Source organism: Musa acuminata, chromosome BXJ2-5, assembly GCF_036884655.1.
Source record: "Musa acuminata AAA Group cultivar baxijiao chromosome BXJ2-5, Cavendish_Baxijiao_AAA, whole genome shotgun sequence".
Taxonomy (NCBI): Eukaryota; Viridiplantae; Streptophyta; class Magnoliopsida; order Zingiberales; family Musaceae; genus Musa; species Musa acuminata.
In genome coordinates this window covers 46,461,138-46,577,245 of record NC_088342.1, presented here as the reverse complement: position 1 = coordinate 46,577,245, position 116,108 = coordinate 46,461,138, and the positions used below count along the sequence as shown (strand labels likewise).

Below are 116,108 nucleotides of genomic sequence, written 5' to 3'. Positions count from 1 at the left end.
TATAGTAGTTTTCTTCTCTAAGAATGACAAATATTTTACTGGTTTTAAGCAATATCAAGATAAAGTACTCTGTGATTAGACAAAAAATTTAGAAACAATAAATGTCAATTGAGAATTTAAGTATATCTTCAATGATTATTGATTCATTTACTAAAGCCTTATAATCTAAAGTATTTAAATAAAATATTATTATAATAGGGCTAGTGAGCAATTGGTAAAGATATGATGATATATATTTAAGTGAATATTATTATTGATATTTTTTTATTTATTAAATTAAAATTATTTATTTCAGTTATCTTGTTTATATTTATGTATATACATATTATAGTTGAATGTGATAATAAGATTATCTTAATAAGATAAATTATAATGATCATTATGAATAATTTTAAAAAATAATAATATTATAGTATATAGAGGGGAGTATGACATTGATGATATACAACTGTTATGACTTGTATCGATAGTCAGAGTTAATATAGTATTATTATATTTATTAGCTTATTTTAAAATTTATAATTATGTATAAAATATTTTTAAAATTTCTAAAATTTAATTAGGTAAAATTAGTTTTAAATAATTTTTTTACTTTATTTATTTTGATTTTAAAACCTTTTAATATTTTACTAATTAAAAGATCAAGTAGGAGAATATTAGATTATGTAAAAAAAGACGTATTGAATGTACGAGGCTTCCATCGTTTCGAGGTCTAAGGAGGATTAATGTACATAGCCTTATTTTTAAATATTTAAAGAAGTTATTTTTGTGACTCGATCCTTAGTCTCTTGAGTCGTAAAGGAGTAACCATACCATGGTACTAAGGCTGCTCACAAAATGTTAGATTATATGGTCTTGATTGATTGGATAAGATATATTATATATTTAATTAAATTATAATTATGGTTACCAGCTAATATAAAAGAAGTTCAATTATGATAGAATTATTTATGAGATACCTTGATGAAGGGACTTTCCTAATTATTTATCCTAGACCCTCTGTTCTCGCCTATAAATAGATAGAATCTCCTAGTGACTCAATATATTAGCACCACTATAAGTATCAAATTCGACGACGGTAATCAGAGAGAGGTTTTCAGAATGACATCAAAAGGTATGTAATCCTGATATTGATATATTGTTATTTGACTTTGATTCTAGCATTAAAGTTTTTCGCATAATAATAACATAATTACAGGTTTTTTATGCTTATACCTTTTGCTCGTCTTGATCCTTGCTGGTCGAGAGCTTGAGGCTGCGCGAAGGGTGATTGAGCCCTCCACCAACATCGACCAGGGTGGTGATAGGATCCCATGTGATCCGAGAGATGCTTCTAAAAATAATTGTCGCCCTGGCGCCAAAGGCAAACCCTACAACCCTGGTTGTAACCCCATCAACCGATGTCGTGGTGGTCCTCCACCAGCGAGAGGATAATTGGTGTTACCATTGACGATGTTACTTTCGTTGTATTGTAAGCGTCTTAAACAATGCTAATAATGTGATACATGTATTTATAATAATAATTATGTTAACTTTCATTATGCCTAATTTTCTCTAAAATATCTTTTATTTAAATAAATTATAAAAATTATAAAATTGATCTTTTGTTATAATTGAGATTGTCAATGTGGAAATTATTGTCAACTTTATGTGACCAGGCTGATTTAGCTTATCTCTTCTTTTTTTTTTCGAATTTTATTATGTTTGAGATCCATATTTTAGTATATTCTGACTTAGAGGATAATCACGAAGTGGTTCTTTCAAGCATTTGCTTAAAGTACTTTCTTGACTCAAATATGTAATTCTTGAGAATTCTTGTAAAATTTATACTGAATATATGTTTGGCAAAACCCATCCAACGTTTAAGTTGATACACACTCGAGGTGGGAGTTAGACGATCGAGATAATATTTAAAGAAACCTAGAGTTTATTGTATACTCAAATATACATCTCATTTATAATATTCAATTTGTAAATATAGGTAGTTATTGAAGATTATATATATACATATATACATATATACATATATATACATATATAAATATATATATATACATACATATATATACATACATATATATATATATACATATATATAGATACATATATATATATACATATGTATATGTATATATATATATATATGTATATATATATATATACATATATATATGTATATGTATATATATATATATATTTATATATATATACATATGTATATATATATGTATATATATATATGTATATTTATATATATACATATATACACTCACACACACACACACACACATATATATATATATAATATGTTTTGCTTTAGGAAATATTTTGTTGAAAAAACTCAATAATGACATGGAAAATATTTACCATATTTCTTGCCCCTCATCGTCGTGTGTGCTTCAGAACACACATTAATCTATGCTGAAGTGCAATATTTGGTTTTGGAGCTCAACATGTTCTCCAAGAAGACAAGGGCATGTCATGCCTCCTTCATACCTCCTCTATCCCTTGCAATGACAAAGCCTCATCCTTGGTGTTGAAAGAGATTAGCCATTGTTTTCGCTGCAAATCCACTCTGTTCCTGTCACCACACAAATTGCAAAGAGAAATCCTCTAACATCATCACATCATGATTCTCTTGTCATGTCTGTCATGTTTACAAGTTACTTTTCACTCCAAAGTGAGAGCGGGGGATGAGCTCTTCCACCCTCTTGTTAGAAGCAAGGCCATGGGGAGATGGGAAGAGAGGTTGGAGTGGAATGCTATGTATACATCACTGGGATTGGAGGGAAAAACCAAATCAATTGTTTATTAGCTGGAGGACTAAACAAACACTCCAAAATCATCATAAACACATCATATATTGCATCAATCCTTGATTAAAATCATCCTAAACCATGATGAACCACAGATAGATCACAGGTTTTGCTTATCTTGTACCAAGATCATCTCATACTGCAAGTAAAAATAAGCATCCTAACCACAAATGGCTCACAAGTTTTGTTCATCCAAACCACAAATGTGTGGCTTTCATGTGAGATGAGGATTAGATCTCATCCTTACTGGATAATTTATCATTCTCATCAGCAAATTGCAGTGACTTAGACTAAGTAACAAACATAACTTCTCAATTTGTATAGATAGGATTGCATATATTGATATGCTAACAGGAGCTTCATGCACTGGATCAATTTTCTTTTACTAGTTGAAAATTGCAGAATTATCATTAGATTCAACATTTTTTTCACCTTCCTTGTGATACTAATCTTTAACAGAAATTTGTAGAATCACAACACTTCAGACTGTTCATATATATATATATTTTCTCTCTTTTTCCTTGTCTGATGGCCAAGGCACAGAATATAGCACAGAAGTTCTTTAAACCTATGCTACCTGCTGAATGAACTATTTCCATGTGAGCCAGTATCATGTCAAGAACAGATTCAGATTGAGAACAATGGAGAAGGTGTAGGATACCAGTCATTCATGGCTTCAAGAACGAAGATTCATGTTTCTCATCTGTTGAGCAAGCCTTCCAATGGGACCAACTTCTCAGCAATCCGTTGCCTACCAGGCATGCCTTGAAGAACAAAAATAACATAATATGGGACTAGAGTTACAACATGATATTGTCAAACAACATGCTGTATCATTAAGCACAGCATGCAACTCTGTAGGCAGTCATCAGCATTGATCAGCTGACTCCAATCTAATTAGGTTGAGTCCAATGTATTAATTAGTGGGCAATCATGCAAGAAACATTGCAAATTATCTGAACAACTGAAACATAATAGGATCACAGAAGCTGCAGGACTAGTCTATTTTATTGGCATAACAGAGTTGCCATGTAAGTTCATGCAGATTCCTACTACCATGTAGCAATGTCATCTCAACAATCAAGAAGCAAAACTCATAAGTGCATACTCCTCCAAAGGATTAATTAGAAGCAAAGATTCACCCACAAGGGAATGGTGATTAGGATTGAGGTGAACAAGAAGGTGTAGGAACTCATGACAGTGAACCAGTGCAACCATTAACTTGCATGCCTAGCATAACAAGTGCTCTTCCACAAACCAAAATCTCTCTACATTGAGAATCCACTTGAATAAAGATCATGATGTAGAAAGCCAAATTATCTGCAATCAAAATATAATTGCTTAGTAGTTAAGACCTTTTTATTCTTCTTTCTTTCTTTTAATCAGAAAGTTGCACATAGACTCTGTTTACAGCACCAATACACCGATAGCACAACCAGCTAAGTACAGTACTAACAGAGCACGTATACCAAGCTCAACTCCGGCACTGGGTGATGGCGGAGCAGCTACGGGAGTACGGATTGGACTGAGCTCCGGGCTGGCAGTTGTAGTAGGAGGCGCCGGGTTGGGAGCAGGGGGTGGTGTCGGCCCTGAGGGCGCCGTAGCTGATGTAACTGGAGGTGGCAAGGACGCGGCGGCTCACCACGGCTCCCAGGTCGAGCTCCTCGTCCCCGAGGCACTCCGCGATGGTGCCGCGGCACCCCGCCAGGGAAGGGATCCAGCCAAGGGGGGGCTGCTTCCCAGATCCGCCGGCTGCGGCCGCGGTGGACAGGAGGAGTAGGACGGCGAGCAAAAGCGGGGAGCTTTGCACTGGTATCGCCATTTGTTGCTTGGTAGAGGCAGTGCAGCAGTGTAATATGTATGTATATGTATAGCTGAGATCAAATGTTAGCTGGTGCAGCAAGAAAAGAAGAAACTTGAGCTATATTTATATAGTGATTTGGTGAGATATATTCTAAAAGGAGTTGTTCATAATGATGCCTACAGAGGTGTTCTTGTTTGGCTGAGTCCAAGAAACAAGTGAATCAGAATGCAATGCTCATGAAATATTGTCAATCGTAGTTGGTGTTGAATTTGGTGCATGCATCATTTTTGTGTTCATTTAATGAATGTAGTAGAAGCAGTAGGTTGGATCCTTTCTCATCTAACAAATCAAAACAAAGATTAATGGTGTGAAGTCACATGATGACTATTTCAAGAAACAAGTGAATCAGAATGCAATGCTCATGAAATATTGTCAATCGTAGTTGGTGTTGAATTTGGTGCATGCATCATTTTTGTGTTCATTTAATGAATGTAGTAGAAGCAGTAGGTTGGATCCTTTCTCATCTAACAAATCAAAACAAATATTAATGGTGTGAAGTCACATTATGACTATTTCAAGCCACCAACTCAATGCTATGATAATGCATACTGTTTTCCAACCTAAAACAGCTACTGCCAAAGAATCTTGATCCACTCATTTGGTTGTCTTCTTTTGCTATATCCTGTAATGTCTAATTGCTCATGGTAGAGGGATTAGTGTGGCCACTCATGAATATGTGAGGTGGGTGCTCCTAACTTGCAAATTGAAATGGCCATGAGGTTTTGACTTGGCATTTCCTTACATGTCAGAGCTCAAGATAGTTTCTAGAGAAGATGAGGAGACCAAGAACCACTAACAATGGGAATCTCTGGTTTCCTCTTTCCATCCTCTTCCTAATTATCTTTGTCATTTACCCTTCCAGTTTGTCAAGAAACCTACTTGCATTATCATCTATTTAAATTGGAAGCAACATGGAATTTTCCTCATCTTGAGCTCAAGAAATTGATGCTTATGGTAGAAAAAGGAGTTTGAAAATGAAGATATAAAACATATTCATGTTATGTAGAATCAAGAAATTGAGAGATGAATGCATTTGCTCAAGAGAATTCAAGAACCAAGAAGCAAGTTTCTTTGCTGCAGAACACCATGACAAGAACTGCTTCCAAATCCCTTGTAATAGTTCCAAGTGCTGCTCACAAAGGGCCACCGGAGAGGAGAAGCCACCATGGGGGAGCATGAAAAGAGGCTTTTAGCCAAAGAAATTTTGACTAATTTTGATCAAATTTTGACTTTGGTCAATGTCTTATTTAGAAGTATATTATATGCTTAAACTTATACGAGACTATATATCAATTTTATAGTTAAAATGATGATTAAATACCAAAGCAACCCAAAAATAAAATATTAAAAAATTAAAAAAAAAGATATCTATAGGGAACGAAAGGCTACATGCTCACATAAAGGGATCAGATTAAGTTGAAGCAACTATTCAAATGTCAATTTTATAAACTATCTTGATAGTAAAAAGTCCTCTTCGGATTCATATTCATATTCATATTTATATTAGTTAGAGAGATAATTTCTTAAAAAAATAAAATAAAATAATCACTTTTCATATCATCAACAATGAACGTTAAATTTGTGACATACTTTAAGGCTACAAATCAAACTTTATGATTGTAAAACTTCATCTTACAATATGATCGACTCAATTGCTTGGTCACTAAAGATATTTTATACTAATACTGTAGTAGTTTTCTTCTCTAAGAATGATAAATATTTTACTGGTTTTAAGCAATATCAAAATAAAGTACTTTGTGGTTAGACAAAAAATTTAGAAATAATAAATGTCAATTGAGAATCTAAGTATATCTTTAATGATTATTGATTCATTTACTAAAGTCTTATAATCTAAAGTATTTAAATAAAATATTATTATAATAGGGCTAGTGAGCAATTGGTAAAGATATGGTGATATATATTTAAGTGAATATTATTATTGATATTTTTATTTATTAAATTAAAATTATTTATTTCAGTTATCTTATTTATATTTATGTATATGCATATTATAGTTGAATGTGATAATAAGATTATCTTGATAAGATAAATTATAACGATCATTATGAATAATTTTAAAAAAATAACAATATTGTAGTACATAGAGGGGAGTATGACATTGATGATATACAACTATTATGACTTATATCGATAGTCAGAGTTAATATAGTATTATTATATTTATTAACTTATTTTAAAATTCATAATTATATATAAAATATTTTTAAAATTTTTAAAATTTAATTAGGTAAAATTAGTTTTAAATAATTTTTTTACTTTTATTTATTTTGATTTTAAAACCTTTTAATATTTTACTAATTAAAAGATCAAGTAGAAGAATATTAGATTATGTAAAAAAAGACATACCGAATGTATGAGGCTTCCATCGTTCCGAGGTCTAAGGAGGATTAATGTACATAACCTTATTTTTAAATATTTAAAGAAGTTATTTTTGTGACTCGATCCTTGGTCTCTTAAGTCGCAAAAGAGTAATCATACCATGGTACTAAGATTGCTCACAAAATGTTAGATTATATGATCTTGATTAATTAGATAAGATATATTATATATTTAATTAAATTATAATTATGGTTACCAGCCAATATAAATGAAGTTCAATTATGATAGAATTATTTATGAGATACCTTGATGAAGAGACTTTCCTAATTACTTATCCTAGACTCTCTGTTCTCACCTATAAATAGATAGGACCTCTTAGTGACTCAATATATTAGCACCACTATAAGTGTCAGATCCGATGACGGTACATTTGCAGATCAGATAGAGGTTTTCATAATGACATTAAAAGGTATGTAATCCTGATATTGATATATTGTTATTTGACTTTGATTCTAGCATTAAATTTTTTCGCATAATAATAACATAATTACAGTTTTTTTATGCTTATACCTTTTGCTCGTCTTGATCCTCGCTGGTCGAGAGATTGAGGCTGCGCGAAGGGTGATTGAGCCCTCCACCGACATCGACCAGGGTGGTGATAGGATCCCTTGTGATCCGAGAGATGCTTCAAAAAAAAATTGTTACCTTGGCTCCAAAGGCAACCTCTACAACCGTGGTTGTAACCCCATCAACCGATGCCGTGTTGATCCTCCACCACCGAGAGGATAATTGGTGTTACCATTGACGATGTTACTATAGTTGTATTGTAAGCGTTGTAAACAATGCTAATAATGTGATACATGTATTTATAATAATAATTATGTTCACTTTCATTATACGCAATTTTCTCTAAAATATCTTTTATTTCAATAAATTATAAAAATTATAAAATTGATCTTTTGTTATAATTGAGATTGTTAATGTAGAAATTATTGTCAACCTTATGTGACAAGGCTGATTTAGCTTATCTCATTTTTTTCAAATTTTATTATGTTTGAGATCCATATTTTAGTATGTTCTTTCAAGCATTTACTTAAAGTATTTTCTTGACTCAAATATGTAATTCTTGAGAATTCTTGTAAAATTTATACTAAATGTATGTTTGGCAAAACCGATCCTTTAAGTTGATACACACTCGTGGTGGGAGTAAGACGATCGAGATAACATTTAAAGAAACCTAGAGTTTATTGTATACTTAAATATACATCTCATTTATAATATTCAATTTGTAAATATAGGTAGTTATTGTAGATTATATATATATATATATATATATATATATATATATATATATATATAATATGTTTTGCTTTAGGAAATATTTTGTTGAAAAAACTCAATAATGACATGGAAAATACTTACCAGATTTCTTGCCCCTCCAAGAAGAAAAGGGCATGTCATGCCTCCTTCATACGTCCTCTATCCCTTACAATGATCCTTGGCGTTGAAAGAGATTAGCCATTGTTTTCGCTGCAAATCCACTCTGTTCCGGTCACCACACAAATTGTAAAGAGAAATCCTCTAACATCATTACATCATGATTCTCTTGTCATGTTTACAAGTTAATTTTCACTCCAAAGTGAGAGCGGCGGATGAGCTTTTCCACCCTCTTATCACGAACAAATTTCTAAACAGGATGTTTGATGTAATGCTTATGTATATCTGTGTCTTTTGGTATGTTCATGCTTTCTACAGCATGTAGAGGGACGGTCGAAGGCTTAATAGTCCCATTTCAGTTAGGTTGGTGATCGCTTTAGGCTTGTAAATAAAGGTTGTATCATGTGGACACGTGTGAGAGATTCTCGGTCTGTAATGAACCATTTTACCCTTTTGTTGTGCAACTGTTCAGAGCTTATAAAGTTTGTTTGTAATTTACATTGTCTATGAAGTGTTTTCGGAAATATTTGCTTGTGGATCCTGAATGAGGCATTTTCTCTAACCCGTTGTATCTTTTGTGGGTCCTAAGGGATATGAGAGGCTTCGGGGAGACTGACCTTTGCGGACGGACACGCAAGGGTGCCGCACGACTTAGGCAAAACCAGATAAGTCCATGACAGATGGTATCAGAGCGGGACAAGCACTCATAGAAACACTTAGCATGCGAAACGTGGGGGACCTAGCGGGGCTGCGTTGAGGGCAGTCAGCACACGCACGACCGTTTGGGGGGAAAACGGGCATAGAGATGTAGGGAAAAGGAGTCGTTCGGAGGAGCGGGCATCTGACATTGGCATTCAGAGGAATGGCCAACCCTTCGCGCAAGAGGTACCACGAGAATAGGCAAGCTTGGAAGAATGCGGAGCGCACAAACGTTGGGATGGTTGAGTGTGAGCTATGACTCAACGTTGACAACTATACTTGATGGTGTTCAAGGCAAGCGAGGCGCTTGGTAAAGGATGAGACTATCCAAGGTGGAATGAGTTGCTCAGCAATCGAAAGAGTTGTGCAAAGCTCACAGAGGTGAGAGGAATCGCTAACTCGAAGAATTCGGTACTCATGCATGGGCTTGTATACCGACGATGGAATGTTCGCGGCCATCCCAAGACGACCGAAACTCGGCGCCATGGAGCATTGAAACTTTCTCTTAAGCATGTGAAGGATACGTCCGTAGGAGACTGAAGTGTGCAACGAGTTCAGCATGTTGCTAGGCCTTGAACGGTGCAGCGAGGGCTGTATTGACGTGGAGTCGCAATCTAACAAGTGCGTTTGCAGGAGGCAGGACAATGCACAGTTTGTTCAGCAAATCGGAGTTGTCCAAGGGGATGGTGGTCTCCGAAACGGAGAGAGATATTGCTCCAACGGGATGGTTATCCAGGAGGGATAAGTCCTAGCTCCCCAGAGGGAGAATCATGTGGGACGGACCGCACATGTTGAGGAGGAGTACCTCAACAAACAACAACTCCACGAAGCTCAATGGACCGAGCAAGCGGCGAGGAGTCGTCGCATGATCTCGCTTGAGAGAATGCATTGGTGGATGCATTGCGAGATCAAGTGGGAGAGCGACCCAAAGCAACTAAAATAAAGGCACACTTGGAGTCGATATGGAGATCGGACTCAAGGGAGGGCTGACCCGTGGAATGGTGGGCGCGAGGGCCACCATCAACTCAATGCAAAAACAAGGAGCGGAGCAACTTGGGTGTAACTTGGTGAAGTACCCAAGCCGCATAAAGGGAGCCAGCATAGAAGTTGGAACATGGAGCGGAGGCACAGTGCTTTCCTTAGACAGAGATCAAGGACATGAACTCTTACAGAGGTAAGAGTAGAATCATGTTGTTCCATGGGTCCTTCATTCTGACGGAGTGGACTCATCTTGCATGGTGCCAAAGACGAAAGGAGCTTCTGGGCACATGCACCTTATCTCGGAGAAGCATTTGATGGAGGAACTAAGGCGACTCAATTTGCGGAGGCGAAATTGGGTTCAGAAGGCCTTAGCACGGGGCAAGAGGACTCAGGGGTGGGTACTCTTGAAGAATATGCCACAGTGTTGCCATTTAAGTTATCATGAAGGAAGCGGTGCGCAGCGGAGATTGTGCTGGTAGGGGCAGAGGCCTAGGATTTAAACAATGGTGCACAAATTACAATAAAGTCGGTGGACTTCGGGAGCTACTAGGCGACGGACTGTCCTAGAGCGGTGCTTCATCTAGGTGTGACCCAAGAGTGGGTGGATGAAGGTCGATTGCCAAAGGAGCGAATAAAATCGAAGGTGGAAGAGACCCTGCGATGTATTGGCAGAGGCCACACATGGAGGGTTCACAATTCGAGTTCATCCCACAAGGATCAGAATGCAATTGAGATGTCACCAGGAGGCGACATGGTGCAACGGATCGTGGTAGAACAGTTCGTGGCAATGCAATACACACAATCTAGTCCCGTGAGGGACTAGATCATACGGAGGTATGATCGGGAGCTACTGGAAGCTCCACTTCGGTGAACAACACGACGGTAAGAAGGGCTATGGATTCAAGGAGTGAAGGTCAAGGTACTGCAGAGGCGGGTCTTTCATGCGTACATCGAATTTTGCATCGGATGAAAGCCTTGTTCATCAACATATGGGGGCTGTGTTCCACCAAGGGAAAAATTCGAATGCAAGTACCAGTGAGTCCCATGGGAGGGACTTGATCATACAAAGGTATGATTGAAGCAGCTGGAGAGTTGGACTGCTCTAGAGTGCATATTCGCTTAAGGGAGCCCGGCAAGTCAGAGGACAAGGTTGAGTAAGCAAACGTTGCTACCAAAGAAGCTAAGGAGAACAGAATCGGTGCAAACCCTACAACGTGATGACAGAGGCCATGCATGGGAGTTACAGTCTGTCTTTCCATCGACCAAACGGACTGCTTGGAGAACACAGAGGTGTTGAAGTAGGGGGTCGAAAGGGGCGAGGAAGCGATGACGAGTCCAGAGGGACTTAGCTACCCAAAATCAAGCATTAGTTAGAATGGAGGTGGACTCAGAGGAGTGCCACAGAGACATATCTACTGATCGTGAAGAAAAGGGACGCAGATGCGAGGCGACGGATAGTAGGGCCATGGGCATAACAGCGCCATGGTACCGCAGAGGCGGGACTTCCGTGAAAGTCATTGATCCCTTGCTCTCATAGAGGGAGAGCGCTTGGTCGTGAAAGGGGCCGAGGAGGTGGATCATGCAGAAGCAATCTCCAAGTACCGAGACAAGGCTGAAGGGCAGAGGCCAAGGAACTTCGTAAGACCGGTGTCAATGAGTTTCTCATCAAGATAGCCGAAAGTGAAGGACTTCGGGTCAGGCAAGAGTGCACGACCAAGGAACGAAGTAGGCAGTACGCGGTGCTGTACCTTCGCTACTCAAAGGAGTAGGCTGCAGGGTTGATGGAGAAGACGGTACGATCCCAGAGGCGACCAAATCTATTAGAGAATTACTCCAAGTTGGGGTGAAAACTTCCTGCATTCCAGAAGTTCGATAGCATTGAGAAGGTGAATCACAGTAGCTAACTCAACGCAAGGAGTACAAACACTTCAAGTGCTTCAGAAGTGTGAGCAAAGAGCAGGCGAAGACCAATAATCACTCGATGCATGGAGTACAACCTCGAGGAGGTAGGCGAAGTCAAGTAACCTTTGCCTTCTCAACTCTTAAGAGAATGGGCGAAACCGAGTACCCCAATTCTCTTATCTATCCAGCAGAGGAGCTCTGCATATGTTCAAAGACCCTTCAAAGATAATGAAAGACAATAGTTGTCAAATCCTCACCAACGATGATCAGTGTTACTGAGAGTTCATATCTATCCCTAGAGAGTTGAATGGCAAGTCTAAAATGGTCGAGTATCATATTGTCTGTGTGATAGTTCAGTAGGAAATGGGACAACAGGAAAGGGTGAGAATTACTCACAGAGTAGCTAGTCATCAGGGAATGATGCTCCTATTCAAGAAAAGATATCCATGAGTGATGTTTCCATGACAAAGCTTGGCATTGGTATAGAGAAATGCCGGTCACACCACTGAGATTCTGATTGCAGCAAAACCACCATCGCATGCGAGGTTCACCTGATGGTGCTGCAGCAACGAGCTGTTTCGCTTCGACGGCTGCAACCAAAAAGTGGGAGTGAGGCCTTATTAGTCAGCCAGGCAATTCGTCGAACGGTTGGCGAGCGAGTTCAAATATGGGCTTACCCAACTCAGTCACGCTGTAACTCGAGCCAAGCCCGAGCTTCTATGCAACTAAATTGAACCGGTCTACAAAACGAACCGGCATGATTGGCTCGATTGTTCAGTGGTTTCGAAAATTTCAATGAACCCGTTTGTGTCACGTGCGACGGCACGTGATGAAACTAGGGCTAGCGGACTATATATCAGCTTGAAACCCCTCCGGTCGATGTCGACGCCGCTCTGCTTCGGTCTCATCTTTCGTCTCAGGTACGCTCCAAACGCCTAGAACTACGCTTCAGTTCCCCTTGATTTCGGGCCAAAATGTCGAACTTGGTTTAAGATCTGCAGGTGCCTTGCGATTTTGATGTTATCCCTCGAGGATCGTCGTTCCGACTTGTTTTGGAATTTATATTTTTTTATCCTTTTTTACGCGTGCTATCAGAAGGTTTGACTTGTAGAAGGCACAGATAGGTTGGAATTCTTTGCATCGATATGTACGTTGATGCGTTTTTGCCTTGTACTTCAGGAGATTTAGCCGGCAAGAGAATCCACTGACAAAATGCAGAACGAAGCAGGTGACATGACGGATCTCTACATCCCGAGGAAATGGTAAACAAATCATATGTCGTTGTGGGATTATATCATCTCTTCTACTGTTCTTCGATAGAGCACGATTTAGTATCATTGGATGCTCAACCTTGGTATTATTCCTGTAGTTCTGCTACGAATAGGCTGATTACTGCCAAGGACCATGCGTCAGTCCAGATCAATATCGGGCATTTGGATGAGAGTGGTGTGTACACCGGCCAGTTCACCACTTTTGCACTTTCTGGCTTCATCCGAGCACAGGTCTGTTCTCACTTTCTTACTTTCTTTGGAATTACTAGTGTAATCGTTCATGCTACTAGAAATATTTGTACTTCATGTTGTGGTCAATGTGCTACTATTTTGCTAAGAAAATATAAGTTTATTTTCACTTCGTTGTAGTTCTTTCAATGTTAATGCTTGCTGAAGGTTTATTTGATAATGTGCACATTGTCATGATGCCTAATATTATGATGGCTTGTGTTTTTGAAGCATCTTACTTCTGACTTGATGAAAGGATTTTCACCTGGTTTTGTAATTCAATCTTTTTTATAGTTGTATAATGAAGTTCGAGAAACCAAGACTGGTTTCAGGATTAGTACTAGCATCTCTAGTCTTTGGGATATTTCAAATATTTTGTTGGATTCATGTTTTGATTATAGAACAAGGAAAAATCATACAGTCACACATAAACAAGAATGTGTAGAAAATTGTAAGAATTTCGTGAAGTGATATATAAAACAAAATCAAGAAAGATACGAAGGACAGGGGATAACATGAAAATGCACTCCACAATGATGGGCATATTATTGTGCTCATTTGGATTTTTATTAATGTTTTTTGGGTTTGAATGTTGTTCTATGTTTTCCAGCAAGCTTGTAGTATACCTAAAAAACAAGGGATGTTGGTGCATAATTGTTATATTATATCTTTGTCAGAACTGGTCTAATTCTAATACATACTCTGGAAAATCATTGAAAAGAATCTCCTTTTTTCCCTTTATGTAGCTTCTTACCCCTTTATATCTTCCTCATTAACTGAGCTCTTGTGTGCATGTGATCATTTTCAACTGTTAATTGAACTTAGCAAGTGATGTGAATATATAATATCTAAAGGCAAAATATCTGGATTTGGTGTAAAAACAAACCATCTCATTATGATAATAGAACTGTTTGAAATGCTATGTTGCACTTTTGATTGCAAATATTTGATCCTGAGGTTTGTCCTAATTGCCAATTTCTGGTATTCAGTGTCATTTATTTGTTAAAAAGAAATGTCATTTTTTATGTTGCATTACTTAGTAGCCACTTGATTATGTGAAAATCGAGTATTTCATTTGCACAATGGGATCCTTTTGAGATCAATATCTATCCTGAAGGATCAGCTTAGCTATGCTGATGTAGGTCTCAAGTAACATGCAGGTTATGAAAAACAAATTAGTGCCAATCTACATGACACAAAAGACTAAACCCTAAACACATTGCACCTCAGATTTTTTTGTACTTTGAGAGCCTATTCCGTTCTCATCTGTGTTATGAGGGCAAGAAAGAATAGGCAATACTGATTCCCATATACCTGATGCCCTATACACTTCCAAATTATCTGCATGCTTGAGTTACCAAATAGTTAGGATGCTTTAGGGTTGATGCAAAGATATCACGTATAAATAGTTTAACAGCACTTGTCCTGATATATACAATAGTAGAAGACTACAAGTAAAAGTATAGTCAAAGGGAACTTTGGAAGCAAATGCTGGTTTGAGGCTTTTTAGCTTCAATCAAGTAAATTTTATGGTTTGTGCTTGTAACTTGACCGTAACAAGGCTTGTATCATTCATTTATCCTTCTTTGCCCTACCCATGGTTGCATATAAAAATTGTCTGTCATTCTATTATTCTCTGCTTTTTTTTTTAATCTTTGACATCTTGAGTTGGTGCAGTTCTTCTTGCTTTCGTGGGTCATTATACCCATGTTGCTTTCTTATAATTTTCTTTATTAGGCCTCGTCAAATTGTTGCACTTCATGTTAATACTGCATCCAAATTTGTAACTACATGACCATGATAGCTGAGATTCACATGATTGTTGTTATTTGTGTTTTATGTCACAACGTGGGCTTGATAAGCTAACTGGTGCATCAACTTCGTTTGATCTAAATCACTGGTCAAATACTTAGACTGAAGTTGATAGTAATACACTTATCAGACTTTAATGAGGCACTCTTTGTCTTATCCACTTTCGATATGGGATTAATCAGGGTGTTATAATTTCTCCTATTCAAGAGCATGATGTCCTTGTTAAAGCTTCCTTGTTATAAAGCTTAGTATAGCTCAGATTAAATTCTAACATGGTGTATGTGAGGTATAGCTTAGTGGTGGCTCCACGTCATGACGAGTCTTTTGATTCCATCCAGGATAGTTTTTTTTCTACTCGAGACTCCTCATCATGCCAAAATATTATGTTGGTTCTAATATTAAATGTCACTACCTAGGCCTAATAGGTTAATTGATCCATTAATTTCGTTTGATCTAAATCACTTGTTCAAATAGTAGTATACTTATTAGATCTTTTATGAGTTAATCTTAGTTTTGTTTATTTTTGATGTTGTGGAACAAATTTGTTCACGGGATCAATAATTCTTGTATGAGTACAGTATCTTTCAGAAATAACTCATCTGTGTGCAGTCTTCATTATTTCAGTCGATTTGTCGATAGCTCGTGCTTATGAACAGTCAACGCCTCTACTTGTGTGCTTATTTTGTGGCACCGCCTGTGCAGGGTGATGCTGATGGTGCTTTGGATCGGCTCTGGCAGAAGAAGAAAGTTGAAGTCAAGCAACAATAGAAATTGATTGTTGAAGCCATGATCAATTGGAATTCCTGGTTTAAGGAATTAATATATTTTATGTCAAGTTAATGACTGCTACTAAGCCACTTCGCTTTTATGTGGACCCTTTTGTGCTCTATGATTTGGTGCAGTTTGGGCATTTTAAACCCATTTGATCTGTTTGGATTACTGTGACAGTCTGCTTTATTTCTCTGTGATATTAAGCAATGACGCTTCTTTCTAAGCTGCAGCTGTGTTCTCTGATGCATCAACTTACACCATTTTGGGGATTGGATTTTAGTCGTTGGCGAAAGCAAACCCGAACCGTTTTTCCCGGCATCCGAATCCGCTTCTCTTTTACCTTTTTTTTCAGTATTCTTGCTAGCAACAAAATTATGAAGATTGATGTTCTTCCAATTGCATTAAATTATTTTTCAAATAAAAATTATCGAATCAAATATGATCATAGCAGTGTGAACTCGATTCTTTTCTGACGCCATAAAGCATTGTTTCTTCGAACCTAAAATCCATATTCTTAAGAACAAATAAAACCATTAAACGATATATATTTGGGGATTGCTATGGTTTGCGACTTAAGACGCGGCTTCAATCATGATTGGTTGGTTCGGCATCCACACCAGTAGAATAATGTTTAGTTGCGTTGCTAGTTGTACCGTAAGTCGGGGATGGTCGCAGGCGGTCGTATCTTACACTAACGAAACAAGAACGGACTTCACGGGTATGACACGCATGACATCCAAATCATCTACGGCCCAACGGACGATTGCTGGGTTCGGTCTTTTAACAGGATCCGATCGGACCGTAAAGAACCCAATCGGAGGGTATTACGGTCATTGAACAACCATCTCTTCTTAAGAAGCGATAGGGTTTGTTTGTCTGCGGCGGTTCCTTGAGAGGCGGCGGAGAGGAGGCCGAGTTCCGGGAAAATGGTTCGTCCTATTCCGAGTTTGATATCTCCACGTTTAGTCTTGCTCTGTTCTCATCGTTTTCGTTACTCGATCTGCGTGCTGTTGTCTGAGTACTTGTTTGACATTATATTCTTCGTTGTTGTTTGGGTACTTTTACACGTTAAATCAAATCCTTTTCTGGGAAAAGATCCGATCTTTGATGATGGGGATGTCGATCACACTGAGTTTAGATGTCCTTGTGTCCGGACTCTCAATGGGATGGATATATGGATGATTTAGGAAATGTATTTGCGTGAGATACTTCTGTACTCTCCTTTCTTTTAAATGATTCATTTATGGTGCATCATCTTTGTTTATGTTTCTTGGGAGATTAGTTTCTATGTTGTTTTCTTGACCTGGAACCCTCGAACCATTCTGTTAGCGTTCTGATGTCTTGAAACTTGGTGAATAGCTGAATCCTGGGTGGTGTTTGAGTTTTTCTTCTTCCATTATTTGGTTAGATCTGACAGATTGAATCTTGTTTTGATGGCTGGAAGCTTGTAAGGTGCTATATCTAAATAGAAGGGATGTGGAGTTGTGCTTTGTCTTTGTATTATCAAGATGTTGTGTTGTAATTGTGGTCGCTCCGTGAGACCAAGTGTTTTTAGGCATATAATTGTCAAGAATTATTGGAGATCGTGATGCACAATCTGTTCTGGATTAGCCCAGGCATATATGAGGTTTCGCTCATGTTGTTTGCTTGACATCTTGTTTTCTTTGATGCACTTCAGGCGAGGGGATTGAAGAAACATCTGAAGAGGCTTAATGCCCCGAAGCACTGGATGCTGGACAAGCTCGGCGGAGCTTTCGTAAGTTGAAATCTTCCTTCAGTGACTCTTTTCGCACCTTGTTTCGCTTGTATGCCTGCATTACTAACTAAATTTGGTCACATACTAGGCTCCAAAGCCATCATCTGGCCCTCATAAAGCTAGAGAATGCTTGCCCTTGATTCTTATTCTAAGAAACAAATTGAAGTATGCTCTCACATACCGCGAAGTCATTGCTATTCTTATGCAACGCCATGTAATGGTGGATGGAAAAGTCAGGACCGACAAGACGTACCCTGCTGGTTTCATGGGTATGCAATTAAAATCTTCTTCTGATGGAACATGCTTAACTATTCTTTTTTGGTCGCAGTTGTATTCTATATCACAATTGTTAAAATGGCTAGAGCATTTTGGTTATATGTAGCTACCTCTCATTTATGATGTACATCTTTCATTATATATATTTTGTAGAGTAAATTTGATTTTTTATATGGTCTGCTATCTGCAGATGTTGTTTCAATTCCTAAGACAAATGAGAACTTTCGTCTTCTTTATGACACCAAGGGACGCTTCCGTCTCCATTCAGTAAGAGATGAAGAGGCAAAGGTATGTAGACATTGTGCTTTACATCTTTACAAATATCGGTGAACTTTTTTATCATAAAAAAAATGTGAATTTGTAGCTCTCCTTTGGTGTCTGCTGGAGAAGAAAGCTGCATGTCTAGGATCAATCATGACTTTTATTGTGCTTATTAATTTTTTTCACACGTCTCCTAACATATTTAGTGAAGATTGTGGATGTCTGTGTTCGCATATGCTATTATATGTGATTTTATTGATCAAATTGCTATCGCCATTAGAATCATAGTTTTATAGAGACTCATATGTGGATGTCAATGAATATTGGATCTTCAAATGTTTCAACTGTGTGATTTCCTTTTTGGCCTATTAGTTCAAGCTGTGCAAGGTTCGCTCTGTCCGGTTTGGCCAGAAGGGCATCCCCTACCTGAACACATATGATGGTCGAACCATTCGCTACCCGGACCCTCTTATCAAGGCCAATGACACCATCAAGCTCGACTTGGAGGCCAACAAGATCGTAGACTTCATCAAGTTTGATGTCGGAAACGTTGTGATGGTGACCGGCGGGAGGAACACTGGCCGAGTTGGTGTTATCAAGAACAGGGAGAAGCACAAGGGCAGCTTCGAGACCATCCATGTCCAAGATGCCACCGGCCACGAGTTTGCAACTCGCATGGGCAATGTCTTCACCATCGGCAAGGGGACGAAGCCATGGGTGTCTCTTCCCAAGGGCAAGGGTATCAAGCTCAGCATCATCGAGGAGGCAAGAAAGCGCTTGGCTGCCGCTGGCGCAACTGCCACTGCTTAGTTGTGCGCTTTTCCACCATCTGAGTTATGCTAAGAGGGCTTTTTATTTGCTGTGTAATTGGATGATGCATTCTGGATTTCAAACGTTGTCTTTAGTCAATTTGCATGTTGGTTTTCTTTGGAGATTTGTAGAAGATGATAGACATTGTAGTACTTCAACCCATTCAAGTAATATGTATGTATATGGCATTATAAGCCGTGAACTATAGTGTCGGGGTGCTAAAAAGTTTTCGACAGCGGGTGCTTCCGGCGGAGGTGCTGCCCGTGCTGCTGTCGAGCACCTTCTGTGCCTGGAGATGTTCGTGTTCCATGGAGGTTGTCTGCTGGAGTGGCTGAAGAAGAACCGAGCCGTCACTGCCGGCTCTACCGAAATAAAATTTAGAAGACGGCCTCTGAAATCATAGATAGCAATGTAGAAATGTAAATGTAGATGTCTAGATAGCAATGTAGAAATGTAAATGTAGATGTCCGGAAACATAGTGATCATCTTTTTCGGATTGGCTTTTGTCGATAGATCCATAGCAGGATCCACGCTACCTGATCGAGTCTATTACCTATGTTGGTTTGACTGTTCCCACAATACTGAGTGTTGATCTATTTACTGCTTAAATGGGAATTTGAAGAAGATTGACTTGATCATTTTAGATTATAAATCTTGATGAAATTAAAGTTTCTCTTTTGTCATTTAGATTATCAGGGTTTAATGAATACATTTGTTTTACACTACACCGAGATCATTTCTCTCACTGCAACACTACTCAAGCACAAGAATCTGCAACATAAACAACATGACATCATCACGGCCATGCAACTTTCATTCCAGAATTCTGTCATCAAGGCGAAAATTCACTACTTTGTTGATTAAAAGATGATACAACAAAATTAAATACAGCAGCAGAACCTTACAAATCGTGAGTCACATTCGTGTTAAAAAATTATCTCAACTCTTCCAAGACTTTGAATGGTTGCCAACCTCACTTTTCAGTCCTTAGCTCTCCCCAAGAGTGAAGCGAACAAACCTCCTAACTTTGATGTTCTCTCCGAGGGCAGCAACTGTCTGCTTCACCAGATCCTTCACCTTAATGCTATCATCTTTGATGAAGGGTTGCTCCAGAAGAGCAAGCTCTCCTAGCCTCTTTGTGATCCTTCCTTCAACAATCTTCTCCTTTATTTGATCGGGTTTCGACTTGAGATCCTCTCTCTGCATTTCTATATCTTTTTCCTTTGTGACAATACTCTCTGGGATGTCCTCGATGGAGACGAACTCAACCTGTGGGCAGGCCACTACCTGCATAGCAAGGTCATCAACCAATTCCTTGAACTTTTCGCTCCGCCCCACAAAATCAGTTTCACAGTTGACTTCGATGAGTGTGCCGATGCGGGAGTCATGGATGTAGGATGAAATCCGACCTTCGGCAGCTAGTCGGGAGGATTTTTTGTCAGCAGATGATAGGCCCTTCTTGCGGAGGTACTCCTGAGCCTTCTCAAGGTCACCACCACTTTCTGCAAGAGCTTTTTTGCAGTCCATCATGCCAGCACCTGTTTCCTCCCTAAGTTGCTTCACCAATGCAGCTGATATTGCAACTGTTTTAGGCCTGCAACAGTTCATACTTATGGTCAACATCTTCTGAATTTAAGATCTAATGAAAGTGGGTTCACAATCTTATACATATGCCCATAGTTCATACTGATGTTCAAAGCGGTTCGTACAGCATAATGTACAATTGCACAAGAGTACATGAATATGCATTTTGGAAAACGATAACCAAAGAGACAAAAATTAGCATCAAATGGCTTTTTTATTTGCTTTTCTTTCTTCTTTTTTGGGGAAAGATGACGACCACTAGCATAATGAAATCATGCAGTAACATTAAAACTAACGCAGCAGTTAAGAAATGAGGATTAAACAGCTTCACGAGGCACAAGACGGTTCAGATTCTCCATTTTCAGAATTTGTCTTCCTAGTCAGCTAGTAAATAAAGCCAAGTCTTGTATCTTGAACATAACAACATTAATTGTGATTAAAATCATAACAAGCTTTAGCTACAACAGGATGAACTATGTAAGGAGTAAAAGGCTTACTTCTCAATAGCTTCCTTGGTTTCAGCAGGTTGATCCTTTGGGACTGCAGGTGAAGATTTAGCTGCAGTTTGTGCAGCTACCTCAGCAGCAAAGTCCTGGCTTTTCTTCTCTAAGCCTTCTCCAAGATTGTATCGGACAAACCTTTTGACTTTGATATTTTCTCCAAGAGTCGCAATGGTCTGCTTTACTAAATCCTTAACTACCATTTTATCATTCTTTATGTATGGTTGCTCAAGCAATGCAAATTCTTCAAGTCGCTTTTTAATTCGCCCATCAACAATTTTTGATCTTATGTTCTCAGGTTTAGTCAAAAGGTCTTCCTTCTGCATTTCAATTTCCCTCTCCTTCTTCACAATTTCTTCTGGAACATCTTCAGTGACCAGATAACGAACCTGAGGACATGCTGCTACTTGCATGGAGAGGTCATCGACCAAATCCTTAAAGATGTCACCTCGAGAGACAAAATCAGTTTCACAATTCACCTCCATGAGCACTCCTATTCTGCTGTCATGGATATAAGATCCGATCCTACCCTCAGCAGTTGCCCTACTGGCTTTTTTATCTGCACTTGCTAAACCTTTTTTTCTGAGGAACTCCTGGGCCTTAACAATGTCACCTTCAGTTTCTGCAAGAGCCTTCTTGCAGTCCATCATACCTGCACCTGTTTCTTCACGTAATTGCTTTACTAGTGCTGGTGAAATGGTAGCTGCATTTTGTACATCAATTACAGGTCAAAAAACATGTTGCAGCAACCTTATAGCTGATAATGAATGCTGGAGAAATATAACAACTATCTGGTGGCAGCAGAGGTATGATTACTATTCACTTTGGAAACAACATATTTTCAAGATCTCTTGGTATGCAATTAATACTGTGAGATGCCAATCAGATTTTAGGTGTTGAAAGAAGCTCTATTAAACGGATAAGTTTTACAGAATTTCCCTATTTAGAATAATAAATATAATATTAAAAGAGAATTTTAGACTATAGTATATGGATAGCAGTAACACAAATGGTAAAGACACTTAAAATGCAAAAAGCAAAAAAAGAAACCACGTTCCACAAATGCTATATAATAAGAAATTGCATTGTTAAAATTCAGAAGTATTACTGATTGGAGATAACGATGAAAGAAAACTGACCACAAAGTTATCAAAATATAAATATCAAATGACTTGAAATTGGCAGACTAAGACTAAACAAGATTTTAGTTAGAAACTCCGCAAAATGTTAAAATTGCTTTTGAACTACTAGCAATATTGTCCTCAAAAGGAATCAATGGTGGGAAAGGAGACATGTAGCTAACATTAATATTCCTGTTCTTATATAATAATTGATCAATCACACAGGCAACATGGGGAACGAGATGTTGAAGGATGCTAGTGAACAAGACATAAATCTTTTCAGATGTTAATGGACATCGGAGCCCAAATTTCTTTGTTCACATCAGACTTAAAACAAAACTTGACCACCTACAATCTCCTGGTGTTTTATATGTTCTCCAATTTCTTAGTGAAGGAATGTTATTTTGATGTTGATCCAAAAACCCCGGTTATCATGCAAAAAATACTGAAGCTGATCCAAGCACGCATATAAGAACAATGAAGAGTCTAGCATTCAACAGTGATGTCAAATTTAATACGAATCTTCACTCTGGTCAGCTAATTGTCCAACATGATTCTCTCCTTGCACGAAAAGGAAAATAAGTGTGCATTATCCAAGAAACTTTTACTGGAAAAGGAATTTTATCTGAAGATGTACCCAAATGAGGAAACTTTCAAACCTTTGATGGAGCTTCCTATGTCAGAAGGGCCAGTTTGCTCACTTAAGTTTCCACCAGCCACGGCTTTTGCATCATGTAATTTGGCAGCAACGGTCTCATTCTCAGCCAGTATAGTTGATTTTTGTGCCACATCTTCAGTAGCTACAGTGCTATCTAATTGGATACTAGAAATGACCACTGAATCCACAGCTTCCGTAGATAAGGTTTGATCATTCAGAATTCCAGCATCATTTTTTGTCTCTAATTCTCCAGGAGAATCTTCAACTTGCACAGAATCTACAAGGTCCTCTTTCTCTTCTGAGCTTGGAGTTTCCAAACTTTGTTTGTCCTGCTCAAGAGTTTCAGTTGTCACATCAGTTTCCTTCACTCCAATTACAGAAGCCTCAGCTTCTACTGAACTATTAGCTGTCAAAACTCCGTCAATTTCCTTTGAAGCTTGAATATTACTAGTTACTTCTTTACCTGCATTGGTTAAAGAAGCTTCGTCCACTGCTGGATTTAACGAATTGTTGGCAGAAGATTCACCTCCCTCTGAAACTATTTCTGAAGTTATGTTTTCTTCCTCTACAGAGTTGGAGGACTCCTCTATATTATCTTTTGCAGGGATCACAACTGGAATTGAATCTTGAGAAGACTGATTCAAGATTTTGGAGCTTTTCTCATCCTCTTGTGCAACTATATCAGCAATCTGAGACAATTCCTCAGTCGTGTTCTCCAAATTATTTGAAACGGGATCGACAGGAAGAGTTTCCTCGTGAAGCACTTCAGCAACAGATTTCTCATTGTCAGCCTCAGTAGTTGAATCAGAGGAATCAATGAGTTGCGTATCATCACTACTTGCTGAATTATCAACGACAGAAGTATTAGAACTTTCTAATATTTCATCAACTTCTCCTACTGTCTGCTCCATCGTTTCCAGAGATTTTTGTGTTCTCTCTCGTTCATCCAAGAAAGAAGCAATTTCCTTGTTCTTGCGGAAAGCCAGCTCAAATGGATTCGTTGCTACATGCAACACACCTTTATTAAGTTTCATGTTTAACCCTTCAACATCTTCTTCTTTTTTCATTGTTAAAGTTACCTGCCCTCTGTTAATGCGCAATACCCGTACATTAACCTCTTGGCCGACCTGCAGTGACGAACTCCCTAAAATGCCACCAAACCCTTCAGATTCTTCAGCCACAGGAAGAAATCCTTCTTCTCCATCAGGAAGTGACACAAAAGCCCCTGATCTTGTGAGGTTCTTCACAGTCCCATCCAAAATTTGCCCCTTAACAAACTTTGAGCTCTTTTGTTTCTCCTCTCTTTTCTGATTTGACCTTGAAGTATTTTTCCTGACAGGTCTTGGCTTTTCACTACTTTCATATGTAGATTCTTTTTTCTGTTGGATTTTAGCTGTGTCATCCGTATCACGCATTGTTAGAGAGATTCGTCTAGTCTCCTTATTGGCCTCCACAATTCTCACTTTCACCTCTTGTCCAATAGAAACAACAGCCGCAACATCCTTGACATAACTATCACTCATCCTGGAAACATGTACCAGACCATCCGTGTAGGCTCCAAAGTCCACAAAACAACCAAACGGCTGAATTGATCTTACTTTTCCTATAAATGAAGCACCTGTAACTATTTCCTCATCCTTCACAGGAGGCATCTCACTCTTCCTCACAGGTCTAGTGCGTTTGGTTTTACTAGAAGAAGTGGTAGTTGGATTTGGTGGACCAGGTTCACTTGATTCATCAGAACTAGATGGTGCTTCTGAGCTTCCATCAGCAACATTCCCTGAAACAGTAGGATTTGGTTCTTCTACAGTTAAATCAGTACCAACATCTGCTACCGTTCGAATTCCTTGGCAAAAGCGACTGGTGTGTAGCTGAATCAGTCTCAATGATGAATGTGGTAACAGAAACCTTTGAGATGATTTAAGCCTGGTGTCCTTTTCAGAAGTATCACATCTTGTTAAGTGTATCTCCTTCCTTGGGCCGAAAACAATTCGAGGAACCAGAGTGATATTGCCTATGGTACAATGAATTACAGGAGTCATCTTGAATGAAACCTTCTGCTTCAGGAAGTATTATCTGAAATAAAAGTTTTGGCTCCAAATTCTCTTTCGACCTGCACAAAGCATAGATTGCAGAAATTATGTTAACTGGGTCAATTCTTAAAAAAACAATAACAACAACAACACTTTGGCGACAAATTGGATGTAGAAATCATGCTGGCATCTATTTGATACCTGCTGAAAAGAACAATTTGATCTTTTTGTTATATTACATAAGAAATGCAGAAACTTGAGCTAAATAAGGAAATAACACATAATTCCATTGAGACCAACTAGATTCTGTGACTCCTAAGAGGATAATAAAACAACCATGAGACTAGCCATGCGAACAAGAATCTCCACTAGCAGAAGTAATCAGCAAGATGTCACAAATTCTCGGATCCATGCTATAAATGCTAAGACTTTTTTAAGAAATTAAATATCCAACAAAAGCAATAACAAAAAACACTTATCCACTATCTGGTTACAGATTATGAATATTCTGTGGCATATCAAGTGCTCACTAAAACATAAAGAAACTAGTGATGCTAAGCTCTTGTACCTTTTAATACACACACATTTATCTTATCTAGACACATATAAAATTACATCTCTTTCCACTTTATCCTTAGATTTCTGGCACTTTCTCATGCCATCTCAATTCTCCTCCACTTGTCAATCAATCTTCTCAGGCAGTCAATCGTCTGTACCTCTCATATCTGATTTTTAATCTAGCACTAGATTTAACAATCATTAAGCTTCGCACTCATGTACACAAAATTTGTCTTATAATTTAGATACTTACTATCCCATGGATCCGGTAATCTATAACAAAGAAACTGAAGATTGCAAATAAATATTCCCAAATTCTTTGAAAGAAAAGTTGCAGGTATTAACTTGTTGAATGATCAAAAACTCATGTCTAAGATAAAGTAATTCTCTAAGAATCACATGTTGATGGAGATCCCATTGTCAAAATGGTTCTGAATTTTAGAGTTGTGATTTCTACATGATACAATTTCTTGATATAAATGAATAAATCTGTCTTATCTAGAAGCTTAAATTTTTAGATGCACTGGCAAGGATCAAAATATTAACAGGTGTCAGGGTAGGTTTTTAGATGCATATTACGAGTATGGATGAACAATTTCTTTTCACAATAACTATAAAGGTAAAGTCCCTACATGTGTAGTGAAATATAATTCCCCTAATTTAGCCTCATCTCGAAAGTAGAAAAAAGGCTTAAGTTGATTTACAAAGACTTAGTGGTTGTACTATTATTAATCTGAACTTGAGCATCTTGGTTCAATGGCTCAGGCTTAACAAAGTTAATAGATCGATTATTCCATCGAGTCAGCCCGTGATACCTTCCATTCATACAACTTCAAATATTATTCTTCATTTACAGATCTGTCATCTATAGCTGGCAGTGTTTGTGCTTAGATTCTAGAACTGGCACTTCATAGTATACTGATGGAAGATATAGCATATGAAAATTGTCATGTATTCCATCTTTAATAGCTTACACAATAATTACACACCTCCAACCATTACGCACCTGCAAGTCTTTTAAATCCTAATCATGCATTTGACACTTTATAACAATAAAAATTAAATCTAGAAAAGGGATTTCTGATGTTGTGTCTGTGTCCAGTGTGAGAGAAGGAAAGGAGGTATTTTCTTATTTTCCAGAGACCTGTTGCCAACACTTCTTTCATATCAACTGATATTACTTCAAACACAAAGTTAGATCACTACTGTAATGGGAAGCAGCAAAGCTTCCACACTCTCGTGCTCAACAAGTAGCACCTAAAATTCCAAACACATAATTCCCACTAACACTCACAACCTTGGCACTTGTAAATCTCCAAGTAAGTATTTCGGGAAGTGAGGTCAGAGAACATGCAGAAAACAACCAACTTGTGTCATGAATCAACTAATTAGCGCCCTTCGCCTTCTCAATCTCACGTTTCACACAATTTTGATGCCAGCAAATCCAACCAGAACTAGAAAACCGTAACTTCCACAAGAGAATCTCCTTTCCAAATTCCAAATGGGGTTTCTTTCCAATTTCTGGAACGATTTCCAATCAAATCCCAGTTGAAACAAGAAATGCACAGAAAGAAGAGGACTTTAGGATAAAAAAACACAACTTGCGGCAGTACAACAGAAGTCGAACAGATAAGGATGGGATGGGAACAGTGAAGCCGGGTGATGGACGCAGGTTAAGAAACGAGCACCTTCTTTGGGGCCGACCTCTACCTCTTCTTCTGCTTCGTCTTCGTCTCTCTCCGACGAAGAGAGAGGGAGGGGGGTGGGGGGGGGGTCGTGTATGCAGCCTTATCTTTGCGGGATGAGAGTGAGGCCGCGAATGTATTGGTGAGCCATCTTCCTCACACGCAGACATGGATGAGATAAAAAGGGAAGACGCCGCGGCGATTTGAAACCAAACCAGCCCGGCCCGGCCCGGCTCGGTTCGTCTTGATTTTGTCCGGTCAAGCCCGGCCCGTTGTTCCTGAGTTTTTACATGGATCAATCCGGTCCATTACATTGGTTTATTTAAATTAAATTAGGGATATCACATATCTATCATATAAGAGTTTAAAATGATGTATTAGCCAATATAAATTGTAATATAACCTCTATAATTATTACAAATATTAAGAGCATTCACAAAAGTATCCCTTTTGTTAACATTCATCCAAAAAATTTAGGTTAATCATGATTAGCTAGAGTTAATATCAATTATTTGTATGTAACTATTAGCTAGAGTTAATATCTATCATGCACTTGAATATACATATGATAATATTCATCTATTATAAAAATTAAATTATTTATCATATATATATATATGAAAACACAGAAAAAATGAATTCAATTGATCATAAAGAAATTGCAACCAAGGATGATTTTGTTATTACATAAGTAATATAAAATAATTACATAAGTAAATTTCTACAACTTCGACGAAGAAAAATGGAACATCTCAAGGGATTACAAAGAATAGCTGACAGCATCAGAAGTTCTCCTTGTGGAAGACGAACTTTGTGCTTGTTTTGTGCGAGAAATCCTGTGACAACCGTCGCAATTCTCCGATCACCATCGGGTCTCCGCAGTAAAAGACTCCTGAATCGTAACACGGTCAAATGTAAGATTGTTTCCGAGAAGAACGGTGAGAAGGGATTCGATCGAGAGAGATATCTGGAGGCTTACCGACGCGTTGATTCGGGTGATTGATGGCGATGCGCTTGAAGACGTTGCGCCAGTTGGGCCTGGCGAAGTGCGTCTTGACGCGCGTCCCGGAGACGATGTCGACCCCGTTCTTGGCGTGGTGGAGGGCTTGGAGCATGACGATGAGGGCGGAGCGGGCGTCGCCTTCCTCGTACACGCTGGTGCAGTGGTTGTGCAGCTCGATCACGCCGTCCTTGTCCTTCTCGGCCACCTCGTTCATGATGCCCCGGAACCACTCGAACGAGCCCTCCTCCCGAGTCACCCAGTAGAAGTACGCGCGCTGCGCCATGAAGGGCTTCTTCTTCGCCTTGGTCGCGCTCTCCACGTCCGCCGCCGCCGCCGTCGTCTTCTTTTGCTCGACGTTGTTGAGCACGTCCTTGACGATGCTGATCAGAGGAGTGGCTCCGATGCCGAGTCCGATGAGCAATAGGACATCGTAGTGCTCGTAGTCTTGAGCAGGAGCACCGTAAGGCCCATCGATCAAAAGCTTCGGCAATCTAAATACACAGCAGGGCGACGCATGGTAAAACGACAGAGAGTGTGCGAGTTGCTGCTGAAACGTAGGGATTCACTATACCTGGGATTGTTTCCTCCAGGCATGACATCAGCTCTGAGGAGTCCGCTCTGATCGCTCTTTGCAGGTTGGCACACCTGTTGCATTACGATAGCAGTGTTAGCGAAAGCAAAGCCGCGTTCTCCGTGACTGCTGCAACTTCTCCTACCTGTGAGAAGACGGCTCTGAGTTGCGAAGTCCAGTCGCCTCTTGTGCGGATGTGGATGCTGAGGTAGTCGTCTCCCGGAGCCGAAGTGATGGAGAAGGGGTGCCTGTCCAAAGAAATCATGCAGTCCTCGACATTAAGACTTTGATCAGTGCAATCCCAGTTAAAGTCAACGTACATCAATGTAGATTACCATTCGAACGGTGACACCGCGGCGCAGTTAAGGAAGATGTATTGCCCGCTCCTGTACTTGAAACCTTGAGGTTTGGACATGCGGAGAGCCAAAACGTTTCCTGGGTACACAGCAACCTGCAAACAGGAAAGAAGATGAAGTTTCCGAAGCTGCATCGTCTTTTATATAGAGAGAGACAGAGGCTCACAAGAGCCCATGACTGCTACTATTGCAATAGAAAAAGGGAAGCAAAGTCTATACCTTTTGAATCCTCACTGTCTTGTGGCCGGACCTGAAGGCACGGAGAAGGCGCTCGCATGCATACAAGGTGACAGGGATGGCCAAGTACATCCACGTCTGCGTTATTAAGGAAGGAGGGTCAGATCGATCGTCTACACAAAGACTACATGTAAACTAATCCCTGATGCCCGCCATTAACGCACCGTCTTCTTGTACCACTTCTTGATGAGGTAGAGGCATACGCCATGGACGACGTAGAGCACGTAGACGATGACGAAGAGGTGGTGGGAGTACCAGAAGGCGTTGAAACCGGTGAGCCGGCGCAGGGGATTCGTGGGGCTTAACCGGTTGCGGCGGAACCAGGGCTGGGCCAGCACGTAGGCGATCACCATGAGCACCAGCATGACCACCCCGGTCCACCCCTCGGTCCCCTTGACGAACCACCAGTAGTTGGGCGGGCGGTTCTCCCCGAAGAAGGGCTTCATCGGCTCGTACTCCGCGTCGGTGGCGTGCAACAGCCGGGGGAAGTCGCAGGTCAGGTGAGCCCCGACGTGGAGCGCGACGCCGACCACGATGCCGGCTGCAATCACCTGATCATCGAATCCGACGACGTTAGCTTCTGGGGACTCGAGAGGTTTTCGGCTGATTTACCGGTTACCTTGTGGAAGTTGATGTTGTCATTGAAGGGGATGATGACTCCGAGCTTGGTCCTGCTTCGTAGCCATGTGATGGTGTTGCGGCAAACAGGGAGGAGGATGAGGGCCATGTTGAACTTGAGAGTTTCTGCGCCGCCCTTGGCGGTGGTCACGCAGTAGCCCATGATGTGGAAGACGGCGCGACGACGGTACGCGATGAACTTCCAGGTGAAGAGGCCAGCGCAGATGGAGAGCCACAGGGCCATCACCCAGACCCGCTTCCAGTTGTCCTCCATGAAGTAGGAGATCCGCCGGCAGCAGCGACGGACCGGGTTCTTGTCCTTGGTGGGCACCAGCTTCTGGCTGAGCATCTGGCTGAGGTTGTTGCTGTTGACGTAGAGCATGGCCGATGGCTGCACTGCTGGCTGGAGCAGCAGCATCTCCAGGTTGTACAGCTGCTTGCAAAGGGTTTCGACTGTGAGTGGTGACAGTGACAAGGGATAACGACAGTGCTGGTTTCTGGATGTGCAGACCTCGATGTAGCCCAAATTGTTGGGGTCGAGCTCCTCCATGATCAGAGCTGTGTACTCCTCGACGCGTTCCTGGATCCTCGACAGCTTGTTCGCGGAAGCGCTGAGGGCGATGATCTGAAGCAAAAGTTCATCGAATGGCGAATTAGATGACATTTTTGTGAGGAAGCGCGAAGCAGAGCATTTTGACACACACACCTCTCTGACTTCTTCCTCTGTGATCCTGCCGTCTGCGTTCTTGTCCACCCTGTGGTCGGGTCAACATCATGCTTTGAAGTCAGATCACGAAATCAACTTTCAAGGATAATTCGACTACAGAACCGGATGATTTAGTGGAGGATTGAGGTGTTCAGCCACGAGAAGAACAGAGCACCGGAAATTTACATGTCAAAGAAGGTCTGAAGACGCGCATCAAAGCTCTGGTCGGAGAGCTGTTCCCAGAACTCCCAGAGCTCCTCCTTCGTTAGCACAGCTGCGGTGATTCCTCGCCTTCGTGCCAATGCATCGAACACCTCACCCGCGAACTCCTCGGATCCCACCATTCCTGCAATTCTCAGAGGCTAACTGCAATTTAGACTGATGTAGCTCCTCTGTCTTTGCTTGTTCGTGCGGTGATGATTAGAACTATAGAGAAGCCATATGAGTAAAAGCTCATGGTGCTCGAGAGTCGATTACCTATGCACTTTCCGAACCTCGACCTGAGAAGCACCCCATCGACGGCGAGCTCGTCGAACCGTCGTTCGACCTGCGGCCAGCCCTCGCTCGCGACGTTCTTGGTCACAAACTGGAGGCCCTTGATGACCTGAGCCGCAGATGACTTGGTCCGGTCGAGCCGCTCCGCCCGCCTCGAGGAGGAGGTCATGCGGCGGAACTCGTGCCCCACCTGCTTCAGCTTGGACGACAGGCTCGCGCCCACCATCGGGGAGCGCCTCTCCAGGTTCTTCGCGAGCAGCGCCGCCTCCGGGTCACCACTTTGGATGCTCTGAATCGCGATCGCGTCGTCCCTGACGTCGAGCGTTATCTCCACGTAGTTGTCGTCGCCCTTGAACCTCGCGCTTCGCTTCTTGCCGGCTTTCTTGGACGCCAAAGGGCCGCCGAGAGGGCCGCTGTGTCCGACCGACCGCCCACCGTCGGACTCTTTCTCAGACTCGTGGTCGAAGTAGTAGCGAAGGGTGCCATTCTCCGTTGCCGAGCCCATCGCTTCTCACTCGCCACAGTGTGGTTCAAGTGCCTACCCGGCCTTCCTGCAAACCATTATCCATGGATCAGTACCTCTATGATTGCACCGACCACAGACAAGAAGATCTAAAGAACAAATATTAATTGGACCGAGATCTTGATCCGGCTGGATCTCGATGTCCGATCATGAAGGCGCCAATCTCCATGAGGGATCAAATCATGGACCGCGGCAGAGAGTTTGCTCACCGCAATGCAGTCGTCGGAGGCAGACGCTGGTTGTTTCCTCTTCCCGTCGGTGGCAAGCAGCCTGAGGTTGGGCTATGGAGTCCAAAGAGAGAGAAGAAGAGAACATATATAGAGACTTAATGAGACAAGAGATCGTTGCAGTAGATATGGTTGCGTTGCACATGGATCAACAGTCAAAAAGACAAAAGAGCAGTACGATAGCAGCAAATCCAAGGGGCGCCATTAGGTTGTGCACCAACTCCACCTCTGGATTTGTAGCAACGCCGAGTCGACGTCACCCATGTTGGAGAGTGGTTGGCAGCTTCCTACTTCGCCTACCTTGGGATAAGGAAGCATACTAATGAGCACGACGACGACCCTGAGAAGGTGGCGGTCTTCGGCGTGTGGGTCCGTGTTTTGCACGTATATAGACATAGTCATCAAACAGCTGAAGAATCCATGGAAGGATCGGGAAACCGGAAGCTGAGCCTCATCTTTCCGGCGTCGGTGGGGACTTCTTCTCTTGTTTCAGCTGCATGGCTCATGGACTCTACTACTGCAGTTGGAATACGTATATATCATGTATGAATGTATGAGAAGTTCTAATTTGAAGTTGGCCTGTGAATGAACATAGGAAGGAGAATTGTTTTTCTATTGGAATATTTGTTCTCTGTACAAAAGTCAATGATGATCACCACTTGCCAAATAATCCTGTTCGATTTAATGATTTCTTGAATAGATTTCACTAAATAAACACATGGTAGGAAACTAAAATGTGTATCATATTAGCCTATTATAATCCAATATGAAGGTTATATTGTTTGAAATTTTTGTTTAGGTATATGATTCCATATGATTTGACTACACAAATATGCATCACAGTTTGGCTCATGAAAGTTTGCAGATTGTGTCAGCATCAATCATGTCGAAGGTCATGTTCTGATAGAATCAATTGCTTCTGGTTTCCTTGGTTTAGATTCCTTGATAGGAGTTTTGTGTACAGAATATATCTTGTTCTTGGATCAAGAACATCAATCACGGCATTGAATGAGACATCACATAGAAATGCTACATCCTCTCTCCAAGACTAAAGTTTTAACAGTCAACTGTGCATCAAAACAATCTCAAGCTTTGTCAATCTTCCTTTGTTTCTTCACCGTATTCATAGGTCAGATCTGTTGGCATGTCTACAGTCTCTTTGTCTATGGCTTCTGCAAAAAGCTTGAAACAGCTGCAGGATGCATGCATGGCTTGGAGACACATCATCTCATTGCTCTACACATGAAGAGTTGGTAGCCAAAAAGAAAGAAAGAAGTAAGAAAACTTTGCTTGGCACATCCTGACATTTGACTATAATAGACTAAGTAAGTGCAAACTGCAACACTAATGTTCTTGCTTAGAGTTAACTGCTTGCTTGGACAAGTACATGACTTGTTGGAGTGGCTTAGAATACAGGCCATGATGAGTATTAGTCTGTCTTCTTAGTGGTGTGCTCGACATACTCCAAAGACATTTATAATGCAGGAAGGCATGCTTGTAGAGAAAGCAAATATCCTTCTTCCATGAAGAACTGATTGATGGTAGGATTTAGCTCAGCCGTTGTGATCAATTCCCTTCCTCTTTCTATCCAATCTGCTTAAGCTTGGATTAGCATATCCAAATCTGTACCATCACTTTAAATTGAGGTCACCTTCTAAATCTTGTGGCAGCAGAGCAAACAACTGCTATCATCTCACAAGTCCTATTTTGAGTCAATAATTTAGACATGATAAAATCGATATGTTAATTATCTCATCAAATCAAGTTGTATGTTTTTAGATCTTATGTTAGGAGCATCTATTTTTTCAGAATTTATTACGCGCGATCCGATCAAATCATTATGTATATCATTCGAGTGTAACTAAGTTAATTTAAGATTATACCATGATAAAGTTTCATCTCAATTTTTTTAGGATCGAAAAAATATATGATATAAATAGTCACTCTACTAGTTTTTCTAATTTTTGTTGATTTTAGCGGCTTATATAGTCTAATTTGATATATTTTTCTATCTTTGTAACATTCCTGATTAGTTCCACATGCAAAGTGGGCAAGTCTAAGATTAACTTATAAGGGTCTGATGAGTGTACTACTATCAACTTCAGCTTAAGTATTTTGATCAGTGATTTAGACTAAACGAAGTTGATACATCAGTTAGCCCATCAGGCCCGAGTCATTATAATCTTGATTCTATAATTAAAAGTAACATAATTCATTTATAAATGTAACACTTTAAAGTATGTCTAAATTATCTCAAACCTACATATTGTTATGTATAATTGATAATATATTATATTCTAATATATATATGATTAATCAATTTCTACTCTATATATATATATATATATATAACTATAACGGAGATAATAAGGTTTAGACTTTTTAGAGGGTTAAATAGAATAATATGTACATATATGCAATTTTGCCCTTTTCAATTTGTGTCTCTCCCTCACGAGCGGCGATAGATCCATTTCGAAACCCTCCTCATCTCCACTACGCGCCCAAGAAGCCTCATCCTCGACGGAAGCGGCGTCAATGGAGGTTCCCAAGGATCACATCACCACCCTTCTCGACAACGGCCTCTTCTACTCCGCCCAGATGCTGGTATGTGTGCATGTATTGCCGCTTTCGAACCCTTACTCCCCCCATCCTTGCCATCGCGGCGAATCGGTTCTGTCCTTCCTTCTCTCTTTCTTTCTTTTCCGGCGATTATCTTTAGGTCTTGATTAGGGTTTCGTATCAATCTTTTCGATCGTTTGTTTGGTTTCTTGATCGTGGTAGTGAGGTGTGAGATGCGGTTTTGGAGTTATAGTTTTGCGCCTGGGGTGATAAGAAACCTACAGCGGTTTCCTTGCTTTTTGGATGAGAAGCCCTGTTAAGGATCTCGTGCACATTATGTCTTTTGGGGGTTCGAGATAATTGCTCATTGAAATTACATGTTGAACTTTGACAGGGCTGCTTTCTTGTATCTTCAGTGGTTACAAACAGTGAAGCCAGTCCATATCTGAAGGCTGAAAACTTGGTAAGGGCTTACTTGTCTAGAATAACTTGGTAAGGTACCCATGATCGTGTCATCTTATGGGGTATATTCGTGGCTGCGATTGATGTATCTTCTTGTCAAACTTTGCGATTCAGTGAAGATTGTGGAATGATGTGCACATTCTGATTGGTCTGACTTTTCTTTGATTGCAGGTTCTTCAAGGTGATGCTTTATTTGGGGAGAAAGAATTTCGTAGAGCCCTGGTAACTATTAGTATATGTTTCAAAAACTGCTTCTAATCTTAAAAAATTGTTAAATTATTGATATGTAGGGACATTGTTCCATATTAAACCAGTTGGTTACATATTTATTAATTCATGTACTAATCTTTGTGTTCTATTGGGTAATACGTTGCCAAGAACTTATATTCTTGTCTATGTGATGCATATAATGGTTGTTGTTTTTTTTTTTTTTCGTCTGATGGGTTTTATGTGATTATATTCAGGAGAAACAAATGGTAATTTCTCTAGTTTTGCTGTCAGTTTAAACTTGGTAAAGGCATGAATGTGGGCCTTGAGTTATCTCAATCCTCACTTCTCTGCTAATATTGTTATAGTTAGATCTATGTGGATCTTAAATAAAATCCTTATAAGGTTTGAAACTCGGCTCTCATGTTTTGGATCGGCATAGCGAGTTATGCTCAGTGATTTCCATGTGCTATTTTTCATTATAATTTTTAGCTATTTTTCATATTTGTTTCATTATCATCTTTTGATGTATTTGTGGGTCAGTAGGAGGGAATTTTACAATCTTTGGCAATAAGAGTAATAGTGAGAGCGTTACACTTGTCTAATGCTTTTTTGCTAGCATGATCAGAAATGGTAAATTGAATAAGGCTTTTGGCAACTTGGCGATAGTTTAATACCTGAGTTATCTGCATCTGCTGACGTTCTTATGAAGCATTGGCCAATATTAATACTGGGAATATAAAATTGTTCACTGACCAAATTTTTATAATTTCATTACAGAGTATGTACAAACAAGCACTTCAACATTGCAAAATAATTTCAAAGCAAACAATGAATAATTCTAGAAGCTCATTTTCTGCGTCAAGTAGATCATCGTCACCAAATTCAATGAATGTCTCCCCAGTCAATGAAAATGAGGTGAGCCCCTTCTCTCTAAGATGTTAATAAATACTGTCATGATTTTTATTTTTTTCTAAGTGATCTCCAAGATTGTGTCTTAGTCCATTGTGTTCATATTGGCAGGTGAAGTTTAAAATTACACTTTGTCATTGCGCACTAAGCGAAAACCGTCCTGCTCTTGTAGAGGTATTCCCTCCTCTTTCTTATACTTTGGTGTCTAACATTGTCCTAGCGGATGTTAATTGACCTTCCGTGTGATGTCCAAAGTCATCTTCTCAGCCATAGACTAATTTATCATTGTTAAAAAGTTTGTGGAATTCAGTAGTTATATCTTTATAAACTTGCTTAACTTTCTAGATAAGGTCCTATCTTGAAATAGGTGAGTTATTATTGTTAATTATATGAACTGATGTTCTGAAAACATTTGGTCCTATTGTTCTTGTGCAGTTATAATACGGAGAACTTGTTGATATTACATGAGGAAATATTTTCATAGATATACTGGTTAATTTTAATCTCTTGTGGCTAATTATTACCATGAACACCTCAGATGCTCACACCAACAGCTTGTAAACATGTTGAGATGGACATAAATGTAAAGTAGTCATAGATATTATAATTAAAGTTGATCTTCTGACACTTATAATCACCAAATGAGGAAAATTATTGTGCCAACGACATGGAAATGTTAGGTTGTTTCAATCTTAGGTAGTAGATGGGTTCACTTACTGTTGGTGGTGTCGCTTCATCAACCAGATATTTAAAATTGGGGAAGATGGAAGGAAGGACGTGCAAAAGTGGTGAAGACCAAGATCCTGGAGTAAAGATTGTTATTGCAAGTAATGTTCTTGAAGGTTCAAAAGGGGATTCCTTATAGATCTTGATGATCTGAATATCATTGTCGTGGGATCGCTGCTGAAAATATATAGATATTCAGTGATCTGTGGCGTTGTTTCATCGTTAGTTCTCTCCAACTTATTGAATATTGATAAATTGTGTGGTGAACATCTTGACATATGACCATCAGTCCATGGTCCTTTTTATCGGTGTGGTGAGAGAAGATAAAACTAGTAGATCACATGTTCTAGGTATACCGTCAGTGTTGGCTATCCTCAGTTGGAGAGAGTTATGGGATGAGTAGGATTGAGAGGGAAGTTCTCTGTGACACATGCAATAGCCATTCAAAACATAATCAAAATTAGAAAACAGAGGAAAAGTGTAGACCTCTATATTCTTGTCGTGAAATCAGTTCTTTGTGCATAAAAAAGTGTTTAGGAAACATTTCTATGAAATCTTATATCTTCCACATAATCAATGCTTATCATCTTGATAGAAAGAGATATAGTCCAGGGGTGCTTTTCCAACTTTTCATTTTTTAATTTACACACGGGTATAAATTGATTTTAAACATTTCTTTGATGTGTGCGGTCTTGAATTGGTTTATTAAATCTAGGAAAGTGAAATTTTTTTTCTGATTTTGCAGATGGAAGGAATCCCTCCAAAAGCAAGAACATTACGAATGAATCTTACATTGGGGAAGCTTTATCGGATTTCTAGACACAACCGATCTGCCATTGCATGCTACAAAGATTGTTTAAGGTCAAGAAATATGAATACTTCTAGATCACTGATATCTATCATTACATTTAGATAGTCAGATTTTTATCTAATCTAGTCATATCTCCAGCTGCTGAGTGTTGGCGGTCATAGTCCTTATATTGAAACTTCTGAAATTTGCTTCATTATTCTGATATTTTGGTTGTTTTTCTTATCGTCTTACATATATTGTCATTTATTTATTCTTCTTGGTAAGTTTAAGTTTTTTGCTCATCATTCTCGTACTCCAACCACCACCTATTACTTTCTTTGTTTTATGGAATATTATGGGGTGATTGAATAACCTATCTTTTGCATCCTTCTCATGTGATATTAGTATCATTGCAAGAGTTGGTAACTAGAAATTTCTTTTGTTTGATGATGATTTTTTCATTTTAGACTGCTTGGGTCGATTTTGGGTTAACTGGGTAATGGCAATGAACAGGTTGTTTGCCTGTTTTAAGGATCATGCTGTTTATATCTACGCTTATAACATTGTGTAAAGGATTAGTCTTTTGTTGGCTTGAAGCTGGTCACAAGTTGATATGTTAAATGCATGTCGCTCTATTCTTGTGCCTGCTTGCGCCATGACACATCAAAGAAGGAAACAGGTGGATGCTAGTTGCACACCTGCAGACCTCATTTCACTGGTAAGCTATCTTATAATGCAGTTTGCATTAGCATGGTATGATACTTATTACACTTACCAATAGTGAGTCTGTTTGCAACCAGAAGAGGAAATGTAAAATTTTTTCATTGAGGAAGCAAAAATAAGTATACATTTGAAGACAAAAGTTGTTATAGATAAATCACTTATTAAGTTGAATTTAATATTCTATTCTACCTAATCCACTGACCAGCATCAACAGACTCAAGACCACTTTATTGCTAATTTAATTGGTCAGCAAACTGTCTATAACTTAGCTAACAGTTATAATACTCTAGGGCTTCCCACATAATATACGTTATTTTCCTGCCTGTCACCCGAGTAGATGTATGTACATGATATAACAAAGAAGATACCTCACCAGGAAGACTAGACAGCTTCTGAATTTTGAACTTAAAAAATGCAAGATTCACCTTATACTTTGTTTACTTACATCAATTGGCTAACCGACTCTAGATAAAAATTCCTAGGTTAAGCTAGAGTTGGTAATCTTGATTTTTTTTGTCAGAAGCATAAGAATGGAGTCCAAAATCATGACCTGCAAAATTCTGGCTCATGTTTTATGACTTCAAATATAAATATAAATAATAAATAGCTTCTTTACATGAAAGACAAAACATAACCTAATAATTAATTTAGACCTGTGTAAGATGCAGAAGCAATAAGGCCATGAACCTGGTGTCAAACTTTTTGACATAATAGAAGGAAAAATAACAGGTTCTTCATGGCACATGACCATACACAAATGATGGGACCAAGAGAATTTGCACAAGATTACAGTTTCAAGAACATTTACCATAGTCTGTCCCACTTCTTCCAATTGCTTTCTAGAACTTGTCTTCTCAATTTAATAGGTCACATCAGACTTAAAAAAGATCTGGTTATAGTCTTTTTGATTAGGTTATTGCGAGCGTTTTTTATATTTAAATGGTTTCTGCAAATATTGTAATATATATTTTCTGACCAGGTTCAGTCTTCAGAGAGAGAACTGTTAAAAGCTAACTCATAAGAAATACTGTTCAATATGTGAATTTGACATATATTTTGATATTTAAACCTTATAAACTTTATAATTCCTGGAAATAGAAAATTTTTGAAGGTTCAAAGGAGGACTTAATTGAGTTTCAGATTCAAGTAATTGGTCTAATAGCATGTATAATATTTTTAAGGAAATGTATAATGTTGCATTTTATCATCAAACCGGAATAAGTGTATTGGATGTTGAAGTGCAGCTTTTACAATTTATAAATGGAAAAATTAATATGTGACTTTCCTTTATATTGTTACCTCATGAAGTATAAGCATACTTTGAAGTTTGAAAGACCTGAGTTATCAAATTTCTCAGGTCTTTAGTCTTTATAAAGTTACTTAGATGTTGCAAAATTCAAGTTTGGAGAATGTTGTTGTTAGTCTCAATGAGAAAGTCGAATTTGGTAGACCCAAAATGACTTTGACATAAGACCATTAACTGTCTATATAGATTCTTGTTAAAACAGACAAAAATATGAGAAAACTTTAGTTTTGTGTTAATTTTGGCTTAAACAACGTATATATCCTAAACAAAGAACAATTATAAAAATGAACATTTTTTAAAGTTTCTTCTCACCAAGCTTTTCAACTATGCAAAATGTACTCATTTTGTCCTTTTTGTATATTGTTGTGCAGGAATTGTCCATATGTTTTGGAGGCCATTACAGCTTTGGCTGAGCTAGGAGTTTCTTCGAAGGAAGTATCATCCTTGTTCCCCCAGGTCTGTAACGTATACAACTTCAATCACTTCTTCTCGGTGAATTCTGCTTATATATCAAAAAGATGATATTTTGTTCTTGACCTTTGTAATGCAAATTATAATTCTCTCACCGTTGCCATATTTGTTGTGCATGGCATAGTTTTTTTTATTAGCGAGTCTCGGTAGTTACAACAGAACAAAGATTTAGTGACATTGGCTAGTGGAATTGCTGTAATATGTGGGTCAAAGAATTTGCGGATGATGTAGGCTTGCATTGTTAAATTGAGAAAGGTCTTGAAGAATTTGCAACACAATCAAACATAATACCAAGAGTTGGTAGGTTCTAACAAAGTTGACAGACACCATTACAACATAATGTGCTTAACAATGTAGAGGACTTTTCTATATGTGATGCCCCCAAAGAGACATACATTGGCTTTGAGATACAAATTGAAATAGTGAATGAGTCAGTATCTACGTCTGCGTAGCTCTCCGGGTTCATCTCATGTTTTCTTGGACTTGGGTTGTGGTGATCATGTTATTAGAGTAGCAATCACACACATGTGGTATGTCGGGCACACTAAGATATAAAATGCATCCAAGTGACACCCTGATCAGGTTAAGGGATATAATATTGGTGATGGTGGCAACATGGACTTCAAAATCCTTCATATAGTAACAGATTAGTTTTTCACTTTTGGTGATGTTAGTATCACAGTTAAAACCTGGATACTTGTGTATTTATAACGCCTAACAATCTTTATATACTGAAAACATCATGATGTGTTTTAAATTAAAGATTGGATGGCAGTAGAGATAAGATTTGTTCATAGAAAGCCCGAGCTGAATATTGTGTTTGTTCCCTGTAGAGTACTAAGTTTCAGAAACGCACTTGCTTCCTAGAAGTTGGATATGTGCTTGGACATAAACTGTCATTTCATAGAATTACACAAATTTCTTTTGCAGGCCTTTCAAGTTGTTATTTGATTTTCCTTAGTTGTGGCCACTGGAATTGTAATATAATGACAAGTGTAATAAAGCTAGATAGTAAACAATCTAATTGTAGAAATTGCTGTTATATTTTGTTTGGTCTTTGTTCAAATACACCACCTTATTATTGTTAAATTTATTCGCTTTTCTTATCATTTAGCCTTAGATATGAGAAACTAATTTTTTTTTGTCATTTGACATATTAAGAAAATAAATCAAATAATCCTTCAAGTCCCCATTAGCATGATCAGGGACTTTGCTTGAAGTCATTCTGATTAAGAATGAAAAAGAAACATATTAAAAAAAGTCACAAACGTTGATGGCGATTTGGTGAACTCAGATTGTAAACTATGCCAAATGCTACCAGTAAATTTATTATGTGTAGAAGGTTTAGATAACAAACATATTGCTTCTTCGTGTTCGGAAGTTCTATTTGTATGTATTGAATAAATTGGAACATTTAGTGAAAAAAAATCATAAGATATAATAATTTACTTTTCCATTTTGTTTTGCAAATAAAGCAATTTTCAACAACTACAGCTGAATAAACTTTGGTACTTATATTTGCCACTGTCTAATGATATTTCTAGACCCCAAATAGAGGAGGAAGGCCACCCTTCGATCACTTGGATCCAGCTCGTTGGTTGCATGTAAGTCGAAAGATTCATTATTTTTATGTGAATGTCCATTTGATCAGCATTGGGTAAGTATTCAATTTAATGTGGGTGTTCTTACATGTTCATTGTATGAAATTAAGCTAGTGGCATTTTTTTTTCCTTCACCATAGCAACCTTCTTTTGCATGTTAAAGCGGGAATTTGGAAGGTCGTTGTCACCAATGCACTTAAGTTCTACAACAAATATGCAAAACAGTACTTTTGGTCAGACAAATTTCATTTACACCTTGTGTACGACAATTTGTTGGACAACTACCAAGAATGATAGCCGCAATAAGCTACAAAAGACTTTCGTACCTAGAATAAACTAAGATGGGAGTAGATGTTAAACAAATAGAAATTTCATTCCTCGTCGATATCAATCTTTGTGCATCTAATTTTGGTGTTGCATTTCTTAGAACAGATAAATTTCTTGCTCCGGCAGGTTTTAGATTGGCAGGAGGTTTATCCAACTTCTTCAGTTCTCTATTGCACAATAGTTATAAGGTTAATGTTGTTTCTTTTGGCTTCTTGTTTTTTAAATAATATTTGCAGCGTTATGTAGAGGCTCAGTGCTGCATTGCTTCAAGTGATTATAAAGGTACACTTTCTTTTATGCTTATGAAATAGGAAATAGATGTTCCATGTTGAAATCAATCAGCATCTTAAATATCTGTAATTGATTTGGTTGAATTAAAATAAATGTACATCTTGGGTTTGTTAAATTTGCTACTAATTATTACTGTGCCTCAGATTGTGTCCTGTGTCCTTGTGAAGATCTCTTATTATATGAACTTTGGATTTAAGGAAAAATAGTCCATATTCCAAATTTAGAAAAGTTGATGTAAGTTATGATTTTAAAATAATAATGGGAGAAAAAAAACATATGTAAAGGAGAGTATTCACTTGTTAACCAGTGCACTTTTGAAGCGGATCCTATAAATTCAGCCATATTTCTGCATGCCAAGAGGCTCTTTCCGTCATTCAAACATATGAGTCACAGGTAGCAATGGAGCAAGGTTCTCCCTTTACACAATTGTAGACAACAGAACATCTTAAATTTAGAAAAAAAGATAGTGAAAGAGAGAAATGACAATCTGTATATCCAATGAATTCATTACACTGATATTTAAGCTTGTTATAAGGAATGTTTCATGCCCTATGACAAGTTAGGAGGAGAAACAAATGCATTTGTAAGATCTGAAAACAAGTGGAATTCAAAGAAATGCTCAGAGAAATGTATTTGTTTAATACATAGTTCTGAACAGGACATTTACCAGAAGCTGCTATGTTTTTACTCATGTCTTACATGGAACAAGTTTTCAAAAACTACTCAGATTGATATATAACAATGGGTATTTACCAGTCTGACCAAGGATCGGTACTGGACCATATAGTTTGGTATCAGTCAAAATTTGAAAATCAATTTCTTTAAGTCATACCAGGTGGTACAAGTTGGTATGTAATCCAGCATACTAGTGTCTCACCGCTCAACAATGTGTCAAAAAGTGGTATTGGATCAATATTATAGCCATGGAGTAAAAGAAATTTACCAATTAAAAGTAATCTTATAAGAACATGACATTATTTTTTTTCTAAATCATCAATACTTTATTTTATTTTATGTTTAGATGTCTTGCAGCTGACAGAGTATTTACAGATATTCAGTTGTGATTCTTAGGCATGATAATTTCTACGGTGCAAACCAACAACCATAGGTTTTGTGTCTTCAATTTGTTTCTTTCATTGTTGCTTTGATATATCATTTTCTACTGTGGGCTCTTTTGTGCTGACATTATAATTGCAGAACTTTGCAGTTTTTTATAGCCATTTTTCTTTGGAATATGTAGGTGGCCTCGATCATCTTTCCGAATTATTACAACAATTTCCTAATAATGTGCACATCTTATTGGAAATTGCAAAGGTTAGCACAAGATTTAACAGTATACTTCTTTAGTTCTTGCCTCGTTATGTATCTTGTGCAGATTTCAATATGCGGTTTAGCAATATCATGATTTGGTACCAATTAGATGGAAGATTGTGTTATGATATCTCAAGATTTTGCTGCATATTGTATTATGTACAGAACTGATGTAAGCAGGATGTACTAAGAAATTCCTTGGTACATTTGGATTGTCATGCAATCAGTCATTTTATTTTTTGATGGTCCATTATGTCAAGTTTTTGCATGTACATGAAATTGAAGTACACCATCAGCAATTAGGGAGCAGGACAGGGGTTCAACATTGGTGGTAGTTTTGAAAAAGGCCAACCAAACTTACCATGTTGTATGAAATTTTGATGAGAGTGATTTTAAAATAAGATGCTTGAAATATATTACATAGATAAAATGGTTGTGTAATTTGTGTTCAAGAGGAGCTATATGTTTTGAAGAATAATCTATGATGTTGTAAAATATCTCATTTTGGCTAATATTTTGTTGCTATCTTCCTGACATTATTTCGTCCTGATTCAGAGCCTTGCCGCTTGATTATATATCTGCTGAGAAAATAAATGTTCCTGTGCTTAATGCCTTCATATATTCTCTAATCGCTAAAGAACTGAAGCTAACATAGTCTATTTGTGCTTTTCTGGTGCCTTATGCTAGTTTCCTCTAGTCATGCAGAAGTTGTTGCTAGAGTGCATCATTTGAGGGTGGCAATCTTATATTCGAATTTTGATTCCATGATAGACATCTGCTACAGATTATCATATGCTATAAAGAACTCATTCTTCACCACATAATATTTGTGATCTAATATTTTGTTGACCTGACCACTAATTATCTCTGAAGGTTGAAGCTATCATTGGAAGACATGATGAAGCAATAATGAACTTTGAAAAGGTATATCAAAGTTACCATGATCTGGTATGGTATTGGTGATAAACATAATATATTCATGGACGTACGCAGGTTCGTTCAATTGATCCATTCATTGTGACATATATGGATGAATATGCGATGCTTCTAAAGCTGAAATCTGACATCTCTAAGCTAAATAAGTTAGTTCATGATCTGCTAAACATTGATCCTACTAGAGCAGAAGTTTTTGTTGCATTATCAGCATTATGGGAGAGGAAGGATGAGCGAAGAGCTTTGTCATATGCTGAGAAGGTATGGGCTAATGATATGAAGTTCCAGCTGTTGGATCATCTGATGTATCTTTGGCTTATCCTTGTTTCTGAACAGAGTCTCAGAATAGATGATAGGCACATATCAGGTCATATTATGAAGGTAATGACATGATTTTAATCTTTTACCTAAAGGCTGGTTCATATATGATTTACACAATTAGACAACATTGAAGCTTGTTCATTGTCTTATTTGTCTTGTTATTAATGGTTTCTTATCGTATATGCAGGGTAACCTGTATCTGTCATTAAACCGGCCAGATGCTGCAGTGACCGCCTTCAGAGGGGCTCAAGAGTTAAGACCTGATCTTCGGTCGTACCAAGGTGATTTTGCGGTGGTGATCATCTCGACTTTTCATGCTGCTACTTGTCACTTTGAGCATTAGTTGTTGTTTCTTCTGCAGGACTAGTCCGTTCTTATCTTGCTCTTTCAAAAACCAAGGAGGCTCTCTTTATCGCACGTGAGGCCATGAAATTAATGCCTCAATCAGCAAAAGCTCTCAAGTTAGTTGGGGATGTTCATGCTAGTAGTTCTAGCGGGAGAGAGAAGGTCTGCTTCATTCTTCTGCCAATAAAAGTGTTCTTTTTCTGGAAAAAGAAAGAAAAATTATATTGCTTATTTATTTTAGTTTATTAGCAGCAGAAATTAAGGATTGATGCATGTCCTAATGTTGGTAGACGGACAAATGCATTTATAAGATACCTACAAATCAGAAGAAAATTCCATAACTTTGGTTTTTGATCAGTGATTATTCCCTCACGCAGGCAAGGAAGTTTTATGAATCCGCTTTACGACTCGAGCCTGGTTTTCTTGGAGCTGCTTTAGCGTTGGCTGAGTTGCATGTTGTTGAGGGACGACATAAAGATGCTGTCTCACTTCTGGAGAGGTATGTTAAAGACTGGGCTGATGACTCCCTGCACATCAAGTTAGCTCAGGTTTTTGCAGCTACAAATATGCTTTCAGAAGCTCTGACTCATTATCAAGCTGCTTTGAGGTATGTGCTTGGTTGGACCCATTTCTCATTCAAAATAGGAATTGTTGGTTCATTGTTTCCTGGTTGTGTTTTATTTATTTAGCTTGCATATTAAAGTTAGAAAACTATCGATAAAACTCCTGATATCAAAAATTAACCTTTTATCTACCTTTTTATTTGGGCAAAGGTAACAAAAAAAAAGAAAAAAAAGAAGAATATCTGATTATGAGAACTGTTATGTTGGGACATTAGAGCTTGTTATGTTGTATTATGGGACCTATTTTTGCATTAAAAAATAGGGATTATTTCATGGCATGCTATTAATGATATGTAATATAATGTCTATTAAGTTTATAAGTAGTATGTAACACATTCTTCTTCCTATGAGAACCCTGACAATGAATTCTGAAACATTGCTTTGCTTCATTGCACTTGGTGGTGATGTTATTCAAAATGTGGAAATTTCATCTATATATCAGGATAAATCCTCAAAATGAAGCTGCAAAGAAAGGTTTGGAGCGCTTGGAGAAGCAGATGAAGGTTTGGCTAATGAAAATTTGCTGCTCTTTGATTTTTACGGCTGGCCATCCTCAACTCGGTATTAATCCTTGTGCTTGGGTCCAGAAATCCCTTTTTATTTCTCTTCTGTGCTTGCAGGGAATGGATCCGGATGCACCTGATGAAGAAGAAGAGAATGAAGCTGACGATGCAGAAGGTGATCAAGAAGAGGGTGAACTGCTCTAGTATCTTAATGTTAACGGGGGGTGTTGGTCCCTCTACGTCTCTACATGGTGGAGGAGACAGACAGACAGACAGAAGCCACCAGAACTAAAGTTTATCCAGAGGAGAAAAAAAAAGAAGAAAAACATTTGTTATCCTCCAGGTGCCGCTCATGCCCATTACCATCGCCATTATAATCTGTAATAGTTAGTGATGGCTCCTTTTTACTGTTTGCACGAGGGTAATAGTTAGTGATGTTGGAATTTTTCTCGTTGGAATAGTGATGGAGTTTAAACCTACATTTGCTGTCAAAAAATCACAGCTTTCGGACTGCTAAAAATGCCAAGTGCATAAAAACTTAAATTAAAAAAAAGAAGAAGCATCTGAGCATAAAAATTGATGAAATGATGCAGGCACAAGTTCTCTACTGAAATAATAATAATGGAGAACATCATATTCACATCTGGAATGGTTTTCTTGGTGTCGGTGCTCTGTGGTCCCCCGATTGCAATCTTTGTTTGAGATGGAAGACTTCTACCTGTACAATTATTATATTCACAAATTGTTAAAAAGACTTGTACTCAGGCCCCTCCACCTCACCTCTCAACTAAGATTCAGTGGTGTCACCTGAAGTTGAAAAGCTCTTGCCCTTTCACCAGCCAAAACTCCACGGGTCGAGTGCAGTTCCTACGGAACAAAAGAGAGAGAGAGAGAGATGAGAGACGAGAAAGCGAGATGAGAGAGAGAGAGCGAGGCACAAACTTGTACGAGCCATGCCTTTTGCGTGTCTTCCAGGATTGCTTTTAGAAATGCTACATCATGCTCCAGCCTCACATTGTCAGAGTGGACGATATTTGAGAGACCGTTAGCTTCTTCTTGGGCTACCTCCATGCCTGCCACCTTATCCTTCAGCAGCTCGACTTCCCTGAGAGCGTCAGCTAGTTTTCTCTCCCCGTCTTGCTTCCTCTCAACAGTGCAACTTAAGTTCCTCTCAGCAATCTCTCGACTTGTCGTTGCAGCTTTCAACTGTTCTTCCAGCAAAACATTCTTCCTAGTCAAGCTTGCCGTTTTAGTTTCATATACTTGATATACGTCGGTAGGATTTGTCAAAACCAATCCTCCTCCATCCACCCCTACAGGAAACAAACGCTCGGCGTCCGCGGTAAGACTACTAATTCCGATTCCATGTTTGTGATGAACGGTTGTACCTCCAGACTCCACATGCATCTTTTCCATGCTATCTTGAATTCCTGCAACATCCATCTTTATTTCAGGTTGTTGCCTTTTGCTCCTCTGACAATTGCTGAAAACATGCATTTTCTAACATAAAATCAACAATATTATATCAGATCCAAGAAATTTCACACTCATCTGCAAGTAAATATGCTAAAATAATATCAAAATTGAAATCCATCCTATGAATGTAAGACTATTCAGCAGATGTTAAGTTTTACGGACTGTGGCATGTAGTCTACACGAGGAAATGAAATGAATCAAGTCAAAGCGGCAAGAGAATATACTCTAGTATGATATCCATTTAGTCAAAGTAGACAGCTTCTGGTGCAGCAATATCTAACCAAACAGCCTAAAAGTGTGGATGAAGTGACAGACAACGAATCAAATAGGTAATAACCATAGCCATAAATAATTGTTCATCGTCATTAATTACCTTTGAGGAAGGATTGTTTAGCATCAACTGGCCATCATTTGTATACTTTTCATCCTCAAGGGGCCTCTGGACCTTAGTATTTAAACCAAAGTCTTGATCTTGATGAAATAGCTTGCGACAAGAGATGTCTGTTGAAACACAAGGATCATCTGAAAGAGACTTCCTTCCAGAAATTTGCTGCTCAAGTGTAGATGCTAGACTATTCCTAGCAAAAGGATCAGTAGAAGTCGAGGAAGAAACAGTCTTGAGGTGGGCACCAAGCTCCTTGATATTTGCAGCGCATTCTTCATATGGTAAAAATCCCATGTATGGGGCAGATGGCCAGATCATTGAATGTTCATTAGTAACCAAGAAAAATATTTCAACCTGTAGCCAGGTTAATATGAATGAATATTCATGTTCAGGAGGAAACCATGAATGAGCAAGATCACATATGGTCGTCACAATTTTGATTCAAACCTGATTTGATGGCTCTTTCTTGAATCCTCCAAAAGCTACAAGAGAAGTTATGTTCTTGTGGTGAACAGGAACCAAGCTAAACCCCTGCATAACAACAGACACATCACCAAATTAACTTTCTATCATATTAAATGTAAACAAAACACACCACTTATATTTGCAGCTTATCACACATTTGTTTGCAATTACCAACACAAAAAAGGGTCCACTATCTGTTACTTAAGAACAAGGTATACAGTTTCAAATAATACTGTTCGGTACAGGCGATACGTACCAGTCCGTCAACTCATCAGTACACAGACCGCCCGTTACCAGACGATATAAAGGCAACGTCGCCTTATATTAAAACGTTTTATATATATATATATATATATATATATATATATATATATATCAAATATATATATCATTGGTTCTTTCTTAGCACCAATGAATTTAATGTCAAATTTTCTGCAAATAGGGGCATTCGTGATAAAGTAGCTTCAGGCAACCAACTTCTCCCAAACATCAAATAGCTTTACATTAGCTCAAAAACGTAAAACAGCATGTAACCTCATCAGTTCAAAAACAAAGCAAAAAAAATTCGCTAATGAACTTACTCTATTGGTAGTAATAGAAACACTGGGTGACATAATGGATGCAGACCACTCTAATTTTAGAACATCAAAGACCAGGGTTTCCGCATGTCCTGCAATTTAAAGTTGGAATATGAGATGAATAAATGTAGACTAAACCTTCGTTGACAAAATTCTACCATGACTAAATTAGTAACAGGGCCATAAGTATAAGATGAACAGATGATAGATAAGAACTTTACCCTAACAGGAAAAATTGTGTCAGTCCCGAGGACGTACAACAGCAGAATTCTTGTTTCCATACCAGTTAGACAGATTCTCAAAACCAGTATTTAAATTTAGATAGTACTCGTACTGTTAGATATAGATAAAAAACTACATAACTGCAACAAAATTTAAAAACTTAACACTGGCATATTACAAGTGCATGTAAGGACCATATAACTAAGGCATATGGAATATGCAAGATTCTTTCGGAATTTCTTTGAAAGATAATTGGAACAAATGAAGCAAACTGCACCAAAGGCCACCGACTATATAAGAAAGATAACCATTATGCACAATGGCAACTACAGTAACCATCGTGCTTGATCAAAATCATAAAGTCAATTGAGAATTCACAAAAATCCCAGGGTTTAGAATTCACAATGGATTGAGTGCCTCTAGGAATGAGTGGTTAAAATATTTTCCCTGGACTATTTCGTGGCAGATTCTTGATACAAAAGTTATCTTACAAGGCTAACCTTTCCATTTCTTTTACACGATCAAAGGACATGGAAATGGATAAACTTCTTTTTAAATGAGAAAAGGGACAATTGAGTATTTGGCTCAAGGTGAAAAGACATGATGGGGCTGGTTTCACTATCTTAATGAGATTAAAAGGCATATACTCTGGCAAGACAATGGAAGTTTGGGATGAAAGAATGGCCAACTCTCCGTTAGAAGGATTTACAGTAAAACAGGGACATATCTTCCAGAACTGGATTTATAGCTTTTCAGCTTATGATATGTGCCTTCAGAGGCACATAGTTCCAAACCTTGAAATTTCTTATCTCTTGCCATCACCGGAAATTTTCAAATCTGTGAAACCACTGACATGTTTTTAAAGATTTGCCTAATAGCATAAACCACCAAAATACAAAAGTCAAAAAGTATTCAAGCCATGTAACTTGTTATATATCAACGCTCTTAACACAAAAGAAATTAGCAAAATATGAAACTGCAAGTAGAGCCAAGTATTAATATTTGCAATAATATTTCCCAAAAAAAAACAAACAATTCAATTTGAGTTATAACCTGTGAGTGACAAATTGCACTTTGTGTTCTCTTGGTACCTTTTGTAAGAAAACATGTAGCTATCAAGAACAATGAAACTATCAAAATTATGCATATCATGACCATGTCCATTACAGTATTAAAATGATCAATAGAATGTTTATTACTCAAGGTTCACTAATAGAAGATAATCCATCTGGGTGTTCTATATGCAAGAATAGATGCATACTTCTTCTCTTGCTTCCACCCCCCGTGATATACCATTTAGATCCACAGAGAGCACTACAGCAACCTGCTCGAGGTGATGGACGATGGCCATGAACTTTTACCCTTGACCATATCATCTGACCAGGATAATAGCAAGAGTTAGCAATATCTGACTAATCTGCTGTCTTCTCAAATGGACAAAATTCTAAAAAGAATCAAATTTGACTAGGTTAATATAAACCAAACTGACATACAGTTTCAAAATCTAGAGAATGAAGATCATTGAGAATCCTTGACTTTGATTGCCCTCCGAATATAAAAAGTAGTTTATCTTCATAAAGTGCAGCCACATGATTCGATCTTGCGGAAGGTCCTGTCCCCCTGCAACTACATATTGTTATTACCTAGATTCATCTATTAGCCCATGTCACATAAATGTGTCAGCAAATTCCATGTAATCCCAAAATGTAATGTTCTTCTAGATACTATGCTGGTGTAAAATCTGACAGGCAAGTAATGCCATTAGTACATGAGGGCCAAAAGTTGTAACTTTCATGCTGATGCTTATTGATTCCCAATTTTCCTTTTGCAGTTTCATGTACCAACTTAATCCAAGAAATTCTCAAAGAAAATAGCACAGCAGAAAAATTTTACTCACTTGTAGTGTAAAGGAAGCCAAGTTAATGACTTCAAATCAAACATAAAAAGATCGTTTAGTTTTCTTCCTTTCACATCTTCACCCCCAAAAAGGATCAGGACAGCGCCTGCTCTGAGAACAGTATGGCCACTGCGAGCAACCTGCAGTCCTACAGGAAGTTATACTAATGCAGCTCTACCATCATAAAACAGAAAATCACGCTTCAAGCATTACCACCCTTAACTGCCAACTAGAAGTAGCGGCCAGATAAGAAAGAACCAGGTATGAAGGACAGAAGGAGAATATTCTAAGAGTATATGGCTCCATTATATAATCATTTGTAGAAAGACATTGCAATTCTAACCCATTAAAAAAATCAGGCATAAAAAAGCATGATCTTGAACCCAAAAGATTTTAGCATAAAAATAAAAAAATCCAAAAAAATGCATAAATCCCTCTAAATGTAAGTTTAACAATATATATAAACCCACCAAACCCAAAAACTTGCAAATATGTCACTGTAGTTAATCTCCATTGGTTGACTGTCATGTGGTTATTAAAGCATATACATTCAACTTTCCCATTGATATTGATACCATTTAAATGATCTATTACGATGATAAGAATTATAGGGGCGCTTTATATATTTTTATACAATATTTTTAAATTCAAAGTAGCAATTAAAATCATGCTTGGTAGTAATCTTTTGGGTGGATGTTAATGGGAGAGGATATACATGGAGAATTTTGATGTTTAGAGAGACATATATGCAATATTAAAATTTATAGTTTCCAAACTTTTCATAAATAGATGTGTAATCCTCCAATAAAAAGAAAAATAACCATGTGAAATTTAGAAGAAAATGTTATCCAACTGACTACAGAGAACAAAGCTTCGTGTAGGAGGTGGTACCGGAATATTTCCCTTTGCTTCAATGTGTGACCAGCATTCTGTTTCTACATCAAAGGACCAGACTGAAAGAAATGGAATGAAAAATACCAGTTATCTGATTGTCTTGGGAATAACCAAAACTTACCATATTAGCTGCTAAGATCAAGTAATCAAAAGTAAGAGAAACACAACCTGACAATTTGTCACTAAGAGGCTCAGTTTTCCCCCCAATAAGGAGAGCAGATTTTCCCCATGAAACCTACGAGATGTAAACAAGCTTCCTAAAATTTTTATCCTCTTTAAAAATGCCAGCATTACTTCATAATTTGTTACAAGCAACTATAACACTTATTAGATGATAAATTTGCGTCATCAACTGTTAGGCAATCAAATGTAGATCAAGTAATTAAATTATAAATTAATTTGTGTTATATGACACCATTATAAAAAAATATCAAAAAAAAATTGCAAATCACAGAAATAATTACATTCCCTAGCCTTTATACTTATGTATATATATATATATATATATATATATATATATATATATATATATATATATATATATATATATATATATATATATATATGTGTGTGTGTGTGTGTGTGTGTGTGTGTGTGTGCCTAGTTTAAGGACATGTCAAGAAACAACACATGAGTGAAGCACTACCACATAGTCTGTGAGTTTGCAAATGTAACAGGCAGGAGGCTAGATAACACGTAAGACAAACTAGCAGAAAAATTTATTATGAGATAAAACAACGTGTAGGCTTGTGAAGCTGAGAAATTTGAAATGTACCAGAGTGTGACCTTTGCATGCAGGAATGTTCAATGAAATTGTACCAGTTGATGAGTAAACCTTTGAAGTGGCAGACGCCCAAGTAAGAGAGTCCAAACTAAGAATCTGAAACACAAAGAAAATTCACCAACAAAAGCACAAGGCAAATCTTGTGAATGTTTGAAATAATTCACATTGGAAATATTACTTATAAAAGAACAACTTGTAGTCATAGAACTATATGAAATCTAAATGGACGTGCTCAATAAAGGAAAGACCTGAGATATTGCAAAGGCAAATCAGATTCAGCTACCTGAGTGTCGTCCAATAAATCGTGGCTTGAGTCACCACCTACAACCACCATTTTGCTCCCAACAACAGTTGCTGCATGCTATGAGGGCAAAGAAAGAGAAAATTCTTTTTAATTTTATAAATATGGCCTAGACAAATGTGGTAAGCAAGTTAGCAAGTCTGGACTATCCATTACCTGAAATCGAGGAGTGGGTTTGTTCCCATAGGTTGGCAACAGGTTCCAGTTCTTTGAACTCTCCAAACTGCAGTTATGTAGATCGCATGTGTGGGATGAGAAATGGCAATTAGGGTCATCAGAGCGACCACTTGATGATGCCAACCCCCCGTTTTCCTCCTTCGAAAAATGCAACATCTCAATTACAAAAATCACCAGGAAATAAATAACTAGAACGCACATAATTCACCAGCAAGCCATACATTGGTCTGGCTGAGCTGATTGGACGATCGGATGGGACTCCTAGTCCCCTGCAAAGGATCCTTTAAATGAACCTTCAGCCTGAATAGTGAAATGTCAAAAACTTGCCAGAACTTAAAAAGTTGAACATTTACCGATATTTATCTATCCAAACTTTTGAAAGCTCGAACTTCCATCAGGAAAACTACCAAAGCGACATAAATAAGGAAATAAGCAAAGCACGCGAGTGAATCTTAAGCGTACACAAACAACAAAATAAAGTTACAATAAGCAAGAAACCAACACCACATTTCAAATGCATACTTCTATGGAGAAATCAAATGGGCCTGAAGTTGTGAATATAGCGAAGTATCCACTATATGCAAATTAGAGCTCCGAGTTACGGTTATCCTACTAAAGAAGACAACTTTTTAATCCAAGGTTCCAAATATTAGGTTTTTGTTTCCAGTTCAACAAACTCTAGTATCCAAAAGGAAATTGCAGGGTCGAAATAGTGAAATGGATTCGAGAATACCTTCCTATTTTCTTCCGACGACGGGAGAAACCAAAAATCTTTGGCATTGGGTACAACGATTTCACAGACAGAGGGCTCAACGGAGGCGTCCGACCCGGAAAGCGAAGCAAGAACGGGGAATGTAGCGGCGGAGTAACCCTAGAAGGAGAATACTAGTTGGAAGAGCGGAAGGAGGTCCTTAAAAAAAGGAAAAGAGAAGCGAGAGAGAGGAACGAACGGAAGAAGAGAACGGTTGGCCCCCGAGATAAGCAGAGAAGTGACACCAGTTGCGTCCTCTCCCCCTTTCAACAGCAGTCTTTGAGAGTCGAAATCACCGGTGCTCTCTTTGGTCTCCTTTGGGCAAATGTAAGCAGAGCAGAGGAGGGTTTTAACACGAGAGTTTGAAGTCGCTTGGAAACCCAGAAGAGAATCGAGACCCAGAATCAGCACATCCGTTCTTCCTTTTAAAGAAATGAAATTTACTTTTTGTTATCTGAAATCAGATACATATCGGGTTATGCTTCATTTTTTTTTATAAAACTAAATGTTTTTAGTATCGTCCATTTTCTTATAGTTCATTTATTAGTGTGTATGCATTTCTTCCTCACAACTCGTCGCAAAATCTTAGGATCAGATCTCATTTATCTTGGAAGATAAAAAATATCAGCTGATTTATCTGATGAAATCTTGAGTGGTTACAGTGAAATCCTATGATCAAAAAGTTAATATGGAGGAAGACGATTCTTGGGGGGGGGGGGGGTGTGGATCAAAACTTCAAGTCATAGATGCTATACCACAACGACAGTTGGGACCCCCCACCCTCCCCTCCCCTGCTTCCTCCGAGTGCGTAGAGACGACTGCAGAGGAAAGTAGCATAAAAGAATAACATGTGCCACTCTGCGATGAAAATAAGAGAGCATCTGTGGCGCAATGGAGGGACGGAACGGAAGAGTCCTTTTGGGCTACAAGCGTGTCTTTATCGTTCTACTAGTGGACCAATCAACAGGTCTTTGTACGAAAAGATTCTTTTTTGCAAGTACGAAAAGATGCTTATCTACGGACTCCTTTATCAATAATTCTCACGTCGTCGTGGTTTCGTCTCTTTGAGCACCTTTTTCTTAATCATATTTTCATCTCCAGTGCAATAAATTGTCTTCTCTTGCAAGGATATATAAGTAATCTTGCTTTTTTATTTTTTTTATTTTTCTTCCCTTCTATTGTTTGCTTTTCTTTTTTTATGTCTCAACAATATAGTTTTGGATATTTTATCTTAATTTTTTTTTTACTATAGACTTTTATCCGATGGCATCCTCTACTTGATTTTCACTTGAGGTATTTTTTTATTTTTTTGATAAATTTATCTTTATTTGTCAGCTCAATTATCATCTTATTCTCAATCATTAGCACATTACCATCGGAGCCATTGTTGGGTTAGTTCTCAATCGTCCAATTCAACCCCAGTTGTGGCACCTCAACCAACTATGTAATCATCCCACTTACCTTCGTCGTGTCTTCATCGTTATCGCTAACATCACTATGACAAGAAGAGGGCTAGATGAAGATTATAATAAAAAAACGAAGAGTACAATTGATAGAGGGCGAGGTGATGATGACGATGCTAGAAACCACAACGGAGCCAAATATCATAGAGTAAGCAAAGGTCATGGAGAAAGCGATGTTGAAGTGAGTGACAAAGAAGAGTGGGGCAAAGGCCATGACGAAGACTTAGAGGGCGATTATATGACAAGTTAAGATGCTACGATGAAGGTCGAACTAAACAAGAAAAAGTCAAATTAAACTAAAGATAAAATTATTTCTTTCTTTCCTTCTCTAATATTCTTCACTAATTGTTGCTTATAACACTGGCAATGACATCTTAGAGCATAGTTGTTTTAAAAAAATTTTAAAAGTAAATTTTAGTTAGATTCTTAAATTTCCATTAAGTTTTCTTCTCCTTCCCTAATCTCTTTACTAGTTATTACATAATGACATTACTACACAATTGTTTTATTTCCATCACCAACTTTTTAAATAAATATTAAAATTTATCTCATTCCAAAATACTAGAGTATCAGATGACAGCAACGAGGAACATTTTATCTTCCACTATATATCTTATATAAGCAAAAAAAAAACCTTGGTTGAAAATTACGAATACGGGTAAAAGAAATAGACAAACAACTTTACTGCGTGCAGTGAGGTAAAGTGAGATCGAACCTCGGAACATATGACGTGTTGTTGCCAAACGAAGTAGTACGCAATTCACTGTTCATGGCCAGCGCGGAATACAAAGCTCCTGTAGTCCTGAAGTTAAACCTGCAATGTTGGTGGACGAGCTACATTTAATTTCCACTTCACAATCAGACTACATTACATAAAAGCCTCTTTATCTATATATATATATATATATATAGAGAGAGAGAGAGAGAGAGAGAGAGAGACTTGGAAGTTTTGGCTCTCACACCATATGTAGATGCATTTAGCGCGCACAGAGCACCGTAATATTTTTCTTTCTTTCCTGCGATGCAAAGTTTGTTATGCGATGCAAAGTTTGTTATGGCAGAGAGGACTGACTACCCTAATAGAACATAGGAAATTGAGGGTTGTTCTTCTCAATCCCCAGTAAGAAGCAAAACCTTCAGATACGATCATCGATGTTCTTAGTACTCTACAGAATGTAAAAGACATTAATATTCTCACCATAGAATCGGCACACATCAGAGATATATCCCCAACGTTAGCTCACGCAGTTCGAGCATACTTGTGCGACCTACAAGAAAGGGGGATCGAATCGTCGATTCAGAAACCAATAATCACCTGCGAATCAAAAAGAAAATGGAATCGGAAGCAATCTGATCCCACCATTTCTTAGGCGTCGATCTCTACGCCCAAGAAATGGATTCAAGAAGAAGATTCTTGAACAGAACGAGGCGAAATCTTTAGGATCTTGCATCTCCGTCTGCAATGCTGACATCTCACAACACGTTTCCGGAGAAAGAAACCCTCAAGAACCACAATTCGATCCGTAAAGAAATAAAGAAGGCGATGAGATGAGAGAAATGTAGGCAAGATTACCCGATCTCCAACATGCCGAAGCCGGCCGACTACAACTTGATCCATAAAGTCGAAAAAGGAGGACGAGAGAACGGTGGGCAAGATTACCCCATCTCCATGTTGTCGAAGCCGGCCGAGTACCACTCGATCCATAAAGAAGAGGACGATGAGAGAAGGGTGAGCGAGATTACCCGAGGAGGGAATCGGAGTCGCCGGCGGCAGTGGCGGCCTCGGGCATTCTCCATCACTGCATATGAGCGGGCATTCTCCATCATGTTATATAGGGCCCCAAGAAACATAAAAATAAGAAAATAAAGGCAAATAGGCGCGCTTTTCTTCTTCTTCTTTTTTTGCATATTAGTCCTTAACGTAATCAGAATTCGCAGATTGATCTCGAGATATTTAATATATTAATCACCAAAGTTGTTATTATAATTAAGACTAAAATATATTTATAATTTATAGTTTATTAAAATTGTTTTTCATAAACTAAAACCCACAGTTGTTAGATAGGCACATTGTTTTTTGTTTTCATCCTGAAAAGAGAGCAAAGCCATGCAATTAAACACCTCATACCTCATGTAGCCCATGTCATATAAATGACAAGAATGAAAGAATTGATAGTTGCAACAAAAATACCACTGATAAAGAATCAAAGATCAGAGAGAGCTAATTGAGGGAGATTATGCTGCACTGATAAAGATGATGCTTTAAAGCCGCAAAACATAATATTTAACCTATCATGGCATCATAAAACACTACTTATGAGAGTGTATAAAGTCTATAGATTGAGAAGCTGAACTACAGATCGAGAAGTAAAACAATTGACCTCTCGATACTGTTTAGATTACAGTTCTTTTCCATTATAGGAATAAACAACGGCGAATTTTCACTAGATTATTACTTACAGAAAATGAGACTAAATGAGTCCAGAAGACAGCCAGGATAACGTAGGAAGTTTGAAAGTACAAAGGGATGATGGGATAAGAAAGTTACTGTTAAACAGAAATAACCTAAACAAGCGGCTTTACTATTGAAGAAAAGGAAAAAGATATACATGGTGAAATAACCAGCCCTATATATCAGGCTAACATTGAAAAGAATGGTATGAAAAATGAAATTGGGGAAGAGCTGTAGGAATTGATTCTTTGTCTTCATTGATGAGTGTTTCTTTCCAATCACTTCAGCATTAGCATCTGACAATCGCATTTGAGGCTGCAAATCCAGGTTGTGCCGAATGCAATTGTATTGGCATTGTGATCTATCTGAATCGAGCACTGCCCTTGTCTTTCAGAGTTTCCCTAGTAGGATTAGCACCACCAAACTGTTTTGACACAGCTTGATTTAGTGCATCAACTGCAATCTGCTTCTTTCGCTTTGTATGGCCTGCAGCAGCAGGATCTATCAGTGGTCCAGACCAAGCAGTCGCAGGCCCCTTCTGGTGGGGAAACACTGTGCTGAATGATGCATCTGAATTATCAAAGGAAGGATCATTATGATGCGAAGAATCTAATGGGTATCCAAGTGCGCCATCTTGATGTGGCGGAGGAAACTTTTCACTCTTGCTCTTTGCATTTGCATGTGTAATAAGGCGCCTTCTCTGTTGGTACCAAAAGAAACGGTAAATGCAAATTCATGCATAAAAATATAAACATCCATCCAATAATATTGCAGCTACAAATACAAATATGGGAACCAAAACAATCATCAACAGCTTCCCTACGGAATAGTATATTATAACAAAGCTGGTTCAGGAGAACCACATATTTTGCGTGTATTTAATAGAAAATAACTATTATTAAAGTAAACAAAGGTGATAAGCAGTGAGAAACATATTCTATTAAGCTTCTTTGTAATAGCAAAGAAGACAATAAGATCAAATAATGATCTTATCAAGAAAGCTCAACATATACAATTAAATTGTCAACTTTCCCAGGAATGGAAGTTTCCTAAACAGATTTGTAATTGTCATTTGATGAGTAGAATAAAGCAAATTTTTTATGGCTGCTTAAAGTCGAAATCTATATGCAGCGGTAAGAGTAAAAGCACTGTGCCAGTGCAACCAAATCTTTAATGAAAGGCGTGATATATCATCATGACTTGTTAAAAAACAGAGCTCCATGTTGGACCAATATAATGTATGTGATAGACAATATAAATAGCAGAGTGCACTATATGTCGTTCGACTGCAGCCCGATCATTTATATCTGATACACCAGCCCATGTATAGAGTCCTTGAATTATTGCAATATCAACACATTACTTATTAACACATTTATTCCCATGCCAAAATACTTTCCTATTTAAAGTTGTTTGAGCATGTTATGTGTCAGGGCTAGGGGCCCACACCTTTCCGCTATTAAATTGGAAGGGAACACTGCCCATATCAATTAAACTATATATAGTCCAATCAGACTGGAACTAAATAAGTTGGCATCAGACAACCAAACTTACCCGGCTGAGCAATAAAGCCTTATAATCTGGATTGATCACTAGTTTCTTTGATTCAGTCCCCCTTTGACATGTAACTTAGTATCTCACTTACTACGAGGACAATCACCACTCCTTGTACCATTCTCACTGAAGCGACCATGGATGATCAACCCTCACCATGGAATCACCATAGGAAAGTGTAGTTTTTTTAATTTTTCATTTTAGTTCTTTACTTACGGCTGCTGATGAGACAACAGGAGTTGCTCCACTAATTTTCAATCAAAAAATGGATAGATCTTATGAGATCTACCTCTTCATACTTAATTGCCAGTCTTTTTCTTAGATTGGGAATTTCCCCCTTCTTATGCTGTCAGCACATAAAGCCACAGCAAGGATAGACATGGCTCGGCACACTGTCTGTACTATTAGGAGGCCTGCTTGCATGGGAGTATCACTCTAAACTTGAAACCATATTGAAGAGAATTGTATGTAGGTCTGTTCATGTGGACCCTTCATAATGTTGTAGTCAAAGTAAATAGTCAAATGCATGTAATGATATTTTTCAATAAATTTCATAGTAGATGTTTATTCAAATTTCAGTTGGATCAGTGCATGCCATCTGGTATTAAACACTTCAACTAGAAGCCAACATGAATCATATAGATCGGTTCTAGTCTGTATTTATTATTTTGACATCTTTTAAACAAATTAGGCAACACTGATCGGTGTACCACCTGGTATATTGGTTAAGTAGTAGTCTTCCAAGTTGTCAAAACCAATGTTGGATTGAGAATTGAAACCTTGGTTTTAGAAAAAAAAAATCTACTTAAAGTTGTGGTCTTCACCATCAACCTGCTAACCAATTACACAACTACATAGCACGGTGGCAAGTTTTCTTGCTTTGGTGTCAGGGTGAGACTGGTCTTATCGCAAGGTGGCAGTGGTTATTTACATGTAAGTGAATCACAACAGCCAACAAAGTTTGTCTTTCCATCAAGTAAATGCTTTTTCCTTGCCATAATGAAATGTGAATCAACAATGATGACGTCACAAAATTTAAAAGGATTTCCATTTTGACCACACCAAGGTCTGCTTGGGTAGGAGCAAAGGATAAATTGTTCCAACTTCCAAGGGTGTAGCAACACACCCTAGGCAATCTGATTGACTTGCAATGGTCAAAACAAGGTCTGTGTTATACCATGCCGATTACTTTCACATTCCACCCAGGCTGCAATACCAGTACACTAAATGATGAAGCTTGATTTAAACTAAATTGAGCACACAACATACAAGAATACAATTAGAATAAAGGAATTAAAGATGGACGGAAAAAATCAGCAATCATAGAAGCTTGACATACAGTAATGTTTACTTGGAGTTCAGCATTAGCCTCTGGTGCAGGAACTGCTCTAGAAGCTCTTTCACGTGTGTGCATCTTCTTTGATCCATTGGCATTAATCTTTCCACCAGGAGCTCTCAACCTACAATGGTGGTTTTGATTACGTCAAAGAATATGAAAGAAATAATTAGAGAAGTTGTGGGCTGATTTGACATCCATATGTACGTATGTATGTATATATATATATGTACGTATATATATATATATATATATATATATATATATATATATATATATATATATATATATGTGTGTGTGTACATATGTACACACATACACACACACACATATATATATACATGTTGAGTATGTACCCTAACAACCAAAAAACCCAATGAAGAAAAACTATGCAATAGTGCAAAGAATCTTTTTAACTAAACTTCAGTATTTATACACTTAGCAATTAACAGAATAAAGATAAATTAGAAAACCAAGATCAGCTGAACATTGTATTAAGAATACAATGCTCCACTGAGATGTATCATTGACCAAATATCACAATCATTCACAGAATACAATGACTATGTAGATATAATAACATTTCATTGTTCAGAATGAGTGTTTGCGTTTGCATTTGCTAATTTGCCAAAATGGTACGTCTCATATACACAACAGAGACCAATATGGTATCGATCATATACCTTTTAGCTTCTTCAACCCTCAGTTTAGCATCCATCTCCTTGCTTGGAGGATATTGTGGAAGACTTGAAGGATCACAAGCATATGGTGCAGTATTGAAAAACTAAAATCAAACAAAAGAACAAGTCAGCAAACAGAATACAGTGTCCATATTAAAGAAGATAGCTTAACAAGATAGTAATTAGTAAACAAATTTTCAGCAGTTCATTTATTTAAATTGCCTGATGACGGCTGTGATCACCCACTATGACGCAAATATAAACCATCACAACATCCTCCCACTTTCCAATGTGTGATTAAAAATGTTCATGTATAGGGAAAAACAACAAAGAGTAAATTTATGACTTCCTGCAAGCAATAAGCAGATACAGCAGGCTGGTACAGTAATATATACCAGTTTGTCAACTTCAGCACTTATAATGGGGGTTTTTCCCCAAATAAAGATCCAATGGGTATAGGTTAAATAATAAGACTAGGCATTCTAAGTCATTGAACTTATCCATTTGGTGCTTCATACAAGTGAAAATAAAATACTAGTCTAGATCATCACATTAGACCAAAACACAAAAGTTATTAGAACACTCTTTATTTACATATGTCATATCAACTTAACCAAAAATCACTTAAACAACAACTATGATGGATCAAAGGTAAACCCTTTTTTGTGCAACTGGTCATTTTTTAGTATATTATATTACAAAACTATGTTAGAAATATAATAAGGATAAAAATGACCAACTAAAAACTCGCAATTCTAAGGACTCATTGTATCATATTTTTATTTTCATTTGTATTGTAATCAACAACAATTATACAAGAGATCTACACAAGAAAACACTTTTTAACATGTGTACTTTCACTTACAACAGAAATTGAATTCTTGACCTCATGACCATGTAAGATGCATCTTAACTGCTAGAATGTCTCCACCGAAACTATACTGAAAAACTGAAGTTACAACTCTAAAATAGGATGCAAATCATCATCCAGATGTAAAATCTAACAAAATATGAAAAAAGAAATCACCTATCGAAGTTGACCAAGATGCAAATTCATGTAATCAAGGATACAAGGATTCATATACAAGTCTAACTAAATCAAGACCATGAATGGTCATTAGGCAAAAGTAACGGGCAAATTACAATATTTGCATGATCTAATAAAAGGCAGTCATATGCCCAACGTTAAGGAACATAAAAGAATAAAACTATAATTCCAAGGACTTCTTTCTTGAAGTAAGAATTATGCAATGTCCTCAATTTATGTTTAGAAGCCACACAATCTCCATGTTGAAATAAAAACATAACAGAACCATAGTATAAAAGTCATTGAATGAGAAAATGATTGTTTAAATACCTCACTATTTAAAGCTGCAGTAGCAGTTTGACGTTCAGCTGGGTCGATTGCAAGAAGAGTTTCTATTAACGGCAAGGATGATGGTGGAAAATCTTTAAAAGTCTCCTGGATGCAACGTTTGTAAGGCTGTCGGGGTTTAAAAATTGTAGCATGCGGTAACTTTGATTTTTTCCAGTATTCCTCGGAAGGAGAGCCACATAATTTAAAAATTTTATGCAGCTGTTCAACCTAATAATCACAAAATATTTATTACGTGAAAAACTAAGGCTAACTGCAGTATCAATGAACATTGCCTTTTTCATTAAATCATTGAATATAAACCACATACGACATTTGCATATACATAATAAGATCCATGCCTAACCAGGCTCGGACGGTACCTTGCAATTATAATTATACTGCAATTTCTCCTAGCATTTAGACAGAATGTAAAACCATGATAATTAAGGTGTATGGATGGTATAACATTTAGACTGAACTACCATCAGTGAGCATGTCAGATTTGACATCATAAAATATGTTGATGCTGCTATTTTAAATCATGTTTCTGATCAAAGAATTTGCTCACTTAGTTGCTACTCCAAGAATGTGCCTTCTCTCGAGAATATATGGCGTAAACATAATGATCATCCAATTTGTTTGCAGCAATCTAAAGTCATATCCACCTTTTAGAACAACACTTTCTGGATATCAAAAATTTTTGGTGTATATCTATTTTATGATGTTGCACCCCGACATCTTGTGTTACATTTTTTTATGAACATAACAAAAGAAGAAGTCCCCTGCCGAAAGCAGAAAAAGAGAAGTAACATGCCAATGTGATGACCAACATATTGCAACAACTCAAAAGTTCCAGAACCTACCTCAGTCCTCCCAGGCATAATAGGCTTTCCTGACAACAATTCTGCCAAAATACAGCCCGCACTCCAGAGGTCTACACCCACGCTGTAATCAGTCGCTCCCAAGAGCAGCTCTGGCGGACGATACCAAAGAGTGATCACGCGGCTGGTCATGGGATGCTTGCGATTAGGATCAAAGAAAGTAGCCAAGCCAAAGTCTGCAATCTTGAGTAACCCCTTATTGTCAAGTAGGAGATTTGAACCCTTAATGTCGCGGTGCAACACTCTGTTGTTGTGACAGTGCTCCAATCCCGACAACAGTTGATGCATGTAACACTTCACCTGCTCAGAATACAAGCTTTAAAAAGAATCTCAAGAAATTTAGCTCTTTGAAGGTAGAAACGAGCATAAAAATAACCTGAGGCTCCGTGAACTTTGTGGTAAGGCTGGCTGCAAGACCAGCCAGATCGTGCTCCATGTACTCGAAGACCAAATACAAGCTACAAGACATCCTGGATGTCACCAGCCCCTCTAGCTTCACGACATTTGGGTGATCCAAGTGCCGCAATATAAGGATCTCTCTTGCCATAAATTTCACACTCTCCGGCTCCATATTGTCAAACCGGACCTTCTTCAACGCCACAATTTTGCCCGTCAAGACGTCCCTAGCCTTGTAGACATTGCTATACGTCCCTTGCCCAATCTAAACCAGAAAAAGAATGCTATCTTTAGCAAAAAGGAAACCAGTAAAAGATGCAGCAAAATGAGATGCTCGAACTGCAAAGAGGAACCTAACCTTGTCGATCTTCTCAAAGGTATCAGCCCGGCGGGGCGTCCATCCCTTGATAGCCTCCCCGGCGGCGTGGGACAGCCAGGCGGGCCAACCAGCAGCGACCTGCTCACCGCGGACGTGGCCGGGGGGGTTACTCAGCCTCGGGTCCGGCCTCTGCCGGCGCCGCCGCAGACGTCTCTCCCCAGGGGACCGTTCCGTCTCCTCTTTCCGGACGCCGGCGTCGGGCGCATCGGTGGCGGACTCGGCCCCAGGGAGGGAGTCCTGGGCTTTTCGGCCCGAGGCAGCTGGGGTTGGTCCGGCTGGCTGCTTCTTCTGTCCGCGACGGCGGCGGTCGAGTGAGGCGGTGGTTGGGGGAGGGGAGGCCTCCTTGGCGACGACGCAGCCCATCGTTCATCTCATCGGAGCCGGCCGGGGGAGTGGAGCTCGGCGGCGGGATTGGCGTTCTCCGGATCTGACGTCCGGCGGAGGGGCGATCGCAGAGCAGCGAATTTAGGGTTCGCTGTCGCCTTCTACTAGTATTACTAGAGATCGGGGAAAGAGAGGAACGGGGACGAGAAGGGCAAAGTTGGCATGTGACCAGATCAAATCTTAATGGAAGGCGAATACAGCAATCCATTAAACAGGTCAACATGTGGGCCCACGTGAAGCATAGCCACTAAGGACGGAGCCATGTGATAGAGTTGAGAAGTTTGACTACACCTTAAAGTCAATGTTGCACTGTAAATATCGGAAAATAACAATAATAATGATTCTTTTTTTGGCAGAATGCGTTCATTGGAAAGGAAGTTTCGAGGTTTGACTTCATCAAAGTCTTCCAATTAGTCAAACGCAATTTAAAGGTATACGTATCACTAGAAAGTCTGATCACGTTATCATAATAGATATCAGTAAACATAAAGAGTAGTACAAGTAGAAGCTTAACATCACACATAATAGTATGGCTAATTGCCATGCATCACTAAAGCTTTGCGAGCTTATTAGCTCCGCACACCAAATCTACTACGTAGAAGGTTTGAAGGTATCACACATGCATGCATATATATAGCTTACCATATGAACTGCCCACCGTACTTCTTGGCTGCCTCTCTGCTGTCAATGGTTGTGGACGAGCTTTTCTTGGTTGTCTGGTACGCCTGTGAGGACTGCAAGCCCCGGGGACCAGGCCCAGCCATGGGCGCCGGAGCCGGCGCCGGCCTCGCCGACTCCCTCAGGAACTCGGCAGCGGTGCCGATATCGTTCGTCGCCCTGCTGAGTTTTCCCTGCGCAGGCGCGCCCCAGCCGCCGGTGTTAAACGTGGCAGGCTCTGCTGCCGCAACCGGTCTGCTCCACGCGCTGCTGCTCTTGTAGTACGTGTCGTCGTCGTAAGCCCCGTACTGCGCTTTCGGGAGCTGAAACATGCCGCCGGGGAAGCCGAGTCGATTGCCGTTGCTGGCTGCAGTCTGGACGTTGCTGACGAACGCTTGGGCTTCGTACGCGTCGGATCTGTGGGTGTCGCCGCTCTTATTCCATCCGTTGTCGGTGACAGAATGGTCCTTGTGATGGTGGGGAGGGTAGTCGAGCATCACCGGGGAGGCTTTTCCGTCGCTACCGATGACCACTGGCCTGCACACATGGTCACGGCGGGGCTCTTGGCTGCTGAGCCAGGAGGAGGACTCCCACCGCTCTCTGGTTGTTTTCCCTCCATCATCGTCGGTGCTCCAGGTCTGGAACCTGAAGCCCGTCCTCTCCTTGCCGAAGCCACCGAACCTTCCGCCAGAGGAGCTGTAGTCAGCCATCTGTTCTTGCAGTGACTACTTGGAACTCACTCGAGCTAATCCTCGAGTCTCTCCTTCCATTTATAGAGAGAGAGAGAGAGAGAGGAAGAATCGGTGTTGCTTGTGGATCATCACTTCGCGGTGGCCAGAGGAGAGGAATCTCATTCTTGCTTGAGGGAAAGAGCTTCTTCACATGAAGTGCTGCAGGATATATTCTGATCTCAGCAGCCACCAACATCTTCTGCTTTTAGGAAAGCTTATCCACGCAGGAGTCTGCACTCAAATTACAGGAGAATGAAGTGGTGAGGAACAGAGAGTATTTCGAAGCAGAATAATTGCTTTAGAAAAGAGAAGAGTCATCAGGATAGAGAAGATGTGGCCAATTAAAGACAAGAAAGTGCCAATAGGAAGGTGGCCACCAGAAGAGAATATGAAGCATGATGATTAGGGAAGCAGATGGACCAGAAAAATAAATATTCTGGTGAAGGATGGATAAGAAAATTCCAATTCCTTATCATCTGCCCGACCTGGACTCAGGAAGCATACTACATTTATTATACAAAGCTTTTCAATATCTTAATCAGGTCAATGTGATCATCACCAAGCATCAAAGGTTTTTAGGGGAAGCAAATGCTTGTGCCATGCAGGTTTCAATGCCCATGTTCTGATTTCTACTGAATTGGTTCAATCACCCACACAAGAAGGTCATGATGCTCTCTTCCATGAAGACTACCAAGAGGATTTCTTTGAAGGCATGCACTTTATTTATGCCAGCAAAAAGAAAAAAAAAATATTTATTTTGCTTCCCATGGTTTAGTTGTTGCAAGTGTCAGAAAGAAATAAAAGCTCAGAGTTGTTCTTCCTCATCTAATGGAGAAGAATTACACTTTGTTTTGGGTTCTTGTGACATTTGTTCCCTCTTTGCATGATGATGTTTGCTTTTTCTGTGTCTGTGTCTGATCCTTTGAGAGGAAAGCTGTTTCTATGGTGATTTGTCTGGACTTCCTAAGACCTCTGAGCTTTGTTCTTCTTTACTGTTCATAATTCCAGACATGGTGGATCCTATTATTGCACCTTTCTCTTCAAGAGGGAGGGAGAGCATGCACAGTATTTGTACACCTCTGTTGTTCTTGAAGTAGCAAATCCTTGGTAGACAAGTCCTTTGCATAATGAATCATCTCCATCCCAATACATAATTGCCATGCTACTTACTATTCAGCTTCATTCTTCATCATTTTAAGGCAATCATATTGGTAAATTCTTTGTATGGAATGAGGCACTGGAAGTTGAATCCTTTTGACTTTGAGAGTGGGATATGGATCATAAAATGATAGAAATTTATAGGAATTTCATATTAAATCCTAATTGAACCTTATTTTACCTAAACATGTTGGGTTTCATGACATCATGCATATGAGATGTTTACAATGGAACTTAATGATGGGATGTATCAAAGATAATTAGCTTAATATTGATAAATATAACAAGCCAAAAATATAGATCTTTTACCATCAATGAGATATATAAAAATTATATTCTTAATTAGATTTAGTATTTAAAATTTATAATTTATAATTTACTTTTACCCTTTCTAATTACAGAATATATAAGCATCTTTCTAATTACAGCATTTACAAGCATCCATTCCATATTTGTTCTCTCCTGTGTTGTTTGCCAACAGACAAGTGGCCAAAGGTTTTCTATTCCAATTAATTTTGTCCTCCAAGAACTTGAAGGACTTGTAATGTTCCCTGAGATCACAGTGGATTAACATCCTGGTAATTGACCATATCTGCATTTCCAATAGCATTGCCTTTAGTTTAGGGGGCAAAAACCATCATGAAGATTATGAAAGAGAAACCATCCCCACATTCCTTAAAAAACAACAACCAAGACAGGAAATCTGACTACACTGCTGCATTAGCTATTACCTAAACACACAATCAGGTAAACTAAATCTGAAGAAGTGTGAATATAAGAGCAGTTCTGTGTGAAGTTGCAATACACTGCATGGAGGTAACAAAAGCCTAAAAACAAAAAACACCTCTAGAGACCTACAACAACTTGCCACAAATCATACAGTTCCACAACATATTGACAACTAAAGCTTCAACTCTTGCTGAAATCTAAGAACCACACAACTAATGGAAAACAAATTAATAAGCAGAAGACAAACCGAAAGATGCAACATAATACCCCCATACTATGGGGTGTCACCACCTTAAACTGTCCAAACACATGGTGGAGTGTCTGATCTTGGACCTGCAACAGTCCGATAGATGTAGAGCTTCTCGACGGGGAAATCATCAGGCCACGACTCCAACGGCCTTCCTCTCCTCTCATCGATGACCTCCACGTTAAGTCGTGGCATCTTCAGTGCTAGTTGTCTGCACGCCCCCAAGGTCACAGAGCATGATGACATCCAAAGGGATCGCATTGTCTCCAGTTTAGAAGCATTGTCCAACAAAGCCTTGTCCCCGAATGGGCAGTCCCTAATTTCCAGCTTGCGCAAGTTCTTGCAACCAGAGAGAATGTAGTGAAGACCCGCATCACTATCACCAGCAAAAGCAACTGAGAGCATCTCAAGACGATTTGCCGAGGCCCCAATTGACTTAAACACACGGTCAGTGAGGAGACCAGATAAGGAGAGACGCCGGAGGTCTTTGCAGGATTCAACAATGGCACTGAAGCCAGCATCTAAAGGTTCTTGACTAATATAATCCGGGGTGTGCGGTTCGATGATGCACAGACGGAAGCATGTGAGATTGGGACGGTTGTTAGCAATAGTAAGGAGGGCAGCATTAGTCATTTGCCGGCAAAAATAGAGAACAGAGTGGAGCATCAGGCAACCGGCAGAGATCGCAACAAGGCCATGTTCTGTAAGAGAGATGGGTGGTGCCACACCATATGGGTCAGAAGGGAATACTCGCAGTTCTTGAAGGAGCTTGCATGATGCTGCCACAGCAATTAGGCCATTGTCCTCAATTAAGTCCATCACCTGAACAAAACAGGTTTCTTCTTGGTAAGCATATATTTGGGACAACTAACATGGCCAAAAACACGAGATCGAATAAACTACTGGTGGCCATCAGAATTCCTCCTAAAATACTGACTGACATCTGCTAATGAAATTTATTCCCATAGCAAAGACGAAAGCAGCATAAGAAAACAAAACAATCACTGGCTTAATCTAAATTCATTATGAAGCTTTTGTCAGTGCTCAATAGATGAGAAAAAAGATGCCAGGATAGAAAAGATGAACAATACAATGGAAAAGACATGCCAGCTATACGAGCCAGACCCTATCATTAGATGAGTGAGCTAGCATATGAAAGAGATGTAGTTGCTACCCATGATATATGAGAGACTGAAAGATGGATATATACCCATAATCGTTGCAGATTTTTGCACCGGCTGACTAATTTGAAGAGCTCTGGGCTCTGTATGGTAGCATAGCACAGGTTCAAGGATGTAAGACTCTCACAGACGGAATAGATTGCTGGAAGGTATGCTGGACCAGCTTCCCAAATACCTGATAGGCTCTTCAGATGTTTAAAGCCAGCAAAGGTTGATTCAAGCTTGAAGAAAAGCTCTGGATGATGATCTGCCGAGAACTTGCTAGTTCCAAGGTCCATCAGCTGCGGGGCTCTCTGTAGGAGACTAACAAGCTTTTCTAGAGGCATGGCATGGTTGAGTCTGAGAGTTCTGAGATTCGGACATCTGCTAATGAGACATTCAAGAACAGATGTATTCACATCACCTTCCAAGCATGCAATGTTGAGAGAAACCAAAGAAGTAAATGACTCTGGAAAATGGCTGATCCAATTTAGACAATTATCCTCCACTTCATTTTCATGCAGATCTAGCTCCCTTAGATTCCTGTTAAGATAGAAATTTATCAAGAAAAAGAAAATCCAGTCAATTAGGTTCCTTTATCATGAGGATGGATGATATATACAATGACTTAGTTTTGATACCTTGGAAACAAGAGATGAGAATCGTTATTATCACTACAATGCAAGTGGGTCGTTAGTGACTAGAAAGATGATAAGAAAACCGATCATTAAATTTGGCTAAATTCATGAATGTCGGTAGTGTTTTACCTTAAAAAAAAATGTTAGGTTAACTTATGACAACAAGCAACTCAATCTGACATAGAAGTGGCTGTAGAAGATGAAGTAAAAAAAGAACTCTTTTACATGCAATTTCCTAAAGTACAGCCCACTTTAAGTGCAAAAACACCTAGGCAGGTTTATGTATAAAATAATATGAGAAACAATATTCCGTCTTTCAGCCTTCATTTTTCATTAAAAGGAGAATGTCAATAATTCACCCACAAAAAAAGTCGTGCTGTTTTTCTTTCACTTGGTCAGCTCCAAAGTACTGAAGGTAAGGTATATCTGCTGAACTCAGCAGCAAAAACACAAGGGACAGTCTGTACAATCCGTATATGTATGTATACATGTATATGTTAACTCTTAGAACCACGGCATTCAATTTATTTTCTACTAGATCTTAAATTTGGGCCTTCAGGGGCTTTCTGAGAGAGTGTAATATACTTGAGAAACTTTTGTCTTAGGGGTTATCACTGACTGTTATTGTACTTTGTCTCCTAGTGAAGCCCTCCTTTCACCTTCGCTTGTGAACATAAGCCTACCAAACAAGTAAACTGTGTGTGTGATGCACATGACTCTCTCTTTTTAACTCTTCTCTTCTTCCCATCTCTATGCAGTCAACCTCTGTTTGTGTGCTCTCTACAACATGGAATATGACAACTAATTGTACTGGTCGACCATTGTTTTCTTACTTGTAACCTACTCATCTTTGGAACACAACATATGTCGTCTGCTGCCACAGCAGACTTCTCATTGCTCGTTCACACCCGCACTAGCAACAGAAACCAATGTTGCCACCTCCAATCCCACTGATGTATGAACTGGTGAAGACCTAATGAGATGAACAGAACCTGGTAAATTTCAGGCATGACCTCAATGTGGGCAAAAGCAAGGACAAGGGAGAGAAATCAAACAAAGGACTGGGCTGCCAAAGGGAAGGGGAAAAGGGAATATAACTAAGAAGGAAAAAGGAGAAAATTCAGAGCATCACCAAGAGAAACAAGGACAGAGTCTAACCAAGCAGGACAAAGGAGAAGATTATTAGAGTCACCAAGAGAAGCAGTGAAGAATGGAGTCTAACCAAGAAGAAAAAGTACAAGATTATTAGCATTGCAAAGGAAGTGGGGAAGGACCCAGAAGAAATCGCACCACTAATAGTAGAATCAATGAGAGAAAATCAAAATTGTTCAAGAGGAATAAGACTTGTAATTCAATGGTCAAGGGAGCAAATACATTGATGCAAGAAGAAAATGCCCACGTGAAAACATTTATTCACAAGAATAATGATCAAAAAAGAAGATGCTGTCTCATCCTGAAAGATGGTCACATGGTAAACACATCTTAACCATTTCTGTTTTCTTGGAAATATATTCAGCTTTCAGGCGATCCTTTATGAGCAAACACTTCCTTGCATAAGAATGCATGACTGCCTGTCTACAGACCTCATCAGACACACTATGCCTTGAGTAGGTTATTATCCAGACTAGTCAATAATGCATGTAAGATGGTAAGCATCCCTTGTCCATGGCATAACTCACGTTACCCTTTTTATGACATCGATATACCACTGTAAACTTTCCCCATAATTCCCTTTAGTATTAACAGTTTCTCAAAGAACCAAGAGTATTAACTTATATTTCTGGAACGTGCAAGCCTTGAAATGAAGTATAATATATTCCAGTCTGTTGAATGCCTTTGACAATTCAGCTCTCATGCTAAGTTCACCTTAAAAAAGGAAATCCTACTTATTTTTAATGTTTATTTTTGCTAAACATTATCTCAATCTGGGAAACATACCAACTCTAGACAAATTTTACCAGTCTCATAAACAAACAAGTTAGAGGAAATGGATGAAGATAGCCAAGAGAAATCTATTGGCAATAGCGAAGCAGTCTAAGAGATCAAAGAAAGCAGCAAACAGGTTTCAGGAACAAAACACACAACATAACTAGATTAAGGATGGCAAGAGAACAAAATGCCAACAGAACCAACGATGACAACAATTTTCTCATGGTCAGTGTTTAATGTGCAAGCACAAGCAATCCCTGCTTTTCTACTTTAACCAGAAGAGGATGTTTCCCTAAATAGAAAGCACACATCATAGAGAAATCTGAAGGTGAAAAGGAAATGTTTGTCCTTAAATTATTTTCTTTTTTTTCGGGACATCATCCTTATTAATGCTCTCCAAATTGAGCAACTCACTACTACTAAAGTCCACGCTGACTCGTTTCATTACCAAATCTTATGGATCTGAAAACCTCCCAGTTCGGTGTTCCCAAGGAAGATTAATGCAGTCAATCAAAATGGCAGAAACTGTGTTCAAAGGAACATTGTTGCTTTCTATAATTGACCATCTCCTCAAGCAGATTACCGAAAGAACTATGGCATCCTTGCTCTTGCAAGCTAAATCCAAAGAAGGACAAAAATAAAAGAACAAAATCGAAAATTTTGACCACGAAAAACACTAAAGGCAACACAAGAATCGAGTTCTCGGACTACTATTTTTTTTTTTCTCTGCGTGATTTAGCAAAATGTAAACATAAATACTAATTTTTTATCCAAAATCCACGGCAATTACTAATATTTCTATCATCAAAAGTACCAAATCTACGCCCAAAGCTAGCAAATAAAGGGAGAGAGAAGAGAAAGTAGTCCGACCTGCAGTTGGCAGCGATGGCCGCAAGTCCGGCGGTGCTGAAACCGTCGCAGGAGACGAGAGACAGTACCCCGAAGTTCTTGAATGACCGGGCGATGAGCTCGAGGCAGTCATCGGAGACGACCATCCTCTTGAGGCGCAGCTCCTCCAGATGCGGCCACCCTTCCGCCATCGCCTCGACCCACGCCTCCGCCCCGCCGCCCCAGTCAGTGGGCACGAGGTTGAAGTCCGCGAAGTGGGGCTTCCCCTTGATCGCGGCCGCCCTCACCTCCGGGAACCGCCGCACCGCCGCGGCGGGCGCCACCGCGTAGCAGTTCCCAACGAACACCCGCCGCCGCGACCGCCGCTCGATCCGGTGCCACGCGCGGCACACCAGCGCCACCGCGTTCCGGTCGGCGTCCGCCGCGAGGAAGGAGAACACGTGCTCCCACACCTCGTCGGGGAACGCCGCCGCCCATCCGAAGCCCCGCACCATTTCCGCCGTCCGATCGGAGCTCCTCCTCCGCCGACGCTACGATCCAACGGCGGAGAGCCCGGGGAGGCGACGTCCCGTGGGGAACCCCACCATGGGGAAGAGATGAGACGAGCTCCGATTTGGGGAGGTGCCTCTCCTGGCTTTGAAGCGAGCTCGGTTCTCGCGATGGACGGTCCCGACGAATCCGTGGACAGATCCGTTCCGTCCGATGCGTTCGGTACAAGGTCGCGGTCGGCGTCCTTACCCACATGGCGACGACGCCGAGCCGAGAGGGGGAGTGCGTACGTGTACCACCCGGGCCATATCAGCCAGAAACGCCAAAGAGGTTAGGGAATCGGGAAAAGCGGGAAACGAGGGAGTGTACGTGTACCCTCCGGTCCGTACCTGCGAGAATCGCCAACGGAGAACGGGAACCGATGACCGGGGGAAACGAGATCAGGACGGAGGGGAGTCGGTGGACACGAGGAGGCGAAAGAGCACGGAGGTGAATGGGTGGGTGGGGTCCTCGTAATCCGTGCAGGGATCGGACGGCAGAGATGGGTGCTGTGATTGGTGGGGGAATCTTTTGGACCATCGTAGAGAGATAAAGTGGTCCACGGCGTGAAGGAAATAAAAATATTACTAATTATTATTTTCCTTCTTTTTTTTTATCCATTATTCCTTCTAAATTTATACTCACCTGAGATCTCTATGCCTCACAATTAAAAGCTAATAAATCATTATTATTATTATTATTATTATTATCATAATATTACGGAGGACTTTTCCGGCCAATTCCCAAACTGACCTCAAAGTGACGTCACCGTCACGGTGCGACTGTAGCGGTCAGGTGGGGGCGTTTTGGTAATTGAGGGAAGTGCTAAAAGGGGGAAACGAGGTGGGTTTGTTTGCATGCGACAGGGGGATTGGACGGCTTGGATCGGTCGGTGGGGTTGGCGGAGACGATCTCGACCGCTGGGACGATGTCAAACCGAGGACATCATCATTGATTCATAAGGATGAAAGGTTTCTTACATCACTGTGTTGTCTCTTTTCACAAAGATCATAGTGTTGTCTGCGGTAGATCTCAAAGATTTGGTTGGTCTGAACATTCATGACCTAATTCCAAGTATTTCAGTTACAATTGCATAAAATAATTATAATGTAAGCATAAAAATTACTTTATATTGTGATATAAAATCGACTGATTTTTTTTATGTCGGATGAAGTTATTGTTTGTCACTTGTCTCGAAGATAAATATTTATAAAATTATGATTACGTCAAGAACAAATAAGATCGGTTTGGCGCACTCAACAATCACGTTAGATTGAGTATTAAACTAATAATATATTGATTTTGAAACCCATTGATTTATATTTCAAAGAACGTTATCGATAATCTCTTGTTTTAAAAGTAAATCTTTTATAATACAAATATGAAAACAAGACACGAGGGAAATCCTTCGACATCGATAAATTTATAATTGGATCAACGAAGCTTTAAAGATTCAAAACATGTCTAACTTGTTCTGACGACATTATATCTGCGGGTTAAAAAAAAAATATATTAATGTTTCGAGTGAGAGACTTACGATAGGCGATCGTTCACTCGAGATGTATTCCCTAAAATTCTCAAGATTTCATACGTATATGTAAGTTATAATCGGATAAGATATAAGAAGATCTTCTTAACCTTTGCACAAGGCACCAAAAATTGAAACACAGCAAGCAAGCAAGAAAGCATTAAAGAGGTGTTTGGTTAGCATCACTTTCACAGCCACCCAAGTGAGTGAAGAGTGCAACTCAATCATTTGAACATATATCATATGTGTACTGTTTCTTTTTCTTCTTATTGATCATCCAAGGAATTGGAATGGATCAGAAATGACATTAATGTGGACTTGTTTCGCAGTAAAGTCAAACTCATCAATCATAGGCATACAACTCCAAACTTTTAGCTCGAGTCATGCATGCTCACCACCACCAACAGTGACGAGGACCACCACCACCACCACCACCACCTCACTCACTCACTCACTGACGACTGTGTGTGTGATCTCCGTGTGGATTCTGTCAACCTATGGTCACTGTACAGAAGGGACGAGTACGTAGCTCGCTTGATGTCGATGGCCATAAAGATTGGAAGGCGATGTTTGATCTGTAAAATACGACACCACCTTATCGAAACGTTAGGCACCATTAAAATGTTATCATGTTGACATCATACGTATACATCACTTCACTTGATTTGGATTGCCCAACCAAAGGCTTTGGTGGCGAATTACCAATAAAATTCTACTTAGTGGATGATCCAACGTGGGTTTAAGTGCTCCATTAGTGACCCGAGTGCGAGAAGCATGATCGTCGTCGTCGTCGACCTTCGTTTTAGAATCATCGATTTTAGTTTATCGAAAATTAGATAAGAACGAATCGATGGTTTCGATTTCGGTTTCGATTTCGGTTTCGATTCTTGAATCAATAATTTTTGATTTTTTTTTTGAAAATGTAAAATAAATAGATAATTCATCATGTTGATGATGGATCATATTAGATGACACTTCACGGATAGTGTTGCAAGTTGTGGCGTTCTATGGTGGGTCACAATTGGGCTGAATCATAAGCAACCATTTAGGCCGATTTGGTACTCCAATTCTAATGCATTGCATCTTCATACATTATATATTTCATATCCTTTATATTGTATATTTTCTTCTAACGATTTGATTGAATGATTGCTTGTAGTGTACGAGTGACCATTTGATCTCACATAATGAAGTACTAATGACATTGGAATATTGTATCTTGTGGTGGGCTTACGTGGAGTCTTCATTACCTTCATATATATACATATCATTAATGAACTTAATCAACTCAAATAAAATATAAAATTGAGAGTCCGACATGCCTTTTTACCATCAAATAGTTTAATATTAGATCCTTGATAACTATAATATTTCCTAGTATACTTGATTAGCCCAATTGACGAACTCATTATATGTATGATTCAATATTTATCAAGCCATGCATCAACTTCAATTAGTGATGATAAAAAATCACGACTCAAAGTGTGTTCATAACTTATATTAAAGACATTCTTAATAAAATATTCTCACACAAAAATGGATTGAGTTTTTTGAAAAATCAAGATTCATAAGACCCGCATTTATAAGTAAAAAGCTCCAATGTTATGACGATTATGACAACGTTGATCGGACACTAACTCGAATGTTAATTACAAGCTCACAATTGGACATACTACTAAACATATATTTATACTAATAATAGTAAATATAATATCATGATTGAGACAAAATGAGAGAATACTTAAAATGAAATTATGAACACTAAATAAATGAGTCTAAGTTTAATTAGTTGTTATATTACTTATCCCATTGGAGTTAATAGAAATGTTGTTGGTCATCAAAACTTTGGAATTCTTCAAGTTGCTTTATGGTTTTTAGAGTTAATATATGGTTGGACAAAAGAAAAAGTTGCTCAAGCCACTATCATTAGTTACATCACTTGTTCTTTTTGACTTTGATTGGAAAAAGGGTGAAGGAAGAAAGAACTCAAAAGTAAGAGTTCAATTTTATCTTTAATAGCGCAGCCGCCCACGCGAATCTACTCAGCTAATTTTTAAATCAGATTTATCGATTTTTAGTGCATAAAAGAAAAATATTACAATTTAAACTTTCAAGAAAGATAAAACAATTATAGTCGAAAATATACTCCGTCTCTTACTAAAATAACTTGATCACATATGTTATTCAAAAAACCGATAACTAATTATTATAAATTTTTAAAATAAAAATGATATCAGTAATCTTAGAATCATGATTTTAAAATGATTAAATTATTTTTTTTATAAAAGTTAGAATAATTAATTTTCAAATTAAGAAATTTTTTAATATTAATGAGGGTATTTTTATCTAAGTAAAAAATATATATATATATATCATTAGGTAGAAACAAATATGGGGAGGGTCATACGATAAAAAAAATTTTTATGGAAACAATATCACTGATTTTGGACAGCTAATTTAACTTAGCTAAGGATCTTTGACAGTTTATCGTAATATCTTAGGTTCGAATATCGTGTTTATGATTGTTATCTATGATTTTTTTATATGGATTTATATTATTATTTTTAAATTAATATCTAATCGATACATGGATATTCAACGTATGGTTATCACATAAAAAATAAAAATAAAATAAAAAATGAATCACAATCAAAACGAAAAATATTATTCAAATGTATTATATATATACACACATATATACATATATATTTTATATTTATTTATATAAAATAAAAAAAAAAGTTGAGTTGCTGACTAGTACTATTTTTTTTAAAAAAAATGATAATTCAGTATCAAAATTAAGAATTTTTCAATCAAGTCATTTAGGTAAGTAGTGAGGGTATTTTTGTTTAAGTAAAAAATATCCTTAGGTAAAAATAAATATGCAGGGCATCATATGATATATATATATATATATATATATATATATATATATATATATATATATATATATATATATATATTAATGATATTTTAATATGCCCATGAAACTTTATGACATAATATCACTTATTCTTGCTAAAAATCATAACAATTTATTATAAGATTTAGGCTCGAATCGAACCTTCATCACTTATCTTTTTATTAAAAAAATTCATATTACTTTGTATAACAAAAAATGAATCCAAATAATATTAAGTATATGTCGATAATATTATATATATTTTCATATGATATTCAAATCGTGATGGAATGAGAAAAAAAATATTTATACGTCTCAAATATAATTAATTAATCTAAGATGGAAAGAAATACATGGAATATGCAAAAAAAAACAAAACAAAGGAAAGAATCTATTGATTTTCTATATGAATTTATCTTATTATTTTTAAATAATATCTAATCGATATGTGGATATTCACTCTCTTATGTGATTCCACGCATGTTTATCACACAAAAAAATCAAAATAAAATAAAATAAAATAAAATTCTAATCGAACAAATCTACTACGTCAATCTCTTATTATTTTCCTAACCACTCACAATCAACAAAGACATCTCACTCTCTTCATTTATATATATATATTCAACCAAATATTAAATCTCAGAAATAGTTCTTATAATATCTATTTATTTTTTTTAAAAAAATAATCATTATATATATATATATATATATATATTCAACCAAATATTAAATCTCAGATAATAGTGAGTGCCAGACAATTAAGGCTCCAACATCAGAGAAATAAGGATTCTAATACGTATGAAACAATAGAATTGAGTGCTTATGATGCATATTGTCTTTCCAATCAATTTACCCAACTTGACGTGTTGGGTTAGCAATAGACCGATTGGACGTGTGAAATGTTGGGACGATGTTGACGGATTCCGATGTGAGCAGCCGCCCTATCCTTCTAGAAGAAGAAAGGCACCTCTTCTTCTAGAAGCATTCAAAAGCTTTGCCTCCATACTCACCACCTTTTAATGTTATTGTGCCAACCACCACTATATATATATACATATATATAAAGCTGATGTGATCCTTTTAATGAGTGGGGGCCCCCTGTTTCCTTCCATACAGGGAACACCACTCCTTCATTTGGCATCTTCTGGGCCCATATAAGTGGGTATTTTTAAATTTTATTATTATTATTATTATTATTTGTTAAACTCTTTTAACTTTTAATAAATGACAAATGTCGTAAATTTTATCGAATTAGGTTGGAAACTCTCATTTATGTAAATTTATGTGTAATATTTTTAGGATATAGTATCGAATTCTTAACATATAGTAAGTCGATAATTATATTGTCGATATAAGAAAGAATATAATATTTCTAATAATTGTTTTACCGATAATTTTCTTGTCCGAGTGTGGACTGTGAGAGGTCAGCCAGCCAGCCTGTACGTACGTGATTCTCACAACACCATCTATCTAATGATACAAAAGGATCTCTTTCTCTCTCTCTCTCACTCGATTTCCTCTACATTGTGGTGGTTGCCATGAGCCCTGATTCTTGAGCCATCGGATGATGGCAGCAGCGGATCCAGATCAAGCTACGGCGTCCGCACCAGACGACAATGGATGTCCAACGCCTCATGGAGCTCAGCCCTTCCCGGCAGTGGAGGAGGCCTCCGGCGACTCCGAGACCAGCTTAGGTCCCCCCAGTGACGATCACGCTGTCTTCGACGGGGACGACGATGACCAAGAGTCGTGCTGCTGCCTTGACACTCATGTCATCGACGACGATAAAGAAGAAAAAGAAGAAGAAGAAGAAGAAGTTGGTGAGGGCGATGAAGCTGTGGTGACTACGAAGGGAGGGGAGGAGGAAGAAGGTGTGGTGGATCCTGTAGAAGATAACAGGCTATTCTGGGAGACTTGTTTGGCTTCCGGATACCCTTAGAACAGTCACCTTACTGTAATCTCATCTTGCTATGATGGGCTAAACTTCTTGTGTGTTCTTCCCTTCCCCCACACGCGGAGCGATCTAAGCTGAGCTCATGCATCACAAGCTCAAGTTTCTCTCTCAATCTTCTTTCTTTTCTGCAGAGCTGCAAGACTTCAGTACAAGTTTTCCACCGAAAGCCTTCTCTCTGCAGTGGCTCCCAAAGCAACTTTACAGTCAGTATTCTTCCAAGTAGAGCTCACCCGTTTCGGTTTCGAAGGTTCGACTTCCCACTCAAATCGTCGGTCCCCCTTTTTTTTTTTTACTTTTAATTTATAATTATTAATAATTTAAAATAATAACAAAATTAGAATTTTTTTCTTTTTCTAGAACGACTTGTCCGAATCAAAATTAAAACCATTTGGTAAAATTAACTCCGTGGACTCGAGCAATAAGTTAATTAGCTTATCAACTCTGTTTGATTTAAATCATTCTTGTAAGACTACTCTAGATATTACAATTTTTTTCACTCAAGGATTTGATGCCCTCGTCAATGCCTAACATATAAAGTGTAGCTCAATGATAGTTTGTGACAAGTCCATTCATATTCAAACCCTTTCATCATATATAAATGTTAGGTTGATTATGATATTATTATTTTATAATCGGACTATCTAACCCATTCGTTTGATATAACCTATATATTACAAATTTTTTCACTCAAGGATTTGATGCCCTCATCAATGCCCAACATATAAAGCGTAACTCAGTGATAGCTTCATATTGTGACTAGCCCATTCATATTCAAACCCTTTCATCATATATAAATATTAGGTTGATTATGATATCATTATTTTATAATCGGACTATCTAACCCATCAGTTTCGTTTGATATAAACTATCCGTCACGATGTTTAAATTAAAATTGATAATAATACACTTATTAAACTTTTAAAAATTAATTATTATAAGTTAATTTTTAATTTTATCTTTTCGATGTAAGACTAATCGAGATATTACAATTTTTTTCACTCAAAAATTTGATGCCCTCGTCAATGCCCAACATATAAAGCGTATCTCAATGATAGCTTCATATTGTGACGAGCCCATTCATATTCCAACCCTTTCATCATATATAAATATTAGGTTGATTATGATATCATTTATTTTATAATCGGACTATCTAACCCATCAGTTTCGTTTGATATAAACTATTAGTCACGATGTTTAAATTAAGATTGATAATAATACACTTATTAAACTTTTAAAGTTAATTTTTAATCTTGACAACTTCCGATAAAACTAATCCAAATGTTACTTATATAAGTAGGTAGATAGAAGATGAACCAGATATGTTGCCTCTATATTTATGGACTCATTTCTATAATGCGACCAAAACGAACCTCTTGCCTCCACAAAGCTTTATTAAGGATGTGAATATATAATCCATATGAATGCTTAAGCTTCTAAATTAATTCAAGAAATATATTGATATATTAGAATTCTATTTACAGTGCCCATTCAAGCAGAGAAATATAAGTTCAAGTTCAAGAATTCCACCAACCGATACGGACGGACACACACTTGACACTGATTCTGTAGATGGAGTTTATGATGTGAAGGATTCGTCACGAGGGAGTTGACTAGTCAAAATATTTAATTCTCATGTGAAGGGTGCATGATTTTAATAATATGATATCATACTCAATTTATGTGAAAAGAGATATATATATATTTCTAATGTAAGGATGGTTGGTTGACATCTCAGTAACATCAAATCGAGAGTTCATGTGAAAAGAAGCTCGAGTTGGTGGAAGTAGCATGAGTTGACTATGCGTATGTTGACCAGATTGACATCCTTCGTCGGTAGTGCAAATGTTGGCGTGTATGCTGCGTCCTCGTTCTTGTACGGTGGTGCAAATGGGCGTAGTTTCCCGACTCCATTCCCTTCACGCTGTTTCCGCAGTCAAACGCGTTGATGCATTCACCGTATGCATGCGAGCGATCACTTCTATCAGAGACAAAGGAGAGGATGTGATGTCTGCGTGAGTTGAATCTTTCGAGGAGAAGACGTCAGCAAATCAATTCGAATGAACACACACTACTTGTTTTCGATCCATCAAAGTCAACAACTTGTCTATCGATTAGCCTCCAAAGTCATACTTTGTAATCCGGTCTTTACGCCATGAAAAATAAAAAGTAAAAAGTGTTTCTTAAAACCTCATCGTTATATAATCCTTTTTTTTTCAAATAATATATATATTTTCTTATGGATCGATCGATAGAATGAATCAATCTATTTATAATATTTACAATAACACTTAAAAATATTCTAATATATTTTTTTTATATTATTAAAAATAAAATTTTGTACTGCATTATAGATTTATAGTATTTGAAAATGTTATAATGTAATATAAAAATACTTTAAACATAATTTTATTATAAAAAAAATATTATAACTACATCGATTTATCCTACGGATCGATCCATAGGAAAATAAATAAAAAAATATTCCTGATGTTATAAAAAAAATCAGTGTTTTAATTTTTGAAAATAAGAGCGTTTGTCGAGAAAAATCCAAAAAAAATTTTCCAAAATTTGTATTTAAAATTATAAATATCAAATTAATTTTAGGAAAAAACAGAATATCAAATAATTAATTAACTGATTTGAATACTGATTGATAGTCTTCTTTCTAGAAATCCCAGCGCTCGTCTCTCTGGTCAAAGTCCATTGGTCAACGACGATCCATGTTCTAACGTCGAAGTAGATAAAAACATGGGCGTGACAGCGACCGGAAGAACGGGGCATCGCCGGTCCCTCCACTCCCACCCTCGTTCTCCTTTGACGTAGTCAGTCCCTTGCCGACCGACACGTGCCCCTTCCCGCCGCGTTTGCCACGTTACCCACAGTACGCGCCCCAACTTCTCACTTCCCTTTTTCCATAAAAGCCCCTAAAAAAATCCTATATATATATATATATATATATATATATATATATAAGAGAATAAATGTTAGGAAAACGTAATGTCTTTCCTAAGAAAAAGTGCATCACTTAAATATTATATATATATATATATATATATATATATATATATATATATATATATGATTTTTTTGGACACGTTGATGTCGTTGTGCGGCAAATCAGCATATGATATAAGAATGTAATGAGTTCTTCAACCATATATAGATATATATGTTTGGAGAAAGACAACGCCCACCGGAGATCGTCTGCCGGTAGAGTGCATGGATTGGCGTCCTCCGAATGATGAGACGTGTGAGGTGAGCGGTGACTCGGAGGTCGACGACGCCATGGCGATCGGGATCGCGGCGGCGTACGACAGCGACGACGCGGAGTCCTCCAGCGGCTGCGGCGGTGGCGACGACGAAGGTGGTGCTGCCGGGCGAGAAGCCGACGAGAGGTGCATGTCGTGGAGTGGGTGGCTGGCGGAGTATGCGTCCCAGTACGAGGTGGTGGCGGATGTCGTCGTCGGCTGCGACCAAAAGGGAGCGAATGGGTCGGCCTCGGGCGTGACCGGCGCCGAGGCGGCGATGGCGGACGCGGAGAGCGATAGGCTGTTCTGGGAAGCCTGCCTCGCCCATGGCTACCCGTGATCTCTTTGTGCTGTCGACCCAACGAAGATGCGAGGAAGAAGACGAAGGAAGAAGAAATAATATACTTTGTTGAAGAATCAACGCCTCCTCTTTTCTTGCTTCGATTCCATAAAGTTCATTATCTTCTTCTTTGTTGCTTTGTTGCAGAGACAGATAGCTTTGATGACTGAAATAAATGGGATGGGTAACTGAAGCTTTCATTCCAAGTGAATAGGATGATAGAGAGGAAGACACAGAAAGGATTAAAGATAGAGAGATGTGAGATGAAGTCACACTATCAAATGGCATGGATTAAATGTGGTAATTTAGTCTTTTATATTATATCTAATCCTATATATATATATATATATATATATATATATATATATATATATATATATATATATATATATATATATATATATATCAATCTAACTCAAATCACATAGTCAAGTGTGCTAGAGAGTAGGTCAGATCTACCCTAGCGATTGAGGGTTTGACTATTTAATCCACATAGTGGATGACATAATTAGGTTTAACCCTCGGCTTAATAATAATATTTTATTCAATTTATTTATCTTTTATAGACACACACAACACACCTGCCTTTTATGTCACATATTAATTCTAATTTGATTTATTCGAAAGGGAATGTGACAAGGAAAGTGTTCACGAAATATTTTATTCAAACTATAAAATATTTATTTTTAATTGGATCAATTATAAAAGGCTCACAGTTCTTACTGATTTAAATATTAAAGAGATTACGTTGCGAATTTTACTTGATCTTGATCTTTGTGTGAGTCGACATCAATTGATTCAGCTATTATTAACATTTCCTCATCGACGCGAGCACATGAGATTGTAAGGAATTGTTTGTTATAGATGAGGTAAGTTCGTACGATTTTACTCTTCCGAAGTGAATCATAAAAAGGATAAAACCACTCGAGCTCATTCAAAATGGATAATTCCTTACGGACCTTCGTGCTTACGTCGATAATAACAAATAACAAATGATGACTTTATCATCTTAGAGCTTAATATAAATTATTTATTTATAAGGTTAAGCTTTTAATATTTATTAATAATCTAATTAAAAATCTTCATTTATTAGTATAAATCCAACAAACTATGTAGGTGTTTAAATCCAAATCCAATGTGGATTCACTAATTTATATACATTTCTTAAAAAGTCGATTAAAGACTATCTGAAATAGTCCTCCTGAGCACATCTCAACTTCACCTATTGCACCTCCGTTGGGTCTCAATTTGTCGGCAGGAAAAGGGTGCAATGACATGATGATAAGTTTGCCTTTTGATTTTTTTATTATTTTAAGTACCACTTAGATATATCAAACCCTATCTAAAAAGACAAAAAAAATACATCACCACACACACAAAAAAAACGAGTTTAAATTCTTAATTTGAAAAAAAAGAAGATGTGGGGTAGAACATCAAATAATTTGGTTAGGTGTTGACGAGGATCGAATATGTGACATTTATCTTATGTTAATACATAAATATCTTAGTACCTTCGTATCAATAATATATAAATTAAATAATAATGACAGTAAACATTCTAACATTTCAATACAATCGATTTGACCTATATGAACACGTGATCCGATGTCTACGATAGCAATAGAAGATATATTAATTTAGTTTCTAACATGAACAAATGATCTCTATACAAAAAGAAGGATAATATATATCTATCTCAGTCTCTCCAATGGAGGCTAATTATAAATTATCCTTATAATTAGTTATATTTAGTATCATACATTTAAAGGATAATATATATCTTTTTCAATCCGGGACTAATTATAAATTATCTTTATAATTAGTTACATTTAATATTATAATCCTTATATTTTTAAAAGTTACATTATATCCCTCACATATGAGTATATAAATTTCAATATAATTTTTAAAAGTAGCTTATTATTTCCGTATGGTTAAAAGTAAAATATTTTTAAAAGTAAAAATATTTTACTTATGGTTAAAAGTAAAATAAGAGATTTTATTAGAACAACGTGTTAATTATTTTACTTTTATAAGTATATAAATTTCAATATAATTTTTAAAGTTAGCTAATTATAGTATGAATCTTTTACTCTCACACGAGACTTCATCCACGAAGAAGTCCACAAAAGAGTATATCGGATGGGCTCCGCAAGCAAGATGGATCCGCGACTCAGTCATGACCGTGGTTTACGTCTGTAAACATCACGTGTCGCGGGCATAAACCCGGATCCGATATAGCCCAGTCCGATCCAACCCAACCCCAATCGAACGACGAGGGATGAAGCAGGAGTAAAAAATCCCCAATTCGCGCCCCCCACCTCGGCGCCTCCTCCGTGTCGCCACCGTCTCCGCCGGCCGCCACCATCTCTTTCCGCTCCTTTTCTGTTTTACTTTATGGTCGGATTGGATGGATTGTGAGGGTTTGCATCTCATTGAAAACCCTGGATTCTGTAGCGATCATCTCCTGTAAATGAACCTTGAGCTTTTTCAGTTTGATCTTTCAACGTCGCCAAAAGTTATAGTTGTTGAATATGTTCATTTGGGTAGGATAGTATATACTGCAGCCGACACCTTCTACGTCACCGATGAGCGGTCGAAGAATCCCCCGTCGAGCAAAGATGGGATCGATGAGGAGACGGAGACCATGCCGCGGGTGGCACCTCATCCGAGAGAGCGGCGTTCTTCTTAGACGGTGTCCTTTTCCCCGTACTTGTGAATATTTTCTTGCTTGTTGATCAATTAGAAGTGATTTCAAAGAATTATCTGTGGCACGGTATGCATCAGCTTTACAACTGTGGGTCTCCAAGTTTTTTTCTTTTGTGAGTTCCTTAACTATTAAGACCACAGGGCAGGTCCTTCTCCATTGGTTCTACTGCAAGAAGTCCTTTGCCCGCTTTAGCGTGAAGGTTTGCATCTGGACCTTAAGCTTCACCTTAAAATTTACTCTTTTTTTTTTTTTGGGTCTCTTGAGCAATCGTTTTATGTCTATGTTTATTTCATTGATAAACTGGATTTTTGTTAATTCGGTTGCTGCAAGCTGTGTGTGGTTAGCTTCGAAGTTGGAGGAATGCCAAAAAAAAAGCAAAGCATCTAATGATTGTCTTCCACAGAATGGAATGAATGTAGATGGGGAAAACCTGCCAATAGAGCTATTGGATGTCTTTTCCAAGGTTAAATTATCTTCTCTGTACTTTTCTTTGTTTCTTTTGGGGTTTGAATTTTGAGTTCAGTAATGTCTCTTATCAAATTATGTAATCTCTATGCAGATGTGTGTGGTTAGCTTCGAAGTTGGAGGAATGCCCAAAAAAAGCAAAGCACCTAATCATTGTCTTCCACAGAATGGAATGAATGTAGAAGGGGAAAACCTGCCAATAGAGCTATTGGATGTCTTTTCCAAGGTTAAATTTTCTTCTCTGTACTTTTCTTTGCTTCTTTTGGGGTTTGAATTTTGAGTTCAGTAATGTCTCTTATCAAATTATGTAATCTCTATGCAGATGCATTTGATTGGCACAGGTTAGATCTTTTAGTTATTCTGCTTTTATTGTTTGATGTTATGTTATCGCTGAAGGTTTCTCATTCTTGAAGTTATACCAGATTAGTGCATCACCATGCTGGTTGATGTCGTTTTTGCTTATATATGCTGTTCTTTCTGTCTTATTTTCACAATAGAAATATACAGAGCTGATGAATGATTTGGTTGGGACTGAGCAACATTTGCTGAAAGAAATGGACTTTATTTGCCATGTTGAACATCCTCATAAGTTTATATCCAACTAGCTTGCAACACTTGAAGTACCTCCTCAGCTGAGGCAGGAAGCCTGGAATCTAGCAAATGAGAGGTGCTTTCTTGTTTTATTTTTGATTTATAAGAGCATTGCTGTTCCTGATGGTTAATTGTCATGGTAATTTTATCCTTATACTATTTCTTCATATATTTTTCATGTTCTAGAGATTCTTTGAATGATTCAGAGTATTTGTTAATACTTGGCTTTTCATTATTCCAGCTTATTATTTCTTCCTTGTTGTTATATATTTCTTGCCCATAAACTGATTTATTATAGAGCATAAAGCTGCTTATACTGATCCCCCATAGGACCTACATTCATTGGTGGGAGAACTGGTGCAGTGGATTTGCCCTTTTTATTCACATATATTACCCAAATACGGTGAGCAGAACTTAAAGAGTTGCAGTGTCGACCATGAGTATGAAACACAATCTAGTTTTTACTTATGTACGTCCGTTTCATTACCCAGCAATCATGTAAGAGTTCATTCAATACCTAGCAGATTCACTTGAACTATATCCTGCATCCATTTGATCATGAAAGTCCTCTGTTCTTATAGGATACCCGCGGCATCATTCATCACGAGGCATGTTGGCATTCTTTTTAGCCTTATCATTTTTATTTTTATGGGAACCGAAGAGTTTTTTCATTGAGACTTTATGTAAACCTTTTCTGAAAATTGCAGTGAATATCATAGCTCACACATCTTGTGGACGAGATCGACATGAGAAAGATCGGCATAGACATCATCCATATGATTGAATGAGCATTGATCATTGTGGAACAATTGAAACTTGTGACTTTTGCGCACTCGCTTGTTGTCAGGTGATTTTCTGTTTCAGTTGCTGCTTATGTTGAATGAGAAGGTTGTAGCCGTAATTCAAAGCGTGATAGTGAAACTCCGACTCTTATTACCATCCGTCGGGCATCTTCTTGTGTGACCATCACATTCTAATCGCTGGACTAAGTACTGTCTAGCTACCAAGCGATTACTGTGCCGATGTGTAGTTCTTACAGCTGCTAAAATCACTATCTTTCTAGCTTTTTACAAACTTGATTCCCTGTACTATTCAAGAGTACCCATCGCTTTTTTTTTTTGTTTCGGTTTTCTTGTGTGATATGTTTGCTGTTTTCTTGAGAGCTTTGTACTGTAGGCTGCCAGTGGTGCATTGCATCATATCATTATGTTCGATATGATGCAACCAGATATGGTTTAGGATCTGATGATGTTTATGCACTAAAGAATAGAGTAGCCATTTAATTGTTTGTAGTCAAATTTTGGTGCATAGCCTCTCAAAATGGTAGCGTCCTCACAAGTGAGCTCCAAATCATCTACGATGACAACAATTGGCCAACTCATGCTTCATCTCAACAAGCATTTCATGAATGTGTCACATACAAAACTGACAGATACTCCCATGTATTTGCATCCATCCCTCCAAAGCACACGAACAGAGATGACGACCGCAGGAACATTTCTAATGTCATGGATAATGGATCACGTCATGAAAATGACACATCTAATTTTAATGGTTTGACTTAGAAAAGAGAAACAACAAAATAAATGTGTGCCATAAATTAAAAGAACTCTGCTGCTGTTCCGAAGGAAATTATATAGTCATTAAAGAACTTTCTCAATGAAAGAATCTAATAATAATATAACCATTTTTGACTTCCGGGCGGATTCGGTCTCGGCGAACGGACGGCTCTGAAGGCGGTTTTCACGCCACACAATCGCGTCGAGTCGTTGTCCGTTCTTCTTCGCCACAAACAAGTCGTCATGGAATAGAATAAATCTTTATCCGGCACCAAATGTCACACGGGACGCACTCAAAACCCCCACTTGCAATCTCTTTTTTCTCTCTCTTCTCTCATTCATCGCATGCCCAAAAATGGTTATTTAACATTAATATTTAGTAATCTTTTTAATTTCCGCTTATATATATATATATATATCATTTTATATATACGAATAAAAATTTAAATAAATAGAAATATTCTTTAGAAAATAGAAAAAAATCGTTAAAAAGGATATTTGATTTCTAGCGCGCATGTGCAGAAGAAATGGAAACGAAGACTCTACGAAATGGCGGTTATTTATGTCACATCACGCGGACGCTCCTAAGTATGCTATAGTGGTAGTGGGAGGAGTAGGAACCGATCGCCATCCTCTCAAACGACGGGCGGGTGAGTCGTTTACCGTCGAGAATTACCGTCGGGCTTCTTCTTCTTCTTCTTATTACAGAGTTAGGGTTCTTGCAGATGGAAGACCAGGAGACGGTCTCCGGCGTGGAGTCCATTGCGGCCGCCTTCGAGTGGGGAGGGCTTCTTGACTTCGCCGTCGACCACGACGAAGACAACAGTCTCTTCCCTCCTTGGACGATGGGTGCGTCGGACTCCCCGATGCCTCCTCTTCCGCCGCATACCGCCACGCTGCCCCTCGTCCGCCCGCCGAGCGCGCTCGCCGGAGAGGGCTCCGCCCTGGCCCGAAAGCGAGATCCGAGGTTCGTCTGCTCCAACTTTGTGGCCGGACGGACCCCTTGCTCGTGTCCGGCGGAGAAAGAAGACGCTGGGACGACGGGTGCGGCTGGCAGCGAGAGGAAGCGAGCGAGGAAAGCACGGGCGGCGCCGGTGGCCGCCTGCCGGTGTCAGGTGCCGAGGTGCGAAGCCGATATCGGGGAGCTTAAGGGTTACCATCGGCGTCACCGGGTCTGTCTCCGCTGTGCTTGTGCTTCGTCCGTGGTTCTCGATGGTGAGAGCAAGCGGTATTGCCAACAATGTGGCAAGTAAGCTTTCCTCGAATCTTTGTTCGTTTCGTTCCTCTTTCTATTTCTAACCCGAGTTCTATGGAATACTGACCTCTCGATGATCAATAACGTGCAAAGGAATTTTGTTGCTTTTACAGATTTCACATGTTGTCCGATTTTGATGAGGGTAAACGTAGCTGTAGAAGAAAATTAGAGCATCACAATAAAAGAAGGCGGAGAAGACATGCTGATAGCATATCCATGACTGAACAAGACAAAGAACCTCAAAAAGGCCTGCAAGCTAATGAATGTGGGACAGGTGTGAATAGTGGAATCTGAATACCTTCCCATTCATATTGCTCATCTAGATAGCAATATAACCAAATTCTAGATGCAATTCGAAATTAGTTTAGTTTGTGATAGGGATAGCTTCATATCAGTATATTCCGTTGTTCAACAAGAAGTTCACTGGTTCATCTAGAGGGGAAAAGTTTATTTAATTTTTTAATACCAAAAGAGTCTATATATTTAGCGAACCTATGGTTGAGATAATCTTGTGACCATATAATCGGCTTTGATTTTGCACAACATTTGGCACAGACACCTTATCTACTTCTGCTTCTTTGTTGTACAGAGATGTTAAATGGACTTGCATGCCAGACCGATGAGAAAGTTGTGACCGACAAACTAATTGAAAGAAATGTTCCTTTCGAATCAGATGATGGATATGACCAACAAACTAATTATGGCAGTGGTTTTTTGCCCTTTGCTGCATCTGATGAAACTCAGAACGAAGAGAAAGCTGATAACTCCAAGTCTCCAATTTCTTCTACTCTTTGCAACAGTAAGAGTGCTTATTCATCCGTGGTATGTTCATGAACTTTGTCATTCCTGGAATTGAGTTCATCTTTACTGCAATGTTCTGTTTTAAGAAGCTTTCATTTCCATTCATGTATTTGAACTATGTTTATTACATATACCACATGAGGGACTACTTGTTTGTAGTGTCCTACAGGTCGAATATCATTCAAGCTTTATGACTGGAATCCTGCAGAGTTTCCAAGACAACTTCGGCATCAAGTATGTATAAAAAACTTGTAACTTCATTGTTCATTATGGATTTTCTCTTCAAGATCCCAGAGGCTAATTTAATAATTATTTGTTCCGAATACAGGTCTTTAAGTGGTTGTCAAGTATGCCTGTTGAGTTGGAGGGTTATATTCGACCTGGGTGTACTATATTGACTATATTTATAGCAATGCCAGAGTTCATGTGGGAGAAGGTAATGGATCATTTATCTTAGAACAACACTATTCATCCATTATTCAAGGTTAATAGGTCATGCTCAACTTTTTTCTGAGTACTATGGTTTCTCAGAATATCATCTGCATTGTTGAGTAATACATGAAAATTGAAGGAACATTGCATTTAGACTATTAACTTAAATTTTTGGTAGTTTTCCTCTTTCTATCTAGTCTGAATAAAAGATGGTCCTTTCTCTAATCAGAGTTATGGTATAACCTTGCTTTACACAGTTATCACAGAACGCGGTTAGCTGTATCCAATACTTGGTTTATGCACCCGATAGCCTGCTCATTGGAAGAGGCAACATTCATATTTACCTATGTAACACTATTGTTCAAATTTTGGAAGGTATGTGCTGAATTTTTTTTTATGGACAAATAATGTTATCTTTTTGACATTGCTAAGTTTAACTGGATATGTGGCTTCTTTTAAGTTCTTTTGACTACCATCTTAGTGCAATGTTATCTGCCCACCTGTGTGTTTGTATGTCTGTATGGATGTATGAAGCTAAATTCATATGTGTGTGTGTGTGTGTGTATACATGTGTATATATATATATACATATACATACATACATACATACATACACATATGTATGTATGTGCGTACATATACATATACATACGTACATACATGTATATGTATGTATGTGTATATGTATATGTATATATGATTTATCTGTAAATATATATGTTTATAGGTACATGCATGTGTGCTTACATATGAGCATGTATACATGCTAGAGCATAGTAAGAATATTGCTATTAGTGAGCAATATTCTTAGGTACATACATGTATATATATGTGTGCATATATATATATATATATGCATACATATACATATACATACGTACATACATGTATATGTATGTATGTGTATATGTATATGTATATATGATTTATCTGTAAATATGTATGTTTATAGGTACATGCATGTGTGCTTACATATGAGCACGTATACATGCTAGAGCATAGTAAGAATATTGCTATTAGTGAGCAAAATACGTGATTATGCAGATATGCATCAAGGCAATAAAAATAGTGATACAAATGAGGCACATTCATTATTGGTAAAAATACTGATATGTGATTATGTATATTTGTAGAACATATTAAGAATATTGATATCAATGAGCAAAATACACCACAGAATAATTTACCACTCATTTGATATCCAATAGATTATATGATGGAGGGGCACATGTGAAATAGGACAGATTCAAGTTAGGTCTTATATAAGTTTGTGTTAATTGTGACAGAGTGATGTATTGAATATTTTCCTATTATTGTTGGATGATTTTCGTTGTAATTTTAAGTTTTAGTGATGAACTAAGAGGGTCAATGAGAGTCCAATTTGATACATATTCTCTTGAAATTCTAACTATTAGGAATCAGGTTTCTGACCAATGAGAGCCCACAAGAAAGAGAGAAGAGGGGAGGAGTAGGAGGAGAGGATGGCTATTGATAGTAAACAGTTGTCTGTCAACAGCTTCATATTAAGAAACTAACAAAATTCAATTTCTGACTATACAAGGCGGTTGGTGCTGGTTCCTAGTTGGACCAATAAATATCTGTTGGTATGTACTAGTCCAACTAGTTTTTTGAACCTGGTGCCAGCACAGGTGTGCAAGTGGCAGTCTACGGGTGCAAATGAAAAAGAACGTGATTTTGGCTCTTTTATATTTGTGATTTTTGACCACTTATTTTTGTGGATTTAGACCAGTTATATTTGCTCAATGATCAAAATTGGTATTTAAGTAGGCATTGAGTTTCATAATTTTTGAGACTTTTTGCTCCATGAATTTAGATCAAACTTCATTGATGAGCACCAGGATGGAGGTGCAAGTTCCGAGGCTCCATTATGTTTATCCTACCTTTTTTGAGGCTGGCCAACCAGTGGAGTTTATTGCCTGCGGCAGCAATATTAACCAGCCCAAGTTTAGGTAAATGGCTACTAATATGTGTGACCTTTTTGTTGCATAATAAGCATGACTTTGCACTTGCATCAACATATTGTTCTTGTTGATGTTCTAGATACTTGCATTTTGTTTTTTTGCAGTTGTTTTTTCTTCTCTAATATTATTAGATATCAGTGCAATGGCAGCAAAGTATCCATGCAGCCGAACCCAAAGAGTTGGGACATTGCAACTTTGTTGTTGTTGATATCATTGATATATTAGGACTTGGGAGCAGCAGCTCTTGCTTTGTATGATTTGTACACATCTTGATATTTGTACTTCTCGTCAATCTGATAGAACTATTAACAAGCAGTGATCTGGAGTAGAATGATTTTTTGCTTAATATTCTTAGGATTTGAGACACCATTAAACAAGGGTCTCTAGCAGTTTGATGGTTCTTATTGATCACAGTAGTTATCTTGAATTTCAATTTTTTATGATTTTTTTACTTCAAAAATTTAGAAATAACATCACCGGCGATGACATCTGTTAGTTTGCATTTTCTATTGTAAGATTGCGTGCTAGAATTAGTGATGTTGTTATTCACTATCTCTTGAATGAAAAACTTAATAATGTTGCTCGCCTAGTTCCTTTGATTTGTATCCAGTTACTGGTGAGTGTTTCGAAGTTTCAATTCATTTAATTATGTAGAAATCACACGAAATTAATACTTTTTGTCGCAGGTTTTTTGTGTCTTTTGCAGGAAAATATCTGGGGTTGTATCAAGAGGAGATCACACCATGCAAAGTAAATGACATGGATTCTCTTTGCCATTGTGAGCATCAGATGTTCAGGATAAATATACCTCAGACAGATTCTGATATATTTGGACCTGCATTTATTGAGGTTCGTATTTTCAAGTTTTCTGAGTCACTCATGGTAAAATGTTCCTTTTTGTTTTATCGAATGTCAACTTGAAGTTGCTTTGTATATCTTCACGCTTTTGTGCATATGTTATACCTTCTAGTCCTGTTGCATCGACGGACCTAATTTATATTGGTGGATATAGTCCAGTATCTATTAGCAGATATTAGTATTTTGTCTTCCTGTCCGTAATTACATGACTATACACTGTAATTTTATGTATTATCTGTGATTAGACATTTACTAAAAAATTATTCTGTATGAACAATAAATTTAATTTGCAATACAATGGCTGAAATGCTGTTCGAGTTGGATACTCGTATCCTCTCAGTATGTTGTTGATACTACCAAATATCTTCTCCCTAAATTGCAAAACTTATCTTTTGTAGGTGGAGAACAAATTAGGAATTTCAAACTTTGTCCCTATCCTTTTCGGGAACAAACTTATATGTTCAGAGTTTGAGAAAATATACAGAAAAATTTGTGACGATTGCTGTTTAGATGATATTTACAGGACGACAGATGTTGATGCCACTTCACGTTCCTGCAAGTCTTTTGTCTCGAAACAAACTGGTATCTCAGCACTACTTTTGGACTTTGCATGGGTCCTTCGAAATCCTGTCTTAGAGAAAAGAGAAGAACTCCTGAGTTCAACAAACATATGGAGGCTAATGAGACTATCGAAATTCCTACTACAGATGGAGTCTTTTAATCTTCTGGAAGTTGTACTACACTACTTAGATGGGATAAATTTGCCGAGCTTAAAATGCAACGCAAATGACACTTGGGATGATGATTGGTGTCTTTTCCTGAATTATATGAACCAGGCAAGGGAAATTCTTTCTCAGAGGAGAATATATCATATGAGATTGGAATTGGGTTCAGAGAACTCAAGCTGTCGCTCTGATTTTTCACAAAGCGACGGAGACTCTGACAGGAAAAATAATGTGCTTTATGGAAATCAAGTAAGTAAATTAAATTTCCCAGCCATCTTTGCTCGACCATCTCTCCTAGTTGTTTCATTTGTTTGTTAAATTTGTAATATTACATTACTTGTGTCATTTTTATTTACTAAGACAAAGGATACTGTCTAATTTTTAGCTGAGCACTCATTGAACTTTCCATTTTATTATTCAAATGCTGCATCCGCTGACCTTGCTACGAAGTAACACAATATTTGTATTCCAGGATACAGGGAGGAGAAATAAAGATGGTGATCAAGAAGAAGAAGAAGAAGAGCACGACGCTACCCCCGTTCTAATGTCAGAACGAGGCCAAATCCCAAACTGCCATCCCAAGGAAGGGGGGTTACGGGGAACCTCTCTCACCAGGAAGACGGCCATGCATGTTGCCGTCCTCGTAGCAGTTTCTGCAGTAGTGTGCTTCTCGGCTTGCCTTGCTCTTTTCCACCTTAACAAGGTTGAGGATATTGCGCTGTTCTTAAAGAGGCGTTTGTTTGACAAGCAACAGCCATGACGGAGAACCCATATGCTGCACTTGCTTTCCACACCCGTTTCTCACACGAGGTACCTCCCTTCCCTCTTGAAGTGAACCCATATGTACTCTCTCTCTTGAAGTGGACCCAAGATTTGGTGCTATTTGCTGATGGGACAAAAGTCAGAGGTCCCTCGGACTAGATGTTGATCTTTCCTACCCATGACCGACACCTGGACTGTAGCTCCGCCCCATGCCCCAAGGAGTTTTGAGGGATTAAAATTATTTGGTAGGGGAGACTAATATGATTTGATTCCTTCCTAACCATAGGATGGTAAAGCCTAATAGTAACCTTCTTCAGGACAGACATAGCTAAGCACTAGGCAACAAAAGTTATATTACCGATGTCCTCTATATTACCAGTAACCTCAACAGTGACTGCATCTAACAATTTGTGCACACTTGGATGTGCCAAGCCAGTTATTGATGAGTGGCCATGCTCATCTGCAGATTATTTGTTGAGATTTTAAATCCATTTGGAATTCTTCGGGGCTTTTAAATCCACTCTGTCCACCGCTGTTTAAGCCTTTAATCATAACGTTTAAACTGATCAAAACCTTACACTCCATCTGGGATGAGACTATAACACCGCATATCGAACGATGTAAGTCTTTGAAGTTGTTGTAGACTTGGAGTGTAGGATTCCAAAAGTATGCAGTAGTATGCCCCCAAAAAAAATATCAAAATGTGTAATAATTACTCGCCCCAAAATACACTTAATTTTTTTTTGTTTTTGTTGTATTTGCAGTGAAGAAAGGTAAAAATCTACCATTTTGTTTGAAAGAGAAAAAAATTCGCTGCTCTTCGGCATATCTGTCTTCTTCCGTCAGCCCTTCTTGCCGCCGCCGGCACACTGCTGCGGTGGCCGCGCCGTCCTTGGCCCGGCATTGCGTGGGCACGGCGCGTCGACCGGCGGCACCAAGCAGTTGTACTGCAGGCACAGCGAGGTGCCCGCCGGCACCGACGCAGCCGTCCCGATCCGGAATCCCGTCAGGTAGTTGTGGTGCAGGTAGAGCACCCGCATGCCCCCCGCCACCACCCGGTCCACGATCGCCGCCGGCACATCCCCCTCGAACCGGTTGAAGTCCAGGTACAGCCGCCCTGCTGGCGCCAGTTCCGCCGGCACTTTGCCGGTGAACCGGTTGTAGCTGAGGTCGACCGTCGCCCCCGACACCGGGAGCGGGCCGCCCAGCCTGAGGGGACCGGAGAACTGGTTTCTCTGCACCTGCAGCCACGAGATGGGGAAGGTGAAGAGGATTCCCGGGATGGGACCGGAGAGCCTGTTCGCGCTTAGGTCGAGGAAGCTGAGCCGGTTGAGCCGAGGGAGAACTCGATCGACGTGGCCGGAGAGCCGATTGGAGGCGAGGGAGAGGTAGATGAGGGAAGGGGGCAGGGACGGAACGGAGCCGGTGAGGGCGTTACTCCTGAGGTCGAGGCGGAGGAGAGGGGCGGCGACGGAGGCGGGGACGGGGCCAGCGAGGCGGTTGTGGGCGAGGATGACGGTCCGGAGCTCCGGTAGGCGGAGGAGGGCGGTGGGGATGTTGCCGGATAGGAGATTGTTGCTGAGGTCGAGGGTCCGGAGGCCGCGGAGGGCCGCGAGGGAGTGCGGCAGCGGGCCGGAGATGCGGTTACTGGCGAGGGCGAGGAAGCGGAGGCCCGGGGGAAAAGCGGCAGGGAGGGAGCCGGCAACGAGGCCGGGGACGAGGGACAGCTCCTCGAGCGCGGAGAGGCGAGCGAGGGAGGAGGGGAGGCTACCGGAGAGGCCCGGGGAACCCGCGCGGGGGTCGCCGAGGGAGAGGGCGACGACGCGGTCGCCGGAGCAGACCACGCCAGCGAAGGCGCAGGGATCGGCGGTGAAGTCCCAGCTGGCGAAGAAGGCGGAGCCTGGGAGGTCGGCCAGCGACTTGCGGATGGACTGCAGCACCAAATAGTCCACTGGGTGCAGTATCGCCGACGCCGGGACGAATACCACAAAGAAGACCACAAGGAGTACGGCCTCCACCCTCACTTCAGGTGACTGCATTGTCAACCAGAGATTCACAGCAGCACAACAAAGACCACGACCACCCTCCCTCTCTCTCTCTCTCTCTCTTGGGGTTACGGAAGATAAAATGGAATGGGGAGTAGTAGCATATTATTTCAGGTGGTGGTGGGGAAGGGCACGAAGAAGCTTTGAAATGGTGGGAACCAATAGAGGAGCGCAGCAGCAGCAGAGTGCAATGAAGGATACGGGGGGAAGGAAGCGTGGGGACGAAGTAAGTTGGCTTGTTGTGTGGTGGCAGCTTTCCCTCCTCCTCTCGCGCACTCACTGCGTTGTAGCGATAGTGTGCTCGCTGCTCATCATTTTGGGGTTGGGACACGAATGCGAGAGAAGAGCCGCTCTCCTCCTCTCTCTTCTTCGACATCCCGGGAAGGGATGGAATGGTCCAACGCCATCTTATTTTTATGCCGTGGCCGCTTTTTTCTTTTGCTTCTTTCTAAGCTCTTTTGGATTGTCCAAAACATTTATTAGCTGTCTCCCCGACTCCACTCTGAGTCCGCAGCGAACAACTCACCAGTCTCTCGTGAGTCTCCTTCTCTTTCCTCGGCAGTCTGTGGGACACATTTATTTAGATTTGTCTTCACATCCCGGTCTTTCATATGAATACTAATGGCTACAGACCATAAGCTGAGGACAAAACATGCTACGATCCCATGACTCGCATGGAGTTGCAAGAAACTACCCCCACCATGACGGCTGTGGAGGAGGAAGCACGCCGGTGTCGGAGGTGGGGGGATGCGGCGCGGGCTTTTTGTAGGATCGGGAATGGCGGGAAGTGTTGTTGTTTTCCATGTCGGACTCGTGTTGTTGTCTGGTCCAGTGAATCGACTGTTGCCTGTAGCCGAGAATATATTGTTCCTTGCGCTCAGTGACCACTCCCACGTACGTATACGTACAAATATACATCTTCGCCGTTCCTCTCTCGGCGTATTCGTAACGCCCGACTTGGACGGCAGCAGTGGCAGTAGCAAGATGTGGGGCCCGTAACACCAAACAGCAGCGACGTTTCCCGACGACGTGGCAGCCTGTGTTCGCAAGTCAAAGACGGTGGTGCCAAACGAGGCAGTCATACTTGGAACGGAAAAGATGGTGGCTGTCTGTCACTTACAGCTAATCCGGACCAGCTTTCTCCTACGCAAGAGCCGTCGCCTTTTCCTTTTTGTGCTCTTCGTCTTCTCGGGTTTCTTGTTGGCATGCTTCGTAACACGTGAGATCCACGTGATCGGTAGTGGCAATTAACTCGTTCCGACTCAGTCTTTTAGGGCGAAGCAATTGAGCCACACATTTGATCTGGTCAATTCGGCCCTACTTTGAATCCGAACCATCAAGTGTTAGGTCAGGTCAACGTGTCGGACCGGATCATAATTTTTCTTGATCGTGCGGTCCAATTGGGAATTTTAAATTAGACGATAATAATATATGTCTATGTAATCGAAATGGCATCGGAAACAAAAGGAATGAGTGCGCGGGCCCCACGCCAGCAGGGAGAGCCAATCAGATGCCGCGTCGGAGGGAGCGGAACGGCCGCCAAACGTGTCCGAGGCGGCGCCAGCAAGGACCAAACGGGCCACCGTTACGTCGACGCGGGTTGACCGGACCGCAGAGTTGGACTGCTTCCAACCCCCACCACATGGCTTCGATGAGTTCGTTCTAACCACTCCAAAGAACCATCGTCGAAGTCGCCTCGTGATGCCTTCAATCCCCTGCTTCCTTCCTTCCTTCCTCCTCCGCCTCCTTATAATCCCTCCCTGCTCCTCCTCCAGCGCTCAAAAAGCTTCAGTCTTTGCTTGCCATCCACCGCCATGGCCACCCGGGTGTTGCGACCCCATGACTTCCTCGAAGCGCCCATCCCCGCCCTCGCCCCCCGCCGGAAACCCAGTCCGGTCTCCCACCGCCGGCCTCCGCCGGAGGGCAGGAAGCAGCGCGAGCGGTGGGCGAAGCCGACCAAGAGAGCCGACTCCGCCGGCGGAGACCGCCGGATGGGCAGGAAAGGCGGCGAGATGCCGAAGAGGGGAGAGGCAGCGGCGCAGGTGTACGCAGGGACGGGCTTCTCGAACTCGCCCTCCCCGAGCGCGCTGCCGCTGCCGAGGTTCTCCTTGAAGAAGGACGCGCCGGCGGTGGGGGAGTACTTGGCCACCGTGGCGCTGAGGCGAATGCTTCGGCTTGAGTAGGAAAGAAGTGCAGTCGGAAGCTGATAGCTTCTCTCTTCGGCCCTTTTCGCCGTGCTTCTTCGAGTCAGGTCGAAGGCCTACCGTCGATTTTTTTGAAGGACGGAGAAGGAAAGAAGTGACTTTTGAGGAAGGAATGGAAGATTAGGTGCAGTGGTAGGTGGCTTCAATGCTGTGTTGTGATTTATGTGGGTAGATGATACCGAATTCATCAGAGTTGTTGTTCAGTGGCTGTCAATAAATCAAAGAATCATATCTTCAGTGACCAGCAGCAGTATCGGTGGATTCCGAATGGGGAAGACGAAGCAGCAAACCGAATCGAGGAGCTTCTGTGTCCATCTCCGGTGGTTGTTTGGAAGTTGCGTTCCCATCCCCATCCCCATCCCCATCTCCATCTCATCCTTCGTCGTCAATCTGATCTTTTGGGTGGGGGCAAAAACGTAAAGTTCTCGTGGCTTAGACGAACACGTTGTTTCTCTGTATTCTCTCATGATTAATCCATTTTATTTGAGAAAAAAATAAAATTATTAACAAAAGTAAATAATAATAATAATAATAATAATAATAATTGTAAAGATGCTGAACTTTTGATGAAATATTTGGAATAAGGTGCAAGAGGCAAATATTTATTAAGATGTTGAACTTTTGATGAAATATTTTTATTTTATTTTATTTATTATTTTACTTATAAAATTTTTGAATATATAATTTATATGAACATGATATTTCTATTGTTTGATAATAAAACTGTGAATCTAATTTTTTTTAAAATTTGATATTTCTATATTATTCTAGCAATAACTTTCTGCATCGATTTTTGATTTAGAAAAAAATCAAATTCATCCGAAAATATACTCATAATTCTTTATTTAATTATCTACCCAAACTGTTATTTCAATTGATCATACAAAATCTATAAAATAGAGATTATTGATTTTGACATTTAAGTGCTCTCTTGCTTATAACTCTCCGTTGAAAATTATGATTTACATAAAACATGATTTATTATAAACTAGACTCATAAATCTTATTATGTATAGCTGATTTGAAAGATTTGAAGTATAAATGCTATTGAATTATATAAAATAGAGATAATATTCTCTGACCTTTGGTTACTAAATTGTTTATAACTCCTTGTTCAAAACTCCAAATCATACAAAACTTAATTTATCTAAAATTATATTGATACATCTTTCGAATGACGTATAATTTGTGTAAATTAGAGTATAATTGATAATCCAAATAATTCATGCAATGTGCCTCTCAAATCTAATGTTGAGATAGCGAAGTGATAGGTATTGAATTCAATTATCAAATATGTATATTTTTTATATTATTATTAATAAATATATATTATATATAAAATATAATAATATAAATGAAATAGGGACTAGTAATAGAAAATGTCCTCTTTTTCGTCTTCATAATCATTTATTCTTCCAATCCTTATCCCATTAAGTGTGAGTATTCTGATTTTTCCCCATCAATAGATTAACTATTCTAAACTAAGTTGGAATTGAGTTCTTGGGCTTCGTTTCATTTCTTGAGATCTAGAATCAAAATCGATAATGTCAATTTGATTTGAATCGATCGAAAAAATAAAAAATCTAAATGATCATATGCCCCTCAAATTTATTCCTTTATATCTTAATAAGTGACAAGAGAGGTATTTTTATTAAAAAAATTAAAATAAAAACATTAAAATTAAGATAGATGATTCTAGTTTGGAATCAAAATTGTCTAGAATTGGTTCCGTTTCCATTTCAAGTTTGACAAAATCAAAGTCAAAATCGTCTAAAACCTCTTAATAGAATCAGAATCGTCGATTCTAGAATAAAAATTGTTCGTATCGTAGATTGTTATCATACGAGAGTTACCAAAACAATATATACAATATAATAGTAATAGTAATAATAATAATAATAATAATAATAATAATGTAGATACAAGTAAGAGACAGAGGAGAGGAGGTGGAGTGAGTTCAACCGCAAGATGCATTTTAAATTTCAGTCATCATCAAATCCTATAAAAAAAAAGAAAGACACGAATAAGAATGTGTTTTGATTCATCAAAAGTCACATCCACACATCATCATGTGGTGGCAATAAAACTCGACTTGCACAAAATGTTCTCCTATCGTTCAATTCATCCTTCTGAGTCTGGCAATGCAACTTGGGAATCAATCCATCAATGTCAGATTTGGTTGATGCATCATTCATTACTCTCAACCCCAAAAAAATAAGACTGCACGAAATGCATCAGATTGGCCATCACCAATATTACTTTCACTAACCCAAACACGCCATCTCATTATTGCTTCTTCTGTCATCATCTTCACAACGTCAGACTCTGCCGAGTCTTATGCCCTTCCTCTTCTTCTTCTTCTTCTTCTTCTATCTCACCTCGCGATGCCATCCACATCACCACACGCAACATAGCGGATGGCTTCCTTATCCATCAAGTCTCCGTCTCTCGTTGCATATCATATCATATCACCACCAATTAGCCAAGTCAAATCCATCATTGGTGATGCCTCACTCGGTCGAGTGTTGGGAAAGAACATATAAATAGAGAGGTAGATGCAGTCGGTCGAGCGTTGAAGATGAACAACACGAAGGAGGAACGTTAAAGAAATTGATCATTGGGTGTAAAGTTGCACTGCTAATCTTTATCTTAATATCAAAATATTTCTGCCAGTCACACATCATTCAAGCACGTAGAAAACAAAGCGCATGCATGGCGATGCCATCAATCTTCTCCCGCATTGATGGCATCAAATTACATCATAACGTGTGTCTGATCTAAGGAAGAAACTATTACGTATTATTATTAGCTCCGATAAGTATTTTTAGTCCTAAAATAACTTCAATCGTTTGGTGATGGAATGCATGCCTTACATCGAGATTTTGGTGATGGAAATGCATAAACAATACACAGTCTGATGCTTTTAAGACCTGCTCGAGTGGATCTGAGGAGATCGTGTGAGAATTGGTAATCATACATTTGACTTTTTTGGTGTGTTCTTTTATTGCTGATTTCATCGTATAGTCTTGCCGGTCTTATTGCACTTAAAAATGTCACAGCACCGCAACGTTCCTTCGCCTCTCCGACGTAAACCAGCGATGGCCGCTTCTTCATCTACTCGTATGCCCGAGATCAGGGAGACGGAGGAAGGGCATGCCGCACGCGCGAGTCCTCCGCCGACGCCGACCACGCTGGTGATGGACAAGACCCTGTCGACGGCGGCGAACCTCGCGCAGCTCCTGCCGACCGGCACCGTGCTGACCTTCCAAGCCCTCGCCCCATCCTTCACCCGCGGAGGCGCGTGCTACGCCTCCAACAGGTGCCTCATCTCCGTCCTCATCGCCCTCAACGCCGTCTCCTGCGTCTTCTTCTCGATCACCGACAGCCTCGTCGGCGCCGACAACAGGCTCTACTACGGCGTCGCCACGCTGCGGAGCCTCTACGTCTTCAACTACAACGGGGCGGACGAGGAGGTGCGGAGGCGGGTGTTGGGCGACCTGGAGGAGTACCGGCTGCGGCCGCTGGACTACGTGCATGCCGTCTTCACCGTGCTGGTGTTCCTGACGATAGCCTTCGGCGACGCCATGGTTCAGCACTGCTTGTTCCCGGACGCGGGACCGAACGCGAGGGAGCTGCTCGTGAACCTGCCGCTCGGCGCAGGGGTGGTGTCGACGCTGGTGTTCATCGTCTTCCCCACCTCTCGCAAGGGGATCGGATACACTAACACGGCACCCACTTCACAGTAGATTTGCTACATGTTGGTTTTTCCATTATGATCGCGTAGGTGAATCCTTGTTCTCGTATGATCGATTAAACTGTAATTGTATGCACTTTTATGTATTATATATGCATAAATATAATAAGAAAAACAGATTATTATTTGTGACCCCCTTTTTGTTATTTACAATCGTCTTGTTGCGGCGTCAAGCAGCACCGGCGATGACGGCCAGTGGTGTCGACGGTGGCTGTATCAACAGCAGCGGGGATGGAAAGCGGGATACATACAATATGGGAGGGGGTTATTGGGAAGAAAAAGAAATAATAATAATAAATTGGATAATACTAAAGTGTAAAATAATAGTTTTATTATTATTTTAATTATTTATCTATAATAAGAGATTTTGAACAGTAAAAAGATCGTAAATAGTAAGATTCTAAAAAAAAAAATCTAAATGATCAAATCTAACTGAAGGGACTAATTTAGGGAACAAATAAATAATCCCCAATTTCGTTTGGATTTCAAAGCAGTTAGAAAAAAAAAAAAAAAATACTCGATAAATATGTCCATTCCACCGGCTTAATAAATAGTTAACCGAAGGTACGGAACAAATGATCTCCTAATTTCGATTTGCAAATGATGAACCGGAGCTAATCATTGCAAATTTCTCTACCAAATTGTTGCATATTTCTCCACCAAATAGCTGCTGCATATTTCCTCCTCTACTGCAGCATCTTTGCAACTACCTCCTCTATTATAGCTACCTCATTTGCTATAGTATCACTGCTCCTCGCTGCAGCTATCTCCTCTACTATACCTACCCCTCTGTTACATCTTTCTCCTTTGCTTCTCCTTTGCTGCACATTTTTCCTCAGCTGTAGCATCATTTCTTCCTTCTTCTCCTCCATACGGTCTACTCCGAATCATACTCAAAGGATATCCTTTAACGCCATCCACATCATTCACGCACAGAGAAAACAAAGCGCATGCATGCATGCATTGCCACTAATCTTTCTTTCTTTTTGTTCCGTCGCCATCTTCTTTCTGGTGATCAGATCCTCTTTTTCATTCTAAAATTATAAGCATAAAAAATATAATCATATTTATGTTATATAAAAAAAATTAATATCAAAAATTAAATTCAAATAATCATAGATTAAAATTTAGATGTACGTAACTTTCTATTCACAAAAACCTTTCGACTTTTGAATTCTTAAAATATATGTAATCTTTATTATGTATGTTATCATACGTAGAAGGTACTATAAGTAATTAAAAGAGTCAGTCGTATCATAATTAACCTTTTATTTAGTAACCTATAATTATAAATTCAATTAGATTTATAATATTTATTACTCAAAAAAATAAAATTATATAATCTAATAAAAAAACATTAAATTATTTAAGAATTAGGAATTCTTAGGATTCATCTATTCTATAAATACCTTATATATTTCAAGATTTTGGTGACCAAAATATATTTTGATGATCTTAAAAGAGGTTATTAGTCTTGTCCCGTAGATACAGGTAATCTTTTGTATTATCTTATTGGTTTGTTCTTTTTTATCTTTGATTTCAATGTGTTCTTCACCACAACATTTATTTGTACAGTCTTACTGGCCACGTTGCACTTTGAATGCCATAGAACTCCAACATTTCTTCGTCTCTCCGACTTCAACCAGCAATGGCCGCTTCTTGGGTTGCTCGTATACCCGAGAGCTCGGAGATGCAGGAAGGGCATGCTGCACGTGCGAGTCCTCATCCGAAGCAAAGCAGCTGGGTGGTCGACAAGACCCTATCGACGGCGTCGAACCTCGCGCAGCTCCTGCCGACCGCCACCGTACTGGCCTTCCAATCCCTCTCCCCATCCTTCACCCGCCGAGGCGAGTGCTACGCCACCAATCGGGAACTCACCTGCGTTCTCATCGCCCTCAGCGCCGTCTCCTGCGCCTTCTTCTCGATCACCGACAGCCTCGTCGGCGCCGACAACAAGCTCTACTACGGGGTCGCCACGCTGCGGGGCCTCTACGTCTTCAACCGCAACGGGGCGAACGAGGAGGAGCGGAGGCGGGTGTTCGGCGACCTGGAGGAGTACCGGCTGCGGCCGCTGGACTGCGTGCATGCTGTCTTCGCCGTGCTGGTGTTCCTGACGTTAGCCTTCAGCGACGCCATGGTTCAGCACTGCTTGTTCCCGGACTCGGGAACGAACGCGAGGGAGCTCCTCGTGAATCTGCCGCTCGGTGCAGGGGTGGTGTCGACGCTGGTGTTCATGCTCTTCCCCACCTCCCGCAAGGGCATCGGATACACAAACGTGACACCCACGTCACGGTAAATTTGCTCTATGTTGTTATACAGTGGAATCCTTATTCTTGTATGCTTAATTGTGCTGTAATCGTAATATATATATATATATATATATATATATATATATATATATATATATATATATATATATATATATATATATATATAGTGTTATTGTATGTTTAATTGTGCTTAATTGTGAAAAATATTTTGAAAAAATTTCAAATAATGTCTAAATTAGAGAAAAATCTGATAGAACATGTTTTTTTTAGAATGATCATTATATTCCTATTGACCATTACACTCCACCCAACCCCTGATCGCCTAGTGATGTCTTTGTTTAGTCGATTGTTCTCCTTCACTCCCTAATAGTCGCTCATCACCCATGACGCAAGTGTAGTTGTGGATGGAGGCATTGTAGGCCTCATTATCATTATCATTAGACTCTAATCGTTGCCTCCCCTTCTCTCCATCTTATCAAATTCATCGCTCACAACTCTCCGCATGAGGAAGGTGCAAGGGTTGTTACTACTACCGTCATTGATCTTGCCTATCTTGCTTTTACGTGTCATGCCCACCGAGAGGGGAGGGGGGAAGGACAATAGTATCTATAGAGACATCAATGACCTTCGCAAAATGACTGTGGGTGGACGACTCCCATGAGGGTATAGTGATGCTAGCAGTATAAGAAGAAAAAGATAAAAGTGAAATCGATAGAGAGATGAATAAAATAATATTCTCACATTATTATAGGACATTTATAACAAATTTTGAAAATGACTAACGATGCCAACAGTGTTCATAGAGGCATCAATGACCCTCACACTAAGACTATGGGTGATGATTTCGATACGAGCATAACAATGATGGTGGTGTAGGAAGAAGAAGGTGAAAGTGGATCCGATAAAGAGAAGAATAAAATAATATTCTCACATGATTATAGGACATTTATAATAAATTTTTAAAATGACGAACGTTAAGGATGTCTCCGGTGACATCAATGGTCTCACACGAGGACCATGAGTGACGACTCCGATAAGAGAATAGTGACAATGATGGTACAATGATGATGATGATGTATATAATAGAAGACGAAAATGGATCCGATAGAGAGAAGAATAAAATAAGATTCTCACGTTACTAGAGGACTTTTACAATAAATTCTCAAAATTAGAGAATCGATGCCAAATATTATACTGGTGGCATTGTGGACACGTGTAACTATAGCTGAGGAACCTTCCTCTACTTTGGGGCCTCGCGGGCCTATGATTGCTTTAACAAATGAAGGTCCGTACATGAGTGCCACAATATTTTTTGACACCATAAAGTATCATAGTTATCAAAATAAAAATACCTCTGTTTTTTGTTTGTGTACATCATTCATAAATTATGTGTACGTGTTGCGAGAGGTCACACACCCACGCACACATATATATATATAAGGAACAGTTCCCGTCGTTGTTGTGGTGGCTTGCGGAGGGCGACGGGCAGCGGAGCGTGGTGTCAGGTATCAGGGAAATCCTCTCTTTTAATCTGTATAAATAGGGGGAGAATATGTTAAACAGCTTCTTCAATAATTCTTTGTCTTTTATTCTTTCCAACATGGTATCAGAGCAAGTGAGACGAGCGAGACTCCACGGCCATCGAAGTCTATCATTCATTACATCCCTTGTCTTTGTAGAGTAGAGAAGGAGGAACTCTTTCCCATCGGACTCGCTTCTTTGTCGGACTCACCTCTCCGTCCGCTATACGGTCGTTCGCTGTACGACGTGTGACGTCTTCGTTGCTACCCCAGTCGTTGTCGTGACCACACCTGGCATCGCCATCAGGTGCGGCCACAACAACGAGGGCCTGCCTTTGTTGTGGTGGCTTGCGGAGGGCGACGGGCAGCGGAGCGCGTTCATGCGGGCCGAGCGGAGGGCCGGGCGGCTGATCTTGACCGAGGTGCGGATCCAGCGGCCGGAGCTCTTCCACGCGCGTCGGGAAGACGGAGGGCTCCGATTGCATCGGATCGGATCGGATGGCGGGGACGAGGCTGCTGCCGCGGCGACTCAGGAAGGCGAGGCACTGGGGCGGCCAGCGGCAACCCTTTGTGGTGGAACCATCGATTCGTGACGACGGCGTCACGCAAACTTGATTCAGACACGGTCCATCTGAAATTAGCTCGGTCCGGTCCGGTACGGTCCGCTTTTTCCCGGTCAACGCCAAGTTTTGATTTTGTTGGAGGGAATCTTGGCATCAGGGAGAAAGAATAACTATTAAAAGAAAAGGAAAAATAAAGAAGGAAGACATGATATAAATTAGCAATTGTGAGAAATCTATGTAAAATTGGATCATCCAAGCAGCAAATTACTTTCTTTTCAGCATAAATTTCCAAGATGAATAACATCAAAACGCAGTAGAGAAAATACAACTCTGGCAGGCAAAGAACTCACCCGGCAATTATATTCTTGATTATAACAAGATGGACATTAACGCAAACGAGGACAAGAGTGCATCGAGAGTTACGTATGGGAACCATTCGCTGACGTCTCTGATTCGAGTCCGGATGTGGGACTGCGGCGTCAGGTCGGTGGTCTTCTCGTCGAAGGAGGGCAAGAAGAATCTCCTTGGAACTGCGCGCGTGCAGATGGACTCGGCGTTGCTCAAGACCGCCGCGGTGAGATTCGCAGTCAATGTGTTTCCAGACCGCCTTGTTGGTTTACCATGCCCAGCACACGCGGCCGCGGCCGCGGCCTCGGCTACCGCCACTAACGCGGACTTCACGAAGCGCGGTTGCGGCCGGGACGGAGCGAAGCCGAAGACGAAGCCGATCTGAGTCAACGCCACCGTGTAAGCACAACAGCGACACTGCATGACGGCGGCTTCGACGCCGCCGCCAAGCCGATTTTAATTTTTTTGTTAAGGTTTAAAGAGTAATTTAATGGTTATTCCCTTCTCTTCCTTTCCGAAAGATGATTTTGCGGCCGATTTTAAATTTTTATTAAGGTTTAAAGAGTAATTTAACTGTTATTCCCTTCTCTTCCTTTCCGAAAGATGATTTTAGCTGACGCCATGGCTTGTTGTCTTGAGCAGCACGATTGCAAGAGCGCGACGCGCGACGCGCGGCTAAGGTCGGTCGAGCTGCCCATTTATTATTACTTTTATTCCGTTTGGCCATCGCGCTCTCGCGTTCTTTATATATATGTGACCTCAGCTGAGTCTTGCCCGCCAGCTCGCGTTCTCTTTCCGTGGCCATTAAGCTGAATCCTGGGAAAGCAGTAGAGAGGGTTGCGGTTCTTGCGATGTCTCCGAGTGCGGCGAGGGGAGAGCTGCGGGAGACGCGGTTCCGAGGTGTGAGGAAGCGGCGATGGGGGCGGTTCGCGGCGGAGATCCGCGACCCTGCCAAGAGGAGCCGCGTGTGGCTCGGCACATTCGACACCGCCGAGGAGGCGGCGCGCGCCTACGACGCCGCCGCCCTCCGGTTCCGCGGCACCAAGGCCAAGACCAACTTCGCCTACCCCGGCCCTCTCTACGCCCCTGTCGTCGCCGGATCCGTCCCCTCCAGCCCCAGCAACAGCAACGCCGAGTCCTCCACCCCCTCCCCGAAGGCCGGTGCCGTCACCGCTCTCCTGCCGCTCGATCTCGAGCTCGGCCACGCGTCCGCCAGGTTCTCCTTCCCTCACCGTCCGGCCTCCTCCGCGCGGGAGGCGACGGTGAGCCACCACTGTCTCGCGTTGGGCCGAGCAACGGCCTTGACCGGGATGAGTGTCTGTGACCGTTTACAGAGTGCGTCGGATTCGGTCTCGCCGGCGGAGCCGACTATGAGGCTTCCCTTCGACGTCGATCTCAACCTGTCTCCTCCATCCGAGGTGGTCTGATCCAAACGCCCGGGGTTAGATCCGAAAATTTACCTATACACACACACACACAGACAATATTTCTCGATGTAATTTTCCTTTTTCTTTTTGCACTGAGAAAGTGAATCAGACAAAGACATCCAACTCAGTGTTATATTTACTACTCATTTTACTTATGCTATCCCACTAAAAAGTTTAGCCACGTGTAATTGATGAATTACCATGTCATTCGATGAGGGTGATAATTACGATAAGACTTGCATGACGCTCGCTGACGCTCGGCATCCATGTCGGACTGACAACGCGTGGCTGACACGGGTCGTAATACCAATCGAGGCCCATTAACGACCGTTCAGGCTCGATTCCGTACGTCACGCCAATAGCGATGTCAGACGTCATCAGAAGGTACGATCATACCCCCTGCGAGCAGGCACATCAGGTAACACCGAACTCCCCTATAAAGACCCTTGCATTCTAAACGAAAAAAAGGGGGGGTGACAATCATCGTCTAACTTAATCATCAGAGGGGTCGGGTCGAGCATCCCGACCCGACCTGCGTGCAGGGACGAAGACGAGGCGCTTCTCTACGGGCGCGTCGGCAAGGAGCCTATTCCTGAAGGAAATAGCGATCTGTCATCCGGACTCGAACCAAGCCGCGTGGGCCCTGAGGCCACGGCTAAGAAGTTATTTACACAAACGTCGTTATTACAGTTTTCTGTGAGCAATCGGATAAGATCGTAGTACCGTTCAATGCACGTGACTGGTACTGGTAAGTACAATCTCACCTTGTAGGTGCTGCAGCTATTGGATCTACCGCCACGTGTCTCTTAGTATTCTTTCCTGCGTGCCGTGGACCTTAGAATTGGCATCACATCGAACGAATGAGTTCGCGAATCGCATGCTGTCAAGGACGCGATCCGTTAATGAGAGCGAGCCACGTGTCTGTCGATTGCATCAGCAAAAGGGGGAAGGGGGGGCAAATCTACGTCAGAGGGTGCTTTGAGATCTGTGCGAACCAATCTAACTGCCAGGAAATATTTCGTCTTATCAAACAAAAAAAATAAATAAATAAAACTCGAATATTTAAATGAATAAGATTGCTATTCCTAGTCATGATTGAGTCGTGTTACATAATGACTAAATGCCTCCGAGGTATATTCCAAGGTCACGCACGATTTGATGACCACTTCTTGTATGACTGACAACTTGTGATTCACATTGCCAAAATTCCTAATTGACTCGGTCACATGAATTGGCAACTCATTAATTACGTCAGTCTGCTTTTTATAATAACTTAGTAAGAAGATTGTTGACAACATCGTATTATGATGTCATAAAATTATATTAAATCATAATTATAATATAGTGACGGGTGACGGGATCGGTCGGTAAAATAAAGTAATCCCGACCGTCCATCAGTGATAAGGTGTCTCAACTGCGTCGCACGTGATCGATGCTACTATATGAGAGAGTCCACTCCCGCCGCCGAGGTCCGTCGAAGAGGAAACCCTAATCGAGCCCCGGGAGCAAATGGCGAAGTCGCTGCGGTCGAAGAGGAAGAAGAGGCTGCGCACGTTGAGGAGGGAGATCTCGGAGCCCTTCTACGAGAAGAAGGAGGCGGCCAAGCTCGCCGCTCAGGAGGCCGCGCTCGCCGCCCCCAAGCTCCCCGTCAAAGCCCCCGTCGCCTCTGATGAACCCGCGGCCGAGTTAGCCTCCTCCATGGGTGAGTTCCAATTTCGTCTTAACCCGCCTTCTGTGATCCTTAGTCTTCCGATCGGAACCAACTCTAGTTTGTTGCATTTCCTATTACACTCGCGCAAGATGCATGTTTTGCTCCCCCAGTTCCCTTCAGCATGTTGATCATAAACAAATGCACCTGATGGATTATAGCTTCACTCGGAGGCGAATAGGAAACCCATTCGATGAATCCCTTTGAATGTTACTTCTTTGTGGTAAAAGTGAACATTTGTGTCGTCATAAAGTGCTCTGTAAGAAACATAAAATTAGTGGTTTGTGGTGCTGAATTTTTTAGATTAGAGTGAAGAAATTAGCTTTATCATATGCGTATGCAAAACTAATGCTTTTGTCTCACCTTTGGTGTCTTATTAGCCTATTTTCCTTGGGTTATTGACTACATAATATGCATGAATTTAATTGGCGTCTTATTAGCCTATTTTCCTTGGGTTATTGACTACATAATATGCATGAATTTAATTGGTGTCTTATTAGCCTATTTTCCTTGGGTTATTGATTACATAATATGCATGAATTTAATTGGTATCTTATCAGCCTATTTTCCTTTGGTTATGTAGTATTTTCTTTGGGTTATTAACTCCATAATATGCATGAATTTAATTGGTTCGAGGGCAGTTGGATATTTTTATCAGATTGCTTGTAAAAAGCCATTTTGTGTGGACAATGCTGATCTTTTTCTAGATGCCTCTGTGCTAAAAACAACTCGATCTTTTAATTTAGCTACTGGCAGCTACACTATGATCATCTTCTTATATCTTGAAATTTTAAGTTGTCAGAATTCTGTACTAGAAGCTCTGCTGCAAGCAAAACATTGTATTGCAATTTCTTCAAGTAGTTGAAGGTTTCTGATTTTTTTTTTTCATTTAAAAGCGTATTTGCGGTGATGTATTTGCGGTGATGTTTTGGTGTCTCTGATATCCTTGAGGTTAGAATACAGAACTTGTGTGTGCTTGTGCCAAAAGCTTTGAGTTTGGCTGCATCAAAGTTATTGCCATGGTTTAATACCCTATGGAGTTGGAGACTTGCACTAAGGGTGTTTACAGTTGTGTTAAATATGTTGTTATACTAAATTGTCTCTCTCTCTGGTATCTTGTGGTAGTTTGCTTATGTCTATTCTACAGGGCTTTTACTTGTCATATGTAATTGTTCTTGGACAGATGTTGAAATGGGTGACGGAGGAAGTTCTCATGATCAGTCCAAGTCACTTCTGAAGCCCATTGGTGGTATAGGGAAGAAAATGCTAAAGAAGAAACTAAAGCTAAAAGGCAAGAAACGTGGTAAAGGGAAAGGGAAGATCAGCAAACGCAAGATATAACTATGCTTTTAATTGGCAATCTGGAGTTGGGTTGGGGTTTCAAACTTCTATTTCAATCCCCACTGCGTTGCTCTCTGGTTAGGCTTTCTTTGGACGATGATAAGATGCTTTTACAGAATCATTTTTAATCGATTAAATCACTGTATGCTGCATATTTTTCTACACAGCATCTATAAGCCAAATTTTGTTTGAGTGGATAATGACCTATGTAAATTGGACTCTGCTTAGTTTCATTACCAAATAGTAGTTGTGGTGTTCTTGTGTGCTTTCTCAGATTTTAACATTCATCTATATATTATGATATTGAAATATTTAGGTTCATTTATTTTAACATTATTAATTTTATTAATAAAAATATAAAAATAAAGATAAAAAAAAATAATTTTAATATTTTAATTGGTGATGACGGATGATGTCGGTAGTGATAAACGGGGAGATGTTGCTGGCCCTAGTGTCGAGAGATGAGGGTCGTTTTGCCTCGATGTCGCAATTGCATCGATGCTTATATAGAGCTATCCTCATCTCTCGTTCTTTTTATCCATAATACCATGGTCTTTAGCAATGTTGTCATGTATCACCATCGACATCGTCTGTCTCAATTGAAATGTTAAAATTATTTTTTATTTTTTATTTTCGTTGATAAAAATAATATTATCAGAATAAATAGATTTAAATATTTTATTTTTATAATTATAAAGATGTTAATATAATTTTTTAAAATATAAGGATCGAAATATTAAATATTATTAACATGTAATTAGTTTTTTTTTTAAGGTGACATGTTGCATTTGGATCGAATTGAAGTGTCTTATGGTCACCAAATCGCACAAAGACGCAGAAGGCCAACCTTAAATGCATTTCTCACTCCTGGGCTGTGAGATTACACTCCTTATGATCTGTAAAGAACGAAAAATTGCATAAATGGGACAATTAGCAGCCAAAATTTTGATTCCTTGCGTTCGTACGAGGAATCCGATTTGATGGGCCAATGAAGTCGAATCAAGATTTCGAACCTATTACCGGTCCAAATAGACCAAATCCGGTCGAACACCGCGCTGCGGGAGCCCGCATGAGATCCCCATCGCGACGGGGCGCGGGGACGCGCTTTAGGCGTGAGGCTCTTCTTAGTTGACGAGAACTCCGGATGCCTTCCTACTGTAAACGAGATTTATAATCTTGAAGGCCCATCGTCCTCGCCCGGGAAAGGGCGATGGCGGGAGTTCCTACTGTAAACAAGATTTCTAATCTTGATGGTCCACCGCCCTCTAACCGGGAAGGGCGATGACGAGGGGCTCGTCTTGTTCCTATTGCGAACCCTGATCTTGAAGGTGTTCGGTGAAAGGGCGATGGCGGTAGGACCTGATCCACCGCCGTCACCGGATCCGGAGAGGTCTTCAAGAGAACTCAACTGGGTGAAGTGATTCAGGGGTTAGGGTGGATTTGGAGTTCTCGGGCATTTGGTTTGCCATGGGGATTTGCTGGCTCGACTTCTTGCTATAGCGGAGCCCATACTACTCGTATGACTGATTCAGGTCAGTTCCTACATTCACCTAATATCGTGGTTTTGTCAGTTGATGTATATGAATTTCTGCAGTAGTTTGTTTATTTTTCTTCCGATCATTTTCACTATATAGTCATGTTTCGGCCTCAGTTTCTTCTTGATGGAACACTCAGTTCTCTAAGAACCATCTCACCCTGCTGCTGGTTTCTCTTTCGTTACGGAATACCTAATTCTAGAACGCCTATCCTATCCTGCTGTTTCTTTTTCTTGAGGGAATACCCAATTCAAATTGCATATGAATTGGGTGTACTTTCTCTGTGATTTGGTGATTGCAAATTGCATATGGCAAGAGCAAAAAAGAGCTAATCCTGTCCCTATAGTTAGAATCTTTCGATCAAACCATTCAACATTCATCGAGAGATTCTCCATTATTATTATTATTTATGGTTTACAACTTATTGATGTTCGGTAAGATGAAACCCATACCGTAAGACTTTGAAACATGAAGCTCTATCATTTTTTGTTGCACCTGACTGTTTGGTTTAATGAGGAAAGATAATTTGAGCCCTTAGTTATGCTTTTTATGCTATGTTTTTTTGTTATCAGATTAGAAAAGCACAATTTATACCTTGATGCTTTTGTCTTTGGCTTTGAAGTACAGTTTCTATGTTTTTGTCTGATTTGAGTGTGTTCGATATCCTCACATAAAAGTTAGCATATGGCTTTTGTCTCATTTTTCTTTCTTTAGTACTGCAGTATTTCTTGTCTTTAGTGCAACATCGTTATTGATTATATCCACTGAAGAGGTTGCGGTGTGCTGTCCAATGGTAACAGTTCTGCTGGGAAAATGGAAGGGTATATAACGCATTTGCTTGATACTTCGAATAAATAACTTTTCACAGTGTACATGCAGTCATGCACACAAGTATAAAAAAAATGTCCTATTCTTTGCATAGCCTTCTTGTTTTATTGCTCCATTCACATGCATGACAAGGAATAGCCTGCCTGATACAACAAAAGTCAATTTTCTCTTAATCAGGGATAGGGGGTGCATCAAACATCAACTCTTGGAAAAATAGCATGATTCTTTGACTTAGAATAAATAGTGGACCATGTTCTTAAGCATACAAATAATCTACAACAATATTGTATGCATATTTATATAGGAAGATACATGTATATACATTTTTGTATACATGCATATATATATATATATATATATATATATGTATATATATGTATATATACATACATCGGACATTTTATGGACGCGCGCTGGTTACCCGCCATGGGTGTTGGCGCTCAATGGACGCGCACTGCTTACGGATAGATGGAGAAGCAGGTTAGAGGAAGCCACAGCAATG

The 116,108-nt window shown here is 39.4% G+C and overlaps 17 protein-coding genes and 1 long non-coding RNA gene across 36 annotated transcripts; 11 read left to right on the top strand and 7 right to left on the bottom strand.

Annotated features, from left to right (window-relative positions):
• Positions 1-4,290: 4,290 nt before the first annotated feature.
• Positions 4,291-4,638, bottom strand: LOC103986286 (rapid alkalinization factor). The gene has a single exon (XM_009404244.3). It carries the CDS (start codon positions 4,636-4,638, stop codon positions 4,291-4,293), a length of 348 nt encoding a protein of 115 aa, XP_009402519.1.
• Positions 4,639-12,900: 8,262 nt separating this feature from the next.
• Positions 12,901-16,344, top strand: LOC103986287 (small ribosomal subunit protein eS21). Its single transcript, XM_009404245.3, has 4 exons — positions 12,901-12,959; positions 13,219-13,301; positions 13,409-13,541; positions 16,053-16,344. Exons 2-4 carry the CDS (start codon positions 13,252-13,254, stop codon positions 16,116-16,118), a joined length of 249 nt encoding a protein of 82 aa, XP_009402520.1. The 5' UTR covers positions 12,901-12,959; positions 13,219-13,251; the 3' UTR covers positions 16,119-16,344.
• A 626-nt stretch (positions 16,345-16,970) lies between these two features.
• On the top strand, positions 16,971-19,431 carry LOC103986288 (small ribosomal subunit protein eS4x). The gene is made up of 5 exons (XM_009404246.3): positions 16,971-17,050; positions 17,800-17,877; positions 17,966-18,146; positions 18,344-18,441; positions 18,787-19,431. Exons 1-5 carry the CDS (start codon positions 17,048-17,050, stop codon positions 19,222-19,224), a joined length of 798 nt encoding a protein of 265 aa, XP_009402521.1. The 5' UTR covers positions 16,971-17,047; the 3' UTR covers positions 19,225-19,431.
• A 565-nt stretch (positions 19,432-19,996) lies between these two features.
• On the bottom strand, positions 19,997-27,512 carry LOC135580846 (polyprotein of EF-Ts, chloroplastic-like). The gene is made up of 4 exons (XM_065110036.1): positions 27,367-27,512; positions 23,089-25,200; positions 21,306-22,011; positions 19,997-20,818 (listed from the first exon to the last, which is right to left on the bottom strand). Exons 2-4 carry the CDS (start codon positions 25,127-25,129, stop codon positions 20,212-20,214), a joined length of 3,354 nt encoding a protein of 1,117 aa, XP_064966108.1. The 5' UTR covers positions 25,130-25,200; positions 27,367-27,512; the 3' UTR covers positions 19,997-20,211.
• Positions 27,513-28,014: 502 nt separating this feature from the next.
• LOC103986290 (respiratory burst oxidase homolog protein B) lies at positions 28,015-32,219 on the bottom strand. Its single transcript, XM_009404250.3, has 13 exons — positions 32,082-32,219; positions 31,332-31,900; positions 31,041-31,200; positions 30,855-30,903; positions 30,660-30,773; positions 30,150-30,581; positions 29,695-30,081; positions 29,513-29,608; positions 29,273-29,388; positions 29,083-29,185; positions 28,938-29,011; positions 28,343-28,857; positions 28,015-28,255 (listed from the first exon to the last, which is right to left on the bottom strand). The coding sequence occupies exons 2-13, from the start codon at positions 31,852-31,854 to the stop codon at positions 28,146-28,148; spliced, it is 2,679 nt and encodes an 892-aa protein (XP_009402525.2). The 5' UTR covers positions 31,855-31,900; positions 32,082-32,219; the 3' UTR covers positions 28,015-28,145.
• Positions 32,220-34,528: 2,309 nt separating this feature from the next.
• LOC135613074 (anaphase-promoting complex subunit 7-like) lies at positions 34,529-46,989 on the top strand. The gene is made up of 18 exons (XM_065110034.1): positions 34,529-34,703; positions 35,053-35,121; positions 35,292-35,342; positions 36,108-36,245; positions 36,351-36,413; positions 37,711-37,826; positions 40,156-40,240; positions 41,800-41,859; positions 42,420-42,465; positions 43,715-43,788; positions 44,659-44,709; positions 44,779-44,979; positions 45,055-45,099; positions 45,227-45,320; positions 45,401-45,546; positions 45,762-45,991; positions 46,450-46,510; positions 46,628-46,989. Exons 1-18 carry the CDS (start codon positions 34,635-34,637, stop codon positions 46,712-46,714), a joined length of 1,686 nt encoding a protein of 561 aa, XP_064966106.1. The 5' UTR covers positions 34,529-34,634; the 3' UTR covers positions 46,715-46,989.
• Positions 46,990-47,095: 106 nt separating this feature from the next.
• On the bottom strand, positions 47,096-57,676 carry LOC135613072 (acyl-CoA-binding domain-containing protein 6-like). 3 transcript variants are annotated; one of them, XM_065110030.1, is made up of 19 exons: positions 57,477-57,676; positions 57,102-57,171; positions 56,844-56,919; positions 56,619-56,717; positions 53,911-53,989; positions 53,669-53,827; positions 53,495-53,572; positions 53,203-53,307; positions 52,596-52,662; positions 52,425-52,486; positions 51,534-51,673; positions 51,130-51,256; positions 50,898-51,012; positions 49,418-49,506; positions 48,819-48,902; positions 48,360-48,725; positions 47,468-48,010; positions 47,318-47,377; positions 47,096-47,228 (listed from the first exon to the last, which is right to left on the bottom strand). In XM_065110030.1, the coding sequence occupies exons 4-19, from the start codon at positions 56,672-56,674 to the stop codon at positions 47,148-47,150; spliced, it is 2,211 nt and encodes a 736-aa protein (XP_064966102.1). In that variant the 5' UTR covers positions 56,675-56,717; positions 56,844-56,919; positions 57,102-57,171; positions 57,477-57,676; the 3' UTR covers positions 47,096-47,147. The 3 variants fall into 3 exon arrangements, with proteins under 3 accessions (XP_064966102.1, XP_064966103.1, XP_064966104.1); XM_065110031.1 differs by lacking the exons at positions 56,619-56,717; positions 56,844-56,919; positions 57,102-57,171; positions 57,477-57,676 and adding exons at positions 54,423-54,560; positions 54,640-54,853; XM_065110032.1 differs by lacking the exons at positions 56,619-56,717; positions 56,844-56,919; positions 57,102-57,171; positions 57,477-57,676 and adding exons at positions 54,043-54,092; positions 54,423-54,630 and having other exon boundaries at positions 53,911-53,958.
• A 505-nt stretch (positions 57,677-58,181) lies between these two features.
• On the bottom strand, positions 58,182-65,620 carry LOC135613073 (probable serine/threonine-protein kinase At1g54610). The gene is made up of 7 exons (XM_065110033.1): positions 64,918-65,620; positions 64,540-64,824; positions 64,146-64,463; positions 63,283-63,510; positions 61,929-62,029; positions 61,249-61,369; positions 58,182-59,055 (listed from the first exon to the last, which is right to left on the bottom strand). The coding sequence occupies exons 1-7, from the start codon at positions 65,299-65,301 to the stop codon at positions 58,717-58,719; spliced, it is 1,776 nt and encodes a 591-aa protein (XP_064966105.1). The 5' UTR covers positions 65,302-65,620; the 3' UTR covers positions 58,182-58,716.
• A 2,996-nt stretch (positions 65,621-68,616) lies between these two features.
• On the bottom strand, positions 68,617-74,159 carry LOC135613071 (transport inhibitor response 1-like protein Os05g0150500). The gene is made up of 3 exons (XM_065110029.1): positions 73,442-74,159; positions 70,055-70,547; positions 68,617-69,666 (listed from the first exon to the last, which is right to left on the bottom strand). The coding sequence occupies exons 1-3, from the start codon at positions 73,912-73,914 to the stop codon at positions 68,890-68,892; spliced, it is 1,743 nt and encodes a 580-aa protein (XP_064966101.1). The 5' UTR covers positions 73,915-74,159; the 3' UTR covers positions 68,617-68,889.
• Positions 74,160-79,948: 5,789 nt separating this feature from the next.
• On the top strand, positions 79,949-80,320 carry LOC103986494 (uncharacterized). Its single transcript, XM_009404513.1, has one exon. The coding sequence runs from the start codon at positions 79,949-79,951 to the stop codon at positions 80,318-80,320; it is 372 nt and encodes a 123-aa protein (XP_009402788.1).
• A 5,888-nt stretch (positions 80,321-86,208) lies between these two features.
• On the top strand, positions 86,209-88,948 carry LOC103986296 (uncharacterized). Of its 16 annotated transcripts, none has more exons than XR_010487197.1 (7): positions 86,209-86,392; positions 86,474-86,618; positions 86,767-86,832; positions 87,037-87,096; positions 87,193-87,324; positions 87,421-87,439; positions 87,596-88,948. It is a non-coding gene; the product is annotated as an uncharacterized LOC103986296 (long non-coding RNA). The 16 variants fall into 16 exon arrangements; XR_010487196.1 differs by having other exon boundaries at positions 86,964-87,096; XR_010487191.1 differs by having other exon boundaries at positions 86,774-86,832; positions 87,596-88,947.
• An 824-nt stretch (positions 88,949-89,772) lies between these two features.
• On the top strand, positions 89,773-96,813 carry LOC103986495 (squamosa promoter-binding-like protein 9). 2 transcript variants are annotated; one of them, XM_009404514.3, is made up of 11 exons: positions 89,773-89,898; positions 89,974-90,497; positions 90,617-90,777; positions 91,093-91,325; positions 91,464-91,538; positions 91,633-91,740; positions 91,994-92,111; positions 93,571-93,706; positions 94,405-94,567; positions 94,975-95,550; positions 95,774-96,813. In XM_009404514.3, exons 2-11 carry the CDS (start codon positions 89,974-89,976, stop codon positions 96,059-96,061), a joined length of 2,382 nt encoding a protein of 793 aa, XP_009402789.2. In that variant the 5' UTR covers positions 89,773-89,898; the 3' UTR covers positions 96,062-96,813. The 2 variants fall into 2 exon arrangements, with proteins under 2 accessions (XP_009402789.2, XP_018682170.2); XM_018826625.2 differs by lacking the exon at positions 95,774-96,813 and having other exon boundaries at positions 95,100-95,265.
• Positions 96,791-98,646, bottom strand: LOC103986297 (leucine-rich repeat receptor-like kinase protein THICK TASSEL DWARF1). Its single transcript, XM_009404257.3, has one exon. It carries the CDS (start codon positions 98,100-98,102, stop codon positions 96,906-96,908), a length of 1,197 nt encoding a protein of 398 aa, XP_009402532.2. The 5' UTR covers positions 98,103-98,646; the 3' UTR covers positions 96,791-96,905.
• A 1,276-nt stretch (positions 98,647-99,922) lies between these two features.
• On the top strand, positions 99,923-100,291 carry LOC135611620 (uncharacterized). The gene has a single exon (XM_065107255.1). The coding sequence runs from the start codon at positions 99,923-99,925 to the stop codon at positions 100,289-100,291; it is 369 nt and encodes a 122-aa protein (XP_064963327.1).
• A 3,045-nt stretch (positions 100,292-103,336) lies between these two features.
• LOC103986298 (protein DMP3-like) lies at positions 103,337-104,145 on the top strand. The gene has a single exon (XM_009404258.3). It carries the CDS (start codon positions 103,363-103,365, stop codon positions 104,056-104,058), a length of 696 nt encoding a protein of 231 aa, XP_009402533.3. The 5' UTR covers positions 103,337-103,362; the 3' UTR covers positions 104,059-104,145.
• Positions 104,146-105,714: 1,569 nt separating this feature from the next.
• Positions 105,715-106,382, top strand: LOC103986498 (protein DMP7-like). Its single transcript, XM_009404516.2, has one exon. The coding sequence runs from the start codon at positions 105,715-105,717 to the stop codon at positions 106,360-106,362; it is 648 nt and encodes a 215-aa protein (XP_009402791.2). The 3' UTR covers positions 106,363-106,382.
• A 3,236-nt stretch (positions 106,383-109,618) lies between these two features.
• LOC135611619 (ethylene-responsive transcription factor 11-like) lies at positions 109,619-110,194 on the top strand. The gene has a single exon (XM_065107254.1). The coding sequence runs from the start codon at positions 109,619-109,621 to the stop codon at positions 110,192-110,194; it is 576 nt and encodes a 191-aa protein (XP_064963326.1).
• Positions 110,195-111,655: 1,461 nt separating this feature from the next.
• Positions 111,656-113,516, top strand: LOC103986299 (uncharacterized). The gene is made up of 2 exons (XM_009404259.3): positions 111,656-111,896; positions 113,086-113,516. Exons 1-2 carry the CDS (start codon positions 111,704-111,706, stop codon positions 113,241-113,243), a joined length of 351 nt encoding a protein of 116 aa, XP_009402534.1. The 5' UTR covers positions 111,656-111,703; the 3' UTR covers positions 113,244-113,516.
• Positions 113,517-116,108: the final 2,592 nt, after the last annotated feature.

Bases quoted from the DNA above. Each gene is read 5' to 3' on its own strand.
- LOC103986286 (XM_009404244.3), bottom strand. From the start codon at position 4,638: ATGGCGATACCAGTGCAAAGCTCCCCGCTTTTGCTCGCCGTCCTACTC.
- LOC103986287 (XM_009404245.3), top strand. From the start codon at position 13,252: ATGCAGAACGAAGCAGGTGACATGACGGATCTCTACATCCCGAGGAAA. The intron at 13,302-13,408 runs GTAAACAAATCA...TTATTCCTGTAG, and splicing joins CTCTACATCCCGAGGAAATG to TTCTGCTACGAATAGGCTGA. The intron at 13,542-16,052 runs GTCTGTTCTCAC...CCGCCTGTGCAG, and splicing joins CTGGCTTCATCCGAGCACAG to GGTGATGCTGATGGTGCTTT.
- LOC103986288 (XM_009404246.3), top strand. The intron at 18,147-18,343 runs GTATGCAATTAA...TGCTATCTGCAG, and splicing joins GTACCCTGCTGGTTTCATGG to ATGTTGTTTCAATTCCTAAG. The intron at 18,442-18,786 runs GTATGTAGACAT...TTGGCCTATTAG, and splicing joins TAAGAGATGAAGAGGCAAAG to TTCAAGCTGTGCAAGGTTCG.
- LOC135580846 (XM_065110036.1), bottom strand. From the start codon at position 25,129: ATGACTCCTGTAATTCATTGTACCATAGGCAATATCACTCTGGTTCCT. The intron at 22,012-23,088 runs GTTTGAAAGTTT...TACAAAATGCAG, and splicing joins CATAGGAAGCTCCATCAAAG to CTACCATTTCACCAGCACTA. The intron at 20,819-21,305 runs GTAAGCCTTTTA...GAACTGTTGCAG, and splicing joins ACCAAGGAAGCTATTGAGAA to GCCTAAAACAGTTGCAATAT.
- LOC103986290 (XM_009404250.3), bottom strand. From the start codon at position 31,854: ATGGGCTCGGCAACGGAGAATGGCACCCTTCGCTACTACTTCGACCAC. The intron at 31,201-31,331 runs GTAATCGACTCT...TGAGAATTGCAG, and splicing joins GAGGTTCGGAAAGTGCATAG to GAATGGTGGGATCCGAGGAG. The intron at 29,609-29,694 runs GTGCGTTAATGG...TTAATAACGCAG, and splicing joins AGAAGTGGTACAAGAAGACG to ACGTGGATGTACTTGGCCAT.
- LOC135613074 (XM_065110034.1), top strand. From the start codon at position 34,635: ATGGAGGTTCCCAAGGATCACATCACCACCCTTCTCGACAACGGCCTC. The intron at 35,122-35,291 runs GTAAGGGCTTAC...CTTTGATTGCAG, and splicing joins ATCTGAAGGCTGAAAACTTG to GTTCTTCAAGGTGATGCTTT. The intron at 45,547-45,761 runs GTCTGCTTCATT...TCCCTCACGCAG, and splicing joins GTTCTAGCGGGAGAGAGAAG to GCAAGGAAGTTTTATGAATC.
- LOC135613072 (XM_065110030.1), bottom strand. From the start codon at position 56,674: ATGAACAGTGAATTGCGTACTACTTCGTTTGGCAACAACACGTCATAT. The intron at 51,257-51,533 runs GTGAGTAAAATT...ATGTAGTTGCAG, and splicing joins TGGCTTCCTTTACACTACAA to GGGGACAGGACCTTCCGCAA. The intron at 48,903-49,417 runs GTAAGTTCATTA...GTTGTTATGCAG, and splicing joins TTTCTATTACTACCAATAGA to GGGTTTAGCTTGGTTCCTGT.
- LOC135613073 (XM_065110033.1), bottom strand. From the start codon at position 65,301: ATGGGCTGCGTCGTCGCCAAGGAGGCCTCCCCTCCCCCAACCACCGCC. The intron at 64,825-64,917 runs GTTAGGTTCCTC...TTTCTGGTTTAG, and splicing joins CCTTTGAGAAGATCGACAAG to ATTGGGCAAGGGACGTATAG. The intron at 62,030-63,282 runs GTATTTAAACAA...GTTTGATTTTAG, and splicing joins CTGCAGCTTTAAATAGTGAG to TTTTTCAATACTGCACCATA.
- LOC135613071 (XM_065110029.1), bottom strand. From the start codon at position 73,914: ATGGTGCGGGGCTTCGGATGGGCGGCGGCGTTCCCCGACGAGGTGTGG. The intron at 70,548-73,441 runs GTCGGACTACTT...CTATCTTAACAG, and splicing joins GCCATCGCTGCCAACTGCAG to GAATCTAAGGGAGCTAGATC. The intron at 69,667-70,054 runs GTATATATCCAT...TGTTTTGTTCAG, and splicing joins AAAATCTGCAACGATTATGG to GTGATGGACTTAATTGAGGA.
- LOC103986494 (XM_009404513.1), top strand. From the start codon at position 79,949: ATGGCAGCAGCGGATCCAGATCAAGCTACGGCGTCCGCACCAGACGAC.
- LOC103986495 (XM_009404514.3), top strand. From the start codon at position 89,974: ATGGAAGACCAGGAGACGGTCTCCGGCGTGGAGTCCATTGCGGCCGCC. The intron at 90,498-90,616 runs GTAAGCTTTCCT...TTGCTTTTACAG, and splicing joins TATTGCCAACAATGTGGCAA to ATTTCACATGTTGTCCGATT. The intron at 94,568-94,974 runs GTTCGTATTTTC...TATCTTTTGTAG, and splicing joins TTGGACCTGCATTTATTGAG to GTGGAGAACAAATTAGGAAT.
- LOC103986297 (XM_009404257.3), bottom strand. From the start codon at position 98,102: ATGCAGTCACCTGAAGTGAGGGTGGAGGCCGTACTCCTTGTGGTCTTC.
- LOC135611620 (XM_065107255.1), top strand. From the start codon at position 99,923: ATGGCCACCCGGGTGTTGCGACCCCATGACTTCCTCGAAGCGCCCATC.
- LOC103986298 (XM_009404258.3), top strand. From the start codon at position 103,363: ATGTCACAGCACCGCAACGTTCCTTCGCCTCTCCGACGTAAACCAGCG.
- LOC103986498 (XM_009404516.2), top strand. From the start codon at position 105,715: ATGGCCGCTTCTTGGGTTGCTCGTATACCCGAGAGCTCGGAGATGCAG.
- LOC135611619 (XM_065107254.1), top strand. From the start codon at position 109,619: ATGTCTCCGAGTGCGGCGAGGGGAGAGCTGCGGGAGACGCGGTTCCGA.
- LOC103986299 (XM_009404259.3), top strand. From the start codon at position 111,704: ATGGCGAAGTCGCTGCGGTCGAAGAGGAAGAAGAGGCTGCGCACGTTG. The intron at 111,897-113,085 runs GTGAGTTCCAAT...GTTCTTGGACAG, and splicing joins CGAGTTAGCCTCCTCCATGG to ATGTTGAAATGGGTGACGGA.